Raw genomic sequence first — 144,179 nt, forward strand, 5'->3', positions numbered from 1 at the left:
TAGGCTCACAAAAATGAGAAGATGATCATCATCATCTGCCATTAGGGAAGTGTAAATTACAACAATAATACTATTATACATCTATTAAAATGGCAAAATCCAAAACTCTGACAGTACCAAATGCTGGCAAAGATGTGGAGCAACAGGAACTCTCACTCACTGCTGCTAGGAATGAAGAATGGAAGACAGTTTAGGAGTTTTTATTTCATTTCTTTTTTGTGTGTGTGGTACTGGGGTTCCTGGAAGCCCTTCTACCTCTGGGCTACACTCCCAGACCTATTTTTATATTTTTATTTGGAAACAGGGTCTCCTAAGCCAGCGCGTGCGGCTGGCTTCGAACCTGCGCGATCCTCCTGTCTCTGCCTCCCAAGCGCGGGATTACAAGCGTGCACCACCACACCCGGCTAGGAGTTTCTTATGAGGTAAAAATATTTTACCATATGTCCCAGGAATCACACCTCCAAGTGTTTACTCAAGTAAGTTAGAAACTTATGTGCACAAAAAAACAGCACAAGAATGTTTATAGTAACTTTATTCATAATTGCTAAAACTTGGAAAACACAAAGACATCTTTCAGTAGTTGAACTGACAAGCAAATTGTGGTACATCCATATGACGGAACATTACTTAGTGGCAAAAAGAAATGCACTATTAAGTCATAGACATGAAGGAACCTTAAGTGCATATTTGCTTCATGCCTAATGCATAGTAATTAGTCTAAAATGGCTAAGATACTTTGGAAAATGCAAAACTTGCAAAGACAGTAAAATGATCAGTGGGTGCAGAAGTTAGGAGGGGAAGGAAAAATGAACAAGTGAAGCCGGGATTTTTTAGAGCAGTGAAACTATTCTGTAATGTACATGTACAGTATGATACTGTAATGGCAGGTGTGACATTACACTTTTGTCAAAATCCATAACACTGTACAACAGAGTTAACCTAATGCAAACTATAAACTTTAATGATAATGATGGATTAATATCAGCCCTTCAGTTGCAACAAATGTACCACACTCATGTCGCATGTGATTAAAAGGAGAAACTGGTATACTGATGAGGAAGTACATGGGAACTATGTGGTTTTTCAAGTTTTTGGTAAACCTTAAAGCTACTCTAAAAAAGTAAAGTTAATTAATTAAAAAATGGTATTCGGGGGAGAGGGGATGATAAAATAAGACACAGTAATCTGGAAAATTCATCATATGTAATATCCATTCTGCAATGGTGCTACATAAATAAGACAAGTGTATTTATTAATGCAGAAATAATTGCAAAGCACACTTCTTACCTGCATCAACTTGAAATTGTCAATGTTAATACCCTGCAAACACAAAATGCAAGTTTACAAAATGTGATTCTATGAGGAACAAAAATCTGGGAAAAACCATTTCTTACTAGTGAGAGGCCTGCTACTCCCACTGGTGAAAAAAATTGTACCAGTAACTGTAGGTCAAAAATAAGTTATAAAGCAGGTGTGGTGGCACACGCTTGTAATCTCAGTACTTGGGAGGCTGAGACAGGAGGATTGCAGATTTGCAGCCAGTCTCAGCTACTTGTGAGGCCCACTGTAATTCAGTGATACCATTTCAAAATTAAAAGTGAAATAGGGCTGGGAGTGTAGCTCAGAGGTAGAATGCCCCTGGGTTCAATTCCCAGTGACACACACACACACACACACACACACACACAGCCACAAAGAAAACACTGACAACCAACACTCTAGAAATTTATTATGAATTATAACCTATACACAAACACAAGTAAACTCAAAACTAGCCAAGTAGCAGCACAAAATGTGAAGAAAACAATAATACAATTTAGAAACACCTTTTTCTCTAAACTGGGTTCAAATACTGGGAGACAAAACAGTGGAACAAAAATCTCAATGACATCCTTACAACTACTGCAACGTGTGGCAATGCAGCTGCCCCTGTCCACAGGGTTCACTGAAGGTGGCTCCCACTGTCAAGCCACCAAGAACAGACATGTCCACTGTCGCACATTTTCAAAACGTAGTTAGGTTCTTAGAGAACAGACACATGAACAGTTAGGTTCCCAAAACTTTAATGTCATCATATTAGCTTATTTATAAAGTTATAAGAAAGCAGGTATGTGTTGTGTTTGAACCTAAGAATGACATATAACCACATAAGCTGGTGGTAGCAAAGAGTAGAGAGGAACTCAGACATTTCACAGGGGCTTCTTCCAGGGGGAAAAAGACAGAATATCTTAAAAATAATGCTCACATTTAAATTAAAAAGTTAATAGAAGGAAGGCAAGAACAGAAGGGAGGAGAATGCTTAAAGAAACAAATTTGTATAGTCAGCAAACTGGATTTATTTCAAGTCTATCCTGACTAACACTAAATTTGGCTGACTGAGGTAGACCCTGGGAGTATATGTACAAAGATTCAGGTTTTCAAAAGGGCAAAATTTAGTCATTTTAGAAATGTAAAGTAAAAGTGCATTTTATGGTCTTAAACACAAAATCAAGTGAAAGTCCTTTTATAAAGAGAAGAATTCTCTATTCTAATTCCCTACTTGTATGCTAAATGTACAAAACCTAGAAATTGCTAATAATAAAGCAATATGTAGGTTTTACTTTTATTTTCTCAGTTTTTCCAGTTTTCACTCACAAGCCACCTGAAATTTAAAAATATCATCAAAGCTAGAGTTGTTAAAGCCAAAAAAATCTAAAAATTCAAAGAATTACTGTTAATGAGGTGAATGTAAAAAATGTATCTATTATCATAGAGATTTTTGAAATACTCATATGATTCCCACATTAAGAAACAATATTAAAAGCAAATGCCCCAAAATAATTAAATAAATAAGTATGAAAAGGCTAATTTAAAAGTATAAATAAGTAAACATATAGTAACTTCAACAGAGTTTTTAGCTCTTTCTGCAAAAATAATTAGTGGTGATGAAAATTAAACATTTTTATCCCCTTAATATGTCTTCCAACTGTATATTTCCTTTTTTTCTGTTGTGACAGATTCTTAGATTTACATAAATATTATGTATATTGCAAATTAAGTGGTATTTAAAATTTTAAGTCAAAACAGATGAGGAATAAAAGAGACACACAAAATGTTAGAATAGTTATGATTTTTTTCCTCATTAAGTGACCTTTTCTTGGAAAAAGTCAGCATACATCCTTAACGTTTTATTCCTAACATAGAGGATATAGTCTAAGGTGACTTACTGTTAATAAATGGAAAAATGAAAATCAACAATTATGCAAGAAAACACACACACACACACACACACACACACACACACACACACCCCAATAACACAAGAAATAAGGCAATGCTGAAGGAGCCAAAGCCACTCACACAACATGCACTGCCTGCCTCGTCCTTTGTGTTACGTTACCTCAAGCTGGGGGAAGACTTGTGTCAGACTTAACTATCTCTGTTAACCAGTTAAATGACTTATGATTCTCATCTCAGATTCAGCAGTGTATATAGACACTTACATCCAAGAAAAGAAGCCAGAAGAACTCATGCTTTCCAAAATCTAGAATACAATTTCTTATCCAAGACTCTGCATAAAGCAAAGTGAAAGAGTGACAATTATATTGTAAATTTGGACTGTATATATACATTTTTCCTGACATATATGTATAGCTGGTTTGTATTACATTCACCAGATATCTTCTTGCCTACTACTACTATTACTACTACTTATATTATTATTATTATTATTATTATTATTATTATTATTATTATTATTGTTGTTGTTTTGAAACCAGGGTCTCACCAGGTTGCAGAGAGTCTCAGTACATTATAAGGCTGTCCCCTCAACCTTCAATACTTCTGTCTCAGCCTACAAGGTACTGGCATCACAGGTGTGTGCCACCATGCCTGGCTCTTGCTTACTTTTTGAGCAGTAATTTCAAAATTTCAATTTTTGAGATATCTGAGAGTCAAATATCACATCACAAAGACTGCAGTCTCTAGAGCTCAATAAAGCCCTAAGTACATAGCCAGCCCCAGAGCATGTTTCTCCTTTCATAGTGTCTTAGAATTTCTGGAGACAAGAGTCAGAGCCTAAAGTTGATTACCACTGCTCCTGACAGGAAGATAAGGCTGTGATGCTATCACCTATTTTCTACTTTGATAACTAAGAGATTCCAGACTCCATTAAAGAGCCACTCAGTACATTTTGCCAATATTAATTTCCTTATAAAAAGGGAATTATGGGAGTAAAATTTCACAGTAGACCTGTAACATGTGTTCACATTTATCATAAATTACATATATATGTATGGTATGAAAAAATGATAAAAATGGCTCATTAAATAGACACTTCTATAACAGCTTTATATTGTTCAAATAAATTAATTAATATAAGTTCTAATTTAAAAGCTGATTAAAGAGCAAAAGAGAGGGAGAAAAAAGCTTTTATATACTATCTTCCAAAACATACATAATGTCTCTCCACACAAAACAGTGTCTCTCCACCTAGGATCTAACATCTTGTTTCTGCAGCAGAAGACAGACACAGAGGAATTAGAGAAGGTGCCAAGTAGGAACTCCACCATCACAAGCCAGAGAGCTCCTGCTCAGTGTCTTGTAAACAGAAAGTAACCAGTACAGTGTGTCCATGAAGAATTAAAAAATATATATAAGCACATAAGAAAAAAATCTAATTAACTAAAATGTTACAAAGAGAATTTACAAACACAAATATAGTATTTTCATGATTATCTCTAAGTAATTAAGGGGGTAAATACAGTACCAAATGGCAAAAGTTTGCAAGACAATATTAGTGGGGTTATATCTCTCTTTATTTTAAAAGTTCAGGAATAAAGCCAACTGTGGCTGCATGTGCCGGCAGCCCCAACTACCTTGGCAGGCTGAAGTGAAAGGATCATTTGAGCTTAGAAGCTTGAGACCAGCCTGGGCAATAGGAGGAGACTCCATCTCAAAATAAAGAAATAGAATAAAATTCCATGAATAAAAGGAAACTTCTCTCACATTTGAGTTTTTCAAGAGGAGTTAGGCAATTATAATAAAATGATGCCTTATGATTTAAAGTATTATAATTTGTGCCTAAGAGAAAAGAGGGAAAAGTATCAGATGAATGCTAGTGTTTAAATATTACATAGGTTATCTGAAAAGAACATAAGACATTTATAGTACTTAGTAGGAAAAAACCTCTTAAGCAAGATACTAAGAGTTATTTTCATGTGTTTATAAGCCAAATATGTGTGTGTACATATGTGTGTTCATTAGTTTTAAATTAGTAGGTATTATCCAAAATCAAGAATTCAGGATGTGATTAAATACAAATTTTAAAAAGCCTGATTATTAAACCAGTTACCTAATAATTCAAATAGAATAAATATAAGTAAAGAACTAACACTAAGATAGTCTACCTGTGATTCAATACATGCCAATCTTACTGGGTGTACAAGTTCTTAACCTAAAAAAGAATTTATGACTTTTCAAATAAACATCATTCATTATGTATAATGTTGCTTTGTTAAAAACAAAAACAAAAGCTACAGAGAAAACTGTACAGGTTTTATTTTTCACCAGTCATAGAGACTGGTTGTTTAGAATACTAAAGTACTTAAGTACTGAAGTCAAGTTGAACAAAAATCAAATAGAGTTGATGCGAGAACAGTAACGGCCAGATATTTGTAACATACTGAAAGTAAAGTGAAAACAAGAAGTCTGGAATATAGAAGTGCTTCTAATCTAATGTAATCATAATATTCCTCCCACTTCTCTAATATGAAATATAAGCCAGCACACAAAAATACTACAGACTAGAGAAAAAATTTGTTAAAATGATTTTAAAAACTACAAAGTACAGGATATTCCTTGATGCAGCTCAAGAAATAATCAAAGAGCTAACAGAAAAAATAGAGGGAAGGAATAGAACTTGTAATCATATATTAGACTCCATCAGTTAAATAATTCTAATGGTTTAAACCAGCAAATTCATTATTTCCTTCAAAAGTTTACTATCATTCTTCTCATACCGATAATAAATGAATATGACACAAATCCAGTTTTGCTGTAAAAACTAATATATATAGTTCCCTCATATTCACAGAGCAAAGAATTGAAAAACCAAAGAATGACAAAACCAAGTGAGGAACAGACATTCTTCTTGTAAACAAGTTCCTAAAACAGTACACTGCCTCCTTCTTCAACCTCCCTGGTATACTGGTTTGGGTATACGATATTAATATACAAATTTGTGAAATACAGGCACAAAGCCAGGGAGGAAGAAAATCAGACATTCTACATAAGCTTTGCTCATTTATCAACCATATTTAGTGTTCTTTATGGGTTTAGGTTTTTTGCCTCTAAGTGAAAACCTCTCAAATAAAAAGTTCCAAACCTGACTTTTCTTCAAATTTTATAAAGAAAAACACCAAAAATCAAAGAGCTGGTGAAAACTCAAGCAGATCCAAATTCAACCATCCATTTTTCATATTTCTCCAAGTCTGCAGCAGAAACAGACTTAGCAATTTTCTTCAGAGCCAACTCAAAGTCTCCTGTGGTAACAGGCATCTGCAGCTCCTCCTTGGAAAGTGCGCGGATCTCTTCTGGACTTAAGCCATTGATACGCCGCCTCATGGCCATCAAAGAAGCATCCCTAAAAACACACCAAAATCAGTCAACAGCAGTTTATGCAAGTGACTTCAACACTCTGAATAGTTACAAAGTTATGGAAAACATTCAAAAGATTATTTTATATGTTTTATGGTATCAGAACCTTCTATTTTTGAGATATCCTGAGGGCTCACAAGAGAATAAAAGAAGATGTCAAAGACTCATAGCATAAAAATATATAGTTAATGAACTATTAACGTCTAGGCTGAGCTCAGATAGTAATGGATTTCTTTCCCATACCTGCACCTCAAAAGAGCTAAAAAGTTTAAGAAACTTTTTATTTTGAAATACTGTATCACATGGTTAGAAATGAACATATGGCTAGTGTTAATATATGTGATAATATGTATGAAATATGATTATAGATATATATTACACACACACACACACACACACACACACACACACACACACACACACACACACCTACCTGCAAACATTAGTTATGTCAGCACCAGAATAGCCCTCGATCTTCTCTGCTATATCTTCCAGCTGAATATCAGGATCTAATTCCACCTCACGAAGGTTGATCTTCAGAAGCTCAGCTCTTCCTTTTGCTGTTGGAAGATTTTTTGTTGTTATTAGATGTTTTACTTTAGAAATATTTTTTTCTAAATATTTTTTTCTAAAATATTTTTTTCTAAAAAATCATATCCAGTTAAAGAAAAAGAGCAAAGCAAAACAGTCATAATCCTGAGCCCACAAGCATTAAAAATCACAGCATAACTCATGGAATCATTCTTTTCCTATGTGCCTTTGCTACACACACACACACACACACACACACACACACACACACAAAACAAAACACCAGAACCAAACTCAGTTTTCTTTATGAACTGCAAGGATACCTGCTTTGTGAAAAGAAGATCTAAGACCTTCTAATAAAATTTGGCTGAGATTTATAAAGCTAGACTGCACAGGGTGTCACATCTATGAATTACTCTGTTCACCTTTTAGTATGATATAGGATATTTCTATTATTCTTATCAGTAGTTTAAAAAATCCTAGAAATCAGCAGTTCACACAAAAAGCTCATTAATAAATATTTTACTTGAAGAACAAGCCCCACAGCATTTGCTATTCCAGTATCATTTAAATGTGTGCTGAATCAGTGCAAACTAGATTTAAAAAAAATTTTCAGCTGGGTGTGGTGGCGCGCGCTTGTAATCCCCACACTTGGGAGGCATAGACAGGAGGATTGCACTGGTTCGAAGCCAGCCTTGGTGGCTTAAGTGAACCTGTTTCCAAATAAAAAATATAAAATAAGTCTGGGAGTGTAGCCCCGAGGCAGAAGGGATTCCATGAACCCCAGTACCACAAAAAAAAAAAAAAAAAAAAAAAAAATTCAGTGCTATGACAAACCCAGGACTTCATGTATTTCAAGCAGTCCTTAGATAAAATTTTAAGAAACCAATCATGTTTACTACTTCTCTACTTTTAGTGGCATATTTGCTTAATTTTGCCTATTAATAGATACCTAACTTATCTGATTCTTGTTTTCTGAGATAAAGAAAGAAACTTAATTTTCCTCTACCGTTATTTTGAAAAATTCTAAAGCTACAGAAAAATAATCTGCCTTTCATCCAGATTCACCAACTGTTAACACTGTTATTCTCAAGCTAGGTGCCCAATCGTCTCCTTCCCACCTTTTGAATCTAGTACCAGTTCTTACATTGTACTTCTTCACTGCCAATCCTTTAGGATATTTTATTAAGAACACAGGTATACACATAATCATTACCCTCATCGGGAAAATTAACATTGGTACATTGATATTATCTAAAAAATAATTCAAAGTAAAATGTCCCTATTTGCACCAAGCCTTTATAAGTTTGACAAACTATCACAGAATTGCATGTAGTTACCACGTCTCATTAGTCTTTTCTCATCTCTAATAGTTCCCCAGTGGGTGTTTTTAAAATTTTGTCTTTCATGACATTAATAGTTCTTCCTCACCTGATCTTAAAGAGCCAAAGCACCCAACAAAGAGCCTAGTATGTTAGCAGAACCTGACAGGCAGAAACTAAAATGTTGATAGAAATGGAAAGAACCGGGGTCCCGGGACTCTGAGCCCCGGGCCGGAATGCGCGTAGCACGCCAGACCCCTAGAGAAACCTGGCCCAGTATCCTGGGTCCCGGGCGGGGGTCGCGCGGGGCACGCCAGCCGGGGCCCAGGTCGCAGGATTCTGGGCCCCAGGCCGGAATGCACGTAGCACGCTAGACCCCTGGAGAAACCGGGCCCAGTACCCTGGGTCCCGGGCGGGGTTCATGCAGGGCACGCCAGCCAGGGCCCGGGTCGCGGGACTCTGGGCCCCAGGCAGAGTAGTACGGAGCACTCTGAACACATGGGGAAACCGACTGGGTCACAGTACTACTGAGTGCCTGATCCCACTACCGCCTCAAACCACATATACTGACTTCTCTTATTTAAAAAAAAAAAAAAAGGAAAAGAAAAAAAAAAAAGAAAAATATCGGAGAGGAGTTAAGAAAGCCGTGGGGGATGCCATGACACTGGAGATGCAGACAAAACTTATCTAAATGCACTGGAACTTATGGAAAAATTCCCCGTGAAGGAGGACTGCTGTTTCTCTATATTGTTAAGAATCTTGGACATCACCTGTAAGGAGAGAGTTAAGCGGAGACCAAGGAGAAAGGCGGTCTTGAAAGCGGTCTCCATGATGGCGGTGGAGACTTGTATTCAGGAGAAACAGAAACCGGATCCTACCAACCTTATTTTTTTTTAAATAACACCAAATGTCGAATGCTACTGTCACGCATGTTTAGGAACACTGGACAACATTCAGAGTGGAAAAAGAGCCTGGAAAGGATTTGAAATGGTGGAGGCAGTGGCAATGGCAGTGGCCAGTACTCAGAGGAGGCAGAGATCTGATACATTACACCTGGAACCTTTGAAATAATAACCCCAGAGTCAGTGATCGGAGCCTGCTGAGGGGTTAGGCCGGTGCCGGGGCCAATGGCCGACATCGGAGCCTGCCATGAGGCAAGGCCACTACTGGGGCCTTGGAGGCCGAGATCGGAGACTGCTGAAGGGTTAGGCCAATGCTGGGACCAGTGAGGCTGGGATCAGAGCCTGCCATGAGGCAAGGCCGGTGCTGGGGCCTTCAAGGCTGGGATCGGAGCCTGCTGAGGGGTTAGGCCGGTGCCAGGGCCAGCAAGGCCAGGATCGGAGCTCACCGTGAAGAAAGGCCGGTGCTGGGGCCTCCGAGGCCTGGATTGGAGCCTGCTGATGGGTTAGGTCATTACCGGGGCCAGCAGCCAGCATCGGAGACTTCCTTGAGGCAAGGCCGCTACTGAGGCCTCCGAGATCAGGATCGGAGCCTGCCAAGGGGTTAGGCCGGTGCTGGGGCCAGCGAGGCCAGCATCGGAGCCTGCCATGAGGCAAGGCTGGTACTGGGGCCTCCGAGGCCAGGATAAGAGCCTGCCGAGGGGTTAGGCCGGTTACGGGGCCAGCAGCCGGCATCGGGGCCTTCCGTGAGGCAAGGCCGCTACTGAGGCCTCCGAGGCCGGGATCGGAGCCTGCCGAGGGGTTAGGCTGATGCTGGGGCCAGCGAGGCCGGGATCAGAGCCTGCCGTGAGGCAAGCCGGTGCTGGGGCCTCCGAGGCCGGGATCGGAGCCTGACGTGGGGTTAGGCCGATGCTGGGGCCAACAGCCAGCATCGGAGCCTGACAGGAGGCAAGGCTGCTACTGGGGCCTCCGAGGCCAGGATCGGAGCCTGCCGAGGGGTTAGGCCGGGGCCGGGGCCAATGGCCGGCACTGGAGCCTGCTGTGAGGCAAGGCTGGTGCCGGGGCCTCCGAGGCCAGGATAAAAGCCTGCCGAGGGGTTAGGCCGGAACTTGGGCCAGCGAGGCCAGCATCAGAGCCTGCCATGAGGCAAGGCCGCTACTGAGGCCTCCGAGGCCAGGATAGGAGCCTGCCGAAGGGTTAGGCTGGTGCTGGGCCAGCGAGGCTGGGATCGGAGCTTGCCGTGAGGCAAGGCCACTACTGGGGCCTTCGAGGCCGGGATCAGATCCTGCTGAGAGGTTAGGCTGGTGCTGGGGCCAGCAGCCGGCATCGGAGCCTTCTGTGAAGCAAGGCTGCTACTGAGGCCTCCGAGTCCAGGATCGGAGCCTGCCGAGGGGTTATGCCGGTGCTGGGGCCAGCGAGGCTGGCATCGGAACCTGCCATGAGGCAGGGCCGGTGATGGGGCCTCTGAGGCCAGGATAAGAGCCAGCCGAGGGGTTAGGCCGGTGCCAGAGCCAGTGGCCGGCATTGGAGCCTGCTGTGAGGCAAGGCTGCTACTGGAGCCTCTGAGGCCAGGATCGGAGATTGCCGAGGGGTTAGGCGGGTGCTGGGGCCAGCGAGGCTGGCATCGGAGCCTGCCGTGAGGCAAGGCCAGTGCTGGGGCCTCCGAGGCCGGGATTGGAGCCTGCTGAGGGGTTAAACTGGTGCCGGGACCAACAATCGGCATCGGAGCCTTCTGTGAGGCAAGGCTGCTACTGAGGCCTCAGAGGCCGGATCGGAGCCTGCCGAGGGGTTAGACCGGGGCTGGGGCCAATGAGGCCATCATCGGAGCCTGCCGTGAGGCAAGGCCGTTGCTGGGGCCTCTGAGGCCGGGATCGGAGACTGCCGAAGGGTTAGGCTGGTGCGGGGGTCAGCAAGGCCGGTATTGGAGCTCACTGTTAGGCAAGGCCGTTGCTGGAGCCTCCGAGGCTGGGATCGGAGCTTGCCAAGGGGTTAGGCCGATGCTGGGGCCAATGGCCGGCATCGGAGCCTGACAGGAGACAAGGCTGCTACTGGGGCCTCCGAGGCTGGGATCGGAGCCTGCCGAGGTTTTAGGCCAGTGCTGGGTCCAGAGAGGCCAGGATCAGAGCCTTCCGTGAGGCTAGGCTGGTGCTGGGGCATCTGAGGCCAGGATCAGAGCCTGCCGAGGGGTTAGGCTGGTGCCAGGGCCAATGGCTGGCATCGGAGCCTGCCGTGAGGCAAGGCCACTACTGCGGCCTCCGAGGCCGGGATCGGAGCCAGCTGAGGGGTTAGGCTGGTGTCGGGGCCAGCAAGACCAGAATTGGGGCCTCCCATGAGGCTAGGCCGCTGCTTACGTCAGCGAGGTCTGTCCACCGGGTAGCCAGGCCACTACTAGGGCCGTCAAGGGTGGGATTGGTACTTGCAACGCGGCATGCATAGAGAAATACTGCAGAAAATATAAATCAGATGCTTCCCCTAATCAACAGGAAGAGGTTGAGCTATAGAAAGAGCCCTATAGTGAAACAACTAATGTGACCAATCAGAGGGTATGGAATAGTGGAGGACGGAGCCTCTTTAAAATGCAGGAGGTACATAAACAAATATATCAAAGTTAATCACCAAACAAGCATGGGATCAAGGGAGGGGGAGGGAATGGGATGGGGGTTGGTTGAGGGCTAATTGATGTGTGCTTGTATATCCTCTCAAGTCTTGTACTCCAATGTGATTGATATATGACTACAATGCACCAATTAAAAAATAAAAATAAATAAAAATAAAAAAAAGAAATGGAAAGAACCAAGAACAACCAAGATACCCTGGAAGAGCAACAACAAAGTAGGAGGCATTGTTCTATTGGTTTATAAGACTTTCTGCAAAGCAACAGGATTCAAACTAGTACAGTGTTCTGTGGAGATAGACAAATAGATCAATGACACACAATAGAAGCAAATCAAAATCTATACTACCAATGCTTGATTTATGACAGAGGTGGTTAAGGCAGTGAAGAGGAAAGGAGTGTCTTTCAGTGAAAGGCTGGAATAGCTATCTAAAGGGAGAAAATGAAATTGGGTTCTATCTACCTCATATTGTACACAAAGAGAAGTTCCTATGAATTATATATAAACTTATATCAAATTACAAGCATTTCAGAAAATGATTAAGAAAATGTATCTTTAATAATCTCAGGGAAGCAGTCTCAAAATATACATACACAAAACTATAAAAGAAACAAACTGACCACACTGAAATTAAGAATTTCTGTTAAGGCACGATAAATATAGTGAAAACAGAAAAACAAGAGTATGAGAAGATACTTATGATATATACAACAAAAGACTTATATCAAGAGTACTTAAAAACTCTTACAAATCAATAAGAAAAAGTCAGACTACCCGAAAGAAATATAGGCAAAAGAACAGATATCTTGTAAAACCCACATGGCCAATGTATAAAGGGAAAGATGTTCAAATTTTGTGACAAGAAAAGAAATGTAACTTAAGCCATAATGAGGTAACAATGCATACCAACTGACTGAAGTACATTTAAAGATCTGGCAATACCAGGTACTGAGAAAATTATTAAAAAAGAAACCCAAGAACTCTCATATATTACTAGTAGGAGTATAAATTGCAGCAACAACTTTGGAAAGCATGTTGGATTTTTCTATTAATGTTGCAGCTATGTAGTATAATCTATGATGGAATGCTCCATCCTGACCTAAAGACTCAAGCATTTTCACCATTACACAGTATAAGAATGTTCACATTAGTATGTGTTCAGAAATAGCCTATAATGGTGCCAAGCATGGTAGCACATGCCAGGAAAACCAGTACTTGAGAGGCTGAGACAGGAGGATCGCAAGTTTGAAGTCATCCTCAGCAACTCAGTGACACTTGCATCAAGTACGTGAGACCCTGTTTCCAAAAAAATAATATAAAATAAAATAGGGCTGCGGGTGTAGCCTGGAGGTAAAATGGCCTTGGGTTCAATCCCTACCACCACATACACACATTCACACAAAGCATAGCCTATAATGGGAAACCATTAAGATATCCAGCAAAAACATGGTGGATAAATTGTGGTACAATCATAAGATAGATGTAAAGGGCTAAATTATGTCCTCAAAATATGTAAATTAAAGTCCTAACCTTCATACTTCAGAATGAGACTGTATTCTGAGACATGGCCTTTAGAGGTAATTAGGTAAAATTAGGTCATATGGGTAGGCCCTAGTCCAATCTAATCGGTGTCCTTGTTAGAAGAGATCAGGATTTGGACAGTCCTGGAGGACATCACATGCCAGGGAAGGAGAGAGGCCTCAGAATGGAGCTGGCCAAACTGACACCTTGATCTTAGCTGTTAGTCTCCAAAAGAGTGAGTAAGTTAGTTCCTGCTGTTCAAGCCACCCAGCCTTTGGTATTCATTGTGGCAGCCTTGGAAACAGAACACCACACAGCAACAAAAATGAACTGTGCTTTTATGTGACAGCATGGGTGAAACTTAAAAATATACTCAGCAAAAGCAGCAAGATACAAATGAACACAATTAGTGTGAATTCATTTATGGATAATTTAGAAGAAGGGGCAATAGGAATACATTATTAGATGATGAAATTATAAGGAAACACCATAAATCACTTCTATAAAAAGAAGAAGAGTGCTTCACAGCAGGGAAAGGAAGGGAGCTGCACGGGGAAGAAAGACACAGATGCAAGGAGCTGACAACTTCTGAGACTACTCTGTTTCTTCCCCCAAAGGTGGCCATCCAATCCTTTGCCTTGCAGGCCACTGGATAAACAAAACGTTCAATGAATGCTTGTGTACTTGAGTTTTATATAACTCACACACACACACACACACACACACACACACACACTCACTCACTCAAATAAAAGGCAAGTGAAACAACATGAAGAGTAGTCACAGGGGGGAAAAAAAGCAGGTAGGAAACTTTCAAGACTTGCCAGATTTAAAGGAAAAAAAAAAAAAAAAACACTAAAAAAGATTTATCTGGGAACTTCCAGGAAGATGGCTAGTGAGAAAAGCAGCATTTACGAGTCCTGCTAACAATCAATCTCTACTGCCACAAAATCAGTGCTTCTCATAGCCAGAAAACATTATCAGCAGAGAAATAAAAACTTTAAACACAAGGGATAGAAAAAGAAGACTAGAAGAACAACCAGAGACCTGAAAAGACACCAGCCCGCATTGCAGCAGTGGATACCGCACTGGTGCCATCTTGCCTCACAACACCAGGCTTCACAGAAGAAAGGTAAACAAGGAGCTGGAGTGAGCAGCTGCAAATCATTCAGGTGTAATTCAGCAGGACTTTCAGGGCAAAGAACATCTAAAACTCCCAGTGGACAAGCTCATCACGCCCTCCAGGGACTCAGAACGGAGCTAAAAACAATAAAAGAAATAGGCCAGCCTCATGGTCGAGGACATTGCAGCAGCACTATATTGACAGCAGTGGCTACGAGCTCACCACGCCCACCAAAGTTCCAGATCGGCGCGCACAACAAGCTTAAGTGAAATTATGGCCCCTAAAGAAGAAATCCCAACACTATACCCCCAGACACTCACGCAGCTTTGATAATCTCCCTGGGTCCGATATTTTGCAGTACAACCCAGTGAAGGAGTAGCGGTGGCAGAGATACCACACCCAGGTCGCAGCTCCCCGTGGGACAATGCCCAGGCCGGCACCCCTACCGTCTCGGGCAGCCTCGATTAACTCCCTGGGTCTGAAACATTGCGATACAAACCAGTAAAGTAGTGGTGGTTGATATTACCATAAACTCGAGATCCAGAACATCCTCAGTGAAGTCGTGGTGACCCAGGGAAGAACCCAGAGAAGGCACAAACTTCTGAAATCATGGGAAAGAGGAACAACAATGGAGCAATGAACGCCCACAAGCCCACAATATCAGAACCTGATAACACAGAAATTCAGAGATTTCAGAAGATCAAATCAGGAATATAACTAGAAATAATATAGGACCTTCGAATAGAATTTAGAGAGAGTCTGAAAGAAATAAAGGATGTAATCATTGAAGTAAAGGCATCAATTTAACCTATAAACAATCGGTTAGACCACATGGAGAATAGAATCTTGCTCCTAAAAGATGATCACTTCAAAAATGAACACATAATTTATAACTTAGAAAAAAAATCTGACAGCAGGAATTTGACATTGAAGAAATATGGGCTCATGTTAGCAGAGCTAACCTAAGAATAATCAGAATAGAGGAGAGAAAAGGTGAAACCAAAGGGATCAATAATCTTTTCAAAGAAGTAATAGCAGAAAAATTTCCAAACATAGAGCAAGAAGTCGATACACAGGTCCAGGAAACTTATACAACTCCCTTTAGACAGGATCAGAGAAAAGGTTCACCACGCCACATAATTGTCAAAATGACCAATGTAGAAGCCAAGGAGAGAATCTTAAAGGCGATAAAAACAAAAGGCCAAGTGACATTCAGAGGCAAACCAATTAGAATCACTCCAGACTTCCCAAACCAAGTTATGAAAGCCAGAAGGGCTTAGAATAACATATTCCAAACTCTGAAAAAAAATTTTACCAGCAAAACTATCTATCAAATTAGATGGGGAAATAAGAAGCTCCCATGAAAAACAGAAACTGAAAGAATTTATGTCTTTAAAATAAGCGCTAGAGAAAATACTCAGAGACTAACTACAAAGAAGAAATAGATAATACACACCAGAACTAGAGAAACAAGATTTTCCACCCAGCAGACAACTAAGCAAAGAAGAATAAACAGTATTTCAAACAGAAATAAAATCTTAACATGTTAGGAATTAAAAGTTATCTCTCAATAATCACAGTGAATGTACATGGCCTCAATTCCCCAATAAAAAGACATAAAGTGGCAAAATGGTTTAAAAACCAGAATCCATCCATCTGCTGCTTACTAGAAACACACCTTCCAAGTAAAGATAGTATCAAACTCAAGGTAAAGAGCTGGAGCAAGATAATTCATGCTAATGGAACTCAAAGGCAAGCAGGAGTAGCAACTATGATATCAGACAAGTTAGACTTCAAACTCAAACTTATTAGAAGAGAAAAAGAAAGTCATATTTTACTGGTAAAAGGAATAATCCAGCAAGAGGAAATAACAATAATAAACATTTATGCCCCAAACATAGGTGTAGCTACTTTCATAAAACAAACTCTTTGTGACATGAAGTCACACATAAATCTCAATACAATAATACTGGGAGACTTCAACAAACCTCTCACAACATTAGACCGATCTTCCAGACAAAAGATCAGTAAAGATGCCTCAGAACTAAAGAACACCGTTACTCAAATGGACCTGTTGGATACATATAGAATATTTCACCCAACTACAGCGGAGTTTACATTTTTCTCAGCTGCTCATGGAACTTTCTCCAAAATAGATCACATCCTGGGCCACAAAATGAGCACTAGCAAATTCAAAAAATGTTACATACTTCCTTGTGTCATTTCAGACCATAATGGAATGAAACTAGAAATAAACTATAAGAAGACCCAGAGAAACAAACACACTGAACACCACACTTCTGAATGAAGAATGGATCATAGAAGACATAAGAGGTGAAATCAAGAAATTTCTAGAAACAAATGAAAATAAAGCTACAACATATCAAAACCTCTGGGACACTTTGAAGGCAGTATTAAGAGGAAAATTTATAGTGCTGAGTGCTCACATAAGAAAAAATCTTTAAATAAATAACCTAACGACACACCTCAAATCCCTTGAAAAACAGGAATAACTGAACCCCAAAGCCAGTAGAAGACAGGAAATTATTAAGATTAGATCAGAAATTAATGAAGTAGAGAATAAAAAAAAACACAGAAAATCAACAAAACCAAAAGTTGGTTCCTTAAAAAAATTAACAAGATAGATAAACCACTAGCCAACCTAACTAAATAAAAGAATCAACCCAAATTATGAAGAGATGAAAAAGGAGACATTATTACTGACAGTGTAGAAATCCAGAGTATTATCAGAAACTACTTTGAAAAACTATACTCCAACAAAATGGAAAATCTGGAGGAAACTGACAACTTTCTAGTTAAATACAACCTTCCTAAACTGAGTCAAGAAGATGTAGAAAATTTAAACCAACCAATAGCAATAAAAGAGACTGAAACAGCAATAAAAAGTTTGCCATCAAAGAAATGCCTAGGACAAGATGGTTTTCCAAGTGAACTCTATAAAACCTTTATAGAATAGCTAACCCCAATAATCCTCAAACTATTTTGTGAAATACAAAAAACTGGGACTCTCCCAAATATATTCTATGAAGCCAACATCACACTAATACCAAATACAAATAAAGACAGTTCAAGGAAGGAAAACTACAGGCCTATATCTTGGATGAACTTGAATGTAAAACTAATAAACACAATACTAGCAACACGCATTCAAAATCACAAAAAGAAAATCATACACCATGACCAGGTAGGGTTCATCCCAGGGATGCAAGGCTGGTTCAACATATGAAAATCAATCCATGTAATTCATTATATAAACAGAATCAAAGATACAAATCACATGATTATTTCAATAGACACTGAAAAAGCATTTGATAAAATCCAACATCCATTTATGCTAAAAGCACTTCAGACAACTGGAATAGAGGAAACATACCTCAACATCATAGTGGCAATATACAACAGGCCCACAGCCAACATCATATTAAATGGGGGAAAACTTTGAAAATTTCCCCTAAAAACAGGAACAAGACAAGGATGTCCATTATCACCACTTCTTTTTAATATAGTACTTGAAACTATAGCCAGAACAATAAGGCAAGAAAAGGAAATCAAAGGAGTACAAATAGAAAAAGAAGAACTCAAACTTTCACTATTTGCAGATGACATGATACTATACTTAGAAGACCCAACAAACTTAACCAAAAGGCTTATAGAACTTATCAACAAATTCAGCAAAGTGTCTGGATACAAAATCATTCTTAAAAATCAGAAGCTTTTCTATATACCAACCATAAATCCACTGAAAAAGAAATCCACTCAGGATATCCCACAAAAAAATAAAATACTTAGGAATGAACTTAACCAAGAAGGTAAAAGACCTCTACAAAGAAAATTTTAAAACACTGAAAAAAGAAATTGAAGAAAATCTTAGAAGATGGAAAGAGCTTCCATGTTCATGGATAGGCAGAATAAATATCATTAAAATGGCCATACTTCCAAAAGTGATCTAGAGATTCAATGCAATGCCCATTAAACTACCAAGATCATTCCTCACAGACTTAGAAAAATCAGTCCTTAAATTTATTCGGAGTAACAAAAAGCCCAGAATAGCCAAGTCAGTTCTCAGCAACAAAAACCATGCAGGAGGAATCACAATACCTGACTTTATACTACAAAGTCACTGTAATAAAAATATCATGGTACTTGCAAAAAACAGATATATAAACCAATGGAGCAGAATAGAAGGCCCAGAAACAAGTCCACACACTTTCAGCCAATTGATCTTTTATAAAAGGGCCAAAAACATACACTGGAAAAAAGTTAGCCTGTTCAACAAATGGTGTTGGCAAAACTGGTTAACCATAAGCAGAAAACTGGAAATTTATCCCACTTTCTCACCCTGCACAAGAGTCAATTCAAGATGGATCAAAGACTTGGAAATTAGACCAGAGACCTTGAGGCTCCTTGAAGAGGGCATAGGTCCAACACTGCAATACATAGGCACAGATAAACACTTTCTCAACAAGACCCCAAAGGCACAACAAATTAAAAGGAGAATCAATACGTGGGATTGCATGAAACTGAAGAGCTTCTGTTCAGCAAAGAAAACTTCCAGGATTCTCACCCGAGAGCCAACAGAATGAGAGAATATTTTTGCCACATACCCCTCCAATAGAGGACTAATATCTAGAATATACAGAGAACTCAAGAAACTCAACACCAAAAAAACCAAATAATCCAATAAAAACATGGGCAAGTGAACTAAATAGACACTTCACGAAAGAAGAAATTCAAATGGCCAATAAATGCATGAAAAAATGCTTAACATCACTGGCAATCAGAGAGATGCAAATCAAAACTACCCTGAGATTTCACCTAACTCCAACTAGAATGGCAATCATTCAAACCACAAACAACAATCAATGCTGGCAAGGATGTGGAGTAGAAACTCTAAAACACTGTTGGTGGGATTGCAAATTAGTGCAACCACTTTGGAAAACAGTATGGAGAATCCTCAGATGAAGGGGAACAAATCTACCTTTTGATCCAGCAATATGACTTCTGGGTACCTACCCAAAAGTAAGTAAACCAAACTACCAAACTGATGCATTTACATCTATGTTCATAGCTGCACAATTCACCATAAACAAACTATGGAACCAGCCAAGATGTCCATCAACAGATGAATGGATTACAAAACTGTGGGATATGTACACAATGGAATTTTACTCAGCCATTAAAAAAAAAACTCAATTTCATCATTTTCAGGGAAATTAATGGAACTGGAAGACATTATGCTAAGCAAGATTAGTCCGTTACAAAAAGTAAGAAATAGGATGCTTTCCCTAATATGTGAAAGCTAAGGAAAAATGGGTCATAGGAGGAACTCTAGATGAAAAATGAAATCCTATAGAGGAACAAACAAGATAACCTAAATGAGGGTATGGGAGGGAGGGGGAAAGGAAATTCTCTAAAACACACAATGTACTTAAGCATGTTGAAGTCAACCACTAAGCTTAGCAAGGGAAGGAGGGATGGAGAGGGAATGGGGTGGGAATTGGGTAGGGGCTAAATGGGTGATGTGTACATGTATGTATGTCCACACAAGTTTTTTACCCCAATATGATGCATTAATATAATGCACCAATAAAAAATTTTTAAAAATGAAAAAAAAGAAAAGCTTTACCTGCACAATCCCTTGATCTTAGGAGGCCCTATGAACCCCAGCTAAGGACTCTACCATGCAGTTCACAGGGGACACCTGGCCAACAGGTGGCTTGTGGTAAAGAAGTCCTTGGTTCAGGTGAACAGCAAGGGTGGTGAGTGAGGAGGGGAAGAGAAGGGCGCTCCTGTACCTGCAACTACTGAAGGCTGCTGTGTCTCGGTGCCCACACTAGAACTCCCCATTTAACAGAGGAGCATCTTTACCCAGTGCGCCACTCACAGCAAGTGACACTGAACACCACTTAATCTTTTTAGTTCCAACATCAGACTACCCTGGGCATGTGTAAATTAAATATTTTAGTGTGGTTGAGCCTAGCAACCTAAACACCAAAGTTAATATAATGTATTCATCCACAGAAATGCAGTTCCAGATAGCAGATTTCAAATCAACATGGGAATATATACACCTGCTCCTAAGAGAGGACCTGGTGGCTCTGAAGCATCCTCCTTTTCCCTAGAAACTGTGACTTTGGGAGCAATTAACTTTTTTTTTAATTAATTTATTTTTTAAATTGGTGCATTGTAGTCATATATCAATCACATTGGAGTACAAGACTTGAGAGGATATACAAGCACACATCATCCAATTAGCCCTCCTCCAGCCCCCATCCCATTCCCTCCCCGTCCCTCCATCCCACACTTCTTTGGTGATTTACTTTGATACATTTGTTTATGTACCTCCTGCGTTTTAAAGAGGCTCCGTCCTCCAGTATTACATACCCTCTGATTGGTCACATTAGTTGCTTCACTATAGGGCCCTTTCTATAGCTCAACCTCTTCCTGTTGCCCTTTTCCTCCTAGTTATTGCTAATTAAGAGAAGCGTCTGATTTATATTTTCTGCGATATTTCTCTGTGCATGCTGCGTTGCAAGTACCAATCCTACTCTTGATGGTCCCAGTAGTGGCCTGGCTACTCAGTGGACTGATCCAGACCTCGCTGGCTCAAGCAGCGGCCTTGCCTCATGGGAGGCCCCAGTTCTGGTCTCGCTGGCCCCTGAACCGGTCAAACCCCTAAGCTGGCTTTGGTCCCGGCCTTGGAGGCCGCAGGAGTGAACTTGCCTCACGCCAGGCTCCGATGCTGGCCATTGGCCCCTGCACCGGTCTAACCCCTTGGCAGGATTCCAATCCCGGCTTCAGAGGCCCCAGCACCGGCCTAGCCTCGTGGCAGGCTCCAATGCCAGCCTCGTTGGCCCCAGCACCAGCCTAACCCCTCGGCAGGCTCCGATCCCGGCCTCGGAGGCCCGAGCACTGGTCATGCCTCAAGGCAGGCTCCGATGCCGGCCTCGCTGGCCCCAGCACCGGCCTAACCCCTCGGCAGGCTCTTATCCTGGCCTCGAGGCCCCAGCACCGGCCTAACCCCTCAGCAGGCTCTTATCCTGGCCTCGAGGCCCCAGTACTGGCCTTGCCTCAAGGCAGGCTCCGATGCCGGCCTCACTGGCCCCAGCACCGGCCTAACCCCTCGGCAGGCTCCGATCCCGGCCTCGGAGGCCCCAGCACTGGTCATGACTCAAGGCAGGCTCCGATGCCGGCCTCACCGGCCCCAGCACCGGCCTAACCCCTCGGCAGGCTCTTATCCTGGCCTCGGAGGCCCAAGTACCGGCCTTGCCTCATGGCAGGCTCTGATGCCAGCCTCGCTGGCCCCAGCACCGGCCTAACCCCTCAGCAGGCTCCGGTCCCGTCCTCGGGGGCCCCAACACTGGCCTTGCCTCACGGCAGGCTCCAATGCCGGCCTCGCTGACCCCAGTACCGGCCTAACCCCTCAGCAAGTTCCGGACCCGACCTCGGAGGCCCTAGCACAAGGCTTGCATCATGGCAGGCTCCAATGCCGGCCTCGCTGGCCCCAGCATCGGTCTAACCCCTCTGCAGGTTCCAATCCTGGCCACAGAGGCCTCAGTAGTGGCCTTGCCTCACAGCAAGCTCTGATGTCGGCCACTGGCCCCGGCGCCCGCCTAACCCCTCAGCAGGTTCCGATCACTGTCTCTGTGGTTATTATTTCAAAGGTTCCTGTTGTAATGTATCAGATCTCTGCCTCCCCTGAATATTGGCCACTGGCATTGCCACTGCCTCCACCGTTTCAAATCCTTCCCAGGCTCTTTTTCCACTCTGAATGTTGTCCAGTGTTCCTAAGCATGCGTGATGGTAGCATTCGACATTTGGTGTAATTTCTCCAAAAAAATAAAGTTGGTAAGATCCGGTTTCTGCTTCTCCTGAATACAAGTCTCCACCACCATCGCGGAGAACTCTTTCAACACTGCATTTCTCCTTGGTCTCCGCTAAACTCTCTCCTTATATGTGATGTCTGAGATTCTTAACAATATAGAGAAATAGCAGTCCTCTTTCACGGCGAATTTTTCCATAAGTTCCAGTGCATTTAGATAAGTTTTGTCTGCATCTCCAGTGTCCTGGCATCCATAACGGCTTTCTTACCACCTCTCCGATATTTTTCTTTATCTTTTTCTGTTCTGGGCCTGGTTTCTCCAGGGGTCTGGCGTGCTACTCACAGTTCGGCCCGGGGCCCAGAGTCCCGCGGCCCGGGCCCCATCTGGCGTGCCCAGCCCGCGACCCCCGCCCAGAACCCAGCGTCTTACTGGGCCTGGTTTCTCCAGGGGTCTGGCGTGCTACTCGCAGTTCGGCCCGGGGCCCAGGGTCCCGCGACCCGGGCCCCATCTGGCATGCCCAGCCCGCCGCAATTAACTTTTAATAGATGCTGTAACAGTGATTTGTTAGAAGATTCTAAGATCTGTCAGCTCCATAAAACTGAATTAATGATATTTAATAACCTCTGAAAAGAATAACAAGGAATTAATGTGTTATTAATAGTATAAAGAACTTGAAATGCTATATAACAAGGTTAGTTTATGCTCTAAATTCAAATAAATGAGGTTAAAACCATCACACACCCCTTCTTCTACCTCCAACTCCTCTGGAGCACAACAGTTTGATGTGGTAGATAGAGTGGATGCTCAGGGTCACACTGTCTGGCTCAGAGGCCTGTCCTGCTGTCCTGAGTAGAATACTTAACCTCTGACTGCATCAGTTTCCTCATCTGTTATGTAAAGATCAGAAAACAATCTGCCTCATCAAGGTGCCCTAAGGTTAGATGAGTTAAGACTTGCAAAGCCTGGACAGTGGTATACTCACTAAAGGATCACTGCCCCTTGCTTCCAACACCAGTCAATCAGCAAACAGAAAGCCCAGAATCCTTCTGTGGGGAGCCACCAGGGAAGACATTAACACAGAAGAAACATGCAGGGCAGTGAAGTCTACACAAGGGAGACAAGCCGTGGCGAGATACAGGCTGTGCAGAGCAGGTATGCTTTCACCATGGCTTTGAATTATCCATAAAGGTTAACTGGAAGGGAAGCAAGAACAGTCCAGGAAGTAGGAGCACCATAGTGACAGAGATGTCTATGTGTTCCAGAATGGAGAAAGGAGGCAGGCAGAAATCTAAAATGGAATACTTTCAAGGAAAAATTTCTTGTTCACAAACACATAAAATATTCCTCAATTTTTAAGTTTTAATGTACTCCTTTTCTTTCCACTATTAACTCTTTAAATTCCCAAACCATTCTTTCAAATCTCTCCTTTACTGTTCTACCTCTTCCAGACCCTGTTGGCCTACCAGATGCTGCAGCCACAACTGCTATCTATCCACCTCCTCAATTTCAAGCATCCATGCCTTCATTTCTGTTTTTTCTCTGTGGAAATTTAGTTAATACATACTTCCTCCATGAAGTCTCCCCTAAGAGGTCAGTCAGAATGGATTATTCTTCACTCTCCACCTAAACCACTGTGTGGAGGCTCAGGTCCTAGGTCCTACTGTTCTCACTGCAGCGAGGCTCAGTCCCTGTCTCCTTCTAAGGCCAGTGGCAGGTCTCAAACAACAAGGGCTGCACATCATTTATCTTCACACTCCCACAGGACCTAAAGCAGGTGTCTTGAGACAACAACAAACAGCTTGTAAACAACCTGTTGAATTAATACAAGTGAAAAAAATAGAGGGTAGAGTTCTAATGATGATAATGTGCTCAGGAGGCCATTAGGAAAGTGTGCCCCCTAGCACACAGCCTTAGACCAAGAGGTGACTAGCTGTCATGAACTTTTTCATAAGAGAAACCAAGTCTGGAAGGACACCCTTAAATCAGCCAAATTAATTTTCTTCTCCTGTTTTTCCAAAGGAAACTGAGTTGCCTGCTCCATGCTATAAGGCTGCCTTTCCCCCAACACCTAAGTTTGCCTTTACAGCTAAGAAAACTACTGTTTCCAACTGTTTTTCTAATTACACTGTCTCTCCTGACTACAGTGAGCGAAAGTTTAAAATACAAAAGCTTGCCAGGCATGGTGGCGCACGCTTATAATCCCCGCACTCGGGAGGCAGAGACAGGAGGATCGCGCAGGTTCGAAGCCAGCCACACTGGCTTAAGAGACCCTGTTTTCAAATAAAAATATTTTAAAAATAGGTCTGGGAGTGTAGCCCGGAGGTAGAAGGGCTTCCAGGAACCCTAGTACCACAAAACAAACAAACAAACAAACAAACAAACAAACAAATAAAATACAAAAGCTTGAAAAGGACAGTTCAAGTAGTAAAGCTTTTAAAAGGTAGTAAAATTTATTTTATATGTACTAGATAATAAATATTTTGTTTGGAAAACAAGAAAGAAAGGGAGAAAAAGAAAAAGGGAAGAAGCTTATAAGATCAGAAATTAGAACAAACCATTTGAATTTCCAGTTTTCATGTGACTAATATAATAGAGAACCAGGGACCAAGGTGCTGCTTCTATGAGGTGTAATACTCCACAACATCTTGATTTGTAAGCACAATATCACTTCTGTTATTACTCTAAATATCTGTAGTATTTTATGAGCTCAATCGGTAAATTAAGTGCTATTTCAGGGCAAAAAAAAGTTTTCTTTTTAAGCAATGAGATTATTAAATTAAAAGATTAAAGAATACCAGCTAAGCTGGGCATAGTGGAGCACGCTTATAATCCCAGCATTTGGGAGGCTGAGACCAGAGGATCACAGTTTGCAGACAGCCTCAGCTACTTAGCGAGGCCCTTTGCAACTCAGTGAGACCCTGTTTCAAAATAAAGAACAGAATATAGGGCTGGGGGTTGTAGCTCGAAGGTAGAATGCCCCTGGGTTTCATCTCCAGTACCGCACAAATAAAAAAAAATAAAGAATAAGAGCCAGAAAATAATCTGTGAGCAAAAATTTACTAATTAATTTTGTTATAGAGCCTTGATGTCTAGTCACAAAAGCAATCAAGGAATATGTTATAAAAATTAAGTTTCAAATTATAGGTGAGGCTTGTTTTCAGTAATGAAAAAAACTGGTGCTAGATTTGCCCTCCTATGTTTAATATCTATAAGAAGTGGCAAATATGAGGTGGCTGTTCTTACGCATTAGCCAACAGACAGCAGAGAACTCTAAGATGGATTTTTCTAGGTTCAGCCTATAACCTGAGTGCCTGCCAAAGCACCATTTAAAGAAAACAATATAACCCAGACGCCCCACAGTATAGAACACATACTAAAAATTACCTCACAAATGGAGAAGCTGAAAATGTAACACATAATCAAGAAAATTTTAAATAGCCAAGAGAAACAGCTGATCTAAGTGTTAGAATTAGCTGACAAAAGTATAAAGTAGTACATTACTTATCTATTTCTAAATACCAAATTATAGCCAGGTGTGGTGGTGCACACCTGTAATCCCCCAGCATTTGGGAGGCCGAGACCGGAGGAACGCAGTTCACGGACAGCCTCAGCTACTTAGTGAGGCCCTCCGCAACTTAGTGAGATCCTGTTTCAAAAATAAAGAATAAAAAATAGGGCAGGGGGTGTAGCTTGGAGGTCAAATGCCTCTGGGTTCCATCCCCAGAGCCGCAAAAATAAAATAAATAAATAAATAAATAAATAAATAAATAAATAAATAGCAAATTATACTAAAACTTAAAAGCTTAAAACAATTTATTGCTCTTACAGTTTCTGTGAGTCAAGAGTTTAGAAGTAGAGTTTACCTACAGATTTTTAGCTTGAAGTCCGTGACAGCTAATTTTGTGTGTTAACTTGGCAGGACCATGATCCCCAAATATTCTGTCAAACTTTATTTTTTGTTAGGGTGTTTCTAGATAAGATTAACACTTAAAATGATGGACTCTGAGACAGGGCTCCTGCCACATTTCTTCTTTTTTGTTTTGTGGGCTTGGGAATGGAACCCAGGGCATTTGACCTCCAAGCAACACCCCCTGACCTATTTTTTATTCTTTATTTTGAAACAGGGTCTCACTGAGTTACAGAGGGCCTCACTAAGAGCTGAGGCTGTCCGCGAACCGCGATCCTCCAGGTCTCAGCCTCTCGAATGCTGGGATTACAAGTGTGCGCCACCACGCCCGGCTTCCTGCCACATATATTCATTCAGCTTTTTTTAAAATTTTGAGCCGGAGAAACATTTCTCTAGCTTCCTTCTGGCTATAGCCACTCACTGAAATTAAGAATCTTAGGAGAAATTACAGTCAAATGCAAGTTCTAAATAATCCTCCTGGGTTCCTGCTCCTCCCCATAGATCAGTTTGTGATAGTTTCTACCACTTCGCACTCATTTTCTGTTCCTGAGTGCCTCCTCCTCCTAAACTTTAAGTTCCAGAAACAGATAGGAAGTCAAGTGCCTCACATCAACTGTTTTAACAGCATCCACATTTGTATGGGGTCAAATCCAAATAAACTTGGCAACTTCAAGGAAATTTACAAATTATTTGAAAGGCAAACATACTACCAAAGTTTCTTAAAAAGAAGTAGATAAGGTAGAAGCCCTGTATCTATTTTTAAAAATCATTTGAACAAAAAAGTATTCAGAAGTAGAACCATATATAGCAAAATAGTTTTTTTTAAATGATGCCAAAATAATTTAATGGGAAAAAAATTCCTTTGAAGAAGTGATGCTAGAACAACTAGCTATACTCATGAAAAAGTAAGACCTGCCTGCTGGGCGTGGTGGCGCAAGCTTGTAATCCCTGCACTTGGGAGGTGGAGACAGGAGGATCGCACAGTTTCGAAGCCAGCCTCACTGGCTTAATAGACCTTGTTTCCAAATTTTAAAAAGTATAAAATAGGTCTGGGAGTGTAGCCCGGAGGTAGAAAGGCTTCAGGAACCTCAGTACCACCAAAAAAAAAAAAAAAAAGTAAAACCTAACATTACCACCCATCCACTCCTCTACCACCACCACAGACACAATTAATTTAAGATGGATCACAGATTTAAATATAGGTTCAAAAGGAAATACAGAAAGGACTTCCAGGAAGTTAGCAACCGAGGGAAGCGGCACATACCAGTCCTGCGGACAACCAATCTCCACTAGCTTAAAAACAGAGTTCTTACAAAAGCCAGAAAAAAAAAAAAACCCACAACTTTAAAAAGAACATGATAAGTAAAAGGCGGCAAAAAAAAAAAAAAAAAGCTAGAAGACCGAAAAAAGATTAAAAAAGAAACCTGCACACCTTGCAGCTGCAGGCACCACAGCGGCACTATCTTGGATCACTACACCCAACTGCAAAAACACAAAGAAAAACAACCAAGGACTTGGAAGTAAGCGGCTACAGATCATCGGAAAGGTAAGGCATAGTTCCTCCTGCACAGACACTGGCTACAACTTGCAGCAGCAGTGGCAGAGCTCATCACACCCTCCAGAGAACCAGATCCAGAGCAGCACTCAACAATACCATAAGTGAACCTGCCATGGCACGGGAGAATGCCCAGCACAGGGCCCCCAGGGACTTGAGCAGCCATGATAAAATCCCTGGGTCTGAGACTCTGAGGCTCAACCCCGCAAAGGTGGGGGTGTAGTTCATTGTTGGACATAGCACAAGTTCAGACACATTCAGGCTCTGCATCAGTGGAAAGCATGGAGGGAGACCTATGCTTAACACTACATCCAAATAGTAGGATCTCCACAGACCACCCAATCATGGTGAACAGGGAAAAGTCAGACAAATCCAGCACTAGCTGTGGAGAACAGAGACTCTTACATTAAGTTTGGTCTCAGCGGCATCTACCACCTATAGAGGTAGGGAGAGACCAAGGCTCCACATCTGTGGAAAGCATGGAGGGTGACCTGCGCTTAACACTAGATCCAGCCCCACTGATAACAGCCATCTGCATTGACTGAGAATAACTCAGAGAATGAGGCTTGGAGCAGAAAAGGTGCTGGTGGTATTCGGTGCTGTGCAGAGAGAAATTGCAGAGACCCAGTGTGCTGAATATTCATATATTTGTAGGGTTGCATTAATTTATTGTTTTGTTGGGTTTTTGTGTGTATGAGTGTGTATACTTGTTTGTTCTTTTTCTTCCCAACCCCTTTCCCAAGCTTCTTCCCTTGTACATACCTACTCTTTTCTCTCCACCTCTTTTCTTTTTTTCTCTTTTCTCTTGTCTTTTATTAAAGTCACTTCATATCACTATACTAAATACTCTACATTGGCTACTTGAATACTACTACATATTTACTATCTCTAATCTCTACTATATACTACTTTACCAAACTCATACTCTCATCCTATTCTATCCTATCTGTGGCTTTACCCTTTTCTTACATTTACGACTTTACTTCCCTCCTTACTCAAACTTCACTGTTAAATACAACATAACTTGCCCTTGGATATACCAGCTGACATCTAGAGACTGAGAGAAATCTATCAAAACCAACAAACTTCTGACATCATGTGAAGAAGGAATAACAAGAAAGCAATGCATTCCCACAACACCACAATAAAAGAACCTGACAACACAGAATTGTAGAGATCTCCAGAAGGTCAAATCAGGAATGTAACTGTAGAAATAATAAAGGATTTCTGAAAAAAAGATAGAGCCTAAAAGAAAAAAATGCCATTGTTAAAGTGAAGGCATCAATTCAAATTATACACAATTGATTAGACCACATGAAGAATAGAATCTCACTACTACATGATCACTCCAAAAATGAATGCATAGTATATAACTTAGAAAAAAAAACAATTCAAAAGCATGAATTGAACACTGAAGAAATATGGGCTCATTTTAAAAGAACTAACCTAAGAATAATTAGAATAGAAAAGAAATAGAAGGTAAAACCAGAGATCAACAATCTTTTCAGAAAAGTAGTATCAAAATTTTTTCCAAGCCGGGCGTGGTGGCGCACGCTTGTAATCCCCGCGCTTGGGAGGCGGAGACAGGAGGATCGCGCAGGTTCGAAGCCAGCCGCGCGCGCTGGCTTAGGAGACCCTGTTTCTAAATAAAAATATAAAAATAGGTCTGGGAGTGTAGCCCAGAGGTAGAAGGGCTTCCAGGAACCCCAGTACCACCAAAAAAAAAAAAAAAAAAAAAAAAAAAAAAAAATTTTTTCCAAGCCGGGCGTGGTGGCGGCGCACGCTTGTAATCCCCGCACTTGGGAGGCTGAGACAGGAGGATCGCACAGGTTCGAAGCCAGCCTCAGCTACTTAGTGAGGCTCTCAGCAACTTAGTGAGACCCTGTTTCCAAATAAAATATAAAATAGGTCTGGGAGTAGCCGGGCGTGGTGGTGCACACTTGTAATCCCCGCGCTTGGGAGGTGGAGACAGGAGGATCACGCAGGTTCGAAGCCAGCCGCTCGCGGTGGCTTAGGAGACCCTGTTTCCAAATAAAAAAAATGTAAAAATAGGTCTGGGAGTGTAGCCCGGAGGTAGAAGGGCTTCCAGGAACCCCAGTAAGACCAAAAAAAAAAAAAAAAAAAAAAAAAAAAAAGTCTGGGAGTATAGCCCGGAGGTAGAAAACCCCTGGGTTCCAACCTCAGTACCACAGGAAAAAAAATTTTTTTCTTTCCAAACATAGAACAAGAGACCGATAGATACACAGATACAGGAAACTTATAGAACCCCCTTTAGACAAGATCAGAGAAAAAGGTTCACCATGCCACATAATAGTGAAACTGACTAGGAAGCCAAGGAGAGAATCTTAAAGGCAACAAAAATAAAAGACCAAGTGGCATTCAGAGGCAAACCAATTAGAAACACTCCAGACTTCCCAAACCAAGTCATGAAAGCCAGAAGGGCCTGGAGTAACATCTTTCAAACTCTGAAAGAAAATGTGCAGCCAAAAATTTTCTACCCAGCAAAACTATCTCTCAAATTAGACAAGGAAATAAAAATCTTCCACAACAAACAGAAGCTGAAGGAATTTATGTCTTCCAAACCAGCACTAGAGGAAATACTCAAAGATATTTAACTGCAAAGAAAAAATAAGTAATACACACTAAACCAGAGAAACAAGAATTTCTATCAAGCAAACAATCAAGAAAAGAAGAACAAGAACAAGCACTACCTCAAACAGAAGTTAAAACTCAGTATGTTAGGAATTAAAAATCATCTCTCAATAGTCACAATGAACATAAATGACCTCAAATCCCCAATAAAAAGACATAAGTTTGCAAAATGGATTAAAAAAACAGAATCCTCAGACCTCAAGAATACCATCAATGAAATGGACCTATTAGGCACACATGAATATTCCACCCAACTACAGCAGAGTTCTCATTTTTCTCAGCTGTTTATGGAACTTTCTCCAAAACAGATCACATACAGGGACACAAAGTGAGCACTAGCAAATTTAAAAAATGTGACGTACTTCCCTGTATCTTTTCAGACCATAGTGGAATGAAACTAGAAATCAACTATATGAAGACCCAGAGAAACCACACAAACATGTGGAGACTGAACACCACACTGCTTGAATAAAGAATGTGTCATAGAAGAAGTAAGGGATGAAATCAGTAAATTTCTAGAAACAAATGAAAATAGAGAGATAACATATCCAAACCTCTAGGACACTTTGAAGGTAGTATTAAGGGGAAAATTAATAGCATTGAATGCTCACATAAGAAAAAGAGAAAATCACCAAATAACCTAATGAGACACCTCAAAGCCCTTGAAAATCAAGAACAATCGAATCCCAAACCCAGTAGAACACAGAAAATTATTAAAATCAAAGCAGAAATCAATGAAGTAGAGAACCAAAAAACAATACAGAAAGCCAACAAAACCAAAAGCTGGTTTCTCAAAAAAAAAAAATTAACAAGATAAACTTCTAGACAACTTAACCAAAAAAAAAAAAAAAAAAAAGAATCAACTGAAATTATGAAGAAAAGAGATGAAAAAGGAGATATTAGCACTGACAGTGTAGAAATCCAGAGGATTATCAGAAAACTACTTTGAAAAACTATACTCCAACAAAATGGAAAATCTGAAAGAAATTAACAACTTTCTAGATAAATACAACATTCCTAAACTGAGTCAAGAAGATACAGAAAATTTAAACCAACCAATAGCAATCAAAGAGATTGAAACAAGATTAAAGAGCCTACCATCAAAGAAAAGCCCAGGACCAAATAGTTTCCCAAGTGAATTATATAAAATCTTTATAGAAGAGCTAATCCTGATACTCCCCAATCTGTATTGTGAAATAGAAAGAAACGGGACTCTCCCAAATGCATTCTATGAAGCCAACATCCCATTAATACCAAAACCAAATAAAGACAGCTCAAGGAAGGAAAACTACAGGCCTATATGTTTGATGAACCTGGATGGAAAACTGCTAAACAAAATACTAGCAACATGCATTCAAAACTACATCAAGCCGGGCATAGTGGTGCACGCTTGTAATCCCCATGCTTGGAAGGCTGAGGCAGGAGGATGACACTGGTTTGAAGTCAGCCTCAGCTACTTAGTGAGGCTCTCAGCAACTTAGTGAGACCCTGTTTCCAAATAAAATATAAAATAGGTCTGGGAGTATAGCCCGGAGGTAGAAAGCCTCTGGATTCTACCCCAGTACCACACACACACACACACACACACACACACACACACACACACACCTACATCAAGAAAATCATACACCATGACCAAATAGAGTTCATCACAGGATGCAAGGCTAGTTCAACATACGAAAATCAATCCATGTAATTCATCACATAAACAGAACCAGACAAAAGTCATATGATCATTTAAAAAGACGGTGAAAAGGCATATGACAAAATCCAACATCCATTTATGCTAAAAGCACTTCAGACAATTGGAATAGAGGAAACATACCTCAACATCATAGTGGCAATATACAACAGGCCCACAGCCAACATCATATTAAATGGGGGAAAACTTTGAGAATTTCCCCTAAAAACAGGAACAAGACAAGGATGTCCATTATCACCATTTCTTTTTAATATAGTACTTGAAACTATAGCCAGAACAATAAGACAAGAAAAGGAAATCAAAGGAGTACAAATAGAAAAAGAAGAACTCAAACTTTCACTATTAGCTGGGCGTGGTGGCACATGCTTGTAATCCCTGCGTTTGGGATGCTGAGACAGGAGGATCACGCAGGTTCAAAGTCAGCCGTGCTGGCTTAAGAGACCCTGTTTCCAAATAAAAAAGTATTAAATAGGCCTGGGAGCGTAGCCCAGAGGTAGAAGGGTTTCCAGGAACCCCAATACCACCAAAAAAAAAAAAAACTTTCACTATTTGCAGATGACATGATACTATACTTAGAAGACCCAACAAACTTAACCAAAAGGCTTATAGAACTTATCAACAAATTCAGCAAAGTGTCTGGATACAAAATCATTCTTAAAAATCAGAAGCTTTTCTATATACCAACCATAAATCCACTGAAAAAGAAATCCACTCAGGATATCCCACAAAAAAATAAAATACTTAGGAATGAACTTAACCAAGAAGGTAAAAGACCTCTACAAAGAAAATTTTAAAACACTGAAAAAAGAAATTGAAGAAAATCTTAGAAGATGGAAAGAGCTTCCATGTTCATGGATAGGCAGAATAAATATCATTAAAATGGCCATACTTCCAAAAGTGATCTAGAGATTCAATGCAATGCCCATTAAACTACCAAGATCATTCCTCACAGACTTAGAAAAATCAGTCCTTAAATTTATTCGGAGTAACAAAAAGCCCAGAATAGCCAAGTCAGTTCTCAGCAACAAAAACCATGCAGGAGGAATCACAATACCTGACTTTATACTACAAAGCCACTGTAATAAAAATATCATGGTACTTGCAAAAAACAGATATATAAACCAATGGAGCAGAATAGAAGGCCCAGAAACAAGTCCACACACTTTCAGCCAATTGATCTTTTATAAAAGGGCCAAAAACATACACTGGAAAAAAGTTAGCCTGTTCAACAAATGGTGTTGGCAAAACTGGTTAACCATATGCAGAAAACTGGAAATAAACCCCACTTTCTCATACTGTACAAGAGTCAATTCAAGATGGATCAAAGACTTGGAAATTAGACCAGAGACCTTGAAGCTCCTTGAAAAGGGCATATGTCTAACACTACAACACAAAGGCATAGGTAAAAACTTTCTCAACAAGACCCCAAAGGCACAAAAAACTAAAAGGCGAATCAATACGTGGGATTGCATTAGACTGAAGAGCTTCTGTACATCAAAAGAAGCTATCAAGAACCACAACCTATAGCCAATAGAACAGTAGAAGATTTTTGCCACCTACTCCTCCAATAAAAGACTAATATCTATACTATAAAGAGAACTAAGGAAACTCAGCACTAAAGAAAACAAATAACACAAAATGAAAAAATGGGCAAGTGAATTAAATAGACAATTCATGAAAGAAGAAATTCAAATGGCCAATAAATGCATGAAAAAATGCTCAATATCATTAGCAATCAGAGAGATGTAAATCAAAACTACTCTGAAATTTCACCTAACTCCAACTAGAATGGCAATCATTCAAAATACAAACAACAAATGCTGGAAAGGATGTGGAGAAGTGGGAACTGTAAGACATTGTTAGTGGGACTGCAAAATTAGTGGAAACACTAATTTTGGAAACACTTTGGAAAACAGTATGGAGGATCATCAGAAGAATGGGAATGAATTTACCATATGGTCCAGCAACACCGCTTTTGGGTATTTATCCAAATGAATGGAAACCAAACTAGCCATACAATTCACCATTGCCAAACTATGGAATCAGCCAAGATGTCCATCAACAGATGAATGGATTACAAAACTTTGGGATATGTACACAATGGAATTCCACTCAGCCATAAAGAAAAACACAATTACATCATTACAGGGAAATGGATGGAACTGGAGAACATTATTTTAAGTGAGATTAGTCAGTCACAAATAATAAGAAATCAGATGTTCTCCCTAATATGCTGAAGCTAGGGAGAAAAATGGGTCATAGGAGGATCTCTAGACAAAGAAGAGGATACTATAGATGAGCAAATAAGGCAACTTACCTGAGGAGAAGAGAGAAATTCTCTAATGTGCATGATGTACATTAACCAACATATCAATGTCAATCACTAAGCCAAACATGAGAAGGAGGGAGGGTAATAGAATGGGGCAGGAAATATGTAAGGGCTAATTGGGTGATGTGTGCATGTATGCCTCCACCATCTTGTACTTCATTAAGATGTATGACTATAATGCACCAATAAAAATTTTAAATAAAAAGGAAATACAGAAGAGAAAACCTGTAGCTTTGGAATGAGCCAAAAATTTCTTAAGACATGCAAATTACTATTCATTAAAAAAATACCTTGACAAGAGGACTTAGACAAAATTTAAAATTTCCTTTTGTCAAAAGACACTATAGTCGGGGCATAGTGGTGCATTCCTGTAATTCCAGTACTTGGGAAGCTGAGTCAGGAAGAATGCAGATTCATTGATAGCCTCAGCAACATAGCAAGGGTTAGGGATATAACTAGGAGGTAGAATGCCCCTGTTCAATTCCTAATAAATCTCACAAATAACACACACACACACACACACACACACACACACACACACACACCACACACAAATGATATTTAAAAAGCAAACTACAAACTGACATATCCTGATAAATAGCTTACATAAACCATTAGTAAAAAAAAAAAAAAAACCTAATAACTCAAATAAAAACAGAAGAATGTTGGTACAGTTGTGCCCACTTGCAATCCTAGCTACTTGGGAGGCTAAAGTAGGAGGATTATAAGTTTAAGGAAAGCCTGGGCAACTCAGTGAGACCTGTCTCAAAATAAAAATCATCAGGTACAGGGGTACATCTTTGTAATCCTAGTACTTGAGAAGCTGTGACAGAAAGACTGCAAGTTTGAGGTCAAATAAAATATGTAAAGGTCTGGAGATATAAACTCAGTGACCGAATGCCCCTTGGTTCAATCTCCAGTACTGCCACACACACACACACACACACACACACACACACACACACACACACACACAATTATACTGAATGAAGTAGTTAGGAAGCAAGACTATATATTGTGATTCCATTCATATGAAGTTTAGCGAGAGGCAAAACTAATTCCTGCTGATGAGTTGGGTAACACGAATGTCTGTTATGCTTTGGATTTGGAGTGCCCCTTACAGGCTCATCCTCTGCTGAAGGCTTGGTCCAGGTTGGCAGCTCTATAGGGAGGTGGTGGAAACCGAAGAAGATGGGTTTTATCTGGAGGAGTAGGCCATTGGGGGCCTGCCCTGAAAGGATCTGTCTTGTCTTCAACCATTTCTCTTCTCTCTCTCTCTCTCTCTCTCTCTCTCTCTCTCTCTCTCTCTACCCCTTTCTCTCTCTGCTTCTCAGGCACAAGAAGCTGAGCAGCTTTACTCCACCAAGAAGTTCTGCCTCACCAAAGGTCAAAAAGCAATGAAGTCAGCTGACCATGAACCTCTGATGCCATGAGCCAAAATAAATCTTACCTCTTTTAAGTTGATAATGCCAAGTATTTTGTCACAGCAATAGAAAGCTGACTAACACATTGTCGAAATGAGGTTTGAATTAACATGCAGGGGCACACAGAAACTTTCTGAGAGGACAGAAATATCCTACATCTTGATTGGCATATTGATTGAACTGGAGGATACATTTATCAAAATTCACTAAATTATATACTTAAGATACACACATTTCACTCACTATATGTAAACTTTATCCCAAAATAAAATAATTCACTTATGAAAATTTCAACATTCATTAACAAGATGAAATTACATTATTTTTGTGTGTGTGGTACTGTGGATTGAACCCAAGGGTATTCTACTTCCGAGTTATACCTCCAGCCATATTTTTTATTCTTTATTTTAAGCAAATAAAGAATATTTATCTAGACTCTAAGTTGCCGAGAGCCTCATTAAGTAGCTGAGGCTGGCCATGAACCTGTTATCCTCCTATCTCAGCCTCTCCAGTATTGTGATTACAAGCGTGCACCGCCACGTCCAGCTGAAATTAAAATTTTAAAGCAGCATATTTTGAAAAGACCTCAAGAGACCTTTATTTTAATCATTTAAATAAAGTTTAATAAAGACTCTTCAAGTTTGAATGTAAAAGCTTTAATGCTACCAAGTATATTAACACAAATGCTGCTCTAAATGTAAGAATTTCTTTAAAATGTAAAGAACTTCAATAGAGTACTGTGGCCTGTTTTCATTGAGTACAAACTGGTTTTGTGATGCTATAAAGATTTAAATAAACAGAAAAAGATAACAAGAAATGGATGGCACAGAGCTCAAAATACAATAAAGGAAAAATATCATACCTGTTGGAAGAGGTATATATATCCTTTTCTCTAATCTCCTTCGCAAAGCTTCATCGATGTCCCATGGGAAATTAGTAGCAGCCAATACCATAACCATTTTGGAGGGATCATCATTTTCTAAAGCGCCTCCAACTCCTAGACATAGGAAGTGGAGAAAGGCTGTCAGTGCTTTTATTGTAGCCCTTTAGTTAACTCAAGTAACATTTCTACTATAATGGTTGGTGGTAAAATCAATAATAAAAAGATTACAGTCTTCCTGATCTCTAAAGGATGGCAAAACCAGACACATCAACAGATCACTACAAAACAAGAAAGTTTTAAAAGAATTCACATAATCTAATGCCAGGTTCTAAATGCAATAAAAACTAATTTCTCTGTTAGATGATGAACACGGATATCCTTTGGGAGAAAAATAGGCTTAATTAGTATGTTTTATTCTTTCTTTCCTTCTCTTTTTGTTTTTCTCTACCCTCACCCTACCCAGAACTGGGGACTGAACTCATGGTGCTCTTCCACTAAATTACACACTAACCCCTTTTATTTTTATTTTGAGAAAAGGTCTCACTAAGTTGCCTAGCCTCAAACTTGCCATTCTCCTATCTCGGCTGCTCAAGTGGCTGGGATTACAGGTATGTGCCACCACATCTAGCTTCTTTCTTTCTTTTATAAACATGAGTTCCCTCAAACACTGTTTAATTTTCATTTTGAATCTAATTTATTTGATTTTCTCAAGAAACAAGAACAGTGAGGGTTCACATTACTTAATACAGAAGCATGCGGTTATAATTTTGAAAGACAAGTTACATAGCAAAAATTTTGTCCTTCATATTTTTACTTGACTTGTAAAAATTAACTGAGAAAAGAAATCTAAGAATGAACCTAATAATCAAACTCTGATGAATATACTGTTTCCTTTTACAATCAAACTAACTACAAGTATGTACAGAATCTGCTTTTTCAGAATTAATAATGATTTAAAAATTCCAGGTCACACAACAGAAATTCTTATATGTAAATATATGTGTATGTATATGTATGTGTGTGTATAATATACATATGTACACCCAAAATTCACAAATTTTATTAATATAATCTTTTAAGCCTGGCATAAAAAAATTAGTGAATTTAGAGCCACCTAGGTCAGTGTGTATTTTCATAGTAAATTACTACTAAACTCCTATTTTAACCATTTCACAAATAATCAAACTATCCAACTGAAACTAATAGTCACAAACACTCCTCAGTGAAATTTTGCTGTCAAATTTGTACTCAATGATTTTTTTTTCAATTTTAAACATTCACTGTTTTTCCCTATACCCCTTCCACAAAATATAACATAGCTTCTCCTTTCATACTTAAGTAAAGTTAAAACAGTAAACTCATTGAGGAGAAAGGACTCTTAGTATATTATTTGTAATATAATGGCTGGTATTAGTATATAACACATATTATAAATATCACTAAGTATCAATGATTGGTAGATGATAACCACTACTGTTTTGAAATAACATCTGGATTTTTTTAAATGTTTTTATTTTTTCATATGGTTTTTTATCACAGAACTACCAGAATAAGCAGCAGTTCTGAGCCAGTAACTCCCTTCCTTCTGTGGCTCCCCAGTGCCTTTTCTTTGTCTGGGTGACCCTGACCAAAGCTTCAAAGCCCAGCTTATCTCTCCTTTCCATGACCCCTTGGTTTGGGTGTACAACTCCTACTGTGTTTTCCCCGCACCAACTTTACTTCTACCATAGAACATACCACGAGGTATTATAGTTTTCTAGATGCTTCCCATCTAGATCAGTGATCCTTTAGTCTGGTCGCGGGCCTCTTTATACTCCTAAAAATTATTGGGAGCACCGAGAGTTTTTCTATGTGTAGAGTACATCTTTGCCATTAGAAATAAAAGTAAATTTAGGCTGGGCGTGGTGGCGCACGCTTGTAATCCCTGCGCTTGAGAGGCAGAGACAGGAGGATCACGCAGGTTCGAAGCCAGCCACGTGCACTGGCTTAGGAGACCCTGTTTCCAAATAAAAATGTAAAAAATAGGTCTGGGAGTGTAGCCTGAAAGTAGAAGGGCTTCCAGGAACCCCAGTACCACACACACATACACACACACACACAAAAGAAATAAAAGTAAATTTTAAAATACTAATTTTTAAATAACAATAAGTCTACTACCTATTAACATAAATAATATATTTTTATAAAAAGCAAGTATATTTCAAAACAAAAAGAATAGTAAGAGTCTTTTGCAAATACTTTAATCTTCAACTAAGTAGGGAACAGCTGGATTCTCATATCTGCTTCTGTTTTCCATCTTTTCTGATATTCCCAGGTCATATAGCCTCTGGAGAACTCTGCTGCAAACTTATGAGAAAACAAGAGTGAGAAAAAGTAAATGCCTTGCTATTACTACTAAAATACTCTAGACCTTGCAGAGCCTTTAAAAGGGCCTCTAGGACTCTGGGCGTCTGGATCCTCTACTCTAATAAGCTCCTTGAAGGCCTTGGTAGTTCTCTGTAACCTCAGAACCTGAAATAGCACATGATTCATTGAGTACACAATAAACTCTTTAAATTCATGAACAAGAAATGAACAAATGGGTGAATAAAGAGATGATTAAAAATAATTTCAGGCTGCCTTCTAGCCTATTCATTGAGAACTTCCAGAGTCTAAATGAAATTCAAAAAGGACAGGTACCAGTTCTGAGATAGAATTAAATATCAATTACCATCCATCTGAATGAGGAGCTCAGACTTGACTCTGCGGCTTGCTTCATGCTCGTCAGAAGTGCCTCTTCGGCTGCAAATGGAGTCTATTTCATCAATGAAGATCGTGGTAGGGGCATAAAACCTAGCCTTTGTGAAAAGATTTTACAGAAATAAACTCTCAGAAAATAACTTTAAAACCACTTTTTTCTTTTAAAAGTAAGGGCAAATTAAAGTTGAAATCTCAACTTCAATCCCACCACCATCTTACTGAAAGAGACTAAATCAATTCAATCAGATAAAAAAAATCTAAAAATAAGTTATATGGTTGGGGAAGTCAAATGATAAATACATGGAGTTCATTGTACTGTTCATTCTACTTCTGTGTTTGAAAATTTCGATAATAAAAAAATTTAAGGTATATTAACCTCTATCCACAAATATGCATTCTTACATAGTTATTGCAAATCACTTATGAAAAAGGAATCAACTTTAATGACAGGTCAGTTTTTAACTAATTTTAAAAATACATATTGAAGCTGGGCGTGGTGGCACACACTTGTAATCCCAGCATTTGGGAGGCTGAGACAGGAGGACTGTGGTTTGCAGACAGCCTCAGCTATCTTGTGAGGTCCTTTGCAACTCAGTGAGACCCTGTTTCAAAATAAAGAATAAAAAAAGAGGGCTAGGAGTGCAGCTTGGAGGTAGAATGCCCCTGGGTTCCATCCCCAGTACCAAAAAAAAAAAAGAAAAAAAAAAGAAAAGAAAAAAATTTGAAAAAAAAATACACATCTCCTCCACCAGACAGATATTCAGAAACACCAATAAATCTACATATAGCCAGTCTCTCTACTCTGAGCAGACAAGATGCCAGAGGGCCTGCTTTTACCATAGAGAGGAAGATACCAACTATCCCACAAAGCCCACCATCTCATTTCTCATTAGTGTATCCAGAATTGGCTATATACAACCATAATGCTCTTTTTAAGAAAATTTTGAGGTGAACAGACCCTGATTTGGGGGCATCATACAGCTACCTACATAGCACTCTGGAATTTGCATACATCAAACTCACCATTTCAAACAGCAGACGGACCAACTTCTCAGACTCCCCTCTATATTTAGATGTCAGCGTGGAAGAGGAAACATTGAAGAAAGTTGTGCCGCACTCAGTGGCAACGGCCTTAGCCAGCATAGTCTTACCTGTGCCTGGCGGTCCAACCATTAGAACACCCTGAAATTTCAAAAAATGAAATTTCAAGAGATACCTCTTCATCAATTATCATCAACTATTAATGGTGAAGTACATGAACATTCTCTCATCAAAATGTAAACATAATGGTTACAGATCATGAGGCATTTGGCATTTTATGGGTAGAAAAATGAAGACTGATTTTATAAAATGTCTCAAATCAGAGGTAGCCAGAGATAAGCTAATAAGGAGCCTAAACAACAACGAATCTTCTCATATATTTACAAAGAATCTTTCCTGGACCCAGCACAAGATATTTAAAATAAAATAATTTAAAATAAAATCTTGTATACAACTTAAGAGTGATTCCTCTGTTAAGACATAATGAAGATAACATTTTCTTTCTTTTTTTTTTTTTTGTGGTACTGGGGTTCCTGGAAGCCCTTCTCCCTCTGGGCTACACTCCCAGACCTATTTTTATATTTTTATTTGGAAACAGGGTCTCCTAAGCCAGCGCAAGCGGCTGGCTTCGAATCTGCGCGATCCTCTTGTCTCTGCCTCCCACACGCAGGGATTACAAGCGTGCGCCACCACGCCCAGCTGACAAATGTATTTTTAAATAACTACTGTTTTCTTCCAACATTTTTAGTGGAAGTTCAGACACACAGCTAATACTACATTTTTTATTTTGCACAATGATGATTTTTTTAAAGAGGAATTCTGACTCTGTTGCTTACTTAGTTTGATGATCTTCTAAAGGTTTAGATTTTGAAAACTGTGTGTACCACAATCAGAATGGCAATCATCAAAAAGACAAAATAAATAAATGCTGGTAAGGACGTGAAGAAATTGGAACTCTTCTACACTGTTGGTGGGACTACAAATTACTTCAGCCACTATGGAGACTAGAATACAGTCTTCTGAAAATGGGGAATGGATTACCATCTAATCTAGCTTTACCACTCCTAGGTACTTTCCAAAGGGACTGAAACCAGAGTATTACAGTAATAAATGCATATCTATGTTCATAGCAGCACAATTCATAACAGCCAAATTATAGAACATGAGTGTCCATCAACAGATGACTAGATTATAAAATTGTGGATATATACACACAACAGCATTCTATTCAGCAATAAAAACAAAATTATGTCACTTTCAGGAAAATGGATGGACCTGAAGAACATGAAGTGAGATTAGCCAGTCACAGAAAGTGGTGAGTCATATGTTTTCTCTAATAGGTGGAAACTATGGAGGAACCAGAGGGACTTCAGAAAATGGAGGAGAAACTTCAGTGGAGCCAGAGAGGTGGTCTAAGGAAGAAGGTGGAGAGCGAAGATGAAGGAAGGAACTACTTCCACTGACTGTATGTACATATGTGAGAATACCAATGTCAATCTCAGTACCATGTATGGGGTGGAGGGTGATGAAGAAGGAGTCAGGGGAAAGCCCACCCAAGTACATGTATGTCACTATCACTATGATTTACATTATGGTGTGAAACTACAATGCATCAATAAAATTATATTTAAAAAAAGAAAAGACAACTTTGTATGCCAAAGTTTTATGAACTCCAAATTCAGAAGCTGTCTAAAGCCCTTTCTAGCTATAGAATTTTGATACACAAAACAACTGGAGATCACAAGAGTTTGAAACACTAGTTTCATAAAAGTTTCTTTTTGCTTTGTAAGGAGGCTTTAAACTGTGAGACTTAAGATTTTCAAAAATGAAAACTAACTGATGCTCTAGGCACTGTTATAAGGCACAGCTGCAGCTAAGTCCACAATTTTCCTTCTAATATCCTCTTTCAATTTCCTCTCAGTTCCTATGCCAGTAAAGTAGCCACCTGCAAAGGAATTTGTTTCCAACACTGGCATCTATACATACATACAGTTCATAGATACAGTATAGTATTTCTAAATCTCACCTCCTGGCAATATTAATCCTTTGATTATCACCTTTTCTCTATCTCTCTGCCTACTGACTCTCCTCACAGCACTGAAATGTGCTTAAATCTATCCATTTTAAAAAATCCTTTGCTTGGCCCTACAAATCCTCTATAGCTAGAATCCACCTCTCCTCCTCTTTGAAGCCAACCTTCTTAAAAAAGTCTATGCTACTACTTTTTCATAGGCTCAGCCTGCCTTTCCCTGCCGCCACTGCACAAAATCACCAAACTTACTCCTTCAGTGGCCCTACTTCAGCCTTCTCTCCTGCCTTTGCTCTGACTCCGATGCTGCTCACACGTGGTTTGTCCCTCCTGACACCCAGGTGCCATTCAGCAGGTTCTGTGGCACCACACTCTTTTCCTGACACATCTCCTACTCTGTGGCTATTTTCAGTTTCTTTCAGATCTCTTCCTCCCTTCCCCTTTATACTTGCAAAGCAGTTCTAAGATTTTTACCTATATACCTTTATAAAGCTAATTGAACAGATTCATCCATGCCTGTATCATTTAACTACTACTTAGATCTCACAGTTTTAATTTAAACTCAAAACTCTATCCCAAGCTCCTTACCTATTTCCAAGTACCTGCTGAGTATCTGCCTCAACACATTGTTTCTATTTATACCTACCCCCACCCCTTTCTCCATTTCCAGTATCAGTCCGTTCTGTATAAAAAAGAATTTGGCTGCTTTTGTCCCTACTCCCTGGAAAAAAGCCTCTAAAGCCTTGGAATTTACTTGAGTGACAGGTGTTATTCATGGTGGGCTCTGAAACTATGCTAATGAGATGACTCACAATGGGTCCTGTATAGTTTTTGCGGACAGGATGACTCAGGATGAGAGCTGACCATGCTCTAAAAATGATTAAAGTTAGGGCTTTGAACCATGTGACATCAAATCAACCTCTGGGGAGAGAAGGGACTAAAGATGGCGATCCACAGGAAATGATTCGATTGATCACGCCTACCTAATTAACCCAGTGCAAACTTTGGAGAAAAAGAGCTTGAAAGCCCTTTCATATTTCACAGTACTCTGCACAGTCACGCATCCCCATGCCAGGAGAGTAAAGCACCCTGACTCCACAAAGTGGAGAGGAGAAGACAAAGTGTCACATTATTCAGTATTCTTCCAGACTTCTTCCTCTGTTTGTCTCCCTCTGCCCATTCCTAATTTGTATCCTCTGGCTACAATAAAACCATAGTCATTAATGTAATGCTTTTCTGAGTAGTACTGCAAGTCACCATAAAAAAATTATCAAAGCTGAGGGGTAGAGAGTCCTTGAATTTGGAGCCAGCTAGTCTGAGTGATGGTAGACTGGGACCTGCAAGTTTGTGGATGGTGTCTGATGTGAGGGCAATCATGGGAAACTACACTCTCAGCCTGGGGAGTGTGGCCCAACTCTGGTAGGTGGTGTCAGAAGCCACCATATAGCCTTTCAATTCTACCTGAAACTTGGGAGCATATGGCTTGTCCCTCTCACTCATACCTTCTATATCCCTCACAAATCCATCCACTTTTCACTAAGGCAACAGCATGCCTTTGTTCAGGTCCTCACTGTCTGGCTAGATTATCCCAACAGCCTCTCAATCATACTCCTTACTACTAATATCCACCTGTGTCCATTTACAATGCAACCTCCATAATGCAACAGGAAGGAGGTCTTTCTACATCTGCAGATCACTCTTCTATTAAACAGTCTTCAATGGCTCAGAGCTCTATGGCCCAGCACACAGGGCTCTCTGAGAGACACAGTTCCCACCTACCACTCCAACAGCATGTTTTGTTCCTAGACCCCATATGAATATTTTACCTCCAGCCACAATGAACTACAGATGATTCTCCAGATACACTGCATCCTCAGATACTTTTCTGTTTGTGACAGCCATTCTGCCTTGGAGATTCCTCATCACGCCTGCCACTGAACTTGCAATGGTCTTTTAGGTTTTGGCTCAGAGGGATAGCTCTGGGAAGCCATCCTGATACATCTCCACAGCAGACTTAATTTAATGACTTTTCTCTCTGCTCCACCATGGCTTGTTCATTACTCTTTCACAGCACTAGTCACAGTGCTTGGTTATAACACATGCTTGCTTCCACAAATGCCACGAGCTCCTCGTGGGGCTGCTGTTTATTCATCTTGGTCTCCCCTGTACTTAATTAACACTTGGCACATGGCAAATATTTAATGTGTGTTTGCCCAAAGTACATTCATTGAAACCTTACTAAGTGTTGGACTCTGAAGAAAGAAAGTTAAATTAGTCAGGAATCACACACAAAAAAAATCCTCAAGAAACTTTTAATCTAGTAGAGGACATAGATAAATAAATTATGATTCAGTTTAGGATGACAGGCTGCATGGTAAATGGATAGATGAACAGAGTCTCCATGTAAGAGTGACTCAATAATGCATATATATACAGATAGGAAAAGTACATCTGTCTGTTTCCTGGGCATATTCTTATTTTCTAAGTATAATTTTACATGTTTCCTTGAAAAGAATCACATAATAACTTAAACTAATAATGAAGAACCTTATTATTATTCTGTTAGAAAAACTTTCTTCCTTGAGATAAATTTTTTTGCAGGGGAACCAAGGGGCATTCGACCTCTGAGCTGCACCCCCAGCTCTATTTTTTATTCTTTTTAATTTGAAACGGGGTCTCACTAAGTTGCAGGGGGCCTAAGTAGCTGAGGCTGTCCATGAACCACAATCCTCCTGTCTCAGCCTCCCAAATGCTGAGATTACAAGCGTGCTCCACCACGCCCTCCCTTTATGTCATCTCACTATTTACCCACAGGCAAAAACCTTGCTATTATCTTTAGCCTTGCCTTCTTCTTCACAAATATATTACATTTGAAAGGTAACCAGCTTCCTCCATTAAATATCACTAGCATCAATCCTTCTATAATCACTACATACTAAAGGGCTTTTGAATTTCAAGTCTAAGCAACTGCCAACCACTTCTAAACATACTATTTGCCTCCTTTCACTGCTCATTATAAGCATATTATTTTCCCCAAGTCTAGAGTGTAACTATGCTACTACCTCAGGGCCTACAGGAAAAGGATCAAGCTCCTAGAAAACATAATCTGGCGTGAACTTACATTCATATTTGAATCTTCCACAAACGTATTTTTCTGTTTAACATTCATATGGTTCTTACTATTGTCAGATAATGTCCTAAGATCTAATTAACTCATTTGATCTTTACAGTATTTCATAAGACGACACTAGTATTCCTATTTTTTAGAAAAGGAACTGAAGCATGGAGAAATTAACTTGCAAAAGATAGTGAGTGGAAAAGAGCCAAAATTTGTAAGGAGACGTCTAGATCCTGGGTCTGTGCCCTTGACCAATAAGGTATACCTTGGAGATATCATGGGTTCAGTTCCAGACCACTGCAATGAAAAGAATATTGCAATAAAGCGAATTACACAGTTTTAGGTTTCCCAGAGCATATAAAACATATGTTTACACTGTACTGTAGCTATTGCTATTAAGTGTGCAATAGTACAATGTTGAAATAAATCAATGGGAGTATATTAATTAAAAATACTTTATTGTCCCAAAATGCTAACAGTCATTTTGGAAAAAAGGTCCTACCAGACTTCCTGAATAGAATGTTGCCCCAAAATAAAATAAGGCAACATATGAAAAGCACAATCAAGTCAAAGTGCAGTAAAATAAAGCACATCTGTGCCCTATGCTACCTTCCTTACAAAACTCCAAAGCATCTATTCCCCAAACACACTTCCACCTTTTGACCTTCACTTTACTGCTCATGTCTCATCCCTCCAAGCTCCAACATCACCTGAAATGTCTTCTCCAGCACAATGAAGTCCCTGAAGCCTGCAAACCCCACATCCTCAGGCATGAAGCCTTCCCTGTCCATGCTCCCTAGCTCTCTGCTAATCAAGCCTTTAGGCACCTCTCTTATCTTTAACTGAAAGCTCCCTGCCTCACAGTTCAGGAACACATCTTAAAAATCCTATACATTTTATACAAGTTATTCAAGAAAGACTCTTACTAAATAAGCATGTGATGGGTAAATAAAAGAATGGCATCATGCCATGCAAGAGAAAGTGTGCTGGAAAGGGAAGGTACGCTTAAGAAACTGAGACATGTACTATTTTTTTTTTTTTGAGGGTCTGGGGATGGAACCTAGGGGCATTCAAGCTCTGGGCTATACCCCCTGCCCTAGTATTTTTTATTCTTTAATTTGAAACTGGGTCTCACTAAGTTGTGGAATGCCTCACTAAGTGGCTGAGGCTGTCCACGAACTGTGATTCTCTGGTCTCAGCCTCCCGAATGCGTGTGCCACCACGCCCGGCTCGTTTTTTTTTGTTTTTGTTTTTGGTTTTTTTTGTGTGTGGTTTTTTGTTTTTTGGTTTTTTTTGTTTTCTTTTTTTTTTTTTTTTGGTTGTACTTGCTACTTCTGGGCTATACTCCCAGACCCATTTTATGTTTTATTTGGAAACAGGGTCTCACTAAGTTGCTGAGAGCCTCACTAAGTAGCTGAGGCTGGCTTTGAACCTAGGCAATCCTCCTGTCTCAGCTTCCCAAGTGCGGGGATTACAAGTGTGTGCCTTTGCCCCTGTCCCACATGTGACTATAGCCCCTGACTGGGAACTTTGATCTTCTGAAAGATGTGACATAACCTTTCAGCTGATAGGCTCTCCTCTGGGTAACCCTTAACCCTAGAAGTGAAGATAGATCTGGTGTCAAAATCTAGATCCTGCACTGCAAAAATTGCTTCTTTCTACTCATCCTAGATCTTCCTTTCAAGTTTTCATGTTCAAAATTAGAAATGGCTTCCATAATACACTATAGCAGCCCAGTTTGAAAGGGAACAAACTTTATCACAACTAAGCTGAGGTGTGATGATCTGAAATAACAAAATGTCCACTTTTTTATTTTAATTCTATCAACCTTTATAATCTAGATAAACAGAATAGTAAATCCTAGGCAGGCATGGTGGTACACGCTAGTAATCCCAGCATTTGGGAGGCTGAGACAGGAAGATTGAGGTTTGTGGCCAGCCTCAGCTACTTAGTGAGGCCCTTTGCAACTCAGTGAGAAGCTGCTTCAAAATAAAGAATAAGCTGGGCATGGTGACACACACTTGTAATCCCCGCACTTGGGAGGCAGAGAAAGGAGAATCACGCAGGTTCGAAGCCAGCCTCACTGGCTTAAGAGACCCTGTCTCCAAATAAAACATAAAATAGGTCTGGGAGTGAAGCCTGGAGGTAGAAGGGTTCCATCCCCAGTACCACCAAAATAAAAAAATAAAAAAATAAGCCGGGTGTGTGGCACATGCTTGTAATCCCCACACTTGGGAGGTGGAGACAGGAGGATCGTGCAGGTTCGAAGCCAGCCATGCTGGCTTAAGAGACCATTTCCAAATAAAAATATAAAAATACTACTGGGAGTGTACCCCGGAGATAGAAGGTCTTCCAGGAATCCCAGTACCACCAAAAAAATAAATTAAAATAAATAAAATAATAAAGAATAAAAAAGTAGGGCTGGGGGAGGTAGAATGCCCCTGGGTTCCATCCCCAGTACTGCAAAAAAGAAAAAAAAGAATAAAAAAAGAATATTGAATCCCATAATATTCCTGTAAAATTAAGCGATTTGAAGAAAAATATCTCAAACACTATATAAGATTTTACCAAAGGTGGAGGATAACACCTGAAAGAACGTAGAACCTTCAACTGGCATCCCAGCATCTTCAGAGACCGAGCCTGACCTCACAGTCAGTAGGAGCCATAGATGGGCATCACTACTCAGCTAAACGAGGCATCTGCACGTTGTCATGTTTTGTTTTACTGTGATTCAAACATATAAACTGGTAAAACTAGTGCTAAAGAAAAAGACCATGTCTAAGAAACACTGCATTTTAAGCATTCTAAAAGAACATATGGTATCAGCTATTTAATTCAACCAATTATTTCTAGTTTTATAAATAGTACAGCTAAAAGTAGATTCTTTCTCAACCAATCCTATTATGCACTACTTTATGACATAGTTTTACTGAAGTAAATCAGTGCGTTTGAATTAAAACATCAGCCATGGAGATTCAAAATGGCAACTGAGGAACACAGCACTTCTCAGTTATTGAAATAAATAAAGTTCAACTACTGAGAAAGCAATGTCTTAAACAACAAAATAAATATAGCTCAGAAACCAAAACTGACCCAGGAACCTCGGCAGAAGAAATGCAGGAACCCTGAACTGCAGGGAGGAAAAAAAAAAGCTCGAGTTTCGGATCTGTGCAGCCACAGCGGGCCGCAGGAGCTGCACGGGCTGCCGCTGCGTGACCTGTCAGCCCAAACCATAGTCCCGGGACCTGACTTACACTAAGGTGGCAACAAAATCCAAAAAGTCTTTCGGAGACCCAGGAGTCACCTCCGCGCTGTACTGCTCGCCACCGGTAAACCGCCCTGGGGCCCCGAGGCTCGGGCTCTGCTTCCCCCAGCGCCCCCTGGGCTGCTACCATCTCTGGCCCCAGCGCAGCCTCGGCCCAGCACCAGCCGAGCACCTTCCCAGAGGCTGCAGCCTCAGGCCCCAGCACAGACCCAACCCAAGCCCAAACCCGCACAGTCCCATCCGGATGATCCGAGGCACAGCCACGAGAAGGCGCAGCCCAACCCAACTTACCTCGCAAAACAGACTCTGGGACTACTGCAGAATAAAAAATCCAGTAATTATGACCTGTGAGAGTCTTTGCAACACTCACAAAAAGTGCCGTATTGAGCCACAGACCCAAAAAGGATTTTGGGGAACGGCAACACTGGCAGCCCTGTGAACTAAGAGTCTGAAAGTGATCATAGAGTTTTAACATCCCAAACTTTGAGATTAACCAAATCCCTCAGCAGCACTGTTGGCACAAAAGAAGAGGCACCCACAGAGACACTGGGAAACCTGCAGGGTCCCCGACACAGACCTGCCATTCCCCTGGAGAACCAGATATGGAAGAATTGCCAGCCCATCAGAGCTTCTGATTGGGCTGCCAGGTAACAGCTCGGGAGCCAGTGGGCACGCAGCAAAGTGTCATTAGACACTGCGACAACTGAGGGTGCCAGTGTCCGCACAGGGGAACACCTTCAACCCCACTGACACACCAAGGGCGCTGAAGGCGTGAAACTTGCACAGAGCACACCGTATGTTAGTAAAATAGTAGGACTGTTACCTTCTCTCCTTTTTTAATTTAATTTTTATTTTTTATTTTCGCCTTTTTTTGTTGCCAATTTTTGTTTTATTGGGGTTTTTTTTCTTTTTTCTCTTTATTTTGGTTTCTGGGTCTTTTTTCGGTTTTTCATTTTTTTCGGGTTATTCCTTTTTTTTATTTTTTCCTTTCTTCTTTTTCTACTTTTATTTGGGTTTCTTGTTTGTTTGAATCTTTCACTTCATATCTCATGGTTGTTAGGTTGGTTTATTTTGCCTTATGTTTATCCTGTTTACTCTCTTAACCCTTCTTGTTCTCTTCTGGTGTTCCATTATTGTGTTGTCGATGCTGCTGTTTATATTTTATGTATAATAGTCTTTCTACCTTATTTTGTTACTTTATCATCTATCTGTATGTGAGCCTCCCCCCCCACTCCCTCTACAAAAGTCTATAATTCAGACTATCAACTAGCTTCCTTCAAATCTTTCCCCTTGTCCTCCAACTGTAGCTCTTTCTTTAACACACAAAGGTTCTCATATCTCCATACTTAAATATTCTGATAAATACAAGAGTCCTATCTAACCTTCTCCCATTCTCAACCTGATTCAACCCCAGTATACTTAAATTCCTCCACAACCTAATTATATTCTCTACCTTACCTGACTCCTGCACCTATCACCCTAGCTACTCCACCATCACCCAATTGTCACCACTCGAAAAAGTACTGCTTACCTGTTGACTCTTCTAAATCCCTACTACTAAGACTGGTCTATACACAATATCCACAACCAATGGGAAGACAACAGAAGAACAGGCCTGAGAATGTTGAAAATATGAGAACCAGGAATAGTGGAGAAATGACAGAAGTCACGAATACTGACCTACAAGAAATGCAAGAAGGGGAGTTCCGAATCTTGATTTACAATATGATGAAAGGATTTAAAACAAGTCTAGAGGAGATGTAAGATGAGTTAGAAACACAAAAAAAAAGAATCAGAAAGAGGTCTGGAATAAAATGAGTCAATAAATGAAATGAAGACAGCAATAGAAAGAAATTCTGGAAGATTAGATGAAATGGAAAACAGAATATCACTCTTAGAAGACAGTACATGCAAAACTGAAAACACGTGCAGCGATATACAGAAATCTTTACAGCAACAAAACCTAAACATCCAGCAAACATGGGATAATATGAAGCACCCTAACTTACAGATAATAGGCACTAAAGAAGGGATAGAGGTACAGACCAAGGGTATCCGTAATCTCTTCAAAGAAATAATCTCAGAGAATTTTCCAAACATGGAAAGAGACTTGGATCTTCATGTCCAGGAGGCACACAGAACTCCATTGAGACAGGACCAAAGAAGGACCTCCCCACGCCACATAATAACCAAAATTACCAACATAGAAGCCAAGGAAGGAATCTTAAAAGCAGTGAGAACAAAAGGAAGGATGACATATAGAGGCAAAACAGTAAGAATCACCCCAGACTATACAACCCAGGTTAGGAATGCTAGGAGAGACTGGTATAACGTGATTCAGACCCTGGAAGAAAATAACTTCCAACCAAAACTACTTTATCCAGCAAAACTACTATCCAAAATCAATGGGGAGACAAAAGTGTTTCAGGATAAACAGAATCTTAAAAAATTCATGAATTCAAAGCAAATACTAGAGAAAATTCTTAAAGAAATAAACCATAAAGAAGAAAAAAGAAGCAGACTTCAGAACCAGAGAAGAGAGGAAGTTAATAAGTGGGCCATTTAAGTAAAGAAGAAAGACCAAACCGCCCAATAGTAGAAAGAACACAAAATGGCAGAAAACAAAAATCATATTTCAATAATATCTCTTAACATCAAAGGACTTAACTAACCAACCAAAAGACATAGACTGGCAATGTGGATTAAAAAACATAATCCAAATATATGCTGTCTGCAAGAAACTCACCTTACAGCCAAAGACATTCACAGACTGAAAGTGAAAGGATGGAAAAAGATATACCATGCCAATGGAGACCAAAAAAGAACAGGGGGAAGCAAACCTGATATCCAACAAAACAGACTTTAAAATAAAACACATCAGAAGAGACAAATCAGGGCACCTCCTTTTATTAAAAGGAACAATACATCAATAAGATATAATGATAGTAAATATTTATGCCCCAAACACGGGTGCATCCACATTTGTAAAACAAACCCTTCTGGACATCAGATCCCAAGTAGACCCAAATACAATAATTCTGTGAGACTTTAATATGCCTCTCATACCACTGGATCGATCTTCAAGGCAAAAGATGAGTAAAGACTCTTTAGAACTAAAGAAAACCATAAACCAAACGGACCTAATAGACATTTGCAGAATATTCCAGTCAGGAACTGCAGAATATACATTCTTCTCAGCAGCCCATGGAACCTTCTCCAAAATAGACCACATCCTGGGACACAAAGAAAGTGCCAGCAAATTCAAAAGATGTAATATAATTCCTTGCATCTTTTCAGACCATATGGAATAAAAGTAGAAATCAACAACAGAAAACTCAAAAGAAATTATTCAAATACATGGAGATTGAATGATACACTATTGAATGATGAATGGGTAAGAGCAGAAATTAGGGAAGAAATAAAGAAATTTATGGAAACAAATGAAAACAGAGACACAACCTACCAAAATCTATGGGACACTATGAAGGCAGTATTAAGAGGAAAGTTTATTGCATTGAGTGCCCACATAAGGACAGAGAACCACCAAGTAAAGAACCTAATGACACAACTCAAGGACCTAGAAACTCTGCAACAGTCTATTCCCAAAGCCAGCAGAAGGCAAGAAGTCATTAAAATTAGAGCAGAAATAAATGAAATAGAAAACAAAAAAAACAATTCAAAGAATCAATAAAACAAAAAGTTGGTTCTTTGAAATGATTAATAGAAATGATAAACCCCTGGCCAACCTAACCAAAAGAAAAAGAGAATCAATTCAATTTATCAAAATTAGAAATGAAAAAGGAGATATTACCACAGAGAGTGAAGAAATTCAAAGGATTATCAGAAACTACTTTAAAAATTTATACTCCAATAGACTTGAAAACATGGAAGAAATTGATAGATTTCTAAGCACAGTTAACCTACCTACACTCAACCAAGAGGACATAGCAAGCCTAAACCTACCAATAGCAACCAAAGAAATGGAAACAGCAATCAAAATTCTTCCACCAAAGAAAAGCCCAGTCTCAGATGGGTTTCCAGCTGAATTCTACAAAACCTTCAGTGACCAACTAATACCAATACTTCATAACTTGTTCCGGGAAATTGAAAAAGATGGAACTCTCAAATTCCTTCTATGAGGCCAGTATCACATTAATCCCCAAACCAAATAAAGATACCTCAAGAAAGGAAAACTACAGACCAATATTCTTAATGAACATAGATGCAAAAATTCTAAACAAAATACTAGCTATACGCATTCAAAACTGTATCAAGAGAATAATACACCATGACCAAGTTGGTTTCAAGCCATAAAAACAAGGCTGGATCAACATATGCAAATCAATACATGTTATTTACCAAATAAATAGAACCAAGAACAAAAATAACATCATCATAGCAATAGATGCTGAAAAAGCATTCGACAAAATCCAACACCCATTTATGTTAAAAACACTGCAGAAAATTGGGATAGAAGGAACGTACTTCAACATCATTAAGGCAACATACTGTAAACCCAAAGCCAACATTATATTTGTTTGTGCTTTGAATTGAGGCCTTTACTTCATTAATTGCATCCTTTATCTCTTTTTGGCTCTCTCTGAATTCTTTTCGAAGCACCTCTATTATTTCTACAGTTATTTTCCTGATTTGATCTTCTAGAAATCTCTGATTTTCTGTTTTATCGGGTTCTGATGTTGTGGGTTGTGGGCATTCATTGTTCCAGTGTTATTCTTCTTTCCCATGATTTCGGAAGTTTGTGCCTTCTCTGGGTTCTTCCCTTGGGTCACTATGACTTCGCTTAAGGTGCTCTGGATCTCGAGTCTGTAGTACCTCTGACCCCACTACTCCTTTACTGGGTTGTATCACAGAGTCTCCGACCCAGGGAGTCGATAGAGGCTGCTTTAGACTGTAGGGGGGTGCCAGGTTGCACGTTCTCCTATGGTGTGATATCTCTGCCGCCACCACTCCCCCACTGGGTCAAGTCCCAGGGAGTACAGTACTGGGATTTCTCCTCTGTGGCCTGCAATTTGACTCACTGTTCTTGAGTTCGCAGATGTAGCTGTACTGAACTCGGTGAATTTACTGCTGCTGCCGCCAGTGGCAATATGGCGCCGCTGCCACGCCCTCGGCCGTGAGACTGGAGTATTTTTTCTTCTTGGTTTTGAGTTCCACTATGAGTCCCTGCAGTGTGTGCTGAGCTCAGCCACTGGGAGCTTTAGATGCTCCCTGCGCCGAAAGATCCCGCCTGCCTGTTCCGCAGTGGCTCACCTCCGCTTGCTGTAGCCGTCCGGTGAACTTGCCGCTGCCGCCAGCAGTATGGCGCTGCTGCCGCGTCCTCGGGCGTGAGGCCGGTGTATCTCCTCTGTGGGTCTGAGCTCTGTTCTCAGTCCGCTTTCTCTCTGGAGCCTGGTGATTTTTTTGTTTCTCTGGTGATGGTGTTTTCTGGCTATGAAAGGCGCTGATTTTGTGGTAATGGAGATTGGTTGTTGGCGGGGCTCTTAAGCCCCGCTTTTCTCGGTCGCCATCTTCCCGGAAGTCTGTAAGGAGAGAGTTTAGCGGAGACCAAGGAGAAAGGCGGTCTTGAAAGTGGTCTCCACAATGGCGGTGGAGACTTTTATTCAGGTAAAGCAGAAACCGGATCCTACCAACCTTATTTTTTTGGAGAAATTACACCAAATGTCAAATGCTACCGTCACGCATGCTTAGGAACACTGGACAACATTCAGAGTGGAAAAAGAGCCTGGGAAGGATTTGAAATGGTGGAGGCAGTGGCAATGGCAGTGGCCAGTACTCAGGGGAGGCAGAGATCTGATGCATTACACCTGGAACCTTTGAAATAACCCCAGAGGCAGAATGCTGCCACCACGCACTCTCAAGAACGGGAAACAATTGGTTGGGCGAAGAGGGTGCTTGGATTGGAGCCTGACGAGGGGCGAGGCCGGCGACGGACACAGCAAAGCTGGAATTGGAGCCTGCCGTGAGGCAAGGCCGGTGCTGGAGCCTCCGAGGCCAAGATGGTAGCCTGCCGAGGGGTTAGGCCAGTGCTGGGGCCAGTGAGGCCAGGATCGGAGCCTGCTGTGAGGCAAGGCGGGTGCTGGGGCCAGTGAGGTGGGGATCGGAGCCTGCCGTGAGGCAAGGCTGGTGCTGGAGCTTCGAGACAGTGATCGGAGCCTACTGAGGGGTTAGGCCGGTGCCAGGGCCAATGGCCGACATCAGAGCCTGCCGTGAGGCAAGGCCACTACTGGGGCCTCCAAAGCCGAGATCAGAACCTGCTGAGGGGTTAGGCCGATGCTGGGGCCAGTGAGGCCGGGATCGGAGTTCACCGTGAGGAAAGGCCGGTGTTGGGGCCTCCGAAGCCTGGATTGGAGCCTGCCGAGAGGTTAGGCCGGTACCAGAGCCAGCAGCTAGCATCGAATCCTTCCATGAGGCAAGGTCGCTACTGAGGCCTCCGAGGCCAGAATCGGAGCCTCCTGAGGGGTTAGGCTGGTGCTGGAGCTAGCGAGGCTAGCATCGGAGTTTGCCATGAGGCAAGGCTGGTGCTGGGGCCTCCGAGGCCAGGATAAGAGCCTGCTGAGGGGTTAGACTGGTGCCGGGGCCAATGGCCGGCATCAGAGCCTGCTGTGAGGCAAGGCCGCTACTGGGGCCTCTGAGGCTGGGAACGGAGCCTGCCAAGGGGTTAGGCTGATGCCGGGGCCAGCGGCCAGCAGCAGAGCCTCCCGTGAGGCAAGGCCAGTGCTGGGGCCTCCGAGGCCGGGATAAGAACCTGCCAAGGGGTTAGGCTGGTGCCAGGGCCAATGGCCAGCATTGGAGCCTTCCGTGAGGCAAGGCCGCTACTGAGGCCTCCGAGGCCGGGATTGGAGCCTGCTGAGGGGTTAGACTGGTGCTGGGGCCAGCAAGGTCGGCATCGGAACCTGCTGTGAGGCAAGGCCGGTGCTGGGGCCTCCGAGGCCAGGATTGGAGCCTGCCGTGGGGCAAGGCTGGTACTGGGGCCTCCGAGGCCAGGATAAGAGCCTGCCGAGGGGTTAGGCCGGTTACGGGGCCAGCGGCCGGCATCGGGGCCTTCCGTGAGGCAAGGTCGCTACTGAGGCCTCCGAGGCTGGGATCGGAGCCTGCCAAGGGGTTAGGCCAGTGCTGGGTCCAGCGAGGCCGGCATTGGAGACTGCTGTGAGGCAAGGCCGGTACTGGGGACTCCGAGGCCAGGATAAGAGCCTGCTGAGGGGTTAGGCCAGTACTGGGGCCAGTGGCCGGCATCGGAGCCTTCCATGAGGGAAGGCCGCTACTGAGGCCTCCAAGGCCAGGATCGGAGCCTGCCGAGGGGTTAGGCTGGTGCTGGGGCCAGCAAGGCCGGCATTGGAGCCTGCTATGGAGGCAAAGCCGGTGCTGGGGCCTCCAAGGCCAGGATAAGAGCCAGCCAAGGGGTTAGGCCGGTGCCGGGGCCAATGGCCGCCATCGGAGCCTGCGTGAGGCAAGGCCGCTACTGGGGCCTCCGAGGCTGGGATCGGAGCCTGCCAAGGGGTTAGGCCGATGCCGGGGCCAGCGGCCAGCATCAGAGCCTGCCGTGAGGCAAGGCCGGTGCTGGGGCCTCCGAGGTCGGGATAAGAGCCTGCCGAGGGGTTAGGCTGGTGCCTGGGCAATGGCCGGCATTGGAGCCTGCCGTGAGGCAAGGCCGGTGCTGAGGCCTCCGAGGCTGGGACTGGAGCCTGCCGAGGGGTTAGGCCGGTGCTGGGACCAGCAGCCGGCATCGTAGCCTTCCATGAGGCAAGGCTGCTACTGAGGCCTCCGAGGCCGGATCGGAGCCTGCCGAGGGGTTAGACCGGGGCTGGGGCCAGCAAGGCCATCATTGGAGCCTGCCGTGAGACAAGGCCAGTGTTGCGGCCTCCGAGGCCAGGATCAGAGCCTGCCGAGGGGTTAGGCCGATGCCGGGGCTAACGGCCAGCATCAGAACCTGACAGGAGGCAAATCCGCTACTGGGGCCTCTGAGGCTGGAATCGGAGCCTGTCGAGGGGTTAGACCGGTGCTGGGGCCAACGAGGCCGGGATCAGAGCCTGCCGTGTGGCTAGGCCAGTGCTGGGGTCTCCGAGGCCAGGATTGGAGCCAGCTGAAGGGTTAGGCTGGTGTCGGGGCCAGCGAGACCAGAATCGGGGCCTCCCATGAGGCAAGACCTCTGCTTGAGCCAGCGAGGTTTGGATCAGTCCACCGGGTAGCCAGGCCACTACTGGGGCCGTAAAGAGTGGGATCGGTACTTGCAACACGGCATGCACAGAGAAATATCGCAGAAAATATAAATCAGATGCTTCCCCTAATCAGCAAAAACTAGCAGGAAAGGGGCAACAGGAAGAGGTCGAGCTATAGAAAGGGTCCTATAGTGAAGCAACTAAGGTGACCAATCAGAGAGTATGGAATAGGGGAGGATGGAGCCTCTTTAAAATGCAGAAGGTACATAAACAAATGTATCAAGTTAATCACCAAACAAGCATGGGATCGAGAGAGGGGGAGGGAATGGGATGGGGGCTGGATGAGGGCTAATTGGATGATGTGTGCTTGTATATCCTCTCAAGTCTTGTACTCCAATGTGATTGATATATGACTACAATGCACTAATTAAAAAAATTATATATAAAAAAGAAAAGATAGCCTTTTCAACAAATGGTGCTAGGAGAACTGGCTATCCACTTGTAGAAAGATGGATCTAAACCCCTATATCTCACCATGCACAGGAATCAACTCAAGATGGATCAAAGACTTAGAAATTAGATCGGAGACTGTGAAGTTATTAGAGGAGAGCATAGGTTCAACACTACAACATATTGGCACAGGCAGTAACTTTCTCAACAAAACCTCCAAAGCTCAGGAAATTAGCGCAAGAATTAACAAGTGGGATAGCATCAAACTAAAGAGTTTCTTCTCATCAAAGGAAATCATCAATAACCTAAAGAGGAAGCCTACAGAATGGGAAAAGATCTTTACCAGCCACCACTCTGTTAGGGGGCTAATATCTAGAATATACAAAGAGCTCAAAAGACTCTACACTAGCAAAACAAACAACCCTATCAAGAAATGGGCAAATGAAGTAAATAGACACTTCACAAAAGAAGAGATACAAAGGGCCAATAGATACATGAAAAGATATTCTACATCATTGGCCATCAAGGAGATGCAAATCAAAACTACACTGAGATTCCATCTAACCCCAGTCAGAGTGGCAAGCTTAAGAAATCAAATAACAACAAATCCTGGCAAAGATGTGGGGAAAGAGGAACTCTTTTACACTGTTGGTGGGAGTGCAAACTAGTTCAGCCACTATGGAGATCTGTGTGGAGATTCCTAAGAAAGCTGGGAATAGATCCACCATACAATCCAGCTCTACCACTCCTGGGTATTTTCCCAAAAGGGTTGAATTCAGAAAACTATAGCAGCATATGCATACCTATGTTCATAGCAGCACAATTCTTAATAGCCAAAATATGGAACCAACCCAGGTCTCCATCAACAGATGAATGGATTGCAAAACTCTGGGAAATACACACAATGGAATTCTACTCAGCCATAAAGAAGAACAAAATCATATCATTTGCAAGAAGATGGAAAGTCCTAGAGAGCATTATGTTATTTGAGATCAGCCAAGCACAGAAGAAGAAGGTACATATGTTTCCTCTAATATGTCCAAACTAGGGAACGTAGAGGATACCAGTGGTACTCCAGATAATGGAGGGGAAATACCAGCAAAGCTTGAATGGAAAGACAGGGGAGGAGGAAGGCTGAACTTGATTAATGAGGGTCTACATCCGAATATGTGTAAAATTATGAATATGGCATGGTTGGACAATCATTGTTGGGAGGGGGGAAGGGAAAACGGGGGCAGGGGAGAGAGGGCACCAAATACAGTTTATATATATACCATTTATGTTCAATAAAAAATTAAAAAAAAACAGCCATTAGTCATGTAATACATGTTTCCTTAAAATATAAAATATAAATATATAATAAAGCCAGGCATGGTGGCGCACGCTTGTAATCCCCACACTTGGGAGGCAGAGATAGGAGGATCGCGAAGGTTTGAAGCCAGCCGCATGTGCTGGCTTAGGAGATCCTGTTTCCAAATAAAAATGTAAAAGTAGGTCTGGGAGTGTATCCCGGAGGTAGAAGGGCTTCCAGGAACCCCAGTACCACCAATAAATAAATAAATAAATAAATAAGTTGTTAAATACCTACTCAAAACCATATTTCATCTTTTAAATATTGTTTTTAAAGTTATAGTAAGGAAGGAATTTTTGGTAATGTATTCCTGAAATAAAGTTGATAACAATCTAGAACAGGATGTTCTCAAGATGGCCAAATAGTTATCTGTTACCCATCCCCTCCCTGAAAAAGAAAATAATCAGTTATACTCCAACTGGAGTTACTAAAGAAGCACAAAGGAGATTTACAGCAAAGTGGCATTATACTTATGAACTATGAAAACCCAAAAGAGCATCAGAGAGAGGAGAGCAAGGAATCCTGTCTCGGCTTGCTGGTTGGCTTGAAGTAAATACTGGGTTGGCCTTTTGTAGAAAAGGTAAGCTGGAAACTCATAGAGATCCCCACTGCTGTCGCAGACAATCACAGAGCACCTTCCTGCAGCCTCAACAGCCCCAAACATAACTTGGAGACTGATTAAGACTTCGGGAGTCTACAATGATGTAGAAAAGAAGCCCACAGCATATGTTTCCATCTTTGTAATCCAAACTGCTACAGATGGATACCATCTTGCACTTGAATCCACCTCTAGAGTGCATCCACCCCTTGGGAGTGGTGGCCACTGCATGTCTTCATTGTTCAAGACTCCACTGTTATTCCACCATGTTCACATACAAATAGCTAAGAACCAGGCCATCAGCTGTGTGGGGTTTTTTTTATGTGTGGCTCAAACCCACAACATAAATGTCCTATCCCCTAGGGAACTGTGGGCCTGCACAGAGAAAAAACCCATACATAATTATCAGCCCAAAATACCTGCACAGACTCAAGCCTAAAGCCTAGCCTCACAGCTAGCCAGCCAGTGCCCCACAGCATCTGTGGGCACCCACAAATAGCCCAATAGCTAGACAGATGGCAGCCTCATCCACAGCAAAACCGTACCACACCATCATAGTCACAAACACCCACAACCTGAGCCACTGACACAACCACAGATATCATTGACAAGGATGTAGAAACTTCAAAGAAATGTCATTACTGGATCCAAAAGACATTTACAAAACATTTAATCTAATTTTCATCTCAGCATATGGAATAATTTCAAGGACAGACTTCATATGTTAAGTTACTAAATAATGCTCAACAAAATTTTTTTAAATTGAAACTATATTATGTATCTTTTCTTACTACATGAAATGGAATAAAATTAGAAATCAACAAGAGGACCCATGGAAATTGTAAAAATACATGGAAATTAAACAGCAGGCTAAGTGACCTGAAGAAATGAAAGGAAGAAATTTAAAAATTATAAGGGGAAATTTTCATTTGTTCTTAAAACAAATTGAAATGAAAACACAATACACCAAAACCTATGGGAAACAACAAAAGAAATACTATGAATAAAACTTAGCAATGAAGGCCCATATCAAAGAAGTAAAAACACTTCAAACCATTTAACAATGCAACTCAAAGAATGAAAAAGCAAGAATAAATCAACTATCATGGAGATCAGTATAGAAGTTCTCAAAGATTAGCAATGGAATTAACAGAAAATCATTATGATAAAAATAATTAAAAAATCAGAGAAAAAAGTTGAGACTAAGAAAATATAAAAGCTCAACTACACAAAAAATTGCATTTTAAAAAAATATTAACAAAATTTACAGACTTTTAGCTAAGAGAAAAAAAGAGAAGAGATGACCCAAATAAATAAAATCAGAGAATGAAAAAGAAGACATTACAACTGATACTATAGAAGTACCTAAGGTCACTAGGAACTCTATAAATAATTTACAATAACCAACTGGAAAACCTAGAAAATGTAGAAACTCCTACACACATAAAACCTATCAATATTAAGCAATGAAGAAATAGAAACCTAGAGCCAGGCGTGGTGGCGCACGCTTGTAATCCCTGTGCTTGGGAGGCAAAGACAGGAGGATCGCACAGGTTCGAAGCCAGCCTCAGCTACTTACTTAGTGAGGCTCTCAGCAACTTAGTGAGACCCTGTTTCCAAATAAAACATAAAATAGGTCTGGGAATATAGCTCAGAGGTAGAAAGCCTCCTTTGGGTTCCCCCCAGTACCACTTAAAAAAAAAAAAAAAAAGAAAAGAAAGAAATAGAAACCTAAACAGACCAATAATGAGGAACAAAACTGAATTAGTAATAAAAAAAAAGAAGCCTACCAACAAAGTGCAGAACTGAATGGTTTCACTGCTGAATTCTACCACCCAATATTTAAAGAACTAACACCAAATCTTCTCAAACTATTTCCAAAAAATTGAAAGGAAGGAAATTCTTCTAAATTCATTCTACAAGACCAATATTGGTCTGGTACAAAAAACAGAGACATACAAAAAAGAAAATTATAGACCAGTATCCCTAATCAACACAGATGCAAGCATTCTTTTTTATTTACTTATTTTGTGTGTGTGTGAGGAAGGAAGGTATTGAAGATTGAACCCAGTGGCATTCTACCTCAGAACTACACCCCAACCCTACATTAATGTGGAAATAGGGTCTTGCTAGGTTGATGAGAGTCTCACTGCTTGCTGAGGCTGTCCTTGAATCTGTGATCTCAGCTTCCCAAGTACTGGAATTACAAGTATGCACCAGATACAAACATCCTTTACAAGATACTAACAAAACAAATCCAATATCCCATGATGTATAAAAGACTGTACAACATGATTAAGTGGAAATTATCCTAGGGATGCAAGGATAATTCAACATAAAAAAAATCAATAAACATTACTACATCATGTAAAAAGAATGAAGGACAAAAACCATATAATCATCTCAATAGATTCAGAAAAAGAATTTGATAAAATCTAACGTTCCTTCATGGTAAAAATTCTCAAAAGTTGGGTACAGAAAGAACATTTAAGGCCATACATGACAAGCCCTGAGCTAGTATGGTATGGAATAGGAAAAAATGGTATGTTCCTCGAAAATCTGGAACAAGACATGAAGTTTTGCCACTCTTATTCAACATAATACTAGAAGGCTTAACCAGAGCAATTATATAAGTAAGAGAAAAAATAAAGGTCAAATTGAAAAGTAGGAGGTCAAAACCTATCCCTGTTTTCAGATGACATGATCTTAAATAGAAAAATCTAAGACTCCATTGTTAGAACTGGTAAGTGAATTCAGTAATGCTGAAGGATACAATAACAACACACAATACTCAATGACATTTCTATATACCAATAACAAACTAGCTGGTAAATCAAGAAACCAATCCCATTTACAAAATCTATCAAAGAATTTTAAAAAAAACCTCAGAATAATGTTAACCAAGATGAAAGAACTTTGCAACAAAAACTATAAAACAATGATGAAAAAGTCACACACACACACACACACACACACACACACACACACACGGAAGGACATCATATGTTCATGGATTGGAACAATATTGTTAAAAGGAACATACTAACTAAAACAACCTAAAGATTCAGAACAATCTCTATCAAAATATCAATGGCATTCTTCACAGAACTAGAAAAAAATCCTAAATTAGCCAAAAATGAACAGAGCCAAAGCAGTCACAATATCTGACCTCAAAACTTACTACCACAGCACAGTAACAAAAACAGAATGGTAATGGCGTGAAAACAGGCACACAGACTAATAGAACAGAAAAGAGAATCTTGAAATAAATCCATGTATTTACAGTGAAACCATTTTCAGCAAAAGCAACAAGCACATACATTGGAGAAAGGACAGTCTCTTCAATAAATGGTGCTGAGAAAAGTGTACTTCCATATGCAGAAGAATGAAATTAGACCCCTACCTCTTACCATATACAAAAATTAACTTAAGATCTATCAAAGACTTAAATGTAAAGCCCCAAACCATGAAACTACCAAAAGAAACCTCAAAAAAAACTTCAAGACCTGGCAAAGATTTTTTTGGATTTGACCCCAAAAGCACTGGCAAAAATTGATAAAAATATTGATAAACAGGATTTTATCAAACTAAAAGGCTTCTACAGAGCAAAGAAACAATAAGAAGTTAAAGCTTATAGAACAAATTATTTTCCAACTATTTATCCAACAAGGAGTAATTATTCAGAATATATAAAGAACTCAAATAGCTTAATGTAAAACAAAACAAAAACACCCAATAATCCAATTGAAAATGTGAGCAAGTGATCTTAATAGACATCTCTCAAAAGATATAAAAATAAATATATTTTAAAATGTTCAAAATCACTGATTATGAGGGAAATTCAAATCAATCCCACAATAAGATATCATCTTAACCCAATCAGCCAAATGGTTATTATCAAAAAGACAAAAAATAATAATATAGATAATGAGAAACTCTGATACCCTGTTTGTGAGGATGTAAATTAGTTCAGCCACTATGGAAAACAGTATGGAGGCTCCTTACAAAGTTAGAAAAGGCTACCAAATGACCCAGCAATTCTAATACTGAGTACATTATTCAATGGAGATGAAATCAGTATACCAAGGATATATCTGCACTCCCACATTTATTGCAGCACTATTTTCAACAGCCAAAATATGGAATAAATCTAGATGTCCATCGATGAATAAAGAAAATGCATTATGTATATGTAAGAATATTATTCACCAGTAAAAAAAAGAACAAAATTTTGTCTTTTTTTTTTGGTGGTACTGGGGTTTCTGGAAACCCTTCTACCTCCGGGCTGCGCTCCCACACCTATTTTTATTTGGAAACAGGGTCTCTTAAAACAGAGAGGCTGGCTTCAAACCTGCGCGATCCTCCTGTCTCTGCCTCCCAAGCGTAGGGATTATAAGCATGCGCCACCACACCCAGCAAATCTTGTCATTTATGACAACAGATAAACTCTGAGGACATTACAGTAAGTAAATTAAGCCAGACACAAAAAGACAAATAGCACACCCTTTCATTTTTCTGTGGAAGCTAAAGGAGTTGATCTCATAGAAATAGGTAGAATAGTGGTTACCAGAGGCTGGAAGAGATATGAGAGGTTAGTCACCACATACAGCTAGATAGGAGACATAACTTTTAATGTTCCATAGTAGAGTAGTTATGTCTGACAATAACTAATTGTACATTAGATAGTAGAGAAGATCTAAATGTTTTGAACACAACGAAATGATAAATGTTTGAGGTTATGGATATGCCAATTATTTTGATCTTTAATACATGTATTAAAATATCACTTGGTATTGTATAAATATATATAAATATGTGCCCATTAAAAGTAAGAATATATACATTAAAGGAAAAAACAATCTACAACAAATGCAGTCTGGAAAAGTTTCCAAGTTGTAAGAGGCAATCAAAATGCCAAAAATTTTCTAAGTAGTCAGGTGAATAAAAAACCTTCACTCTTTTTGGCACATGAAGAGAGGAGGAGGTGTGAAGCAGGGAAACTGATCTTTCCAGCTAAGCCAAAAGGACAAAATAAGATCATTTTCATTTCATTCTACCAGTCAAAATAAAGAAAGGCTCTGTCTATGGCTAAGACCAAAAAAGTTTCAGGCAGGTTGAAAGCACACTTCAACTACTAATTCAAATCCAGTTGTTCTGGTGTATGCAAACCTCTTCTGACCTTTACAAACTGTTAAAACACAGTAAAAATCTACAATAAATGCCGGGAGTGGTGGCGCACGCTTGTAATCCCCGCACTTGGGAGGCGGAGACAGGAGGATCGCGCAGGTTCGAAGCCAGCCGCGCTGGCTTAGGAGACCCTGTTTCCAAAAATAAAATAGGTCTGGGAGTGTAGCCCGGAGATAGACCGGCTTCCAGGAACCCCAGTACCAAAAAAAAAAAAAAAAAAAAAAAATCTACAATAATACTGCCTTTCATTATCATGCAAGCAGCACTCTAATACCAAACCTATTTTGTTAAATTCTCACCTTCCATGGCCTTCTAATCCCTTTGAAAAAGTCAGGCATCCACATTGGAAGAACAACAGCTTCCCTGAGCAGCTTCTTTGCTTCTTCCAGATCTGCAATGTCGTCCCTTTTTAAGAACAATACAATGTCATAATGCTTATTCAGCAATGCCTTCATGGGCAAAACTAATTCTTTCAAATTTTCTTATTTATAAAATTCTTATATTATGATTACCCTAATTCTTACTGCATAAAATAACTGTGAAAACATATTGTAGTTATTAATTAGGACATGTAATACAATTAATGACCACTGTCAGTTATGTTAACATCAACTTAACATATAAAATATCCCTGGCTATATTCTGACAGAAGTGTCCATCAATTCTATATACTCATAGTTCAGATGAAGACATAATCAGAAGATTAATGCACAGCAAGATAAGGCTCATACCAAGCTTACTTGTGACCTGTTTTCTCCTCTACTTTAATTCAACAATTTAATAGACTCTAACCAGTGAATGCTAGGATTCCTGGATACAATGTCTCTCTCAAGGGCTTCCACCAGATCCTTATCATATCCAGCAACATCAAATTTTGGAATTTCACCATCACTTGCACCGTCTTGGATGTTTTTCCTTCCCTGGAGACAAATACATTAAAAAAAAAAAAGTTCTGGTCACAATAACAGGATAATTTTAAATAACATCACTAAGTTTTCAAAATGTTATAATCATTTTTTTGTATATGTGTGTGATAATGCAGTTTGAATCCAGAGATGTTCTACCAGTAGGCTACATCTCCAGCCCTTTTTATTGTCTATTATGAGACAGAATCTAGCGAAGTTGCTGAGGCTGACCTTGAATTTGTGATCCTCCTGCCTCAGCCTCCTGAGTAGCTGGAATTATGGGTATACACCACCACACACAGCAATAATCATTTGTAATTGTTTGCTCAAAATTTTAAATATAATTTTATGATTGCTCAAATATCATCCTCCCCTATTTAATTTACCAGAATTAGTAAACTGGGCAAATTTATTATAAATATGTTCAAATCTACATTCTTGGGGGATAGTTGCAGGTAAAACATAAATGATCCTTGTTAGATTACTAAAGACTTGGAATTGAATTGATGAATTCCACTGAGTTGATGGTTGCAGAGGAATTCTGCAACCATCTAGAAAATAACTAGAATATTATTTTCACTGCTAGAAAATAACTAGAATATTAGTATATAAGAAAAAAGCAAAGTTACTGAGAACCTACTACATAGCAGAAAATTGCACACACATTTATTTCATTTAATACAACAGCCTCGCAAGGTACAAAATATTTTTCTTTTTTTTTTTTTTTTTTTGGTAGATAAAGAAACTGGGGCCAGGCATGGTGGCACATGCTTACCAGCATTTGAGAGGCTGAGACAGGAGGACTGAAGTTTGTCAAAAGCCTCAGCTACTACTTAGTGAAGCCCTTTGCAACTCATTGAGACCCTGTTTTAAAATAAAGAATAAAAAAAAAAATAGGACTGGGGGTATAGCTTGGAGGCAGAATGCCCTTATACCATCCCCATTACCACAGAAAGAAAGAAAGAAAGAAAGAAAGAAAGAAAGAAAGAAAGAAAGAAAGAGAAAGAAAGAAAGAAAGAGAAAGAAGAGGAAGGAAGGAGGGAGGGAGGGAGGGAAGGAGGGAGGGAAAAGAAAGAAAAGGGATGTCACAAAGGCGAAGTAACTGAAATTCACTAGTAAATGTCAGGGTAGAGATTGTATCTCAGGTCCTCTGGCCTCTTCCCTAAGGCCACAGCATTCCACAAAATCAGACCATTTCACGCCTTGCTGAGCTGCTTCATGCTTAAGCACAGTTGCAGATGGCAGAACTATTAAATTCTCCAAAGCATCCAAAACAGAGACTGCATATGAAGAAAGACAGGACTCTGCCCTTACTGAGCCTCTTCCCTTTGCCATAGTAACCCTCATGATTCAGGGCTTTTTCTAGTAAGGTCTTTGGCCACAATATAAAGTCATTGTAATGACAATGGTAAAACAACCTAAACAACCTAAAGATTATTAAAGCAATATATATGCTTTATACCAAATTCTTCCTTTATATGTAGGAAACTCAATATACATATACACATATATATGCACTATTGTTTCTAGCTATGGGATTCTTCTAAGATTTACTTAGCTTTGAAGAAATTTAAATGAAATCCTCTGATTTGCTAGAGGTAGTTCAAATACAGAACTACATTAGCAGGATGAACCAAGTACCTCCCCAAACCTTCAGCCTCACTTTTACAATCTCCTACACTTCCAACTAAAAAAGAACAGAAGAACAGGAAAGGATGGATTTCTTTGAGCCTCCTTCTGAGATAAATGAAAGGCACAAGTGCTGTGGGGGGACGAAATGGCTCCCTTTGGCAGATGTGTCTGTTATTTTAGCTACTAGGTAAATGACCAAACAGTATTCTAGTGCCTTTGCCCCCAAAATAAACAACTAATCTGGGCAGTATGGCAGTAGTATTAAGCTAAATTTTGAGGATTCTTGTATCAGATGGCATATATCAATATTCATACTAGTAAGATTCATACTGGTAATAAATTTCTGGCATGCCTACAAAACAAACATAACATCAACAAATTTAAAATAAGCTCCACCTAGAATCACATTTTATATATGGAAAGGCCAAGGCTTTAGGCCACTGAGAATTATTCTGTAATTTTAGAGTTATTCTAGAAATAAATAAACAATCATATAACAGAAATGTACAGACCTGAGGCCTAATAAGTCTTCATAAGGCACAGTAACTTGATGCTTATCAAGTTAAAGATAAAACCCCATTTTCATATGAATGTCTTAGTGGCAGGAAAGACTTAATACTGTACAGGAAAGAAAAACTGCATCTCTATCTGAGGGTGATGGTACCACAGAACAGTCAATCTGAACATCTATTTATGCAACACATTCTATTATATACTGGGCTTAGAGCAGTGAATGAAACACATTACCTGCCCTCAGAAAGCAACAAGTAAACAATATAAAAGAAATTGGAGAGATGGGCAGAAGTGAGTTTGAGTTGTGTATTACATGCATGGCAGTAACACAGTACGACTTAACTTTTAGATGACCCTTCTAGCTACTGTATGGAAAAAGAATGGGGCAGAAGAGGAAGGAGGAGAATCAAAGAACTAAAAGATTCTCATTACACACAAGAGGAAACATAGGTATAATTTCCACTAAATAATATGCCTGAGAATACAAAGTTTCTCAATTGTAGAGATGAGAAACTAATACTAAGTACGCTAAAGAAGATTTAAAAAAAAAAAACTTTTTCAAACCAAACTGGTGAGGCAATTAAAAAACAGACTTAGGAAAATTAGAATTTAAAAAATCAACTTCGAGCTGGGTATGGTGGTGCATGCTTATAATCTCAGTACCTAACAGGCTGAGACAAGAGGATACCAGGTTCACAGCCAGCCTCAGCAACCTAGTAAATCTCTCCACAACTTAGTGAGACCTGTTTCAAAATTAAAAATTAAAAAACAGGGCTGGGAGATGCAGCTCAGAGGTAGAATGCCCCTGGGTTCAATCCCTAACACCAAAAATTTTTTTTCATTACATCGAGAAATCAGTAAAGTAGGTGACAATTATCCTCATAAATACTTACATAAGTTAGAATAGGGCTATTAAACATAACTGTGGCATCAATTTCCCAGCTAATTATTAGTAATAACTAAAATATGCTAGTTTTCAAACAATGAAGCTAATCTCACACTGATGTTATTACTTATACATAACCCAGTCTGCAATGTCTCTGAATGATCTTGGAGTTCTTTCCAGATTCTTACACTAGCTGAGTACAGTCTGCATCAGCAAGAGTTTGAGATTGAGCATGAAGGCTGATATATCTTTTCTCTTGGAAAAAAAAAATTCTTGCTTTTTCTAATGTCAAAATTGCCCATATCCAGAAAGCTTTGTTAAGGATATTTTATTAGTGTTGGCTAATCATTCTTTTTGAGGAAAGTGAGGCTTGAAACGACTAACCAACTTGGCACAAAATACAAATCATGGGTTTTGCATTTTATAGCCTCTTGTATTGGCAGGTAAAGTGAAACATGGCCAGCTACTAGCTCTGGGTTTGCATTTTGAGGAAAATGATGACAAACTAATTCTATCCAGGGAAGAATGACCAGGGTGATAAAGTGCTCAAAAACCATGCCATATGGAAGAGGGCCAAGGATCCAGAGATGTTTAAGCTGAAGAAAACATTAATGGAGCAACACAACCAACTAGCCTGCTCTCTGTTACTCAAAGGAAAGAACCACAGCTGATATAAAGTAACAAAAGAGATTTCATATCAGCAAAAGAATTTTTCTAACAATGATTTTGCCCAACAAAGGAGTCAGCTCTCTAGGCAGTGAGCTGCCTGACATCAGGATTACTGTTTAATCAGTAATAAAAAAAAAAAAAACCACTGGCCCACAGTCAAGAGGATGTCTAAGCTGAATCATAGCTGACCTTAGGTTTTTTCTACTGTCTCTCCCATTTGTCCAACAGATACTAAGGCCGAAATACAAAAGACAAATACAAAATTTCTTATATTATTTTTAAAAAGTGATTTTGTGTTCTCTTTCACATTGTTTAGCCTCCCCACCACCAACAACACTTCCATGTTAAATTAATATATTGCTTACTGTGTGGTAGGCACTCTTTTACATAACTTGATATATACTAACTCACTCGTTCATCCTAAACTCTTATGATGGGGTAGGTTCTCTTATTAATGAGGTAGGTTCTCTTATTAACAAGGAAACTGAAGAACAGAGAGGGTAAGTAAATTGCCCAAGGACACACACTTGGTCCTAGGCAATTTAGCTCCAGGACCAATACTTTCAACTATTTGGTACCCTGCTGTACAACACTGGGTTACTCCTACCCTAATGTGAAAAGCAAACACAAAAAGCCAAACCAGGTCTCTAAATTACACCACATCTTAAGATTATTATTTTAAAAAGTGAAGTAGGTTCTTAAGTGTAAAATAGTTCTAATTTTGTTGCCATGCCGTGCATTGGGATGTTAATACAAAATGCATTTAGGTCGAAATAATGGATCCATAGCATTCTGCATAGTTACTAATACACCTGACTTGGCAACAATACTTACAAGTACTCATCATGTGCCAGGCAGTATTCTAGGCACAGGGAATACAGCAATGAACAAACAGAAAACTCTGAGGAACAGAACTGCAATACAAACCCCTCAAGCTGAGAGTGGACTTGACCAGTTCCAGGAACAGAAAGGAGGAAGGAAAGCAGGCCAAAGATAACATACCAGACCAGTCGTCGGGTCTTGTGGACCATGATCAGGATTCTGTCTTTTAATCTACAATGTGAAACCACTGGAAGGTTTTGAGCAAAGGAGGTACATACTCTGACCTCTGTGTAATAGGAACTTCCTGGCTACTGTGCTACAACCAGACTGAGGCAGTGTTTTCTCCTGTCCTACAAACCAGCTGGCCTGAGTGGTAGACTCTGGGAAAGAGGAAAACATTTAAATACAGCTACTAAGATCTCACATTAAACCAGGTGTGGTGGGATTACACTTGTAATCCCAGTACTTTGGAGGCTGAGACAGGAGGATTGCAGGTTTGCAGCAAGCCTCAGCAACTTGTGAGGCCCTCCACAACTTAGTGAGATCCTGTTTCAAAATAAAGAATAAAATGTGGCTGAGGATGTAGCTCAGATAGAATGCTCCTGGGTTTAATCCCCAGGAGACACACACACACACACACACACACACACACACACACACCTTACATTTTATATTACTACATACAGAATACTCATTTAAACAGAGTTCATTAACTCCTAGAAAAATAGTCCTAAAAGTGAGAGATTAGTTCAACAAGGATACACAAATTCTAAAATCAAGAAGTAAAGAATGCTCACTGGACAAAGTTAAAATACAGTAAAACCATTCTAAGGAAAATATATTGAGTGGTCTTTTGAATAGGGGTTAAAATACTTGGACATAAATCCTACTTCCTATAACCTAAGAACCCATCCCCTTTCAAAAACTAAGCTGACACTTTAGAGGAAAAGAAAATCAACAGTGGGTAAAAACAAGACAAATTAACACCAGCTTCTACAAACAGGTCTGAATTTCAAATTATAAGTTCAACCAAAGGATTGTTTAGATATAAAAACTGCTTTACTATAATCTAGTATAATAAAGTTTTGAAAACAACACTATAAATTAGCTGCTGTAAGATTTAAAAAATTGTGAAGTTATTGAATATCCAAAGTCCAAAATAAAGTATTTTTTAAAAACAAGTGATTAGTAATTCAAATAGCTAATAAACATATGAAGGAGTTTATAATAACATAAGCTGTAAGGTACTGAATGCACAATACACAGTAAATATTCTGGTAACATCAAGTTTTTACATCTAAAAAGACTAGCAATAGCAAATATTGCCAAGTATATGGAGCATTTTTCCTGTCCTACTCTGCAGGTAAGAATGGAAACTTGTGTCACAACTTTGAAAAACTACTTGTTGTTATCTTCTAAAGTTTTACTTACAAATATCCTATCACTCAACAATTCCACTCCTAAGTACACTAGAAAAATGCACTAGAAATGCAGTGTGTGTGTGTGTGTGTGTGTGTGTGTGTGTGTGTGTGTAAGAATAAAACTATTTACTTTTTTTTTTTTGGGTGGTACTGGGGTTCCTGGAAGCCCTTCTACCTCGGGGCTACACTCCCAGACCTATTTATATTTTTTATTTGGAAACAGGGTCTCTTAAGCCAGCGCGGCTGGCTTCAAACCTGAGTGATCCTCCTGTCTCCGCCTCCCAAGTGCGGGGATTATAAGCGTGCGCCACCATGCCCAAGAGAATAAAACTATTTAAAGTAGCATTACTCCTAAAAGTTCTAAACTAAAAGTAATCCAAATATCCATTAATAAGGAAACTGATTTAATTGCATATAGACTGTATAATAATGAAAATAAACCACAATATCTGCAATAGTATGAAAGAATCTCACATATCGAGCAAAAAAATACAGACAAAAAAGAATACTTAACTGTACCTGAAGTTTCCTATGAGGTATAACTAATTCATGCCACCAGAAATCCTCTTTCCTAAAAGAAAGAGGAAAGTGGCAGCAATTGGGAGGATCATGACCCCGGTTTCTGGGTTACAAAGTGTTCCACTGCTTGACCCCAAAGGTTACGCGTATGATGTGTTACTTATAAGAGTAACATCCAGTGCCATGCTGAAGCTGTTTCTTATTGGTTTGTGAGGGGCAATTACTAAATTCCCAGGGGCTGGGGATGATGCTCAGTGATAAGAGTATTTGCCTGGTATACATGAAGCCCTGGGTTGAATTCCCAGCACCATAAAAATAAATTAAGTCAGAAATTTTGTGAGCCAGCTGTGAAACATTGCCACTAGTAAAAATTAAATTCCACAAACTTAGGAAAGGCAATATTCCAAACTTCTCACTTCCTAATTACTTTCGTATGGTCTATGCTCTGGAGGCTGCTTAAGTCTACTTGTCTTCTTGGTGGAAACACCAAATGAAAGGGGCTGCCCAGCCCAACTAGAATGGGTTCACTGGCATCATGATGAAACCTTATCAAAATCAGATCATTGGCCGGGCGTGGTGGCGCACGCTTGTAATCCCCGCGCTTGGGAGGCGGAGACAGGAGGATCGCGCAAGTTTGAAGCCAGCCGTGCACTGGCTTAGGAGACCCTGTTTCCAAAATGAAAATGTAAAAATAGGTCTGGGAGTGTAGCCCCGAGGTAGAAGGGCTTCCAGGAACCCCAGTACCACCAAAAAAAAAAAAAAAAAATCAGATCATTGGCATCACGTTGAAACCTCTCACAGTCTAGAAATCAGCAAATGCTACAATTAAGGCTGCTTTATTGTTTGTTGACTGTCTAGACTAAAGAAAGCAATGAGAGAAATCTTATTATTGCAGATTATACTTAAAAGTGTCATTTCTACTGTTATATTATAAAGAACATAAAAAAATTCTTCCACTTTGTGAAAATTAACCAATTCATCAAAGCTGCAAAAGTCATTGGTAAATTAGTGAAATTCCACCATACGTTTTTCCTGTTTCACTACCATCTTACTAACTGATGAAACTACATTATCAACTAACATTCATGTCAGCACTACAATTCCCCATCAAATACAGGCACAAGTCAGGTACAAATCTAAGAAGTGAGTCAAATCAGCAAAAGCATTCTATGAGAGTCCACTGGCTCAATGGAATTTATAAGAAAAAGTATTGGACATTTTATTACTTATAAGTTACGTGCTATGATTCTTCTAACAGTCAGATTTATATAACACACTCATGTGTGAATGTGAATATGTGTGTAAACACATATTTTCCCCCAGAAAAGTAGTTATTAAATGTAAACTAGCATACCACTGGTTAGATGATCATCATTCATCAAATGGTATCCTTATAATTTATATATTTTCCTTCAATAAAAAGTTTTTTAATTTAGTTAACTATATAATCATCAATCAATAGCTCTCTCAAAAGAACACCCTAGTCTGCAACATCTCTCCATATTTTACTCATGAGGAGGAAAGCATTTATAAATAGCCATTTGTTATATATAGTACACTGAAACAATTTCATTAAACTTAATAACTTAAAATGAATTCAGTGAATTTACCTTGCATTCATCTGAACTTTATCTAAAAGCATAGCTAGCTTCAATCATGAGATTATAACAGAAGCACTGCTCATTTCACTATAATTAGCAGGTCTATATCTTAATAATACTTGAGAATCATAGTTTTGTGAATTAAACTTATTTTTATTATAAGATACTTCTGCAGGTGTCGTAGTCTATCCTCTTTAAATAAAAAAAGTATTAGTGAGTTCTATGTGAATTTCTACACTAACTCTAAACTTAAATGGTAAAATAATAATAAATCCAATTTTCCTAGGTGCTATGGTATAAATGTCTATGTCCCTCCAAAATTCATGTTAAAATCTAGTTCTCAATTTTCTGCCATTAAGAGGTGGGGACTTTTTTTTTTTTTTGGTGGTGGTACTGGGGATGGAACCCTTCTACCTCCAGGCTACACTCCCAAATCTATTTTATATTTTATTTGGAAACAGGGTCTCTTAAGCCAGCAAGGCTAGCTTTGAACCTGGGAACCTCCTGTCTCCACCTCCCAAGGGCGGGGATTACAAGCATGTGCCACCAAGCCCGGCAAGAGGTGGGGACTTTTTGAAGGTGATTCAGTCTGGGGAGTTCTACTACCCTGATGAATGGGATTAGTATCCTTATTTAAAAAAATGCCTGCGTGAGATTAATGGACCCTTCCACCACTTAAGGACACATAGAGGGTGCCATCTATGAGGAACAGGCCCTGAATTTGCTGTCTTCTTAATCTTAAACTTCCTAGCTTCTAGAACCACGAGCAGTAAATTTCTATTGTTTATAATTGTCCAATATTTTGTTAGAATAGCCCAAAAAGACTAATAATTGTCCAGTGTTTTGTTAGAATAGGCTGAAAAGACTAATAATTGTCCCGTATTTTGTTAGAATAGCCGGAAAAGACTAAGATATCAGATACATTAAATTAGAATGAAAAACATTACTTGAAGGTTAATATGTTCATCGAACTCTCTTCTCAACAATAAGAACATAGTCAACCTGAGGCTAGGATCCATTCCTTATTAGTTTCTATGTCTAGCACCTAGGGGTGTGACTGACACAAAGTACACACTTAATAAAAATGTGTTAAATAAAATAAATAGGGTATAAAGTGGCCTCACAGATATGCCTGTAAAACCTCAGGGGGAAAAATAATAAAGCCTCATGAACAGATCACTACACTAATTGTTTATCTTTTTAAAAAAAAAAAAAAAACCAGCATCTTAAGCTTGGACCTAAGCTGAAATCTGTCAGCAATTTTTAAAAAAAGAAAGAAGAAAAGAATATAATCACTCTCAGAAAATGAACTGGTACTCTTATAGGAAAGAAATATTCATTATTTCTTTATAAACAAAATAATAAGCATTTTCAAATAAAAGGCTATATCACATAATAATTAAAAGCTCAGGCACTAAAGTCAGAATTCAAACCATAGTTCTACCAACTATCTGTAGTTAAGAATTCAGTGCCTCAACTTCTTACTACATTAAACAAAAAATAATGCTGAGCTCACAGCTGAGTATAGGGATCAAATAAACCAAAGGAAGTAAAACACTTCAAATAGGACCTTTTTGTAGAGAACTTAAAAAAACAAGTACTCAAGAATAAGTAACATTTGCTACCAAATTAAAAATCCAAATACACTAGAGACCTTGGGCCAGATACATAATTTCTACCATCTTCACTTTTATTTTTACATCCATAAAGTAACTGTTTGGAGTATAGCAGTAGATTTCAAAATTCTGACTACTGCCAGGCGTGGTGGCACACGCTTGTAATCCCGTGCTTGGGAGGCTGAGACAGGAGGATCCCACAGGTTCAAAGCCAGTCTCAGCTACTTAGTGAGGCTCTTAGCAACTTACTGAGACCCTGTTTCCAAATAAAATATAAAATAGGTCTGGGAGTATAGCCCGGAGGTAGAAAGCCTCTGGGTTCCACCCCCAGTACCACCAAATAAAAAAACAAAAACAAAAAATTCTGACCATGGAACAAAGTATATTTTAGGTCATGAACTAGTATACAAAGATGTGTGTTTATATAATCAAATTTTATATACTCTTATAACTAATTTTTTCTCAAAATACTACTGTTTTTATTATGGGCAATGAACTCTGAGTGTGTGTGTGTGTGTGTGTGTGTGTGTGTGTGTGTGTGTGTGTGTGTGTGTTACTAGGGACTGAACCCAAGGGCATTCTACGTCTGAGCTACATTCCCAAACCAATTTTATTGTTTACTTTGAAACAGGGTCTCACTAAATTGGGGAGGGTTTTATGTTTCTGAGGCTGGCCATGAACCTGCAATCCTCCTGTCTCAGTCTTCCAATTACTGAGATTATACCAGGCCTGATGAACCCTGAATTTTCTAGTTCATACTACCTGAATTTTTTTTAGAAAGCTGGCTGTAACCACCAAAGCTGTTCTTTAAGAAAATAAATAAAACAGGGACAATATCTAGTATTCTAATGAATATTTGAATAGTTATAATAATCAGACCTGAACCAAGTACACGTCTCAATTTTTTTTTTTTTTTTTTTTTTTTTTTTTTTTTTTGGTACTGGGGTTCCTGGAAGCCCTTGTACCTCCGGGCTACACACCCAGACCTATTTTTTATATATATTTTTTAATTTGGAAACAGGATCTCTTAAGCCAGTGCAGCTGGCTTCGAACCTGCAAGATCCTCCTGTGTCCGCCTCCCAAGCGCAGGGATTACAAGCATGCAGCACCACACCCGGCATACGTCTCAAATTCTAATGAAGTTTCTACGAGTTTGTTTTTTAAATCTATAGCCCCTTTAATTTCCACTGTGACTCAGAAAATCTCCTTTATCTCCAAACAACTCAAAAGTTCACCCCCAGCCCTATTTCTTATTATTTATTTATTTTGCAGGTCTGGGGATGGAACCCAGGGGCATTTGACCTCCGAGCTACACCCCCTGCTCTATTTTTTTTTATTCTTTATTTTGAAACCAGGTCTCACTGAGTTGCAGAGGGCCTCACTAAGTACCTGAGGCTGGCCACAAACCTGCAATCTCCTATCTCAGTCTCCCAATCCTGGGATTCCAAGTGTGTGCCAGCTCAAGAGTTCTTTTAAAAAAATAAACAGCTTACTTTCACAAACTCCACCATAATCAAGATATAGGTCCTTTTTCACTCACAACAATGTAATAACAGATATTTAAATATATCAATTCCATTGAGACATATTGAGGTCATTGTACTTTTCATAATATCTATGCATTTTAGTCATATTATAAAAGCATGGTAACATGAGATACGATTTTTTTCTTCTTTTGTGCATGCAAAAGGCTCTCAGGGATTTCCTATGAGTTCTTGTTCATAAACCCCATAGGTTGTTTATTAACCCACTTGATCTTTTTGTTCTTTTTGTCATGAATTAATATCAAGATCTATAGATTAAAGACCTAATTGTTTCCCCCTTTTAAAATCAGTATCTGGCCAGGTGTGGTGGTGCACGCTTGTACTCCCCATGCTTGGGAGGCAGAAACAGGAGGATTGCGCAGGTTCGGAGCCAGCCTCCCTGGCTTAAGAGACCCTGTTTCCAAATAAAAAATATAAAAATAGGTCTGGGAGTGTAGCCAGAGGTAGAAGGATTCTATCCCCAGTACCACCAAAAAAAAAAAAAAAAAGTTATTTTCTATAATTTGTTAGCAAGAGACAACAGGATATTCAAGTATTAGATATAGTAATCTTTAAGGTTCCTTCTGATCCTGAAATTCTATGCTTCTATAACATTATATAGCATATATTCTATGACTCCATAACCTTATAGAACTATCCAGAACACAACATACTGTTTTAATTTTTATGCGTGTACACAGATTTAGAAAAAGAAAATGTGTGTTGATGAGGGTAAAGTTTATGAAAGTAAGCTAGCTGAAAAAGTTTCAAAGATTGATTTAAATGTATGGCTATCATCTGAAAGAATATCTTTAATGACTTAGCTGGGCTCCCTCCTTACTATTTACATCACTATGTCTTTTCAAGTGGCTCTAAAAAGCATGCTCATCCTAAAGCAGACATATATAATGACTGGGATTTATTGAATCATACTACTTTATTTTAAATAAATTGGGAAAATAATGGCTTATTTTCCAGTGACATTCTGAGTAATGCCAATTAAAGATTTAGAAAATTATTTAAAAACATTATAAATGAAAGACTATTACAATCTCAAAAAAACTTATTTGACATTCAACAAATGCTACTTGTTTTGTTCTTAGCTTAAGAGTTATCATATTTAAAAATCAATATTTATTTAATTAATCTAGATTTCTTTTTTCAAACTCAACCCAGATTTTCAAAATCTAGTTTGGTAGGTAGAGGTACTATACAATATGAAACTGAAGATTTCAGGAAAAAGATTTACTTTACAAATTCTACTCTTCCAGGATCTTGGCAAGTTATTCTAGCACTCTATACCACCATTTCTTTATCTGTAAAGTAGCAATAATAAGATACCTACTTCACAAAATTGTTTCATGAGTTACTATGTAATCACTGAATTATCTTTCTAGCAAAGACCCTAGAATGATACAATCCACCATGGCCAAGATTCTTTTGTGTTACATGAAATTAAAGACAAAGTTCTTCATCCTGTTCTAAAAGTTTACCTATAAGTGAAAAGCAGAGTGAGGGCTGGATTCCAATCCCTGCTTTATTCTGTAAAATTCAAACCAAGCTTAGCTGCACAAAAATGAGGAACAGAAGAAATCAAGATGGTACTTAAGATATAGATTTTCAAGTATCTATTTACGTGGTTTTTAATAATTGGGGAGAACTAGCTCAATAAAAAATAATTTATCAGTACTCCTTACTAATCCCAAAAAAGACCTGAGATGAATCTACCTCCTTTTTATGGAATTTGTGCTCCAACAAATTACAAGCAAAAAATATATAATTCATTTTCAGGTCCTAGTGAGGCAGAGAGGCAGAATATGTCATCAAACCTCCTTAATTAATAGAAATACTCAGAAAACACCAGTTTCATTCTGTCAAGGTCACAACAATCAAAGTGCCTGAGAAGATGGTCTATTTAGAGTCCTTATCAAAATTACATACAGTAAAAACACTCAAATACAGTACAAAATTTTGAAGGCTAATCACTTGTTATCAGTTATAGCTTCATTATATTAAGTCATGGCATGACTTTATTGATAGATCCTGATTTCCTAGCTAGACAAGAAGGCTGTGTCATGGCAATTCACTACATCATCATTCACTTAAGATATGACAGTGGAATGGGAAATGCCATCACAAAAAAATCTTTGTCTTCTCACAAAATTAAGGTAAGAAGATATACCAGAACATCCTGGCTAGCTCCTAACTCTGACGTCATCTCCGGCCCACTGTTCTGAGGTCCACTCTACAGGCAACACAGACCCCATCCAATGTGCTACCTACCAGACAAGTAAAGGAACACAATGAGTAATAACCAGGGGAAAATGCTCACCAGAGAAAGATTCACATAAACAAAAGGTTTTTTTTTTTAAGCAGTAGTAAATAATATCCTTCATTTTATTCTGTGAATATATACATCTACTTTCTTATCAATCTTCCTCCTATGACCATGTTTTCATTTATTATCATTAGAAATATGTGTGTGTGTGTGTGTGTGTGTGTGTGTGTGTGTGTGTGTATTTTTTTTTGGTGGTACTGGGGTTCCTGGAAACCCTTCTACCTCCAGATTACACTCCCAGACCTATTTTTTATATTTTTATTTGAAAACAGGATCTCTTAAGCCAGCAAGGCTGGCTTTGAACCTGCGCAATCCTCCTGTCTCTGCCTCCCAAGCACGGGGATTACACGTGTGCACCACCACGTCCGGCTCATTAGAAATATTTGTTAAAATGTTTTTCAAAATAGTTTTCAGCTGGGCATGGTGGTGCACGCTTGTTATCCCAGCATTCAGGAGGCTGAGACCCAAGAATCGTGGTTCGCGGACAGCCTCAGCTACTTAGTGAGGCCCACTGCAACTTAGACCCTGTTTCAAAATAAATAAAAAATAGGGCAGGGGGTGTAGCTCATAGGTCCATGCCCCTGGGTTCCATCCCCAGACCCGCAATAAATAAATAAATAAATAAATAAATAAATAAATAAGTTTTCAAACTCTATTCAGAATAGACTACTACTACAAAGGATTTGTTTTATTAAACATGTGTGTGTGTGTGTGTGTGTGTGTGTGTGTGTGTGTGTGTGTGTAGTGTGTACTGCACCTCTGAGGTTATTTGCATTGTAGCATGGCATTCAGAATATAAAGACCACTAAGGGCTCTGAATCAAACTTTCTTTTAACTCTTTCACATGAAAACAATGATACTCTTAAAAAAAAAAAAAATCAACCAAAATTGTGATATCCACTAAAGTCACAGGCTTCAAGTAAGTGAATTTCAAAGAGACAGTCTTGCCTTGTCATCTCTCCCTCTTGCTCTACAATCCTTGTCCCTACTTGTAGACGGCTTTTCACTCTTTGATATAGGATGTGCTCGGCCTACAGGTCCCCGGGCTCCTACTCCTGCCATTTCTTTCCTCAGAGGTCTGACTTCGCGATTGGGACGCCTGATTTGAGGTGGAGCTCTGACAAAAAAAATAAATAAAATAAGTTAATCAAAGGCAAAAAGTATTTCAATACCACCTTAGTCAATAAAACTATTAAATCAAGAAGCCCCCAATTACATATTTCTATCTTTTGCCAATCCATGGCCACAACTATCAGGCTGGTTTTTTCACTCTTTTCTGGTTGAGACAATTATTAAAAGCATGTAAATCAGTCAGGCATGGTGGCACATGCTTGTAATCCTAGTACTTGGGAGGCTAAAACATGAGGATAGCCAGTTCACAGCCAGTCTCAGCAACTTAGGGAGCCTCTGCAACTTAGTAAGACCCTGTTTCAAAATAAAAAGATAAAATAAAATAGGCTAGGGATGTACCTCAGAGGTAGAATGCCCTGGAGTTTAATCCCCAGTGCAAACAAACAAACAAACAAACAAACCATATGATATACATGGCAGCAAGTATTTTGCCAAAAGTAACTACTAACCACCAATAGAGGGCAACACAGACTATCGTCGCATAATAATTTTAATAGTATAATGAAAAGTAACTTTATTCCTTACTGTACTAAAATAATAATAGGTAATTTCTTTAAAAGTACAAAATGCTTTAAAAAGACAAAAATTCAAAATCCAACAGTTTAAATAGTTTACTAATCTACTTTTTTATAACCAGTATGATTTCCTTGGCTTCTATAATAGAAAATTCAACATTTCATCAAGTTATATATAGCAGGGCTTAACAATGAAATATTCTTATGAACAAAGTAATCGATGTGTAAAGATATTATTCATGCATTGAAGGTGTCAAAAATCACAGGACTATTCAGTTATATAGGCCTCCCAGTGATTAAAACTTTGGAAAATACAGACAAAGTGACACGTGGTTTCATACAACGTGAAACATGTCTCCTTCAAACAGTTAAGATCTGAGGTTTCTAAGCACAGTGCTGCACTGTCTCTGGGTCTTGAGCAGAGGACTCTCACTGTATCTGAGTTCTTTCTTGAACTGTCTCTTCCTGTGTTTACGGTTGAAGCACTTCAGGTTCTCCAGGGGTGTTGCTTTCCATCACTATACCACATCTATTATTTATTTTCTAGACTTAAGCTTTTAATTTACCTAACTCATCAGAAAGTTTCATTCTTGGTATCAGAAAAAGTTACAGTATATAACTCAAGAAAACCAACAAGGTAAGAAAATGGACAAAAATGCATAAAGATTGCAAACTAGGGGAAAAAAGATAAAACAATGCCAACAAATTTCAAGTCTAATAAAGCACATTCAGACTGCTGTAATTAGACTACTTCCTAAAACTGCTAAGGATAAGAATGGCTGGTGAAAACTGTAAGTGTATCTATTAGGCTATCATACAATGACATCTTAATCTTTGGAGTTCTAGCAAATTAAACATTTACCAAATACCCATTAGCTAGAATATAGCCTCTTCTGTGCTGTTTCTACAAGAAATAAAAATAAGCAATCTTGTGAAAGGAATCCACTAAAAAGGAACTAAAAGATCATGCCTAGTAAAATGGCTACATGGCACTTTGAAATTTCATGTTCTAGGGCAGTATTGGTCTTTTTACCATTCTGCCAATAAAATAAAAATTTGATGAAACTTAAAAAAACTAATTATAAATTGTTTTGGTTACAGTATTTTAATGTAACTGCTGGTTTCTTGGTTTATTTTTTCTGTTTTGATGAAGGGGTAGAAAGTAGTAGAGTACAGCTTTTATTTATATATATTTGTGTATGCATAAATGTCTCTCCTGAATCACATTCATGGGTATGGCCAAACACAATAAAATGAGACCAGCACACTTGTCCAACCAGAATACATGTCAAGTTTGCCCTTTGTTAGCAGCTGTGCCTGCTATTTAAATCTTGTCATTGTGATCCTTTTAGATTCAACAGCCAGCCTCAAGTCTTCGCGCAGCCTCCCAGCTGCAATGCCAGGATGCTGTGCCGCCACTGGGCCTGCCCCTGCACGTCACCGCTGAGGGCTGAATTGCAGGAAGTCTTCTGAGGCAGCCCTCATGCCTTAGTTTATGCCTCCCCACCTCAGCGTGCTAGTTAACATTGCTGAGGAGCACTGCTGTTGTCCATTTTGCACACATATCCAGCTCAGTAAAGCTGTAGTGTAGAAGAATTTCAAAGCTGGTACACAGGCTACCTTCTGAATGTTTGCTGCTACTGACCTTGCTCTGCACTCAATATTCTGATTGGCTCATAAATGGCCTGAATGAAACTGCTCAAGAAGCCAGATGCTCCATTTGTGTCATTCCCATCTCTCTAAGGAGGTGTGCCTGGGCTCTGTAAGTCTTCAGTTCCATCTCACTGCAGCTTGATATTGCATTTGTAACAGTCCCTGACAACTTCCCAAAGGACACCCTCGACTCTGCTCTGTACTTCTTTGTCCATTAGCACATCACTGCACAATGTCATGCTTCACTCTAAGGGCTCAGTGACAGCTTCCAGGCTGTGTAAACAATAAAACTCTCAAAGCTTCTTTTGCTAGTCTCTCTTTAATAAGAGACTTTAGTAGGGTTGTACAGCTGTTTGACTTCTGTCTTCATGGTCAAACAGGCTAACACTATACTAGCTTAAAGTATTTTAAATACAGAGAAAAATAGGTTAGGTTTTCAAATACAAGAAGGTCTACACTGAGCTCCAGCCTCCTATTGGAGATTTCTGCATAGAAATGAGAAGAAATATGACTTATTCATATTCATTTGTTTATTGCCATCTATTATATGAATATATAATAATTTCTTCTAATGGATATTTGAATTGTTTTCAGGTGTTACAAGGAATGCTGATAAATGCATTTACATATAGTATTGATATTTAATGTTAGAAGGAGGAAAAAGTTTCAAAAGAGGAAATCAGGCTTATATGTGTATTATAGAATCAGAGATGAATCTCATGACCATAATGCTGAATGAAAATAAACTTCAAGCCGGGCGTGGTGGCGCACGCTTGTAATCCCCGCGCTTGGGAGGCTGAGACAGGAGGATCGCACGGGTTCGAAGCTAGCCTCAGCTACTTAGTGAGGCTCTCAGCAACTTAGTGAGACCCTGTTTCCAAATAAAATAAAAAAAAATAGGTCTGGGAGTATAGCCTGGAGGTAGAAAGCCTCTGGGTTCCACCCCCAGTACCAAAAAAAAAAAAAAAGAAAGATGTATGACTACAATGCACCAATAAAAAAAAAAAAAATTCTTTAAAAAAAAAAAAAAAAAAAAAAAAAAAAAAAAAAGAAAATAAACTTCAAAGCATACATATAGTAAAATTCCAAGCAAGTAAGATATTATTTGGTGAGAGAAGCATGTATCGTAAAATTATAAAGTGAAGTAAGAGAACAATAATACTCCCAATACAGGACAGTGTTTCTCTGAAGTTAAGGGGAGAACAAGATATGGAGAAACACACATTCAAACTTCAAAGGTCACACAGCAAGCCAGGCGTGGTGGCGCTGGCTTGTAATCCCAGTACTTGGAAGGCTGAGACAGGAGGAACGCACAGGTTCGAAGCCAGCCTCAGCTACTTAGTGAAGCTCTCAGCAGCTTAGTGAGACCCTGTTTCCAAATAAAATTTAAAATAGATCTGGGGGTGCAGCCTGGAGCCCCTGGGTTCCATCCCCTATACCACCAAAAAAGAAGGTCACACAGCAAAAGTCTGGACACAGGTACATCATGTTGCATTGTTAAGACAATGCAACATGATTTTACATAATTTTAATTATTTTTTCTACTCAGGTGTTAAAATTTTAGAAATGAATTAAGCTGTAACACGAGTTAAGTATTTGAGCAACTAAAAAGTGAAAATATACCTTGCTACAGCCAGGCGTGGTGGTGCATTTACTGACAAGACCCACCTTTTCCCCACTGAACCACAGTGGTGTCTTCTTTGAGTATCAAGTGATTTCACCAAATATAATCCTTAGTGTTAAGTTCCAATTCTAGAAAGCACTTTAGGAACTTTAAATTGGTTGCTATCAGAAAGTTATAAACAAACATAAAGAGGAATCTGTTTAAAATATTATTTTTAATTATTTCAATAAATATATGAACTCTTATTGAATGCACACCACCATACTATATAATATAAAGGCTGTCATTAGTTAACTCTTCCCTCATTATTTAAGCAAATTAATCACATTCAGAAACACATTAAGGGCTGTAGGAGATGCTGATACAAGTTTTTTTATATCTTCCTCAAGGGTGAATTTTGTGCAGAAAAGACTTATTAGAGTTTATTTTGATTTTTAGGACATTCAATTTACTAAAGTTAAAAATATGAGAATTCAGTTTTTCCTTAAATATTTTAGATTACACTACATTTTTTTTCTATGCGTAAGACTGAAAGATTTTAGAAGTCATTTTGAAGAGACTTTTCAATAATGTTTGGTCCCATTAACAAATCCAAAATATATTTACCTATATTTATAGATTTACTATATCTTATTTGCTTAATTTTCCACTGTCTTACTTAATAAAGAATAATTTACATACAAATACATTTATAAGTCTTATGATAAACTTGTAAAGTGATCTTAAATTCTCCTAAATGTTCCAATAAAGTATATAACATAAGTGCTTATGTAAAAATCATATACACATCTAAATTATTCTGCACTTACCTGTAATCCTAGTACTTGGGAGGCTGAGACGTGAGGATCACAATATCGAGGATAGCCTCAGCAATGTAGCAAGACTCTCAGCAACCTTGTGAGAGAGATCCTGTTTGAAAGTAAAAAATAAAAAGGGATATGGGTATAGCTCAGAGGCAGAATGCCCCTGGTTTCAATCCCCAGTACCACACACAAATTCTATAATACAATTAACACAGAACTGCATAACAGCACTTTAGCCATATCTAGTATGCATCTTTAGCCATATTTTCTTAAATATCCTAAGTATATAAAATAGCAAATATGTTTTATCTCTTAGCAGGAAAATATTAATACTACTAACTTTATTTGTTTTGATTCTCTAAGTCTATTCTTTATTTTAAGTCTTCCTGGAGTTGAGAGATTCTTAACCACTTTGAGGGGAAAAAACTAAAATAAAATAATAATAATTCCAAGTTAACCAAGGTAACAGTTAACCAGAAACTAAAGCTGGTATGAGAACATAATCCCATTTAAGAGACTGCCTTCCCAGCATTCTGATATTACCGCAACCAGTTATCTCAGTTGGGACCCTGAGTGATGCTTGTCAATGATTCTGATGGGCCATAGAAAATCCTATCTCAAATCACTAGGCCAGTTATTCAGTCACTGGGTGGGAGGGAGAAAAACATCATTAATTCTTTAGTCTAACAGGTGAAATTCTACTACTCCCAGGCAGGTGAATTACTTATTTGTATCTTGCTTTTCTTTGGCTCCAAAGATAAATCCTTGTCTTTTCCATTTAATTCTAAAGAACTATGAACTTGAAAAACCTAAGACGCTTATTTTATTTTTGCCTAACTTGTAAAGGTCTTAAAACTAAATGGACAAGGGTATTCTTTCAAATTATCAGGACCACACAACTTTTAATAAATAATACCAATTGAATTTAGGTATCGCACAGGTCTTTGTACAGATTATAGCCAACTTCTGAAATTATCCCACTAATTTGTAAAACAAGGGGATACCAAAGGTATATGACACAGTCCCATCATTCAAGAAGCCTACAATTTAGCTGACAATATATACATATTTTGGAATTACAAAGAATATCCTAATCTAAATCCTACAACTAAAGCTTTGTTAAAAAGGAGTTCTTAACGACAAACAAAAATCATTAAAAACAACAAACTGCAGGGTAAGACTCTACAAATTAATGCTAAGAGAACTACAAAAATAATATACAGTGACAACTAAAATAAATAAACTGAAAACCTTCCTACAATAAAATATGCAGGAATGTTGGATAAAAATGTAAAATAATTTTTGTGTACAAAGCTCATCTTATCAGAAGGTAAGAGAACCATCTAATGGACAGAAAGGGGGAAGAAGGGGAGGAAAAGGAGAGAAAATTGTGAGCATATGCACAGACAACATGGTAGTTCTTAGAGGTTTGGGGGCCCAGTCAACTGAGGGCTTAAGATGTGATGACATATAATAAGACTTGAGACAGGACCTTAGGCCCACACAAGACATGGGAATTGAACTGAAACTACAACATAAATATAAGACATTCAAACAGCAATAACTTGTGAAAGAGTAGAATTTAAAATACACAGAATAAATAAATATATTTGTCTATCTAGGTCTATGCTCTCTACTTGTAAAGTGATGCCAAAAGTCTCCTCTAGAAATAGTAGCCAAGGGCCTATTCTCCTGTGATTTGTGATTCAACTCCATACTACTTAAGCAAAGAAACTTACCTTACAGGGATTCTGGGCAGCTGACAGCCTTAAGGCACCTGGCTTGAGTGAACACAAACCTCAGGAGGATTCCTCCCCTCAAGACAAGCCACACACTAGAAGGCCTGATTAAAACCTTGCCGATGAGACATTTCCAACTTTACCAAACAAGAGTCATCAGAAAAAACAAAAAGAGAGGACTCCCACTGTCAGTGAGAGACTACATGTTTAAAATTAATAAAAAGCATTGTAAAAAGAACTTTAAAAAGCAGGGTGTGGTGGTACATGCTTGTAATCCAGTACTTGGGAGGCTGACGCAGGAGGATCGTGCAGGTTCAAAGCCAGCCTAAGTTACCTAGTTAGTGAGGCTCTCAGCAACTTAGTGAGACCCTGTTTCCAAGTAAAACATAAAATAGAGCTGGTATGGTGGCATATACTTGTAATCCCAGTACTTGGTAGGCTGAGACAGAAGGTTTACAGGTTCAAAGCCAGCCTCAGCTACTTAGTGAGGCCCTCTGCAACTCAGTGAGAGCCTGTTTACAAATAAAGAATAAAACAGGTCTGGGTGTATAGCCCAGAGGTAGAAAGTCCCTGGGTGCTACTCCCAGTACCACAATAAATAAATAATTAAATCTTTAAACAAAATAAATACAAGTCTTAAGTAGCATGAATACAAATAGATTCACACTTAACATAATCCATAGTAAAATTTATGCTAAAGACACAAAATAACATCATTGAAACAATGACAAAACTGCTTATAAGCAGTCTAAAAACAATTAGACTAATAATATATGCCAAAAAGCAAAATAATACAATTACTAATGTCATCTTTAAAACATAGAGAATAAATGACTTCCAACCTAGTAATCTAAGCAATTATTTAAGTGACAGGAGAGTACAATTGTTAAAAAATAAAGCAGTTTAACACTAAAAAACTTTTTTAAAGCCAGGCATGGTGGCACATGCTTGTAATCCCAGTACTTGGGAGGCTGAGGCAGGAGGATCATAGGTTCATGGCCAGCCGCAGCTACTAAATGAGGCCCTCTGCAACTTGTTTTAAAATAAAGAATAAAAAATTGGGTTAAGGGTGTAGCTTGGAGGTAAAACACCCCTGGGGTTCAATCCCTGGAACCACACACACACAAAAAAACCTTTGCAATAAAACTACTAAATATACGTTTTACCAAAGATGCAATTGAATTCAGAAAGAGTAAGTATAAGGAATAGAAAACAAACAACTGGTAAACACATGGGAAAGTCTAAATTAGCACTTATTTACTCATTCTTTCAACAAGTATTTGTTGGATGCCTGCACCTTACCAGACACTGTTCTCTGTACTGGGGACAGCAGTAAGCAAATGAAAGGCCTTGACTTTACAGACCTTACAGTCCAGGGATGACAGTCAATAAATGCACATGTAATATACTATCGTGTAGCAGTAAGTGTTATCAAGAAGTAAAGCGAGTTACAGAATAGAGTGTTTACAGGTGAAAGGGCGGTGAAGGCAGGACTTGAGGGGACATGCTGACGCCAACCACAAGGAGCTGAGGCATGCGCCATCTGCGCCAGGTGGGTGGGAATGTGCAATCAGAGCTGCAAGACTTTCTTCAGTACTTGCTATGTGCCAGCCTGTTCTTTATACTTTACTTGCATTAAATCATTTAGTTTTTATTAAATAACTGTCATATTGATCCCAATTTACAGAGCAGGAAATAAGAAAGGGGCTGAATGGCTCATCTTCACAGACAGGACATGGCAGCTAGAAAGCGAACCCTCCTAGCTAGTAGCTGTTTAGTATTAGGCTCTGTGAAAAGGAAAGAAACTTACAAGAACACAAGCCACTGAAGGCAAGGCCCTTCCTCCTACATGCCTCTGCAGCCATGATGCCTGCACAAAAACGTCAGGGGTGCCGGCTGAGTGAACACAGAAATAGAAGAGGGCTGAAGGTTAAGAGAAGAGAGCCAATGTTAGAAAAGAAACAAGAGGAAAAAAAGCAGAATACTGTGATGCCACAGAAAGCAGATGAGGCAGAAGAGAGTTCCAAAGGGACGGTAAATACTAAGTGGTACAAAGGTAAAAACAAGTCTTAGGAAAAGGCATTCCATTATTAAACTGGGAAGTTATTACAAAACTAATGCATGCCTATCTACGTTCATAGCCACACAATTCACCATAGCCAAACTATGGAACCAGCCAAGATGTTCATCAACAGACGAATGGATTACAAAACTATGGGATATGTACACAATGGAATTCTACTCAGCCATAAAGAAAAACACAATTACATCATTACAGGAAAATGGAACTGGAGGACATTATGCTAAGTGAGATTAGTCAGTCACAAAAATTAAGAAATTGGATGCTCTCCAGCTAGGGAGAAAATGGGTCACAGAAGGAACTTTAGAAGAAGGAGATACTATAAATAAGCACATAAGGTGACCTACTGAGGGGATGGGAAGCAGGAAGAGGGAAATTCTAATGGACATGATATGCATTAACCAACACATCGATGTCAATCACTAAGCCAAACATGAGAAGGAGGGAGGAGGAGGGAATGGGGTGAGAATGGATAAGGGCTAATTGGGTGATGTGTGCATGTATGTCTCCACCATGTTGTACCCTATTAAGATGTATGACTACAATGCACCAATAAAAAGTTAAGAAAAAAAGAATTCAGTTCCAATGCTACAATGACTGAAGATGCAGAATTTCTTTTCTAATTAATAAAGAAAAGATAGTAGTAGAAGGGAATAACTATGCACTCTGCAGCAAAGAGTAGTTTGCTGAAGAACCAAATGGGAAAATGACAGTGACAAACTGCAGCAAGACAACAATTCTTTTCAATCACAATATACAAGTGACATGTATGTGTTCATTCTGACTTACCGCTATCTTTTTCCCACTCCTCAGTTTATCTCTATTTATTACAATTTCTATCTTTCAGTTGCCTTTTCTGTAACATAAAAAAATCAAAATGCATAGTTTTTTTGTGTGTGTGTTTTGTTTTTGTTTTGTTTTTGGTGGTACTGGGGTTCCTGGAAGCCTTTCTCCCTCCAGGCTATATTCCCAGACCTATTTTATATTTTTATTTGGAAACAGGATCTCTTAAGCCAGCGAAGCTGGCTCCGAACCAGCGCGATCCTCCTGTCTCCGCCTCCCAAGTGCGGGGATTACAAGCGTGCGCCACCACACCCGGCTAAATGCAGAGTTTTCAAGGCACTTACTGTAATTAATTCCTAGAATTCCAAAACATAAGTTTCAAAAGAGTGACTACTGAGGTTTTTGTTTATTTTATTTTTGGTTGTTTGTTTTTGCTTAATGGTGTGGTTGTTTTGTTTTGTGGTACAGGGATTGAACCCAGAGGCATTCTACCTCTAAGCTATACCCACCCCCCTCAGCCTCTTTCTCATTTTTTGTTTTGAAACAGTCTTGCAAGGTTGCTGAGTATCACACTAAGTTATTGGTGACTACTGAGTTCTATAAAATAAGACAAATGATTCTTAAAGAATAACTTACATAAAATAATAAATTTTAGAAAATTACCCTCGGGATACTTTAAATCAGAATTCAGACCCTAAAAAACACTTGTTCCCTCTATCCTCACCCTCTAACAGTCTTGCTTGCTTTTTTATTCAGTGAAATGATCACAGAAGACCTCATACAAGCTGTCACCCCCATATCTGCCCTCCTCTCCACACCTGCACCTTAGACAACGCCCACTCCTGTGCAGACGCTGCCCTCCCTGTGCACCTAGATCTACCACCGCCTGTCTCCTCATGAACCTGCCTCTGCAGCTGTGCCTTTCCCCAGTGCGCCACCTACTGTCTCCTTTCTACCAGACCACTCTTGCCAGCACCCAAACATCCGGTTACTCTCTCCTCTTGGAAACAAGCTTTTACTACTACCAAATCCAGTCTATTATGCCTCAGTCTTGGCTCTCACACCAATCTACGAGACTCAATGCTTTAAAAGGCAGCGACAGTTGGTTTCTGCATCCCACCACATGCAGGCAGGATGTGGCACAGTAGCTGACATACACCACACATTCTAGGATGCTCATTTTCTCTTCGTGTTTTCTTAAGGCCAAGGTATATGGGCTGTTTGTTTACTGTTATACTGCCTTCAGAGCCAAAGATAAGTTTAGTACATGGTGATACTTATAAAATACATAATATAGTGCTTTTCTTCCTAAGACTTCGACGCAATTTTACAATCTCAGGATATACACTTTAGGGGGGGGGGGGTTGAAAGAGTAATAAAACTGACACCAAAATATGCTCTCCAACCCTCTAACTCCCAAAAAGTAACTGAATCTGATGTTGGGTGAAATAGTATATATGAATGATATAGTAGTTTACTCTCTGTCAGTATTCAACTTTGGCCTTAACTGATCTTTTCCACTGCAAAGTAGGTTTAAAATGCTACCAGGTACTTATTCTATTTGAGTACCCCAAGAAACACAAGGCAACAACTTTAATACCAAGTCATTAAAAACAACCTCTTAAAATTTTGTAGAACACAAGGCAACAACTTTAATACCAAGTCACTAAAAACAACCTCTTAAAATTTTGTAGAACAGCACCAACTTAGTAAAAAAAAAAAAAATCAATGTATTTGTACATAGAAACACATTATATCAAATCTCCCCTGAGCCTTGAAAAAAAATAACATTACAAGGTCTGTTAAAGTCTGCCCATATATAACAAGCCAGATGATTAATTTCAGATGTGTATACCCTATTCTTCCTCCTACCTCTCCCAAAAGATATAATTTTTAAAAATCTACCACATGGGAATGTAAACTGGAATAGCCATTATGGAGAACACTATTTGTTGAGGTTCCTCAAAAAATTAAAAATAGAACTACCATATAATGCAGCAATCCCCCACCTGAGCATCCAAAGGAAATGAAATCAGTATGTTACAGATATCTACACTCCCATGTTCCTTTTAGCATTACTGATAATAGCCAAGACATGAAAAAGATCTCAATATCCATCAAGAGACAAATGTATACAGATAACAGAATATTGCTCAGCCTTAAAAAAAAAAATAGAGATCCTGCCATTTGCACAAATATAGATGAACCCGGACAATCTTATGCAAAGTGAAATAAGCAAGCTGCAGAATCTCACATGTGCAATCTAGAGTTATCAAACTCACAGAGGAGAGAATAGAATGATGGTTACCAAGAGCTGAAGGGAAACAGAAAGGAAGTATCTTGGCACATTTTGTGATACAACAACAGAATTCCTGAGACTGGATAATCAAGGAAAGAGATTTACTTCTTATAATTCTGGAAGCTGGAAAGCTGAAGGCTGAGGTCCCCAAATTGCACATAAGAGAGCAAGAAGGATCAGCCTGCATTCATTCATGCATGCATGCATTCACAGAATTACTGTGGTACTGATGATTAAACCCAGGGGCATTCTACCTCCAAGCTACACCCTCAGCCTTATTATTTTTTATTTTTATTTTTTTTGAAACAGAGTCTCACTTCATTGTAGAGGCTGACCATAAATCTTCGATCCTCCTGTATCTGCCTTCCAAGTACTCAGATTACAGGCCTGAACCACCATGCCCAACTTGCTTTTATAACAAACCCACCCCCACAATAGCAACATTAATCTATTCACTAGGGCTCAGCCCTCAGGACCTAAGGCAATCACCTCTTAAAGGTCCCATTTCTCAACATTGTTGCACTGGGGATTAAGTTTCTAATACATGAGCTTTGGGGACACATCCAGACCGTAGTATAGGGTGCTACTGGTCAAGGGGGACAAAGTTTCAGTTATACAAGGTAAATAAGTTCTATAAACTTAATAAGTTCTATACTTTTATAGCTCCACTCCTCACATTTAAGGCAACGAATATATTTTAAAAGATTGTTTTATCTAAAGCAGTGAGTATTGATTTAAATGTGATCCTAATTGAACTCAGCGACCCATGACATAGAATATATAACCTTAAACAATACTACCTCTAAAACACCATGGAATGCAGATTACCTCTAATGTAGCAAAAAGAATGAAAAAGAAATCTTGTTAGAAGTCCATGAAGTAAAAAGGGTAGAACCACAAACAGGGCTATAGAACTAGTGGCCAGAGCCAAACACATGAGCTGCATCCCTGAGATGCTTTGTATAAAAAAAAAAAAAAAAAGGTAAACTAAATTATATTTTCCTACTGACTTAAATTGTAATTTCAGGGCAGTATTCCCACAGGAATTTTTAAATTACAGTTACAATGCCGATATTTATTTCATTAAGCAGTATAAGTGCCTTTATTCTCCCATTGCCACTAGTAAGCATTTAACAGGTAGATAATATTAGGATATAAAAATGTCTATCAAGCCAGACATAGTGGCGCATAATCCTACTTGGGAAGCTAAGATGGGATCACAGGTTCGAGGACAGCCTCAACAATTTAGTGAAATGCTTAGTAAAATTAAAACAAAATTAGCTGGGCATGGTGGCGCACGCTTGTAATCCCAGCATTCAGGAGGCTGAGACCGGAGGATGGCAGTTCGCGGACAGCCTCAGCTACTTAGTGAGGCCCTCTGCAACTCAGTGAAACCCGGTTTCAAAATAATACAAAATAGGGCAGGGGTTGTAGCTTGGAGGTTGAATGCCTCTGAGTTCTATTCCCAGACCCTAAAAAAAAATAAATAAATTAAAATTAAAATTAAAATTAAAACAAAATTAAAAAGGGCTGGGAATGTAGTTAGGTGATAGAATACCTCTGTGTGTTCAATCTGAAATACAAAATATATATATATTTTTGTATGTATATAAATATAAATTTTTGTTTGTATATATATATATTTTGTATGCATATATTTTTGTTTGTATTATATATATATCTTTTTGTATGTACATATTTATATATATGGTTTGTATATATACATATAAAGTGAACAGTAATTATTATCTAATATCCTTTCCATGAAAACGATCAATTTCATGAGACTTTGACATTTAAAAAGCCACATTCTTTCTGCCAATCATTAAAAATATTTCAGAAAACTAAGGATTTATATAGAATTTGCAGGAAGAAAATAAAATTTGAGGAATTTTGTGAATGAGGCAGTCATCTCTTAATTCTCTGTTCTTCTCTCATTATTTATCTGATAGAACATTATAATACTTTATTTCACCGTTAACCATTAATTTTAATTGGTTATTACATGCTAGTTACTGTCTTAGACATTAAATTCTCATATTTAATTCCATAAAGTCAAGATCCCTACTTTGACAACAATGAAATTAAAGTTTAAAGAAGTTAAGGTCATAAAACCAGTAGGTGATAGAAGCAGAATTCAAACTCAGATCACATGGACTCAAGTCAAATGTCTTTTCCTTCTATACCTACTTTTTATTCTCCCTAAGTGGAAATTTTATTACATGTGCTATATACGACCTGAAGAAGAAACAGTTTATAAAAAGAGAAAATTATACAATCAAACCTCCATACATATATATCACTATAGTGACAGACATGTTATTTTGCTTATATAAAGATTTATTCATGAAGTCTGAAATTACTGACACCATATTATATTGCTCAAGGTATTAAACATAGTTCAAGGTAACATACTGTCCTATATTTGCTTTCATGAAAGGTTTCTGATCCACAGAGGACACACACACACACCTTATATAAAAGGGAAACTTTTTACAACTTGGTTTGGAAAAACACATTTTGTTCCAGTAGCTTTCATTTTCATCATGAAAAAGGACTAAAAAACAAAGTACAAAAGTGAATCAGACCTACTGTAAGCAGGAAAGGAAGGACAGTGAAAAAGAAGTAAATGGGCTAGTTCTTCTCTTATGAGATAACATTTCCAGGTGATGAAATGAATCATGGTACTCTAGCAATTAAGAACATGCATCTTAAATTTAAACTTATTATCAGGTTTTAGCTTTAAACTAGAAGTATGTCAGAATAACTTTTAGAAAAATAGGGTGTTATACAGAGAAAAAAATTTCAAATTCTAATAGATCACAATGGCATTATTTGTTTTTCAGTATTTTTCAGTATTTAACAATCCTATGACTCTTGAGACAGTGCCTTCTGAGGGTCCTGGGTTACCTTAATCCAAAACACCTGAAGGTGGTTATGCTGCGGGAAAAAGAAACCACACTGTTCTTAAAATAAATAAATAAATAAGCCTCATCTAGTGTTTTTACCATGGAAATCATAAAATAATCTGTAAATCAATGGAAAATTCCTGAAAAATTAACTACTTTTCACAGTCCTCTAAATGTTTTTTGAAAACTTCAAGAGATCCGTTAAACAAATGATCAATCAGAGCTACTGACCAAAAGAAAACTTATTTTCTGTGGTGCAACACTCTGGCCACAATCCCACTGCACAACAGAGCAGACAAAATGATATAGTAAGCCGGGCGTGGTGACACACACTTGTAATCCCAGCATTTGAGAGGCTGAGACAGAAGGATAGCAGTTTGCGGACAGCCTCAGTTTATTTAGGCCCTTTGCAGCTCAGTGAGACTGTTTCAAAATAAAGAATAAAAAATAGGGCTGGGGGTGTAGCTCAGAGGTAGAATGCCCCTGGGTTCCATGCACAGTACTGAAAAAAAAAAAAAAATATATATATATATATATATATGTAGTAAGCTTGGATCCCAGTCTAGTCTAATTTAAAAATCAGGGTATTTCAGGCTCAGATTTCTCACCTATAAAATTGAGGGAGTTAGGGTGTATTCATTTCGAGTCACCCCTCCATGCCAGTCTGGTATGGAGCTATATTTCTATTTTCTGTATGTCTATCTTTCTAATAAACTTCTTTAAATCTTCAAAATAAAATTGAGGAAGTTATCCATTCGGTGTAGGCTGAATTCCTACTATGTGTCAAACCCTTTGTTAGCAACGGAAATTTCTTACTTTGTTTTTAAGTAAATAAAACGATGAGGTTTGCCCCTGTAACAGCGCTCCTAAAGCTCTCTTATAAAAAGACAAATACAACATAACTACTTAGACCAAAAGTCTGCTTGGGCAAACTGAAAAAGGCTGCAGAGGGGACAGTCAGTTGAGCACACTTCAAAAATAAATAAAAGTTGCTTAGTTAAAACCGGGCGTGGTGGCGCACACTTGTAATCCCTGAGCTTGGGAGGCAGAGACAGGAGGATTGTGCAGGTTCAAAGCCAGCTGCACTGGCTTAAGAGACCCCGTTTCCAAATAAAAATATAAAAATAGATCTCGGAATGTAGCCCAGAGGTAGAAGGGTTTCCAGGAACCCCAGTACCACAAAAAAAAAAAAAAAAAAAAGTTGCTTAGTTAGATACGGGCAGTGACCATGGATATTCCTTGAAGAAAGAACACGCCAAGCCAGATAAAACAAGAAAGAACAAGAGAGCAGTTAAGTGTAAATGTCGTATAGGCTGATTTCCAGAGAAAACTGGTAGGAGGTAAACCTTATATCCAACACTAAGAAATTTGATAAGGATAAGCCACTTAAACATTATCAGTAAAGTTCTTTGTACACCAAGGCTCTGGAAATTGGCTATGTGCCCAACCAGATGAATCAGATGAATTCAATTTCTCCACCATTGCTTTTTTTTTTTTTTCCAGTACTGGGAATGGAACCCAGGGGCATTCTACCTCCGAGCTCCACCTCCAGCCCTATTTTTTATTCTTTATTTTGAAACAGGGTCTTACTGAGTTGCAAAGGGCATCACTAAGTAGCTGAGGCTATCCACGAAAAGAGATCCTGTTTCAGCCTCCCAAATACTGGAATTACAATCGTGCACCACCACACCCGGTTCCACCATTGCATTTGAAGCAGTCTAAGCACACACACACACACACACACACACACACACACGCACGCACGCACGCACGCGCGCAAGATATACAAGTTTTGATGCTAATATTATGAAACCTAAAAGATCTCTCTTTTGAGGGGGAAGTGGTGGGGGCTGAAACCAGGGAGCTACACCTCCATCTTTTTTTTTTTTTTTTTTTTTGAAACAAGGTCTCACTAAGTTGCAGAGGGCCTCACTGAGTAGCTGAGGCTGGCCATGAACCTGTGATCCTCCAGTCTCAGCCTCCCAATTCCTGGGATTAAACGCATGTGCTACCACGTCTAGCTTTTCTTTTTCCTTTTAAAAGAGGGTCTCAATAAATTACCTCATGCTGGCCTCAAGCCTGCAATTCTCCTGTGTTGGCCTCCCCAGTACTGAGAATACAGGCATGTGCCACCGTGCCTAGCTATAAAACCTCTTTTAACTGCTAAACTGTAAGACATCTATTACTATTACAGTAGTAAAGCACTCCAAAAGCAAGATATACGACAGTGATTTACTTATGCTCTTCATCAAATACAAACCATGTAAAATATATGAAAACTATAAGCAGATATTAAATGTGTATGCCCCTACAGAAAGCTTTCTCATACTTTGTTCAAATAAAGCTTTACTCTGAATACCAATTACCTAGAAATCCCTTAGGAGAAAAGAAAGTCCCAGTTACCTGTGTTCTGCGGGAACAGGTGGAGGCCAGACAGCAGGATCTCTAAATGGTTCCTCTTGACAGGACACAGGGAAATCTGGGGGCTTTTCCATCTTAAAACTTTCCAAAGTGCTGACAATGCTTTTAACCTGTTCATATTCTTCCAATAATTCCTGCCGAACCTTTAAGAAAGAGCCTTTATGGTAGAAACCATTTAAAGTTTATATGAACTGTAAATAATAAATTGATACAAAAGGCAAATGTTAATGTCATTCAAAATATGCAAAAATGAGTCATTCAAATATATTTAAAGCTACGAAAAACTATTCAGAGTATCATACAGAAAAGGGCAGACACTGGCTTATAAAAGACTTTTCATGAGAAATAGCTATATATCTTTCCTAATGGAACACTATTTTTACCAAAGACTGAGATGATTATTTTTTTAAATTTATTTATTTTTATTGGTGCACTGTATTCATACATCATAGTAGGATACATACTTTTGTAGACATACATGCACACTTTTCCCAGTCAGCCCCCACCCAATCCCCACCCCATTCTCTCCCTATCCCTCCCTCCCATGCTTGGCTTAGTAGTTGACATCTAGTATTATGGCAATTTATCTAAAATTAAAAATGATAATCTCACATAACAGTTTCATTTGTCTGATACCAAGCTTTTGATGACTTAAAGATAACATTTCAATATTTCTTTTTGCTTTCTTTCTTACCAGAGAATATTTTTTTCTGTTTTTTTTAGGTGAAACTATCATATATTTATATATTTATTTTTCAGAAAAAAATCTATCCTAATATGGAATATGGACTCTAGGTACCCAAAACGATCTTGAAAAAGAACAAAGCTAGGAGATATATATTTTCTGATTTCAAACCATATAAAGCTACAATAATTGAAACAGTGTAGTACTATTCTAAAGGCAGATATATAAACCATGGAAGTTAAATAAAAGCCTAGAGCTAAATTCTTCCCTATATTGTCAAGTTATTTTTGACAAGGTTTCCACGAACATTTGGTGGTGGAAATATTAATCTTTTAACTAAATATTGTTAAAAAATAATAATTACATGGAAAAGAATAAAATTGGACCCTTACCTAATCCCATATACAAATATTAACTCAAAATAGATAACAGACCTAAATATAAATCTTAAGACTATAAACTTTTAGGAGAAAATCTGGGTCATAAAACCTCACAACATTGAAATTGGCAGTGATTTCTTGGTTATGATTTCAAAGGCACAGGCAACAGAGGAGTATACAAACTCCCTAAAAAAAAATTGTATATCCAAAGACAATGTACACAGAGTTAACAGTTACTAATAGAATGGGATAAAATATTTCCAAATGCTATATCTGAAGGTGTATTAATATTCCAACTAGGAATCCTAAAAATTAACAACAATAAAGGCAAACAATACCCTTTAGAGATAGGTAAAAGACTAACATAAATAATGAATCTCCACAGATAACCAATCTTAGTTGTCTGTTGGATGGAAAATCTTGTTTCTCTAGTTCTGGAGTGTGTTACCTATTTCTTCTTTGTAGTTAATCTCTTTGAGTATTTTCTCTAGTGCTGGTTTTGAAGACATAAATTCCTTCAGTTTCTGTTTGTCATGGAAGCTTCTTATTTCTCCTTCTAATTTGATAGAAAGTTTTGCTGGGTAGGAAATTTTTGGCTGGAAGTTGTTTTCTTTCAGAGTTTGGAATATGTTACTCCAAGCCCTTCTGGCTCTCATAACTTGGTTTGGGAAGTCTGGAGTGATTCTAATTGGTTTGTCTCTGAATGTCACTTGGCCCTTTGCTTTTGTTGCCTTTAAGATTCTCTGCTTGGCTTCCACATTGGTCATTTTGACAATTATGTGGCGTGGGGATTCTCTTCTCCGATCCTCTCTAAAGGGAGTTCTATAAGTTTCCTGGACCTGTGTATCAACCTCTTGCTCTATGTTTGGAAAATTTTCTGCTATTACTTCCTTGAAGAGATTGTTGATCCCTTTGGTTTCACTTTGTTTTCCCTCCTCTATCCAATTATTCTTAGGTTAGCTCTCTTAAAATGGGCCCATATTTCTTCAATATCAGATTCCTGCTGTCGGATATTTTTTTCTAGATTAGAAACTATGCGTTCATTTTTGGATTGCTCATCTTCTAAGAGCGAGATTCTGTTCTCCATGTGGTCTAATCGGTTGTTTGTGCTTTGAATTGAGGCCTTTACTTCATTAATTGCATCCTTTATCTCTTTTTGGCTCTCTCTGAGTTCTTTTCGAAGCACCTCTATTATTTCTACAGTTATTTTCCTGATTTGATCTTCTAGAAATCTCTGATTTTCAGTTTTATCGGGTTCTGATGTTGTGGGGTTGTGGGCATTTATTCCTCCAGTATTATTCCTCTTTCCCATGATTTCGGATGTTTGTGCCTTCTCTGGGTTCTTCCCTTGGGTCACTATGACTTCACTTAAGGTGCTCTGGATCTCGAGTCAGTAGTATCTCAGACCCCACTACACCTTTACTGGGTTGTATCACAGAGTCTCCGACCCAGAGAGTCGATAGAGGCTGCTTTAGACTGTGGGGGGTGCCAGGTTGCACGTTCTCCTATGGTGTGATATCTCTGCCACCGCCCCTCCCCCACTGGGTCAAGTCCCAGGGAGTACAGTACTGGGATTTCTCCTCTGTGGCCCGCAATTTGACTCACTGTTCTTGAGTACGCAGATGTAGCTGTACTGAACTCGTTGAATTCTCTGCTGCTGCCGCCGGTGACAATATGGCGCCGCTGCTACGCCCTCGGCTGTGGGGCTGGTGTTTTTCTTCTTGGTTTTGGTTTCCACTCTGAATCCCTGCAGTGTGTGCTGAGCTCGGCCACTGGGAACTTTAGATGCTCTCTGCGCGGAGAAATCCCGCCTGGCTGTTCCGCAGTGGCTCACCTCGGCTTGCTGTAGCCGTCCTGTGAATTCGCCGGCAGTATGGCGCTGCTGCCGCCGCGTCTGCCGCGTCCTCGGGTGCAAGGCCGGTTATCTCCTCTGTAGCTCTGTTCTCAGTCCGCTTTCTCTCTGGAGCCTGGTGATTTTTTGTTTCACTGGTGATGGTGTTTTCTGGCTATGAAAGGCGCTGATTTTGTAGTAATGGAGGTTTGTTGTTAGCGGGGCTCTTAAACCCCGCTTTTCTCGGTCGCCATCTTCCCGGAAGTCTGAGATGATTATTAATACAGTTTACGCAACTAAGTCAGTCTCTAGTTACTAATCCCAGAAATCTATGCTATGCTAAATACTTTTAATATATTTGTAGAGTCCAAAAACTGCCTGCCAACATTTTCATCAGCATTTCCATTTACCCATATCACTATTATATGCCTTCTATGAGTGTTTCAAAGCCTAAAGAGCACTGTAATTCTTTGAAATACACCCAATTTTTATTTAAACTCTTCACCTAAAATCTGATTCTTTTGTCCTTAAGTACTTTGAAGTCCTAAAGTTTATTTTGAATTCAAATCATGATTTTCCCTAGATTTTAAAAAGATTATATGGCTATAATTATATCATAGTGAGATTCAAAGTGATGCAAACATGCATGTATCATCACTGAATTCCCACTATATCTTCCCCGTCCTCCTTCCTCATACTTGTTAGGGAGACTGGTGATAATACGTTTATATATAGGCATGATATCACTTGAACTGTTTTCTTCCTCAATATCCTTTTCCTCTTCCCCACTGCTCTTTCCCCAAACCTCTTTCACTATTCTACTCGTCTTTCTCCTGTTTTGTTTGTTTTGTGTGTGTAGTACTGGAGATTGAACCTGGGGGCGGGGGGGGGGGGATTCTACCTCCAAATTACATTTTCAGTCCATTTATTTATTTTTATTTTGAAACAGGTTTCACTAGGTTGCTAAGGGTCTAAGTTGCTGAGGTTGGCCTCGAACTAGCAATCCTCCTGGTCTCAGCCTCCCATGTACTGGGATTACAGGGATAACCACCCTGCCCACCTCAGCATTTACTATTATTTGTTTTCTTTTCTTTCATTTTTCATTTTTGTTTTTATTTATTTTATTTATTTATCTTTCCCAATTTCCCACCCCATTCCCTCACAATGTCTCCTTCCCATGCTTGGCTTAGTGGTTGACTTCGATATGTTTAAATTAAGTACATTGTGTGTTTTAGAGAATTTCCTTCTTCCCCCCTCCCATCTCCTCATTTAGGTTGTCTTGTTTGCTCCTCTATAGGATTTCATTTTTCATCTAGAATTACTCCTATGACTCATTTCTCCTTAGCTTTCACATATTAGGGAAACCATCCGATTTCTAACTTTTTGTGACTGACTAATCTCACTTAGCACAATGTCCTCCAGATCCATCCATTCCCATGAAAATTATGTAACTGACTTTTTTTCAATGGCTGAGTAAAATTCCATTGTGTACATATCCCACAGTTTTGTAATCCATTCGTCTGTTGATGGACATCTTGGCTGGTTCCATAGTTTGTTTATGGTGAATTGTGCAGCTATGAACATAGATGCAAATGCATCAGTTTGGTAGTTTGGTTTACTTTTGGATAGATACCCAGAAGTGGTATTGCTGGATCAAATGGTAGATTTGTTCCCATTCTTCTGAGGATTCTCCATATTGTTTTTTTTTTTTTTTAATTTATTTTTTGGTGGTACTGGGGATGGAACCCAGAGGCTTTCTACCTCCGGGCTACACTCCCAGACCCATTTATATTGTATTTTGGAAACACAGTCTCACTAAGTTGCTGAGAGCCTCACTAAGTAGCTGAGGCTGGCTTCAAACCTGAGCGATCCTCCTGTCTCAGCCTCCCAAGCGCGGGGATTACAAGCATGCGCCACCACGCCTGGCTTCCATATTGTTTTCTAAAGTGGATGCATTAATTTGCAATCCCACCAACAATATTTTAGAGTTCCCACTTCTCCACATACTCGATAGCATTTGTTGTTGTTTGTGTTTTGAATGATTGCCATTCTAGTTGGAGTTAGGTGAAATATCAGAGTAGTTTTGATTTGCATCTCTCTGACTGCCAATGATGTTGAGCATTTTTTCATGCATTTATTGGCCATTTGAATTTCTTCTTTCGTGAATTTCTTCTTTCGTGAACTCTAGATTTAGTTCGCTGGCCCATTTTTTTTTTATTGGATTATTTGTTTTAGTGTTGAGTTTCTTGAATTCTCTGTATATTCTAGATACTAGTCCTCTATCAGAGGTATAGGTGGCAAAAAACTTTTCCCATTCTGTTGGCTCTCAATTGAGGTTCTTGACAGTTTCCTTGGCTGAACAGAAGCTCTTCAGTTCCATGCAATCCCCCGTATTGATTCGCCTTTTAGTTTGTTGTGCCTTTGGGGTCTTGTTGAGAAAGTATTTATCTGTGCTTCAAGGTCTCTGATTTAATTTCCAAGTCTTTGATCCATCTTGAATTGACTCTTGTCAATTCAAAGTGGGATTAATTTCCAATTTTCTGCATATAGTTAACCAGTTTTGTCAACACCATTTGTTGAACAGGCTATCTTTGGTCCAGTGTATATTTTTGGCCCCTTTGTCAAAAATCAATTGGCTGAAAGTGTGTGAGCTTGTTTCTGGGTCTTCTATTCTGTCCCATTGGTCTATGTATATGTTTTTGTGCCAGTACCATGCTGTTTTTATTACAATGGCTTTGTAGTATAGTTTAAAGTCAGGTATTGTGATTCTTCCTGCATGGTTTTTGTTGCTAAGAATTATGTTGGCTAATCTGAGCTACTTACTACTCCAAATGAATTTAAGGACTGAATTTTCTATGTCTGTGAGGAATGATCTTGGTAGTTTAATGGACATTGTGTTGAATCTGTAGATCACTTTTGGAAGGATGGCCATTTTAATGGTATTTATTCTGCCTATCCATGAACATGGAAGATCTTTATATTTCTAAGATCTTCTTCGACTTCTTTTTTTGATTTTTTTTTTTTTTTTTTTTTTTTTTTTTTTTTTTTTTTTGGTGGTACTGGGGTTCCTGGAAACCCTTCTGCCTCGGGTTACACTCCCAGACCTATTTTTTATACTTTTTTATTTAGAAACAAGGTCTCGTAAGCCAGCATGGCTGGCTTCGAACCTGCGATCCTCCTGTCTCCGCCTCCCAAGTGCGGAGATTACAAGCGTGCGCCACCACACCAGGCTGAAATTTCTTGATGTTATTTATCTCTTTCATCTTCTATGACCCATTCTTCGTTCAGAAGTGCGGTGTTCAGTCTCCACATGTTTATGTTTCTCTGGGTCTTCTTATAGTTGATTTCTAGTTTCATTCTATTATAGTCGGAAACGACAGAGGGAAGTATGTAACATTTTTTGAATTTGCTAGTGCTCTTTTTCTGGCCCAGGATGTGATCTATTTTGGAGAAAGTTCCATGAGCAGCTGAGAAAAATGTAAACTCCACTGTAGTTGGGTGAAATATTCTGTATGTGTCCAAAAGGTCCATTTCATTAATGGTGTTCTTTAGTTCTGAGGCATCTTTACTGACCTTTTGTCTGGAAGATTGGTCTAATGTTGTGAGAGGTATGTTGAAGTCTCCCAGTATTATTGTTTTGGGTTTTATGTGTGACTTCATGTGACAAAGAGTTTGTTTTATGAAAGTAGCTAAACCTATGTTTGGGGCATAGATGTTGATTATTGTTATTTCCTCTTGCTAGATTATTCTTTTGAGCAGTAAAATAATGACCTTCTTTGTTTCTTCTAATAAGTTTGGGTTTGAAGTCTAGCTTGTTTGATATCATAGTTGCTACTCCTGTTTTACTTCGAGTTCCGTTAGCAAGGATTACCTTGCTCCAGCCCTTTACCTTGAGTTTGTTACTATCTTTACTTGTAAGGTGTGTTTCTTGTAAGCAGCAGATGGATGAATTCTGGTTTTTAATCAATTTGCCAGTTTATGTCTTTTTATTGAGGAATTGAGACCATTTACATTCAGTGTGATTATTGAGAGATAATATTTAATTCCTAACATGTTAAGATTTTATTTATGTTTGAAATACTTTTTATTCTTATTTGCTTAGTTTTCTGCTTGATGGAAAATCTTGTTTCTCTGGTTCTGGTGTGTATTATCTATTTCTTCTTTGTAGTTAATCTCTTTGAGTATTTTCTCTAGCACTGGTTTTGAAGACTAAATTCCTTCAGTTTCTGTTTGTCATGGAAGCTTCTTATTTCCACATCTAATTTGATAGATAGTTTTGCTGGGTAGGAAATTTTTGGCTGGAAATTGTTTTTATTCAGAGTTTGGAATATGTTATTCCAAGCCCTTCTGGCTTTCATGACTTGGTTTGGGAAGTCTGGAGTGATTCTGATTGGTTTGCCTTGAATGTCACTTGGCCTTTTGTTTTTATCCCCTTTAAGATTCTCTCCTTGGCTTCCACATTGGTCATTTTGACAATTATGTGGCGTGGTGAACCTCTTCTCTGATCCTGTCTAAAGGGAGTTGTATAAGTTTCCTGGACCTGTGTATCAACCTCTTGCTCTATGTTTGGAAAATTTTCTGCTATTACTTCTTTGAAAAGATTACTGATCCCTTTGGTTTCACCTTTTCTCTCCTCTATTCCAATTATTCTTAGGTTAGCTTTGCTAACATGAGCCCATATTTCTTCAATGTCAAATTCTTGCTGTCAGATTTTTTTTCTAAGTTATAAATTATGTGTTCGTTTTTGAAGTAATCATCTTTTAAGAGCAAGATTCTATTCTCCATGTGGTCTAACCGATTGTTTATAGGTTGAATTGATGCCTTTACTTCAATGATTACATCCTTTATTTCTTTCAGACTCTCTCTAAATTCTTTTCGAAGGTCCTATATTATTTCTAGTTATATTCCTGATTTGATCTTCTGAAATCTCTGAATTTCTGTGTTATCAGGTTCTGATATTGTGGGCTTGTGGGCGTTCATTGCTCCATTGTTGTTCCTCTTTCCCATGATTTCAGAAGTTTGTGCCTTCTCTGGGTTCTTCCCTGGGTCACCACGACTTCACTGAGGATATTCTGGATCTCGAGTTTATGGTAATACCAACCACCACTACTTTACTGGTTTGTATCGCAATGTCTCAGACCCAAGGAGTTAATCGAGGCTGCCCGAGATAGTAGGGGTGCCGGGCTGGGTGGTTTCCCACAGGGAGGTGCGATGAATGTGTGGTATCTCTGCCACCACTACTCCTTCACTGGGTTGGACTGCAAAATCTCAGACCCAGAGAGATTATCAAAGCTGCACAAGTCCCTGGGTGTGCAGTGCTGGGATTTCTCCTTTAGGGGCCGCAATTTCACTTACGGTTGTTGTGCACGCTGATCTGGAGCTGTCACGGGCGTGGTGAACTCTCCGCAGCTGCTGGCAATATGGTGCCGCTACTACACCCTCAGCCATGAGGCTGGCATATTGCTTTTCTGGTTTTGAGCTCCCTTCTAAGTCCCTGGAGGGCATGATGAGCTTGGCCACTGGGAGTTTTAGACATTCTTTGCACTGAAAGAACTGCTGAATTACACCCGAATGATCTGCAGCTGCTCACTTCAGCTCCTTATTTACCTTTCCGCTCTGCAGCTTGATGCTGTGAGGCAAAATGGCACCAGTGTGGCATCCGCCACCACAACTTGGGCTGGTGTCTTTTTTGGTCTCTGGTTGTTCTTCTTGTCTTCTTTTTCTTTGTCCCTTTTAGTTAAAGTTCTTATTTCTCTGCTGATTGTGTTTTCTGGCTATGAGAAGCGATGGTTTTGTGGCAATAGAGATCAAGTGTTAGCAGGACTCGTAAATGCTGCTTTTCTCGGTCACCATCTTCCTGGAAGTCCTTATTTGTTTTCTTGATGAATGCTATTCTAAAGTTAGATGGAATTTCAGTGTTGTTTTGATTTGCATTTCCCTGAGTGCTAATGATCATAAACATAATTTTCATATTCTACTTGCCATTTGTATTCTCTTGATAAGTCCTATTCAGTACAATTACCCATGTTTTTAATTGAGTTATTTGTCTTCGTCTTTTCTGTGGTAAGATTTTTGAGTTCTTAATATATTTCTAAATATTAGTCATCTATCAGAGGAGTAAGGTAAGCATGATTTTCTCTATTCTGTGGGCTCTCTCTTCAAACTCTGGTTTCCTTTGCTACACAGAAGCTTTTTAATTTTATGCCATCCCATTGGTTGATTCTTAGTTTCATTTCCTAAGCTCTAGGAGTCTTATGACATATCTACCAGTCCCTATAAGTTGGAGAGTTTGGCCTATGTTTTTTTCTAGTCATTTCAAAGTGTCTGGTCTAAATTCTAGGTCTTTGATCCATCTTGAGTTCACTTTTGGGCAGGGTGAGAGAGGGGTCTAGTTCTTTTGTTCCAACATCATTTGTCAAAATGACTGTCTTTTCTCCAGCATATTTTTGAGACCTTTTTCAAAATCAACTGGCTATCAGTATGAGAATTTGCCTTTGTATCTTCTATTCTATTCCGCCAGTCTGTTTTTTGTTTTTGTTTTTTGTTTGTTTGTTTGTTTGTTGGTTGGTTGGTTGGTTGGTTGGTGGTACTGGGGTTCCTGGAAACCTCCGGGCTACACTCCCAGTACCTATTTTTATACTTTTTTATTTGGAAACAGGGTCTCTTAAGCCAGCGCAGCTGGCTTCAAACCTGCGTGATCCTCCTGTCTCTGCCTCCCAAGTGCAGGGATTACAAGCATGCACCACCACGCCCAGCTATTTGTCTGTTTTTATGTTAATACCATGCTTTGTTGCTATCATTCTATAGTATAATCTGAAGTACTATCATATCTCCAACATGGTTCTTATTGCTCAGAATTGCTTTGTATATTCTGGGTATTTTGTTCTACAGGAATTTTAGGGCCATTTTTCTAATTCTGTGAAAAACAATAGTATTTTGACAGGGTTTGCACTGAATCTGTATATCACTTTTGGTAGTATGCCCATTTTGATAGTATCTATTCTGCCTATCCAAGAACATGGGAGGTCGTTCCATCTTCTAAGGTCTTCTTCAATTTCTTTCTTCAGTGTTCTATGATTTTCACTGTAGAAATCTTTTACTTCTTTGGTTAGACTTATTCCTAAGTATTTTAATTTGTGTGTGTGTGTTTTACTGGGGGTGGAACCCAGGCTTTTCTACCTCTCAGCTATACTCCCAGACCTATTTTATACTTTATTTGGAAACAGAGTCTCACTAAGTTGCTGAGAGCCTCACTAAGTAGCTGAGGCTGGCTTCGAACCTGTGCCATCCTCCTGTCTCAGCCTCCCAAGTACTGGGATAACAAGCATGCACCACCACGCCCGGCTTAAGTATATTAATTTATTGAGCACCTTCTGTGTGGCTACTATTGAGGGTTCAAACTGAGCCCACATTAATTTTCAAAAACAGATAAAAATTAAATATATTTATAAATTCATTTAAACAATTCTAACTTCTTAATCAGAATACACATATTACTAAAAAAGCAGAATACATAGAGCTTTCCTTTATCTTTACTTTTAACAGAACTGAAGAAAAATCTAGACAAAATTCAACAGCTAACTTGTGCAATTATATAACATGTTATATTTGAAGAAATAAAATTTCAGAACTCATTTGCAGTTCTGAAGAACTCTAGGTAGAAAGAAATAAAATAAAAACACCTGAACAGAAATGAGCCCTATTTAACACATATGCAAACCATTCTGCCTTGTGAGTAGGACAAGGAATAGAAGAGCTAGAAACTTCAGCCCGAGTTAAAACCTAGTGTTCTCATATGACATAATTTGGTAACACTTAAGTTTACCCCCAAAACTTGGTTAAACACTAATTTCTGACTAGTGGAAAAATCAGAAGAAATACTTGAAAGGCATTAACACATAAAATAGAAACTTCAAAGAAATGTTTGACTTTGTACTTTAATTTTAAAAGGATTTTAAGTTTTAACAATAATTGGAGAAATTATAATTCAAGTTTTTATTAAATACTATTATATAATCAAGTTGTATAGTCAAAAGACAGCAAATATATTAATGCTTTGATTAGATTACCAGCTCATTTGTATTTGTAAGAGGTTTTTCAAGGAAAATTTTTACAAAATAGGTCAAAACTACATGTGAAAATGAAAGGGAAAAGGACATGCAGAAATTTCTTATTCCAAAATTTTGTAGTCAGACACAATTAGGTAACTGATCATCAAAACTGAAAAACTTTGAAAATAGATTCAATTAGTGTTAATGTAATCTTAAAAATATGTCTGATGGAATACATGATCAAAAACAAATAAAATCTTATAACTAGGTAAGACATCAGAAGAGTGCACAGTATATTTGAAATACATTTTACTATTCAGACAATTAATAACTATTTGTAAAATTTCAAATTGATTTTCTAACTCAAATATCCTACATATTATGACTACTATACCCTCATTCCTCATTTATGGGATACCAGAATGTGATCTTACCTGATGCCATTTGCCTTTGATAGCTGGGTCTCTAACTGACTGACAATGTCTCTGAATCTGTTGAATTACCCCCTGGTAGTATACCATTGATGAGTCATAATTTCCAAGCAGTGCATATTCTCTTCCTTTCTTTGCATTGTCACAGATCTCAGCCAAGTTCATCTTTCAGAGACCTACACATAAAATATAATGCCTTTTAAATAGATCTTAGGACTGACTTTAAAACATCTTTATCATTCTTTAAAATATCTGCTTAGAATTATTTTGAAAGTCAAAATAATAATCTTTCATTCTTTGAGGTTACCTGAAATATAATACTGAATAAAGTTTCCAATTTTGGAAATACCAAGATCATGTAAGAAAAGATAGTAGCTCTAAACTATGGGTTTATTTATAGGTATGTAATTAGACACTAGCTTTTCTCGCTCCTTTATAATTATCACAAGCTGCATTAATAGTAAAACTGACTTTTTCTTTCTTCAGTTCATTCCTTACAACAAAGAAATAATATAAATATCATACAAATATATGAATATGTCATAGTTTCCATGGATATTAGTTAGACCACAGAAATTAGTTTTCACTAAGACTTTCTGGCCCCAAGAGTAAAAAGTCATTCTTACAGAACACATCTGAAGAACAACCTATAGTTGTTCATGTATTTTTATACACATTTAATTGCTCCATAGTACTTAAATCTAAACAAAAACTTTTCAGTTAAGCTACAACCCCTTTCTACACTTCACCTTGTAATCTCCTACAACCTTTTCATTTTCTAGAGCTTTTTGGCTATGCAAAATAACCATCATTAATCTTTATTTAAGATGCAAGGAAGAATACCCTCTTAACAGGGTATCCTAGCCCTCCAGCCTAGGAATTCTGGCTTTACTCCAGACTTTTCAAAAGTCACAAAGAATCATCCACAGCTTCTATGCAAATATTCTTTTCTCCTAACACTATAAGAATAGAAATCCAAAGATACAGAAGATGATATCCTAGGCAAGAATCCAAGTTGTCCTGCTCTTTTTTTCCTGAAACAGTAAACCAATATACTTAGAAGAGAAAGTAAAAGGATTCCTGTATGTCTTCAGGAAGGAATTAAATTTTGTTTTGGGTAGTTTAACTTTTTCTGACTCTCAATATCTTATATACTCTTAAGGGGCTCACTTGAAATTAAGCATAATTTTTTCTAGGCATTTCAACCAACTCTAATACATTCTTATAAACAAAGTTACTCCCTTTTGTATTTTAGCATATTATTAGCCTCCTATTCAAGTATAAGTTCCTTGAAGACAGCATGATGTTACTTGAGAATCACATCTGCAACAAAGTTTATTATTTTTAGCCAGCAAGAAATTTCAATCTTTCAATAATCTATCCACAGAATATAGAAAAATCATGAAAAACCTCTTATTTAAATACAGAACACTGACACAAAATGTTTTATTACAATGAGTGTGCTACAATTAATCCAGCAGAAGTAAAGCTGCTCATAAATTATTTTTCTATATCTATCTATTGTGAGATAAAAATAATTAGTATTAATTCTGCTGTTAAGTGTAGGTACACAACTATGCAAGATAAAAAATATATACTGATGTAAAGAAAGGGTGAGAAAACTCTTCTGTAAAGAGAGGCAACAAATACTTAAGGTTCTGATGATTAACAAGCAAAATGGAGGCTATTTACATAATGAGACAGAAAATTCCATAATTTCCATTGATGAAATTCAAAATATTGTATTACTAATAACAGAGTACAACTTTCTGTTAAGACAGGTCTTGTAATGAAAAGAATAGGATTCTCTTCAGGGGTAATATTTCACTTCAGATTCATAGTGTGCTACCATCAAGATCAATAGCAAATGTTCATATGCTATTAGTTCTGATCTTTAAAAAGATTTTACACATTTAATCTTTGAAAATGTCTTTTTTCAAAAAGTACTCTCAGCTACTGCCACATACTGATATCAAATCATAAGCATATGATTTCCATTCAGCATGTTCATTGTTTGGAAGGCATTTAAGGAATTTATTTTTAGTATTTGCCTTTTAGCATGTCATTACATTACAGATTAATCACTTCCAATTAAAGGTTAAGCAGAAGCACCTCAACTGCAGAGTTAAATGGATTTTGAAATATAAAAATTTCCTTTGCATTAAAACCTGAAAAATGCTGCTGAAACTAGTTTGAGCTCCAAAAAATATACCTACAACAAATCTGGATGGGAATGAAGATCTCACTTCTTTGTTTTAAATTTTGACAGCATGAAAAACTCTATTTTAAAAAAGCTTGACATTACTCGTGATTCAAACATTAGTTGGCACTGAAATAACTTTACTGCAGCATTAGTTTCAATGTAAGTACTGTGTGTCTTGCAATTTTAGATTGAATTCATAAAGCAATAAAATGAAGTTTATAGCAAAACCGGAGTTCTAAAGCCATTCTGTGTTCACTAATAGTAATTGAGAGAGCAGTTCCTCATTCAGAAAAACTCCAATCTCAGCCTCACGTTCTTTTGCAATAAAACCTCACCACCGAGCCGTCTGGCTCTGATACGGCAAGTGAGGATGTTCAGATTCTATCTGGCAAACTTCACGGCAAGGTCAATAGCAAGCCCACAGACACATACTGACACTAGTGAGAACCACACAACAGAGAAAGTACTTCAGCAACAATGTGATGAATAACCACACATCTTTAACACTATACATTTTACATTTTCACAGGTTTATAAATTGTCCACCCAAGCCTATTTCGATTCTACACAAGTTTTTACAACCATTAGTTCTAATGTATCTTTGCATATTCCACTTCAGATCATGTGGAGTTAGTGTTTTAACTTTTTAAAAATATTCTTGTCTGTAGTTGTTCCACACACACTATTTTTTAAGACTAATTCTTCATAACTTCAAACTCAGCACTGACTTCCTAAATAAACAACTGAGCAGTATTGGTAATATCTGCCAACTCATCAAGAGCCAAGGAAACCCACTTGGAATCATTTGCCTTGTTTTTTAATTGATTAATGATGTCCTCAACTCTTCAAGCAACTGTTCATGCCAAAAAGGCTAATAGTTTTAAACAAGTTTATTTTCTTCAGACACAATTCTGTGCCTGCTGCAATTCAACATGATTTAGTTAACTCACCATCAGTAAATGACTTCCTTGCTTAGCTAACAAATGAGCAAATCAGAAATTTTCTATGGGTGCTGCCACCTCATTTTCATTTTTTATTTGTATAAAAAACTTCTACAAGAATAAGATATTTAATTTCTATAACCCTTACTTTTTCTTGTGAGCTGGGAATATTTGGGTAAGTGCTTAGTGAGTAATGTCAGTGTATACTGCATTTCTTTATCACAGCTATATTTTCACGGCATAATAAACAATACCTTGCTATCTAATTCAATAACCCAAACTTCATTGTGCATTTAAAAGTATAATATTCCGGCCAGGCGTGGTGGCACACGCTTGTAATCTCCACGCTTGGGAGGCAGAGACAGGAGGATTGCGCAGGTTCGAAGCCAGCCACACTATCCTAAGAGATCCTGTTTCCAAATAAAAATATAAAAATAGGTCTGGGAGTGTAGCCCAGAGGTAGAAGGGTTTCCAGGAACCCCAGTACCACACACAAAAAATAAACAAATAAAAGTATAACATTCCAAGCCAGGCATGGTGGCATATGCTTGTAATCCCAGTACGTGGGAGGCTGAGACAAGAAGAACCAGGTTCGTGACCAGCCTCAGCTACTTAGTGAGACCCTGATTCAAAATCAGGCTGGGGGTGTAGCTCTGAGGTAAAACGCCCCTGGGTTCAATCCCCAGCACACACACAAAAAAAGAGTACAACATTCCAAGTTCATTTTTTTCATCTCTTGTTTTGACATAATGGGTATGCACTGCTAAAACACACACACACACACACACACACACACACACACACCACCACCACCACCACCACCACCACCACCACCACCACCACCACCACCACCACCACACCACCACCACCACCACCAAGTATGGCATTTGAAACACAGATTGCAGTCTACCAAGAAGCAGTACAAAGCAATGAGAATGCCAGAAGTCTCTGACACAACTATTTACTCTAGCACAAAAGCAGCCAGACTGTATGTTAACAACTATATGTGTCTAGATTCTAATTAAAACTTTATTTATGGACATGAAATCTGAATTTCATTTAATATCCACTTGACATAAAATATTCTTTAGATTTATTTTCAACCATTTTAAAAAATGCAAAAATTATTTTCAGTTCGTAGACCATTCAAGAACAACATTCTGGGTTTGGCCCCTGATTGCAGTTTATTGACTCCTGCTGGAAACCTCTAATAAGAATCTAGAGGGGAAATTATATTTAACCTAAAATAAGCAGAAGAACATAATAAAGAGAAAAATATTGAAATTTAAAAAACAGGAAAATAGAAAATTTCAGTGTGGCCAAAAGTAAATTCTTCAGAAAGATCATTAAAATGAATAAACATCTAGTAAGGTTGGCCAGAAAATAGAGGAAAATAAAACACTACCAAAATCATAAATGAGAGCACTTCCACTATAAACATTAAAGATATATTTTTTGTGGGTCTGGGGATGAAATCCAGAGGCATTTGACCTCTGAGTTACATCCCCTGCCCTATTTTTTCTTCTTTATTTTGAAACAGGGTCTCACTAAGTTGCAGAGAGCCTCACTAAATAGCTGAGGTTGCCCACGAAACCGCAATCCTCAGTCTGTCTCCCGAATGCTGGGATTACAAGCGTGCACCATCACGCCCGGCTAAACATCAAAGATATTAAAAGGCAAAGGAGAGCTTAATGGCTGGGCATGGTTGTGCACACTTGTAATCCCAGCATTCGGGAGGTGGAGACCAGAGGATCACAGTTCTCGCACAGTCTCAGCTACTTAGCAAGGCCCTTCGCAACTCAGCGAGACCCTATTTCAAAAAAAAAAAAGACTAAAAAATAGAGTTAGGGGTGTAGCTCGGAAGTAGAATGCCCCTGGGTTCCATCCCCAATACTGAAAAAAAAAAAAGCTTAATGAAATGAAAATATTTTGTGATGATCAAAATATATTGAATACTATTCACTGGGCGTGGTGGCGCACGCTTGTAATCCCCGTGCTTGGGAGGCTGAGACAGGAGGATCACAAAGGTTCGAAGCCAGCCTCAGCTACTTAGTGAGGCTCAGCAACTTGATGAGACCCTGTTTCCAAATAAAATATAAAATAGGTCTGGGAGTATAGCCCAGAGATAGAACCCCCTGGGTTCCACCCCCCAGTACAACCAAAAATAAATAAATAAATAACAAAAATCTCTAATGTGTGGATAGTTTTAAGACAGGTGTGGTGGCACACGCTTGGAATCCCAACATTAGGGAGGCAGAGACCAGAGGATCTCGGTTACTTAAGTGAGGCCCTCCGCAATTTAGTGAGACCGTCTCAAAATAAAGAATAAAAAATAAGGCAGGGGGTATAGCTCAGAGGTTGAATGGCACCGGGTTCCATCCCCAGACTCGCAAAATAAATAAATAAATAAATAAATAAATAAATAAATAAATAATATATATTACTATTTGAGAAAAATAGTTAATATGCAATTCCTGTATCAATCGATAAAATCAATAAAATCAAATTTATAATCTAAAACTTCACCCACAAAAAGCATCTCAGACCCAAGTTGCCTTCACTAGTAAATTCTACCAAGTACACAAGAAACAAAATCAATTCTAAACATACTCTCCCAGAAAGCAAAATAGGCAGGAAAAACTCCTTTTCTTTTGCAGTATTAGGGATTGAATCCATGAGTGTTCTACCACTGAATTACATTTGTACCCTTCTTTTTTAAATTAATTTACTTATTTTTAGTAATAGAGATCAAACCCAAAAGCATTCTGCCTCCAAGCTACACCCCAGCCCCTTTTTTCTTTTTTTTTTTTTTTTTTGCAGGTCTGGGGCTGGAACCCAGGGGCATTCTACCTCTGAGCTACAGCCCCTGCCCTATTTCTTATTCTTTATTTTGAAACCGGGTCTCACTGAGTTGCAGAGGGCCTAAGTAGCTGAGGCTGTCCGAGAACCGCAATCCTCCGGTCTCAGCCTCCCAAATGCTGGGATTACAAGCGTGCACCACCACGCCCAGTCTTATTTTATTATTTTTGAAAGAGGGTCTTTCTAGGCTGAGAGAGTCTCATTATGGTGCTAAAGTTGTCATCGAACCTGCGATTTTCATTATAGGCATGTACCACCATGCCCAGCCAATTTTTTTTTTTTTTTTTTTTTAAGTACTGGGGATGAAACTCGGGGCATTCTATGTGGATTATATTGTTGTCTTTTTGTTTTTTGGGTGTGTGTGGGGGGGGGGTACTGGGGTTCCTGGAAACCCTTCTACCTCTGGGCTACACTCCCAGACCCATTTTTTTATATTTTTATTTTGAAACAGGGTCTCCTAAGCCAGCAAGGCTGGCCTCGAACCTGCGTGATACTCCTGTCTCTGCCTCCCAAGTGCAGGGATTACAAGCATGTGCCACCACGCCCAGCGTTATGTGGATTATATTGAAAATGGAATATATTTAGACTGTGCTTGGTACCCTCCCCTCCACCTACTTCCTCTCCCCCTCCCAACAATAAGTGTCCAGGTTGACCATGCTACATTCATACTTTTACACATACTGGGATGTAGCTCCTCCATTCATCAACCTCAGCCTTCTTCCTCTCCTACCCTTCCATTCTAGCTTTGCTAAGGTTTCCCCTCCATTATCTGGAGTCCCTCTGGTATTCCTAATTCTCCCTAGTTTGGGCATATTAGAGAAAACATATGACCCTTCTCTTTCTGTGCTTGGCTGATTTCACTTAACATAATGTTCTCCAGGTCTCCACGTCATTTTCTTGCGAATGACATGATTTTGTTCTTCTTTATAGCTGAGTAAAATTCCATTGTATTTCCCAAAATTTTGCAATCCATTCACTGCAGTAACATATGCATACCCATGTTCATAACAGCACAATTTGTAATAGCCAAAATATAGAACCAACCTAGGTCTCCAGATGAATGAAGTGCAAAATGTATTCTTTATTTTGAAACAGGGTCTCACTGAGTTGCAAAGGTCTTCACTAAATAGCTGAGGCTATCCACAAACCGGGATCCTACTGCCTCAGGCCCCAAATGCTGGGATTACAAGTGTATGCCACCATGCCCAGCTCAAACAGCTAATTTATAATTTTGAAACAAAGTATCACTAAGTTGCTGAATCTGGCCTCAAATTTTCAATCTTCCTGCCTCAGCCTCACAAGTATCCATGGCAGGCATGTACCTCTGTGTTGGGGTGTGTGCATACAGAGCCTAAAGAGATGCCGCCTACCTCGGCCTGAGCAGCCTGCAGGCTAAGGCAAAGCTTTAGGTAAAGTTTAAGAACTTCCGCAGTAAAATGATTCAGCAGAAAAGGGGCAAAGATGGCGCCTGAAGGAAGCTACGAAGGCGTGGTTTCCCCATTCGTTATGGGTGGGGAGACTGAGCAGTTTTTCGCTTTTTACCTTTAAAGGAGCTTCCGCACACATGAATGGCTCATGTACTGGCCTGGAATTGGCTGTAAACTACGTGCTAGTGATCTTTATCCCGATAGGCTAGGCTATTTCCCCATGGGAATTCCCCTCGTGGTTTTGTGCTATATGTATGTTGCTTGAAGAGGAATAAATGAGATCTTGCTTGACTTGACTCCCGGCTCGTGTGTGTGTGTGTGTGTGTGTGTGTGTGTGTGTGTGTGTTCGAGCCGTTGGCACTCAACCTTCCTGATCAGCCCCACCACTGACAGGCAGGACCCCCGTCACCTCTGCGCCTGACTCAAATTTTAAGACTAACGTTTTCTGGACACCAAAAACATAAGAAACTGTATACCAATATCCCTCATGAACATAGATTTTAAAAATCCCTTAAATTTTAGGTAATCAATCCTATAATATAAAAAAATAATTCCTTAATACCCAATGGGATTTATTTTTAAGAAGTCAAGATGGTTTATATTTTAAAAAGTAAGTAATATTAAAAAATGGAACTGAAACATCATATGATCATCTCAATAGATTCATAAAAAGCATTTAACAAAATTCAACACAATTAGTAAGAATACTTAGCAAACTAAAAATAAAAGAGATTGTCCTTAAATCTAGTAACAAATGAAATATCTATAGCCAGCACTGTGTTCATTGTGAATGTTATCCCCTAAGGTCAAATCTGGGATATTTGCTTTTATCCTTTTATGCAATATCAGGCCAGAGATTCTAACCAGTAAAACAAGTAATACAAATATACAAGACATAGAGATTGTAAAGAAAATCGTTTTTATTCATAGACAGCATGACTGTTAGTGGGAAAAAAATCCTAGGAAATCTACAAATAGCTCTGGAACTAATAAGTGAATTATGAAAGCTATAAGATGCAAGGTAGATACACAAAAATCACTTTTGTCTCTAACAACAAATAACTGGAAACTAAAATCAAACAGTGAAATAATTCAGAAGTACTAAATACTAAGAAATTTGATAAAATATGTGCGAGATTTATAAACTGAAAACTTAACAAGAACCACTAAAAGAAGTTAAAAATAACCTAAATTAATGCATGTGCATTTTTTTTAAGAAATGAAACACTAAAACGGGTAAAATGAAAATTATCTTGAAATGATCCACAGAGTTAATGTAATCCCAAACAAAATCCCAGCACTTTTTTTTAACAACAAATAAAATGACAAGCTGATTCTAAAATTCATATGGAAACACAAAGAACATAGAATAGTTTTGTAAAACTGTTTTGAAAAAGGAATAAAGTTTTACATTCTTACTTTATCTGATTTCAAAATTTAATATTAAGTTTCTAAATTAAGAAGACCGTATGGGGTTGACATACTCACACAGACCAAAAGAACAAATTACAAGAGTCCAAAAATAAATGTATACATATACAGCCAATAATTTTTGACAAAGGTACAATTCAATGAATACAATTCAGTTCAATTTAACGAAGGGAGGAAAATTTTTTTCCCAACAAAGTGGTACGAAAGCCAGGCATGGCGATACATGCCTGTAATCCCTTTACTTGGGAGTCTGAGACAAGAGGATCACAGGTTTACCGCCAGCCTCAGCAACTCAGCGAGGCTCTCAGCAAATTAGAGCGATCCTGTTCTCATATACAAAAATAAAAAATAGAGCTGGGATATAGATCAGAGGTACAATGAATGCCCCTGAGTTTAATCCCCAGCACCACAAAAAAGGGGGAGAGGTAATTAAAATATTGGATACCCAGATACAAAAAAAAAAAAAAACTGAACCTCAACTCTTACTTTGCATTATATACAAAATGAAAATGGATATACACTTAAATGTAGAGTTAAAACTATGAAACATGAAAAAAAACAACCTAAGGGCCAGGCGTGGTGGCACATGCTTGTAATCCCCGCGCTTGGGAGGCAGAGACAGGAGGATCGTGCAGGTTCGCAGCCAGCCGCGTGCGCTGGCTTAGGAGACCCTGTTTCCAAATAAAAATGTAAAAATAGGTCTGGGAGTGTAGCCCAGAGGTAGAAGGGCTTCCAGGAACCCCGGTACCACCAAATAAATAAATAAATAAATAAACAAACAAACAAACAGACAGACAACCCATCCCATGGTTGGTTTGGGTGTTTTTGTTTTTGTTTTCAGGTCTGTTTGTTTTGGGTCTGATTTTGTACCAGCTCTACAAACCCCAATTTCCAAGGGGGAATTAGAAAAGGGCCAGGTTAACATCTCTAAATGCAGTAGGCTGAATTACATGAGATGCAAAGCTTCGAGAACCTGAATGTAGTGCAGTGGACGGTATGCAGACCCACCCTTTATTCCAAAGGGACGTCCGTTAGTAACAAGGCCATAAGCACTTGATTTTTGCTCTGCAGAAGGACACTGTTTCATCCTCCAAGACTGTTCAACATGGCACTTCCCTTCATTCTCAGGAGCCCTTTTCTCTTCTATTTGCCCTTAGTCTCCTAAGGAAGTGGTGAACCTTTAAGGGCTTTCTTGTTTTCATCTCTTTTGCGAAGCACATTTTCAACACATGGCATAAAGTTTTTGAGACTGTATGCCCAAAAATGTCATTATTCTGCCTTCATACTTCAGTGATAGTTTTTGGCTGGTTATTGAATGCTAGCTTGAGAATAATTTTCCCTCAAAATTGTGAAGGCATTGCTCTATTGCCTCTTAGATCTCAATACTAGGTTAAAACAATGAAGTCATTTAAATTTTTCATCCTTTACATGTAATGTTCCTCCAACCCTTATCAAAACTTGTAGGATCTCCTTGACAGGAGTTTTCTAATAATTTTAATGATGTCCTTTGAAATGGGTCTATTCGGGGTTCATTCAAAGTACCAATTAATGTTTTCCAACTTCAGGAAAATTTCTGGATTATTTCATTAATAATTTCTATCCACTTTTCTGTTCTGAAATAAGCTTTATTCAAACATTAGACTTCCTTTCTTATCTTTTCTCTATTTTTCATCTCCTTTTCTCTGCTTTCTTGGAAATTTTCTCAACTTTATATTCTAATCCTTCTCTAGAGAATTTTTCTTTTTTGATTGAGTATATGTATTATCATTTATACAAGCTTACATAAAGTGTATACAATACATAGAAGTATACTGTACACATAGGTCGTTTACACCTGCTATAGTTTGGATCTTGAATGACCCCAAAAGGTCCATTTGTTAAAAGCTTAGTCTCCAGCTAGGAGACTAAGGAAGTGGTGAACCTTTAAGAGGTGGGGCCCAGAGAGAGATCTTAGTTGACTGGGAAAGTAAAATAATACCCCTCAAAGGGATTATGGGATGTTGGCATCTTGCTCTCTCTTTTAATTCCTAGCCATAAGGTGCACCTACCTTGGTATACTGTGCTCCAGGGCACAAAGCAATGGGGTCTATTGGTCACAGTCTGAAACCTGTAAAACTGTGAGCCAAAATAAACCTTTCCTTTGTGTATATGGGGAGGGGGTCTGCCAGGAATGGAACCCAGGGCCTTCTGTATGCAAGGTGAGCATTCGACCATGGAGCCACATCCCCAACCCTATACCTTTTATACCTTCCCTTTTTTGTTCCTCTTTTTAAGGTGATAGCTCAGCTATTTTGTTATAGTAATAAAAAGCTGATTAACAACACAAATGATTACCATAGCAAAACATAGAATGTTTGCAGCTCCCTAGATGGATCCTTCATGTCCCCTCCCAGTTAGGACTTCTCTAAGGGAAGTAATTACTATTCTAGCATCTGACACCATTGAAAATTTTTGCCTAATTTTTTAATCTGCTTTATTGAGGTATAATCCTCATACAATTATATTTGTGAATTTTAAATGTACAAGTTGATGAGTCTTAACAAATGTATAAATTGTATAGCCATCACTACAATGGAGATAAAGAACAATTCTATCACCCAAGGAAACGCCCTTTTGCCATTTTGTAATTACTCCTCAATGTCTTCTTCTGTTCACTTATCACTATTCTTTTGTCAGTTCTAAAATATGACATAAATAGAATCATACCAGTTTATACTCTGGTGTTTGACTTCTTTCATTTAGATGGCTTTTGAAATTCAACCCTGCCCTTTCATGTATCAGTCATTTGTTGCTTTTTATTGCTAAAAAAAGACATAGATTTACAAGATATAATGACAACAATCCCCCATGAGGCAGAGTCACATGATACAAGTTATGGTAGAATTATGCCATTATTAAAACAGCCAGTAATTTATTGGGCAGTTATTATAAAATAAAGATACTTGAAAACATAAGGGCATGCTGGGCGTGATGGCACACCCTTGTAATCCCCGCGCTTGGGAGGCAGAGACAGAGGATCTGGAAGCAGAGTCAGGAGGATCGCACAAGTTCAAAGCCAGCCTCAGCTACTTAGGGAGGCTCTCAGCAACTTAGTGAGACCCTGTTTCCAAATAAAATATAAAATAGGTCTGGGAGTATAGTCCAGAGGTAGAAAGCCTCTGGGTTCCACCCCCAGTACCACCAAAAAAAAAAAAAGAAAGAAAACATATGGGCAAGATATTTAATAAATGAAAAAGCATATATGAAAAGTAACCAAAGCCAGATATGGTAGCACAGGTTTGTCATCCCAATACTTGGGAAGCTGAGACAGGAGGATCACAGTTTGTACCAGCTTTAGTTACTTAGTGCGGCCCATAGCAACTTAGTGAGACCATTTCACTAAACCAGAAGAGAGAGCTAAAGAAATTGCCCAGAATGCAATGTATAAAGACAAAATATGTAAGCAAGGTTAAGAAACACTGAGTAGAATAAAAAGGTCCACCATTTATCTATTACGAACTCAAGAATGAAAAAAAGGGGGAAAGGGCAATATTCTAGTACATAAGAATTTTCCAAAACTGAAAAAAGACATTACTTCTCGGTTTCAAAATAAATTCCCAAGCCGGGCATGGTGGCACACACTTGTAATCCCAGCATTTGGGAGGCTGAGACAGGAGGACCACAATTTGCAGCCAGCCTCAGCTACTTAGTGAGGTCCTTTGCAACTCATGAGACCCTGTTTCAAAATAAAGAACAAGAAATAGGGCTGGGAAGCTAAGACATGAGGACTGAAGGTTCATGACCAGTGTCAACAACTTAGACCCTGTTTCAAAATAAAAAATAAAATAGGGCTGGGGTTTGGCTCAGAGGTAGAATGTCCCCAGGTTCAATCCCCATTACACACACACACACATACACACACACACACACACACACACACACACACACACACACACACACACACACAGAGTCAGCATCCTCTTGCAATATTTACTGTTGAAATGATCTGGTAGTGTTGTGTTACAGGGAATGATCCAAGTGATGTCTTCAAGAATTCTACACTCAGACTAAGAAAAGCTTAGTTCAAGTTCATATTCACACCAAGAAGAAGGACTGTTTTATTTGGTCCCAAATAATTATGTATCCCTCTTTCATGATTCAGATCTAAACATAACACATGAAGCCATGGTTCCAACCTATCTCCTCAGCTCCATCTCCAACCACACCCTTTTCTCTTTTAAACGACCATCCCCCACAACACACACATACAAGCTGTCTCAGCAAACATGTTTGAATTATTTCATACCAAGACTAACACATATAATTAGGAAATTAAAAGATGGCTTGTATCCAGACAAGCCTACTTGGAATGTCATTAATATAATTCCTTTTTTAATGAAATCATAATATTTACAATTCTTTTGCCTCCACACTAGTGGTTTTTAAATAGGAAAGAAAACACATTTGAAGCTAATTTTATGAGTTATGTCTATCTAATTCAGTTATACTTACAATACATATTGGGTTAAGAAAAAAAAATCTGCTTTAAACTTTTCATTTTCAGACTTCATATTTCTCTCATATTGCTTCTTTTCCTTTTATGAATGATAAATTCCTGAAAGTAGATGCTTATTTTAGAAATAATGAAACAGCCCAAGTATATAGCATTGTGAACTAATAATAGTAGTTAAAACAGTGGTACCAAAACAAACCAAGTTTGATTTTCGACATTTTGTACCATACCAAATTCTACCAATATGTCTAGGCTTCATATATTTAAAAATGTTACCAAATCACCAAAATCCAGTTTATTTCATGAAATGAATACTATAAATATAAGCAATTAGAAGAATGCATAAAAACTTCCCAAAGTAATGCAACTGTAAGTATGTTAGCAGTAAGTTAACTACTAGGTGAATACTTATCAAAATAGTTTACTTTGAAAATCACACTACCTCCCACTTGTTTATTCTGAGTAATACTCTCAAGGACTACAGCTTGACATGAAAAATATGAGAAGAATGTCTGTGGCATTGAAGTGCTTCCATTTATTTCCTTACCTAAGATCCAATCTCAAGTATTTTAAAAATGGACACTGTCACCGGGCATGGTGGTGCACACTTATAATCCCAGCATTCGAGAGGCTGAGACAGGAGGATCGCAGTTCGTGGACAGCCTCAGCTACTTAGTGAGGCCCTCTGCAACTCAGTGAGACCCTGTTTCAAAATAAAGAATAAAAAATAGGGCAGGGGGTGTAGCTCGGAGGTAGAATGCTCCTGGGTTCCATCTCCAGACCCGCAAAAAATATATATATAAGAAATCTAGAGTTTAAATGTTTTTCAGAAGTAGCCACCACCATGTGTGTGTATGTGTATGCATCTGTATTCTCTTTAATGTATATCCCTTGCTTTTCTAAATAAAACCCCCTATGCCTCTGACTGGCCTATGATAAAATTCTTTTCCATCACATAAGCTAAGGACCCTGCTAGTCCTGAGTTGAGTTTCACTTCCTATCTCTCTAATCTTCAGGACCCTTCTCAAAATCATCTCTCTCCCATGACATCTCTAAATAGATAGCTTCAGGTTGTTGCCAATCATTTATTTGGAAAATTAAAATTTAAAGTTCCGGGGACTTCCGGGAAGATGGCGACCGAGAAAAGCGGGGCTTAAGAGCCCCGCTAACAACCAATCTCCATTACCACAAAATTAGCGCCTTTCATAGCCAGAAAACACCATCACCAGAAAAACAAAAAAACCACCAGGCTCCAGAGAGAAAGCTGACTGAGAACAGAGCTCAGAGCCACAGAGGAGATACACGCGCCCGAGGACGCGGCAGCAGCGCCATACTGCCGGCGGCAGCAGCGAACTCTCCGTGCGGCTACAGCAAGCCAAGGTGAGCCGCTGCGGAACAGCCAGGCGGGATCTTTCGGCGCAGAAAGCATTTAAAGCTCCCAGTGGCTGAGCTCAGCACACGCTGCAGGGACTCAAAGTGGAACTCAAAACCAGAGAAGAAAAAATACGCCAGCCTCACGGCCGAGGGCGTAGCAGCAGCGCCATATTGCCACCGGCGGCAGCAGCAGTGAATTGAGTGAGGCCAGTACAGCTACATCTGCGTACTCAAGAACAGTGAGTCAAATTGCGGGCCACAGAGGAGAAATCCCAGTACTGTACTCCCTGGGACTTGACCCAGTGGGGGAGTGGCGGTGGCAGAGATATCACACCATAGGAGAACGTGCAACCTGGCACCCCCCATAGTTTAAAGCAGCCTCTATCGACTCCCAGGGTCAGAGACTCTGTGATACAACCCAGTAAAGGAGTAGTGGGGTCTGAGATACTACAGACTCGAGATCCAGAGCAGCTTAAGTGAAGTCATAGTGACCCAAGGGAAGAACCCAGAGAAGGCACAAACTTCCGAAATCATGGGAAAGAGGAATAACACTGGAGCAATGAATGCCCACAATCCCACAACATCAGAACCCGACAAAACAGAAAATCAGAGATTCTAGAAGATCAAATCAGGAAAATAACTGTAGAAATAATAGAGGTGCTTCGAAAAGAACTCAGAGAGAGCCAAAAAGAGATAAAGGATGCAATTAATGAAGTAAAGGCCTCAATTCAAAGCACAAACAACCGATTAGACCACATAGAGAACAGAATCACGCTCTTAGAAGATGAGCAATCCAAAAATGAACGCATAGTTTCTAATCTAGAAAAAAATATCCAACAGCAGGAATCTGACATTGAAGAAATATGGGCCCATTTTAAGAGAGCTAACCTAAGAATAATTGGAATAGAGGAGGGAAAACAAAGTGAAACCAAAGGGATCAACAATCTCTTCAAGGAAGTAATAGCAGAAAATTTTCCAAACATAGAGCAAGAGGTTGATACACAGATCCAGGAAACTTATAGAACTCCCTTTAGACAGGATCAGAGAAGAGGATCCCACGCCACATAATTGTCAAAATGACCAATGTGGAAGCCAAGCAGAGAATCTTAAAGGCAACAAAAGCAAAGGGCCAAGTGACATTCAGAGGCAAACCAATTAGAATCACTCCAGACTTCCCAAACCAAGTCATGAGAGCCAGAAGGGCTTGGAGTAACATATTCCAAACTCTGAAAGAAAACAACTTCCAGCCAAAAATTTCCTACCCAGCAAAACTTTCTATCAAATTAGATGGAGAAATAAGAAGCTTCCATGACAAACAGAAACTGAAGGAATTTATGTCTTCAAAACCAGCACTAGAGAAAATACTCAAAGAGATTAACTACAAAGAAGAAATAGGTAACACACACCAGAACCAGAGAAACAAGACTTTCCATCCAACAGACAACTAAGATTGGTTATCTGTGGAGATTCATTATTTATGTTAGTCTTTTACCTATCTCTAAAGGGTATTGTTTGCCTTTATTGTTGTTAATTTTTAGGATTTCTAGTTGGAATATTAATATACCTTCAGATATAGCATTTGGAAGTATTTTATCCAATTCCATTAGTAACTTTTAACTCTGTTTACATTGTCTTTGGATATACAATATTTTTTTTATTTTTTAGAGAGTTTGTATATTCTTCAGTTGCCTGTGCCATTGAAATCATATCCAAGAAATCACTGCCAATTTCAATGTTGTGAGATTTTATTACCCAGATTTTCTTCTAAAAGTTTATAGTCTTAAGATTTATATTTAGGCCTTTTATCTATTTTGAGTTAATACTTGTATGTGGGATTAGGTAAGCGTCCAATTTTATTCTTTTCCATGTAATTATTATTTTTCAACAATATTTAGTTAAAAGATTATTATTTCCACCACCAAATGTTTGTGGAAACCTTGTCAAAAATAACTTGACAATATAGGAAAGAATTTAGCTCTAGGCTTGTATTTAACTCCAATGGTTTATATATATGCCTTTAGAACAGTACTACACTGTTTCAATTATTGTAGCTTTATATGGTTTGAAAGCAGAAAATATATATCTTCTAGCTTTGTTCTTTTTCAAGATCGTTTTGGGTATCTAGAGTCCATATTCCATATTAGGATAGATTTTTTTTCTGAAAAATAAATATATAAATATATGATAGTTTCACCTAAAAAAAATATTCTCTGGTAAGAAAGAAAGTAAAAAGAAATATTGAAATGTTATCTTTAAGTCATCAAAAGCTTGGTATCAGACAAATGAAACTGTTATGTGAGATTATCATTTTTAATTTTGGATAAATTGCTATAATACTAGATGTCAACCACTAAGCCAAGCATGGGAGGGAGGGATGGGGAGGGAATGGGGTGGGGATCGGGTGGGGGCTGACTGGGCGATGTGTGCATGTATGTCTACAAAAGTTTGTATCCCACTATGATGTATGAATACAGTACACCAATAAAATTAAAAAAAAAAAAATTAAAGTTCCTAGAGCAAAAAAAAAAAAGTACCCATCACACTTTAAACATAAAAATAGTAACTTTTATTGAATGTTCACTCCACATCAGGTAATATAAAAAATATCTTTCTGGCCATTATCTCATTTAATCTCCACAACACTACAAAACAAAGTTATTTCCCATTTAATAGAAGAAGAGACAGGGAGGAGCCTGGAGCCACGGGAAAGCGGTGTGGCCACCACCTGCGGCCGGTGTGTGAGCCCAGACAAAGAGCGGAACCAAAACAGATCTAGGAACCTCAACAGAAGGAATCCAGAAACCCTGAACTGCGAGATCCACTGCAAAAAAAATTAAAAAAAGAAAAGAGTCGAGCATCGGATCTGCTGCAGACACAGCCAGGCCGCAGGCACCAGCGAGGGTTGCCGGCCCAAACTGCAATCCCTGGACCTGACTGACACCAATGTGGCAAAGTAACCCAAGAGTTTGAAAACGGACATAGAGCTCCAACATCTTAAGCAGTGAGCAGCCTCCGAGCCAGAAGCCCGTGTGCTCACCAAAGGCGGGACTACAGTGGCACAGCGAGTCCTCCAGCCACCTGGATCAAGGAAGCTAGGTATCTGAATGGGTTCAGAGATCTTAGCGTGCGCCCCAGGTCCGGTGCTAGCCCTGGGCGCCTGTCCCCCATCCCAGGACCTGCGCTAGTCCTCTGTGCCACCCGCACCCCTAGACCTGGCGCTCACCTTGTGCACCTAGCCCATGCACCCTGCCAGAGCCCTGGCGCTAACCTCGCAGGCCCTGACAGCTCCCCAGGACAGCTCTAGCTGTATGCGCCCCACCTGCACCCCAATACCAGGTGCTAGCCTTGGGCCTCCAGCCTGCACCCCAGGTCCAGCACTATACATGTATGCCCGGCCCACGCCCTGGGATCTAGCTCTACCCTCATACGCCCTGCCTGAGCCAAAGACCAGTGCTAGCCTCTGTGCCCTGCCTGTGCCCCCTGACCCAGTGCTAGCGGTCTACACCCGCCCCATGCCCCAAAACCACTGATAGCTGTCTGTGCCCGCCCCGCGTTCTGAAACTTGGCACTACCCTGGAGTGCCCAGCCCGCACCCTGATCCAGCAATATCCCTGTGCACCCTGCTCAAGCCCTGGATTGGGCACTGGGCATCTGCGCCCACCCGCGCCCCAGGACCAGCGATAGCCATGCACTCAGTCTGCACCCTGGGACCCAGCAGCACTCTGGCAGTAATTATGTGAGCCCTGGGACCCTACAGTAACCTTTTCCCCAGGGTCCACCTTGGGACCCCACAGGCTAGCCAAGTTAGAATTTCCAGAGAACAGGAAAAATCCTCAAGGCGCAATACCTGCACAGGGCCTCAGGGGGAGATTCCAAGAGTACTTTGGCCACCCTCCACGCCTGCAGTGAGGACGCACAGGCATGAATCCAGGGTGGAGAATGCAGAGGTGCTGAATACAGGCTGGAAATACAAAGAACCTGAGACTTGTACAGAACTTATTAACAGTGACACCAGATGCCCTGATACCTAAACCCAAAGCTGTCAAAGGCAAGAAAGGGGTCCAAATACCCAGACAGTGGCTTAAGAAGCTGACAACTGGGTACAGAACAAATTAAGATACATTGAATTATACTCCAAAAGCTACCACCACAATCAGACATTCATATATTATATGGACCCGACCCCATATTCATAAATTAGTAGGACTGGTTTTTTTTTTTTTTTGGTTTTTTCCCCTCTTTCTTTCCCTTTTATATGGTTTTGTTGTTGTTGTTGTTGTTGTTGTTGTTGTTTTTTTATGTTTGATAGTTTGCTTTGTTTTCTGGTCTCACACAGTTGCTAGTTCTTTTATTTTATTCTTGTCCTTTTTTCCTCTCTTACTCTTTTTTTTTTTTCCTTATACCTCTTTCGGTTGTTGGTTTTTTTCTTTGATTAAATAATAGTTAGCTTTTTTTTATCTTGTGTTGAGACTTTATTGGTGATTTTTTACTCCTTCCCCCATCCCTCTTACAAACTTCCCCACTCTAGCCTTCTACTCTCTTCCCTCAAAATTTTTCCCATACTAGCTCCTTGTTTAATATTCAAAGTATCTGGTATCTCCATACTTAAAAACTCTACTAACTACAAAGTCCTACTATTTAACTCTCTCTCATTCTCAACAAGATATTACCTTATTATACTTAAATTCTTACTCAACCTAAACATATCCTCTACCTAACCAGACTTCTGTACCCATCACACCAGCTCCTCCCCTATCACCCAACCCTCACCATTGGAAAAAGTACTGCTAACCTGCTGACACCTCTAAACTCCTAATAATAAGACTGGATTAAACATAATACTCACAAAAAATGGGTAGACATCAGAAAAACAGGCCTAAGAACCTTGAAAATACGAGAACCAGGAATAATGAAGAGACAACAGAAATTACGAATACTGACCTTCAAGAAATGCAAGAAGGGGAGTTCAGAATCTTGATCTACAATATGATGAAAGGCTTTAAAACAAGTCTACAGGAAATGAAAGAGGAAATAGAAACAGTAAGAAAGAATCAGAAAAAGGTCAATAAATGAAATAAAGACATCAATAGAAAGAAACTCTATAAGATTAGATGAAATGGAAAGTAGAATATCACTGTTAGAAGACAGTTCATTCAAAACCAAAAACACAGTCAACAGCATACAGAAGTCATTACAGCAACAAAACCTAAACATCCAACAACTGCAATATGAAGCGTCCTAACTTAAGGATAAAAAGGCACTGAAGAAGGAATAGAGATACAGACCAAGGGTATCCATAATCTCTTCAAAGAAATAATGTCAGAGAATTTCCCAAACATGGAAAGAGACTTGGATCTTCACTTTCAGGAGACATACAGAACACCATTAAGACAAAATCAAAGAACGTCCCTACGCCATATAATAATCAAAATGACCAACACAGATGTCAAGGAAAGATTCTTAAAAGCAGTGAGAACAAAAGGACGGGTGACATATAGAGACAAAACAATAAGAATCACTCTGGACTATACATCCCAAGTCATAAATGCCAGGAGAGACTGGTATGATGTGATCCAGACCCTAGAAGAAAACAACTTCCAACCAAAACTGCTATATATCTAGCAAAACTATTATTTAAAAATGATAAAGAAACAAGTGTTTCAAGATAAGCAGAACTTCAAAAAATTCATGAATTCTAAGCCAACACTAGAGAAAATACTTAAAGAAATAAACCATAAAGAAGAAAAAAGAAGCAGACTCCAGAACCAGAGAAGAGATGAAGTTGATCAACAGGGCATCTAAGTAAAGAAGAAATAATATTATATCCAACAAGATAGAACACAAAATGACAGGAAACAAACACCGTATTTCAATAATAACACTGAACGTCAAAGGACTTAACTCTCCAATCAAAAGACACAGACTGGCAATGTGGATTAAAAAGCATAATCCAAATATATGCTGTTTGCAAGCAACTCACCATACAGCAAAAGACATTCACAGACTGAAAGTAAAAGGATGGAAAAAAGATATATCATGCCAATGGAGACCAAAAAAGGGGCAGGAGTAGCAACACTGATATCCAACAAAAAAAACTTTAAGCTAAAACACATGAGAAGAGACAAAGAAAGGCACTTCCTTTTATTAAAAGGAAAAATCCACCAGGGAGATAAAATGATAATAAATGTTTATGCCCCAAATGTGGGTACAGCCACATCTGTAAAAACAAACCGTCCTGGACATCAGATCTCAAATAGACCCAAATAAAATAATAGCAGGAGACTTCAATACACCTCTCACACCACTGGATAGACCTTCAAGGCAAAAGATGAGTAAAGACTCTTCAGAACTAATGAAAACTATAAAACAAATGGACGTAATAGACATAGACAGAATATTTCAACCAGGAAAAACAGAATACACATTCTTCTCAGCAGCCCATGGCACCTTCTTCAAAATAGATCACATCCTGGGACACAAAGAAAGCACCAGCAAATTCAAAAGATGTAATATAATTCCCTGCATCGTTTCAGACTATAATGGAATGAAAGTAGAAATCAACAACAGGAAACCCAAAATAAACTATTTAAATACATGGAAATTGAATGATACACTATTGAATAATGAGTGGGTAAGATCAGAAATTAGGGGAGAAATAAAGAAATTTCTGGAATTAAATGAAAATAGAGAAACAATTTACCAAAATCTATGGGACACTTTGAAGGCAGTGTTGAGAGGAAAGTTCCCACATAAGAACAGAAAGTCATCAAGCAAACAACCTAATGACACAGCTCAAGGACCCAGAAAGACTGCAACAGTCTAATCCCAAAGCTAGCAGAAGGCAGGAAATTATTTAAAACAGAGCAGAAATAAATGAAATAGAGGACAATAAAAACAATCCAAAGAATCAACAAAACAAAAAGCTGGTTCTCAGAGAATATTAATAGGATTGACAAACCCCTGGCCAACCTAATCAAAAGAGAGAATCAACTCAAATTATTAAAATCAGAAATGAAAAAGGAGACATCACCACAGAGGGGAAATTCAAAGGATTATCAGAAGCTACTTTGAGAATTTATACTCCAACAGACTGGAAAACATGGAAGAAATCGATAGATTTCTAAGTACATATAACCTACCTAAACTGAACCAAGAGGACATAGCAAGCCTAAACCAACCAACAGCAAACAAAGAAATAGAAACAGCAATCAAAATTCTGCCTTCACAGAAAAGCCCAGGCCTTGATGGGTTTCCAGCTGAATTCTACAAAGTTTTCAGTGAAGAACTAATACCAATACTTCACAACTTGTTCTGGGAAGTTGAAAGAGATGAAATTCTCCCTACTTCCTTCTATAAGGCCAGTATTACATTAATCCCCAAACCAAATAAAGATACTTCAAGAAAGGAAAATTACAGACCAATATCCTTAGTGAAAACAGATGCAAAAATTCTAAAAATAATACTAGCTATACACATTCAAAACCATATCAAGAGAATTGTACACCATGACCAAGATGGTTTCATCCCAGAAAAGCAAGACTGATTCAACATATGCAAATCAATACATGTTATTCACCACATAAACAGAACTAAGAACAAAAACCACATGATCATATCAATAGATGCTGGAAAAGCATTCAACAAAATCCAACACCCATTTATGTTAAAAACACTGCAGAAAATTGGAATAGAAGGAACATTTCAACATCATTAAGGCAATATACAATAAATCCAAAGCCAACATCATATTGAATGTGGAAAAACTGCAAGAATTCCCTTTAAAGTCAGGAACAAGACAAGGAGATGCCCATTATCACCACTCCTTTTCAATATAGTCCTTGAAACTCTTGCCACAGCAATAAGACAAGAGAAGGGAATCAAAGGAATTCAAATAGGAAGAGAAGAAATAATAGAAGAGACAGCTGAGGCTTGAAAGAATGTAGACAACTTAGAACTTGGACTTGAATCCAGATATGTTTAACTCAGACCCCTCCTGGTTCATTATACTCCACCACCTCAAGTTTCTTAAATATACATCAGTTTCTTTAAAGTTATGCAGCTCAAAGTTTGAATGGAAAGATAGGAGAGGAGGAAGGCTGATCTTGATTAATGAGGGTCTACATACGAATATGTGTAAAATGACAAATATGACATGGTTACCCTGGACAACCATTGGTGGGAGAGGGGAAGGGAAAACAGGGGCGGGGAGGAGAGGGCACCAAATATAGTTTAAATGTATACCATTTATGTTCAATAAAAAATTTGTTTAAAAAATAAATTCAAGCAAACAAACAAAAATAAATAAATAAAATTATGCAGCTCATCCAAAAAAATAAAAGGCTTATTAAGCCGGGCGTGGTGATGCACGCTTGTAATCCCAGCATTTGGAGGCTGAGACCAGAAGATTGTGGTTCATGGACAGCCTTAGCTACTTAGTGAGGTCCTCCGCAACTTAGTGAGACCCTGTTTCAAAATAAAGAATTAAAGAAATAGGGCAGGGGTTGTAGCTCGGAGGTCAAATGCCACTGGGTTCCATCCCCAGACCCATAATAAATAAATAAATAAATAAATAAATAAATAAATAAATACATGGCTCATGAATAGAGATGAAGTGAAGGAGGTATTTTGTTCCAGTTGTCTATATAATTAAAAACTATTTGGTTCTTCATTTCATAATAAATTGAATAATAGGAAACATTTTTAAAACCACCTGCTTCACATTATTTTATCAAGTGGTCTTTAAATAAGTAATTTATATTTGCTCATCCATTCATCATCCAGTCTACACTATTGCATAACACCTACATCATTAAGCAATTACCTATGTACAGGAAAACTTTGTAAAACCATGTGGCATTTATCAATATAATTCTTGACTTCAAAGAATACTTAATACCATGTTAGTCAGCTTTTCATAGCTGTAACAATACAAGAGAAAACAACTTAAGAGAAAAGATTTATTTGGGTTTATGGTTTCAGTCCATGATCAGCTGACTCCAACCTAGTGAGACTGTATTTCAAAATATAAGAATAAAACAGAGTATGGGGGAAGGGCTGCAGCTCAGAGGTAAAATGTCCCTGGGTTCCATCCCCAGTACCACAAAAAAAATTAAGAATTTAAACAAAAGCTCATTTTTTCACAAGCTGTTTAAGATAAACTTTGTGTGTGTGTATGTGTGTGTGTGGTACTGGGTTCCTGGAAGCCCTTCTACCTTAGGGCTACACTCCCAGACCTATTTTATATTTTTTTAGTTTTGAAACAGGTCTCTTAAGCCAACGTGGCTGGCTTCAAACCTGCGCGATCCTCCTGTCTCCACCTCCCAAGCACAGGATTACAAGCGTGCACCACCACGCCCAGCTAAGATGAACTTTTAACAATAATGGACAGAATAAAAAAAAGTCTCTAGAAAAAGACTTCAAAGGTATGTTATGTTCCTTTTCCAATGGCTTCAAGAAGCAACACAATGAAACCATCCCTAGCAAAAGAAATATATTTACAGTTACCCAATGGGGATTAAGGTGGTTCACCTTGGAAAAATATTACATTTTTAAACCATTCTTACAGTGCACTGAATTTATCTGACAAATGCCTATCTATACTTGACTTTTACTAGATACTCTAAGGCATAATTTCTGAGGTCTACCATATATAAGTATAGTTATCACTGGAGAAAAAAGATGTTTAATACTATAAAAAATATAGGCAAAAAAATATAGGCATATTTCCCCCCAAAACAGATATTCATATATCTGCTAAATTATAATATTAAATATAATATAATCAACCAGAAATGAGATACAGTTGGAGAATCAAAGAATTTTAGAGCCATTAGGATCTCATATCATATAATGGAACTTCCTGGGTTTTATAGACAAAAACACATTATTATTAATGGCCATAAAACATTTTATAGCATTTAAAGAAGCTTCATGTAAAAAAAAAAAAAACCAAAGCTGGGTGTGGTGGTACACACTTATAATCCCAGGACTTTGGAGGCTGAGACAAAAGGATCACAAGTTCAAGGGCAGCTTCAGCTACTTAGGCCCTCCACAACTTGGTGAGACCCTGTTTCAAGATAAAGAATAAAAATAAGACTTGGGGTATATGATGGTAGAATGCCCCAGGGTAGCACAAAAAAATTGATTCTTTTATAAAAATCAAACCATCATTTTTTAATGTACCTTAATATAGTCAGGTAAAGTCACAGAACACGGCTTTTGTGTGTGTATTTGCGCGCTAGGGATTGAACCAGAGGCATTCTACCTCCAAACTACACCCCCAGCTCTATTTTGTTTTTATTTTTAATCTGGAAACAGGGTCTTATTAGGTTGCTAAGAGTCTCACCAAATTACTGAGACGGTTTCAAACTTGTCATCTTCCTGTCTCAGCCTCCCAAGTACTGGGATTACAGGTATGTGTCAGCAAACTCAGGAAGCATGGCATTGCTGTCAAACAGCACTGATAGTCCTGCCACATCATTAAGGAGTAAAGAGGAGAAGGCTAAGAAAACAGTTTTAATTACTGAATAATTTATAGTTTGTCTCCATTAAACTGTTCATTCTTCTCCCAAAGATAAAAATAGTATTAACATATTCTGGGAAGTTGTCTATGAACACAGAGAAAATAAAAGATAGTTGCAGAATTAGACAAGAGATGTGTTTGGCATCTTCCACAACACCACGTTCAGTTAATAACTATAAAGGAAATGTTCTCCATACAAGAACATCACTACAAATGTTGAAAAAATATTGAGCAAAATGATTAATAAGAACCTTCCTCATTTTACTGTTATAATTACAAAGTAGACCATAATTATTACAATGGATAAATCTAAAGTGGTTAAAGAATGATCCAAACATCAGTTCTTGGACTGGATTCTCTTCTCTTCAACTACACATTAGGCTACCAGTATTCCCAATATTTTAAGCCCTTCCCTAATAAATTCATCAAAATTTAAGGAGAAATATCAAACGACCTCATGTTTTGCCATCATTGAAAACCACCAATTTTAACCTCCACTCAGTGAAACAATTCTTGTACTAACTTGGTTCCTCTTCTACAGAGGCTATTAAAAATTCACCACCATTCTCCTCTTGAAATCCCAGTCTCTCTTCACATCAGCTGACCCTTATTACTTTCCTAAGAGACCATAAGCTCTGAACTCTCATCTTTTTATCACCCAACCTACAAATATCTATTTCCATTCTCACTCCATACTTTCTGTGTTCCTCCTTTCAACTCTGGCACACAGCCTGCTAATACAGCTAGCACTTAACTCATAACTATTAAATAAAACAACCTAATCCAAGATCAATTCCTTCATACTGCTCATCCTATCACTTCCTACATTTTCAGGGACTTCTATCAGCTCTCTCCTCCCTCTTCAAACACTTTCTTCTTTATTGGCTCTTTCCCAAATAGCTTACCAATCTTAAAAAAAGTACACACACACACACACACACACACACACACACACACCCCTTTTTTAGTTACTTCCTCATCAGTTCCTTCTCTTCACAGCCAAGCTGTGTGACTGGAAATTTGGGGTTGGGTTAAGAAAGTATTGTCAAATAGGATAAAGATAGTATAGTAACACTTTTGTGTGTGTGTGTGGTTCTGGGACTGGAACCCAGAGGTTTTCTACCTCCGGGCTATACTTCCAGACCATTTTTATACTTTTTTTGGAAACAGGGTCTCACTAAGTTGCTGATAACCTCACTCAGTAGCTGAGGCTAGCTTCGAACCTGCGCGATCTTCCTGTCTCAGCCTCCCAAACGCAGGGATTACAAGCGTTTGCCACCACGCCCAGCTTATAGTAACACTTTTTAAAAAATAAACTTTTAAAGAGACATGTTGAATATCACAGATACAAAAAATAAGCTATCTGAGTTTAGCTTCAAAATACCCCAGTTGAGCAGTAAGGGTTAAAAATGAGTCAAAACAAACAGATATGTGTTCACTCCTTGAACTAGGTGATAGTTACATAAGGTTCATCATTTCATTTTTCTCTACTTTTATAAACATATTATGGAAAACTGAATATATTAAGTAAATCTATACTTACTGATTTTTATAAACTTATACAAAGCTGATAAATAAGTTCTCACTGCCAAATCCACCAGCCACATCGCCATTTCCCTTACTCATCCTCTCCCAGACACAGGATAGTCTAGATTGCTCCCCGCTTCTCACTGCTTCCTCCTGTTGTTCACTGCGCTTTCTTCCAGTTCTTGCTTTCTACCTCTCAATTTCTTCAGTTTCCTTTGTTGGCTCTTCTCCTACTTCTTCACAAGCACAGCCACTCCTCCAAACACACACACACACACACACACACACACACACACACACCTCTACCATAAATGGCACTGCTTCCAGAGAGTTCCATATTCAATCGTCTTCCTTTTTCATTTCTGCCTATTCTTCCAGTGTGAACTGGTCTATCCTCTTCTAACTATAGCTGCAAAACCCAGATCTCTATGAATTCCAGATCCATATACCTCCACCAGAACATCCCACAGGAACCCTGAACAAATATTCAAAACTGAACTTATCTTTATCTTTCACCCAAAAAAACCTGCTCCTCCTCATCTCAATGGTTTCACTATCCTCAGTCATCCTAGCCAGAAATCTAGACATCATTTGTCTTAGGATTCCAAATCTATCTCCCAAAGCTGGGCATAGTGGCGCACACTTGTAATCCCAGCACTTGGGAGGCTGAGACAGGAGGATCACACAGGTTTGAAGCCAGCCTCAGCTACTTAATGAGGTTCTCAGCAACTTAGTGAGGCCCTGTTTCCAAATAAAATATAAAAATAGGTCTGAGAGTATAGCCTGGAGGTAGAAAGCCTCTGAGTCCCACTTCCAGTACCACAAAAAAATAAATAAATAAACCAAATCTAGCCGGGAGTGGTGGCACACGCTTGTAATCCCCGCGCTTGGGAGGCAGAGACAGGAGAATCGTGCAGGTTCGAAGCCAGCCGCACGCGCTGGCTTAGGAGACCCTGTTTTAAAAAAAAAAAAAAAAAAAAAAAGTAAAAATAGGTCTGGGAGTGTATCCCGGAGGTAGAAGGGCTTCCAGGAACCCCAGTACCACCAAAAAAAAAAAAACAAAAAAACAAAAAAAAAAAAACAAATCCATCTCCCAACATGCAAACTCGTATGTAATTCCATTTTACTTGCATTTCTTTTTTTTTAACAATCTCTTCATTTCTCTACTGGGCCTTTTCATTTTTCTACAACTAGTTTGTCTATTACCACTCTAATCTTTCCTCCTTTAAGTCCATTATCCATACTGGAACCTGAATTATCTCTCTAAAACATAAACCCCATGACACCACTACTTTATTGGAAATTCTTCAATGGTTGCCCCATGCAAAAAAATTCTACACTCTGACCAATAGGCTTTTCCCACTCACTACACTGCAAGTATTCTGGGATCTAGTCACTTATTACTTAAGGGTTCCCCTAATATAAAAGAGCCATTCCTAAATCCATCCTATACTCATATCATGCCATCATGCCATTTTCTTACAGTGACTTTCCTCATCTTCTCGCCAATGAAAGCTTGCTCCTTTCTAACACAAGTCAAAAGTTACTTCATAGCAAATACCTCCCTGACCTCCTTAGAGTCATAATCTTTCTAATTGGTAGGAAGAATGGCATCTGTGGAAGATCATGGCTTACATCATGAGTCAGAGACCCATCTGAGTTCACTTTTTTTTCCCCTGGTACTAGGGATACCCAGGGGCATTCTACCTCACCCCTAGAACCCCCCCTTTATTTTTCCTTTTTTTTTGTAGTACTGACCCCCAGTACTACAAAAATAGGTCTGGGAGTATATCCCGGAGGTAGAATGCCTCTACCTATTTTCTATTTTATTTGGAAACAGGGTCTCACTAAGTTGCTGAGAGTCTCACTAAGTAGCTGAGGTTAGCTTCGAACCTGTGTGATCCTCCTGTCTCAGCCTCCCAAGCGCAGGGATTACAAGCGTGTGCCACCACGCCCAGCTTAGACCCCCCCTTTTTTGAAACAGAGTTTTACTAGGTGGCTGAGGCTGGCCTCAACCATGTGATCACCCCTTCTATGTCTCCCAAGTACTGGGATTACAGACAATGTACACTGCACTTGGCCCACCTAGGTTAACTTCCCCAGCTATTACTTTGAGCAAGATCTCTAAATCTGTTTCCTCATCTCTATATAACAGTAACTACTTCACACCCTCTCCACAGCACTTCACCCCAAGGAGCCAATAAATGTTATTGTTATATGATTATTTATCCTCACTGAAATTATAAACACTCCTATAGCAACTAGAACATATCACACTATTGTGATGACATGACCCTGCCCACTCAGGACACCAGCCATCTTTTATTCAACTCTTTATTCCACCACCTGACATAACACATGGCATGGTAATAGGTTCTTAATTTTTGAATGAATAAAACAAAATACCTCAGCTGGGCATGGTGGCGCACGCTTATAATCTCAGCACTCGGGAGGCTGAGACTGGAGGATGACGGTTCAGGACAGCCTCAGCTACTTAAGCCCTCCATAACTTAGTGAGACCCTGTTTCAAAGTAAAGAATAAAAAATAGGGCATGGAGGTCGAATGCCCTGGGTTCCATCCCCAGATCAAAAAAAAAAAAAAAAAAAACCTCAATGCTCTCTACAATATATGGCCTCCTTGTTTCTAATGGGTCTAAGGAAGCCTACTTTCTTCTTAGATTGTTCCTTTATGTAAATTTAGAAGTCAGCATCATTTTAATTGAGAAAGAAAAAATTTAAAGTGTTCTGGTTTTATGTGTTGGTTCTAAAAGCATCCACGCGGAAAAATAAACCCACAAGACTATCAGTATCTACTTATTGAAAAGCTTGAAGGACAGTCAAGGCAGGTGTTCTAAATGTCAGTTTCCTTACCACCAAGCCTTGAGTCAACTCTTGTGACTAAGGTGTATTCCGACGCATTAGTAAATAAATATATAATGTGGCATTTTTCATTCTGAAACGTGCTCCTGAGAAATTCTTTATAAAAAGTGGAATAATTAAAGAAATGATTAATACTTCCCACTGCTTTTTTTTTTAAAGAAAAGGTCTGTGCTTTAAACGTAATTTAAGACTGAACTAGTCTTAAAAATAGAATCAAAATGTGTAAGCTGTGTTCAGGATGATAAGTGGTGGGTGATACGTAAAATGCAAGAGTAAAAATACCGGATCTCACCATACAACAGCAAGGTCTTTATCTACCTTCACACGCTTTGAACGTTACTGCCCTTTGAGTAATTGCTAATGGATGATGGGCTGGCTATGCAAACACCGCTCAGCTACTTCAACATAACGGTGACTAAATACCTAGAAATAAACGGACCGGAGAAGGAAAGCTTGCCAAAGCTCAGCTCTCGGGTCACATCCCACGTCTGCCATACCTAGGGCTCTGCACCGGGAGGCAGCCACCTGGAGGCTCGGAGGCGCGGAAGGCCGAGGCCGCGGCGGGCGGGCGGCGGCTCCTCCCTGGGCGGGCCTGGGCGGGCGCTGCGGCGGGCGGGCCTGGCCCGGCGGCCCTTGTCACTGCACTTGCCCTCGCCCGCGCACGCGGCGGGCTCCGCGAGCACCCACGAGCCCCTCAAGACAAAGGGACCCCGGCGGGCTCTCGCCCCGGCCGCTCAGAATTATCGGTCTACCCAGGGGTCGGGGCCGCCGGGCCTTGTAGTTCTCCGGGCCCAGCCACCCCGCCCCGCCCGCGCGCCCGGCAGGCCACAGAACTACAGTCCCCATGATGCCGCGCGCTCGCGCTCCTCCCGCCCGCTTGGGCCCCTTACCTCGCGCGCGGGTGGGCGGGGCGACGCGGGGGCGGGGCGGGGCCGCCAAGGCCGTTAGTTAGCGGCGTGCGTGGCCCGGCGCGGCGGCGTACGGTTGTCTTGGCAGTGGCGGGCGGCGCCTCGCCGAGCGCGGGGTCTCCGAGGCGACTCTGGGAGGGGCCTGGCAAGGAAAAGGGAGGCGCGAGGACGCAATCTGGCGAGAGGTGGCCGTGCGGGTGGAGAGGATTGCGGGCGGGTCGCGCTCCCCAGCTGCGCGGTGCGGGGAGGAGGCGGAGGGCGTGCGGGGAAGGCGCACCGCCCTGGGCTCGCTCGGGAAGGGCGTCTGGCCCAGCCCCAGGGGCCGGTGGACCCTCAGCCCTGTCGGTGTTTCCCAGCAGCCTGATGGAACCCGCAGCCCTTCACATTCCCCTTGCTGCTGTTCTCTGGAAAGCGAACTAGAAAGGATTCTTTGGAAAGATGGCACTCATACACGACCTTTAGGATGATTTCGGTTTTAGAACTTGTAAATAGTATTGTTCTCTGGAATGAATTTGGAGCTGTAAACAAATCTGAGGCATTCGATCGTGGACTTGGTAGGACCGTCAATATAATAAGAACTGGTTAAGAGTATAGGCTTCTACTCCAGGGCGGTGGCACATGCTTGTAATCGCAGCATTTTGGAGGCTGAGGCAGGAGGATCGAGGTTTGCGGTCAGCCTCAGCTACTTAGGCCCTTTGCAACTCAGTGAGACCTTGTTTCAAAATAAAAATAGGGCTGGGGATGTATCTATGGAGGTAGAATGCCGCTGGGTTCCAACCCCAGTACAGAAAAAAAAAGCATGGACTTCTAAAGTTGATTGTTTTGTTTAGTGGTAACAGTGTTGAGGATTAAACCAAGAGTCATTCTACCTCCCAGCGACACTCCAAACCCTTTTTATTTTGAAACAAGGGTTCAATGAATTGCTGAGGCTGGCCTCGAACCTTGCGATCCCTCTGTAGCCGCCCAAGTGCTGGAATTACAGGTGTGCACCACCATGCAGGAGTTTTAACCGATTTTTTTTTCTCTCTTTTTGTGGCATAGAGCAGTGAACTCAGGAGCATTCCTATGTACCTCTAAGCTACATCCCTTGCCCTACTTTTTTTTTTTTTTTTTTTTTTTTTTTGGAAATAGGGTCTCCCTAGGTTGAAGAGAGTTTCACTACTTGCTGAGACTGTCCTTGAACCTGTGATCCTCCTTTCCAAACCTCTCAAGTACTAGGAGTACAGGCATACGCCACCATGCACTGTCTAAAACTGACTCTGAATTCATGTGTTGCAGCTCTGCTAGGTGGCTAATGACCTAGACTCCTAACTTACCTGCTCTGATCCTCTCACGCAAAATGAATAAGTGCATCACTACTGATGGAGCCATAGAAAACAAAGCCTGGTATCTAACAAGAGCTATCAAATATTAGTTAATCCATCATGATACAAGTCAGATTAATGGTTGGCTGGCTTTGGCTGGAGAGGTTTGGCTGACTAGGGAATCCTGCTAAGGGTTTAGGTTACAGACTATGCAGATGTCAAAACATGAGATGGTACGGTTAGGATTTGGACATTTCACTGTAAGAACATTAAAATGTTCTCAAAAAGAACATTAAAAGTTAGTTATTAATGTTAGAGCTTCCAATAGAAACCATAGAAATATTCCTGACCCGTAATCCAGATTTTATAGATAAGGAAAGAGAGGCCTAGAGATTTAATAGGGAAAAGGGAGAGGGTTGGGGAGTGAATCACTGACCTTGTCATTTTCTAGTAAATGTCTAAGAAGTTATAGCTGAAAAATACAAGTTACTACATTATCACTTAGAGTCACCCTGCCACAGAGACTTTGTTGATGTTGACCCATCTCTTACCCACCTCTTATGGAAAGTCCGATATCCTGGCTGTGATTGCACAGTCCTAGGGGACGTATAATCTCAGGGTCATTTCTGACTTTTGAGTTCTTGCTTTCTCTGAACACTTCACATCTCACCTGCACCTCTTTTCTCTCTGCTCCTGTTGGTATATAATGCAGAAATCAACCCCTTTGGTTGTTTTTATAGCACACTCTTCAGAAGGTAGCTGAAGGGTTTTATTTTTTTATTTTTTTATTTTTTTTATTTTTTATTTTTGGTGGTACTGGGGGTAGAACCCAGAGGCTTTCTACCTCCGGGCTATACTCCCAGACCATTTTGTGTATTTTATTTGGAAACAGGGTCTCACTAAGTTGCTGAAAGCCTCACTAAGTAGCTGAGGCTGGCTTCGAACCTGTGCTATCCTCCTGTCTCAGCCTCCCAAGCGCAGGGATTACAAGCCTGCGCCACCACACCCACCTAAATGAAGGGTTTTAAATAAAGGAGACACAGGCACACACACAGTCTCTCACTTACTCTCCTTCAACCTCCCCTCTGCCACACACAATGGCATTTTTATCCTCTGACCATCCCTTCAGTATAAGCCACAGCCTCCCACTACCCACCATCTCACTGGTCTCATCTCTCCCCTCTTGTCTCTCTTTATACACTATTTTTAAGTTATCTCCATCTCCTGGTCTGTGCCTTTATAATTACCACCATTTCTCAACTTTTTTTTTTTTTTTTTTTTTTTTTTTGCGGGTCTGGGGATGGAACCCAGGGGCATTTGACCTCCGAGCTACACCCCTTGCCCTATTTTTTATTCTTTATTTTGAAACCGGGTTTCACTGAGTTGCAGAGGGCCTCACTAAGTAGCTGAGGCTGTCCGCGAACCGTGATCCTCCAGGTCTCAGCCTCCCAAATGCTGGGATTACAAGCGTGCACCACCACACCCGGCTTTCAACTATTTACCAGAGAATTTTCCCACATAAAGAAAGTGCCGCCGGACATGGTAGCACACAACTGTAATCCCAGTACTTGGGAGTCTGAGACAGGGGGCTCACAGGTTCAAAGCCACCCTCAGCAACTTAGTGAGGCTCTCAGCAACTTAGTGAGACCCTGTTTCCAAATAAAAAATAAAATAGAGCTAGGAGTGTAGCTTGGAGGTAGAACACCCCTGGGTTCAATCTCCAGTACCACAAGGAAGGGAGGGAGGGAGGAAGAGATCTTCCCCAAGAAAAACTTTGGTGCCAACTATTAAAATATTCTTACTGCAATATATATCTTCATATTCTATTTGATTCAGTCCATGGGATATTTAATAAGTATTAAACAGTTATGTACATGACCTGTCCAGGCTATCTTCATAGTAAGTTCAGTTATGAAAATCATTTTATTATATCCACAACAGTGGTCTACTCTAGTGTTAGTAAGGAAGCAAGTGATTAAAAATAGCTGGAATCTAGAAGGAAGGAAAGAAACAAAAATCTATGTAACCATAGCTTATATTGTGCAGAAGAAATTATAGCATTTAAGTCATAAAGTCCAGAGCATTAAGCCATAATGGCATATTATAAAGCAACACTTGGATCTGTCACCTGTAGCACTTTGGTTACAACTCTGCATATATAATATGCATAGAAATAGATTCTCCTTTCCTCCTGGAGAAGATGATACTGATCTGCTACCAGCTGAACACATGTTTTTGTAGTAGGGATGATAGGTTCACCTGATCCATCCATCCTCATCTGGTTTCCCTTGTGACCAGTCACTTGTCTCTGCAAGGCAGCTGGCCAGGGTTGTAGTGCGATCTGCAGCCATGAAGTCTCCAAAGGCAGGGTCCCAGTACGTAACCCTCCTTGTCTTTGAACACCAGGATCCCAGGGAATCAGCTCAGCAGGACAAGCCACTTGAGAATGCATGACAGCAGGGAAAGCACACAGCTGCTGCGCAGTGAGCTGGAGGTGGGCAGTCACGCGAAGAAAAGACCATGAGTCACTGAAGCACACATAGCCTTAAAGTGCCCCACAGGCCACAGACAGCAGGGAAGGAATAAGGGCCAACAAAAAACTATTATTTTCACCAAGATACTTGGGATTCCTTCAAGTGATTGTTAGACATACTGTGAAAACACAAAAATGGAGCTGAAAGTAGCAACAGATTAATCCATACAGGCCATGTGCTTAAGAGCCACTAGCCTCCTTAAGAGACTTAAGGAGGTCTGGTCCAACATCTGACCCAAATTCACAGGCTCCCAAAGTCCTCAGTCTTCTTGGCCTCTCTAGCATTTGATGTTGCCCATGACCCTCAAGGGTGGTCCATGACCTTGCTTCTCTTCAAAGCCTTCATTGTTATGGTAACAAGACCTCCTTATATGAGAGAATGATCCCCAGGGACCAATCACCACACCCCCTGTGTCTCCAAATTCACCTGTCCTCTGGTTAATGCTTGGATTTCTCTCAGCTGGTTCTGGTCCCCAAGCTTCAGTCCTGCACCAAGCAGGCCTTGTGTCTCCTTCCCTGGTTCTCTTCTGCTTTTCTCTCTACATGATATGTTTATCCCTTCACCCCATCTAAATTCTACCTGTTCTACAAAAACTAACTCAGGCCTTTACATGGAAACTTGCCAGATTTCTGCTCATAATTATGTCCCCCTGCTCTGTACTCAAAATATTCTCTGCTAGTCACTCACTCGACAACTAACCAGACTGACTAGTGGCAGCTCATCTATCATTTATTAGTTGGCTTTTATCTTTTCTCCTCACTATATTTCAAACTCTTCCAATGTGCATTTATGGGTATGCCCAGAAATACCTTCCTAATAGCATAAGGACACAGTATTTTGATAAGTGGTTTCTGTAAAGTTGTGACGCAGGGAATGAGACAAGCAGGCCAAGTAAAAAGCAAGGGGTGCTTTATTCTGCACTCCTGAGCTAGGTTCACTGGTCCAAAGGCAGGTCCAGTGAAGCGTGCACCTCTGGTCTGCAGGTTGAAACTTTGGGGGGGCTGTTTCTTGAGGGTGGGGAAGAGCAAGCAGTTGGGTGGTTTCCAGACAGGTAGGTTGTTGCTTCTTTTTACTTTGTGTGTGTGTGTGTGTGTGTGTG

The 144,179-nt window shown here is 39.3% G+C and overlaps 1 protein-coding gene across 1 annotated transcript; it reads right to left on the bottom strand.

Annotated features, from left to right (window-relative positions):
* Positions 1–6,423: 6,423 nt before the first annotated feature.
* Positions 6,424–108,843, bottom strand: KATNAL1 (katanin catalytic subunit A1 like 1; the record flags this gene model as incomplete). The annotated part of the gene is made up of 10 exons (XM_080689792.1): positions 6,424–6,622; positions 7,070–7,196; positions 36,923–37,057; positions 39,654–39,780; positions 40,706–40,864; positions 65,198–65,303; positions 65,691–65,818; positions 80,292–80,460; positions 97,283–97,443; positions 108,682–108,843. The coding sequence occupies 10 exons, from the start codon at positions 108,841–108,843 to the stop codon at positions 6,424–6,426; spliced, it is 1,473 nt and encodes a 490-aa protein (XP_080545918.1).
* Positions 108,844–144,179: the final 35,336 nt, after the last annotated feature.

The sequence above is a fragment of the Muscardinus avellanarius genome (assembly GCF_963383645.1).
Source record: "Muscardinus avellanarius genome assembly, chromosome: 2".
NCBI lineage: Eukaryota > Metazoa > Chordata > Mammalia > Rodentia > Gliridae > Muscardinus > Muscardinus avellanarius.